Below are 139,910 nucleotides of genomic sequence, written 5' to 3' on the forward strand. Positions count from 1 at the left end.
AGTTATATCAAACTGTAACACATCAGCATAAAAAGAGGAGAAAATCACAAAAAATTTTTTTTCAAGTTTGTTTTTTCACATATATATATATAAGCTATAGATTTATTTAAAAGCTGTGAGCTTTCATTCCTGGCTTTTGTGGCAGGCATGAGCTTATGTTAAGGAAACAACTGACATAAGCATCAGTGAGGGTGCACAAAAAATCCAAGAGTATAAATATGGGGGAGAATGTGAGTAAATAGCACCCAAAAAATTGTGGAAATTTCTGAAAATTCAAGAGTCATGTTGAACACTTAAAGGCTTTCAGATGCAAGATAAGTATGTTAGAACCAACTTGCTAATGTAATAGAAACATTTGCTCATGCAGTCTGATCATCCAGACAATGAGACTACCCTGGGTTCGAAAAACTTACTGTATGTAATACAAAAACTGGTGAGGAAGGAATTTGTTGTGTCAGTAATGTGTCTAACCAAAATAAGAATTCATATTCATTTCACAGTGCCTTACTGTAATTCTTATTGTTGCTGCTATCCTTGACATTGAAATTCATCCGAACCCTTAAACACCCAAAGAGGAATGTCATTTGAAGCCATTTATCCTGAAAATATGGCAATTCAAAAGACAGAGAAAGACAACAGCCACAGAATTTCTTGATAAAGGAAAAACAACTTGATTATCTTAAGGAAAAGTGTGCCACAACTAGAAGAAACAATTAATTAGACTTTGGAATTTTTAGTGTTAAATATCTGTAATTTTTCTTGCACTGCAAGTAAACACCAAGATTATTGACAAGAGATAAGTGTGGAGTCGAACCAACTATTCCTAAAGTGTTCCTTCAACATCTAAAACTTCATCCAGTTCAGATGCCATGGAATTGAGCAAAGCCAAAGTAGCAGTCACATCTTCTTTTTCACATTCTGTGTCCATCTGGGAATCAATGCTTAAGTCTGCTGACAACTTGTGATTTCCACCAGAGCTTTCTTTGCTTAGTGAATCCTGTTTATCTAAATGATCTTGCGAAGATAAACTAGACACATGGTTGTTGACAGAGCTGGTAGAAACTAATGTGGGCGTTCTTGTAGAAAGAAGTGATGATGATGAGGATGAAGTTTCAGTCTTTGGTGACAAAGAATTTGAAGAGTAGTTTAACGAAGATGGAGAATAATTTACACTTAAAAGAGAAGAAATTTTAGAAGAAGCCTCAGACACAGCATTTTTCATACTATTGACCACATCACTTTCAGTAGTTGATTCCACAAAATCCATAGTTTCATCAGAAGTGATATCTTTTGTTACAGTGTCATCTGTTGCTGTGTCATTTGATGACTCAATAGTCTGCTTCTCCTTTTTGATAATATTAAGGATTTCTTCAGGGTTTTCTGAAATGAAATATCAATATGATAAATAACATAAAACTTAGGAGTTACACAAGTACAATCAAAATTAAATGGAGATTGTCTGTAGTATCTGTTTTATTTGAGTCTTTGTTCAACTTGAAGTCAAGTAAGTAAGCTATGAAATAATATTTATATGGGACTGTACCAAAAATCTGAACATCATTCGTGAGAAAGAAAGTTACAAACATTATAGGACAGTAAACTACTTTGCTTGCTTCCATCAACAGCCTGCAAAAAAAACATGATAAATACCTTTGGCTATTTTTCTTTCATCAGCCAGCAATGAACGTTCATTAGTCAAGAAAACTCTGTAGAGCATGACCATTTCAGCTGAGGGATGCTCCCGCTGCATGAGAAAATTTTAACACAAATATTCACATAATTTACTTTTCTTAACCAATTTAAATTATATCAAAGAACATTCAAGCAACATGTAATCTAGTTCAATGGTGCCAGAATGCTCAGAATTCCAAATGTGTGTGCCAGTGAAGTGTATTGAAACCTCACAGACAAAATTCCTCTTTATGGAACATTAATATGTTAGCAAACAATTAAGCATCAGTTATATTGCCACCAGTTCCCATCTGTGGTACATTCATCAATGTATGAAACCCTTGGGAAGTTTAGAGAGAACTCAAGAAGCTACAATCAGCATCTGTTTGAAGATGTTCTGTTTATGTGTAGAATAACATTTCTGTTTCTACCACACTTTAAATCATTGACAAGACCCCCCTCCCCTCTCCCATTCAGAGTTGCCTGTATGTAGCTAAAGGCTTGTGGAATCACGATACAACACTTTTTTATTGATAAGGGGAGGGGGGGGGGGTTTGGGGGTTGGGGGAGAAGGGGCAAAAAGGTTAACTTAACAAGAGCAAAAGAGATCAAATTGAAGTAATAGGGGTTGAAAATACCATTGTGTAAACAATTTTGTTTCTTATTGTAGAGTTCCTCTACACGGTGCCTCAAGCAACTACTGTACGGACATCATGCTCTCTAAATTTCCTGTATCTTTCGTATCTCAATACATGCACGCTGGTGCATGAGCCACCTACTAGCTGCACAGCATAATAACAGGTCTTGCAAATTTGAAGTGTTAATGATATCCATTTTCAACAGGTTGTGATGCTGTGTACATGACAATACGTTTTGTGTTCTTAAATTAAAAAATGTCTTTAACACAGTGTGACAACATCACAAGATTTTGGCTTTAACTCTTGTTAACCATAGCAATTAAATTACTAAATCCAGGTACTCATTCATTGATACCGTATACAAGTTTTTTTTAACTCTTTAAGCCCCTAGAGTGATTAGTAACTATTTTCCCCATCAGTATCACCCCTAAAACAAACAGCGAGGTCATGAGAATAAAGGAAATGATCACCAACTAAAGATGCTCTTGATTGTTCTACAAATTCTCTTTGTCAATATCATGGGAAATGTATAGAAAAGAGTATGGAGAAAAGTAGACTGATGCTAGGGTGTAGAAGGGTTAACTGTGCTGGTCAGTTCCTAAGAACCAACTTGAGGTAGTACTTGAGATTTCAGTGTAATGATTAAATTTTTAAGATTGGTTGAAAGGTTGTTTCTGCACCCAAACATTCTTTCTCACTTTCCAAGGTGACCAAAGAGCAATTTGTCAAATAATATCATCAAATTTTCAAGAAGAAAAGTAATTTGAAGAAAAATATATCAGCTAGGGGATGTTTACTCCTACATCAAGTTCCTCTTGCTAAAATTATAGGAAATGTTTTGAACATACTGAGTAAAATTGATGTTTAGTGCTGAAGTAACAAGGGATGTATGAATAAAGATAGAGAGTGAATAAAAAGACACCTTACCATACTCTCATCATATAAGAGTTGACGATACTTCTCCATCATTTTTTGACTTCGTTTCACCAGTTGGGTTGAGACAGCCCCAAAAAGAGCATCAGCTGGGTACAAAAAGTAGGATAAGAATGAACACAAGGAAGCAATCAACATAATGCTATGTACATGAAAACCTGGCTTACAAACCAGAAGGCCTATCCCACCAGATCATATCCCATTCTTAGTAGCATAGAGTGACTGGAAGTATCACAACTTCCCCCTACATGTTTATGGAATCCCAATCTGTTGCAGGGTTACCAGCCAGCATTAAATCACAATCCCTTGCTACCCATCACTATTCCTAGATGGAGAAAGGCTTTGTGAAAGTAAATTGAGTCTGGCCATAGAATAAAAGATGTAGGCCCTGCCTGACTCAAGTGCTTAAGCCACTTTGCCACGTGGTCCTATAGTTTATATCATTTTTAGTCTTATCAACTGAGTTAATCATGCAAATTGGCCACCATAAGGAGTTTCCAAAGCTGATGTTTCAAGCATTAACCCTTTGTCCAAGCAAAGTTACACATCACACAAGACTCAGGTTGCATAGACAATGTACCATTGACAAAAAAAGACAAAAAATTCTTAGCTATTTCAAAGAAGTGCATTGTTTTGGACTACCTCACTGCTTCTTGTCACCTGTCACATTGACAAACATGCTTGGAAATGATACTTATAATAGGAATGCCCAGACAGGATATGAAGACTTGCTTAAGTTCATGGAAGTTCAAGGGTAAAATTGTAAAAAATGTACAATAGACTTGACAAGGAGAAAGGATTTTGGTTCAAACCAAGGGTTTGAGTTAACAGGAGACAATTGTGTGTTGTCAAGACTGACCTTTCTGAACATCAGCAGGAGTAGGACTTGGATCATAACACACATGGTAAGGTGTTAGTCTTTTAATAAGGTCTTCATGGGTACTAAAAGGCGTTTTGACATCAGGTCGAATAACTGTCTGTTGATCTTGAGTTAGGCCTTGTTTTAATCTAAATGAACAAGTTTAAGAATTAAAATCACTAGGAATTTTATTAAGATTTATTGCAACAATAATGGGAAGTACTTGAAGATCCCCATAGCACAATTGCCAGTTCGGGAAAATAACTTTCTCATTCAACTAGTCACTGAACACATTTTTTATGCTTTTTGATCCTCTCTATATAAAATACACAAGTTAAACATAGAACTTGTGTATCATGGCTTATCTTTCCTCAAGTTTCTCTGAAATGAAATGCTTATCAACCTTTGCAACCCAAATTTCCTTTCCATCTTTTCAACAAGAAAAAAACTAAAGATACTTTAGATAACAAATAGATCACTCTGTATTCACATTTAACCATCTGACCCTCAAGAGTGACTAGTGTCTAATTCCTCCTTATAATATCACCGCTATATTATATAAATTAGGGTCACAAGAATAATGGAAATGATCACCATCTAAAGAAGCTTTGGGTGTAAAGGGTTACTGTAATTTCTGTCCATTTACCCATGCAGCAGATTACCTGCGTGGGTCAGGTTTTGCAATAATGAGAAGAAAGTTTCAACAGATTACCTGCACTAGCAGATAACCTGCACCCAAAAATAAAGAAAATCGTGGCCTCACACAAAGTTCCTTCATTATTATTTTTGACATGATATTCTTTAGCATGCAGTTAACAATTATTTACACTTTTTGTCTTCCCTGTTTAATTGAAAATGATACCACTTGTAAAAATCTGTTCTAAAAAAAACCAATATCTTGAGATCTACAAGTCGAAGAAATCGCTTGAAATGAGAAAATACTCTTTAACTCAAGGCAGTGCCAGCTGAGAAAATTTCACTGATGCATCAAAAATTCTGTCACACCATTAATTATGCAGCACCATGAAATGAACATGTCAGCATCATTTTCCATGTGATTTGCTATGAAGACAGCTTTTTCACAATTAAATTCTTTTATTTTCAAGTTCACTACCCATGTAAGTGAGATTGTTTTTGAACTAAACAAAGAAACAAGCTATGAAATTGACAAGGTAAGAAAGTAAGAGAACAAACAAGATGAAAGCTTCATTATTGAGCTTTGTAGATGTGTTTTCAATTTGCATTAGCTTTCATCGAGAGCATTAAAGTCTCTCATTATAATGAGCAATCTGCACAAATTAAATGAGTTATTGCACAGGTTTTTTGAAGAGTATCGTAAGTGGATCTTATCATCCCTGTTTTTCCTGCTTATTGTTTTAAAACTATACCAGAAGCGTTAAAAATTATCGTATTATCCGCAACTTCCTATAACCCGCACCAACTACTGTTAGTGGAAAAATTGACAGAATATCAGCGGGTAATTGGCCAGAAATTACAGTAAAACTATTTTTTGAATGACCAACCTTGTAGCAACTTTTGGTACATCTGTTGTCTCTGATGATGAATGTGGGCGCTTCACTCCTTTGTTTGTTTCCTGTTTTATTGGTACAGACACCTTGACACTCTAACAGTTAAGTGGAATTAGGAAAGTTACAATTTAGGAATTGAACAAGCCATGTTAAATAAAAGTGTATGAGAAAAAATTTATGAGAAAAAATTTAAGCACAAAGCAATCAAATAGATAAATACAGCACTTCCTCGAATAAGCACCCATATTCTAATAAATGCCCACCCCTGGACTGTAATTTTAGTGAAGTTCCCGCCCCCTCCCTCAATTTCTTATGGAGTAGGGATATAAGGAAAACCTGTATCTATCACCACTTTTAACACTTCAACTAAAGCAGAATTAGTGAGGAAGAATAATAAGCACCCACCTTGAAAACATGCCATCCCCCCCTACCTTAAACCAAAAGGTGCTTATTCAAGGAAATACAGTATGTGAAAACAACTGATATGCCAGGATTTAAAATAAGTTGTCAAATTAATTAACATTCAATGAAAGTGAGCTTTGGTAAGTCAATTTTTGATTTTCATAAGTAGTGGTGTAAAATATTTTCTCAATTTCAACTCAACATTTCACAAACCAGTTTGATTTTTACTTTACTTTGCATCTCATTATGATGACTATTAAAAAAGCAGAGTAAAAAGTGAATTTGACTGATAGTAGAAAATTGTAAACAAAGAAAACATTTCAGCCACAGAATGTATCATTTTAATCTCTCACCTGAGACACAGGTTGTCTGCCTGATGTTTGAAGAATTCTAGGAATGTGCTGCATTTTCCCCTGTGTTTTAACATTAACTTGTTGTTGAACTACAGACTGTGCCCGACCCTGAGGAACAACCTGCTTCACTCCTGAACCTTGCAGCTGTTGCTGTTGCAGTTGTATCTGCTTCAGCTGATCTGCTGTTAAGTTTTTAGTTTGCACATTACTTCCTGTTTGAAGACCACTTGAAGTAAGTTTCTGCTTCACCACTTGCTGCTGTAATTGCAACTGTTTCAGTGCCTGTAGCTGTTGTGGTGTAATTTGAATAGTCTGTTGAGTTTTTCCTCCTTGTAATCCCAGCTTTTGTAACAACTCAGGTTGTTTTATGATAAACACTTTCTGAACTCCAGCTTGTGCTTGTTGTTGCTGCACTTGAGAAACTGTATTCTGTTGAGCTGTTGTTGCAACATGGACAACAGGTGCCATTCCAGTTTTTCCTTGCTGAACAACAGAATTAACCTGCCGGACAATACCTCCTTGATTTGACACTTGTGCTACAGGGGTTTTGTTGAGTTGACTCGGTACAAATGTTACACCTTGAAGAACTCTAGTGCCTTGTTCCTTTGACACTTGCAGCTGTTGTGTTAAGTTAACTTGCTGTTGTCCAAGAGAAAGCACTTGCTGCTTCTGCTGGTTATTCAATACTTGCTGTAGCTGAATATTTGCAGGAGACAAAGAGACGTCAGTTCTTTGATTCAGGTTAGAAGGCTTAGCAGAAGCATTGACATTAACTTGCAATGTTTGCAGGGTTTGCTGTCCCTGTGGTTGAATATTCTGTACTAAGATCTGCTTTTGAACAGATTGAGACTGCTGTGGTATTTGCTGAAATATTTGCTGAGGTTGCACAAGTTTCTGGGTAGGTTTTTGTTGCGATACTTGTTGAAGAAGTTGTTTGATGACTTCTTCTTGGACAACAATGTTTTGTGGTTGAGCTGCTTGGACAGTTTGTGTGGTAAACTGTTGGTTTGGTTTCAAAGCAGCTTGGAGCTGTGCAGGACTAAGTACATTCTGTTGCAACGTTTGTACAACTGGCGGTTGTTGCTGCTGGTTAGAAAGTTTCTGTTGAACTAACTGTTGAATTTGTTTAATCTGATTTGCAGGTAATGCTTGTGATTGTGTGAGCTGAGTTGATGTCTGTTGTGTTGTCTGGGTGCTTGGATTTTGGCCTCTTATCAAATTAAGTAACTGCTGTGCTTGGATAAGCTGTGTATGATTTTGTTGTTGAGCATTTCCTGGTGACACTTGATTTATAACAGTTTGCACTTGAGGAGTAATTTGATTTGAAACTTGTTGTAGAAGTATCTTATGTTGTGTACCCACAATTTGAGGTGGTGATGACATACCAGTTTGAGGTAATATACTTGGCTGTTTAGGTGCAATTCGCTTGACAGGAGTTGTAGAAAGAATTGGCTGTAACACACCTTGAGAAGATTTATTAGAATGTGCATTTACAGGAGCAACACTTGTCTTCATGTTTGTTTTCGAATCTGTTCCATTTAACACAACACGATGCCCAGAGGAAGATATACTCTGCTGTGCAACAACAGGTTGTTTTTGCATTACAATAGGTAATCCAGAGTTCATAATCTGTATTCCACGTGTTCCTGTAGTTCCTACAGTTGAGCTTGTTACAGCAGAGGAAATATTAGGGGTTTTAGGTTGGATTGGGATGGGTTTTTTCCCTTGAAATACTGAAGCAGTAGTAGCCACAGGTTTTGGTGAAGACGAAATTCCAAGTGCACTGCCAGTTTTGTTCCCTAAACTACCAGGACTTTCCATACCAGCCTTTAGAAAATTGACACCACTTGACACCGGAACAGAAGACGGAACCACCCCAACAGTAAAAGGAGTATTAGGACTTGAACTATTTCTTGACATGCTACTATTGTTGACCACTGAATTTACTAATGTACTCTGTGGCAATGAAGAAGAACTAGGCAAAGATGTTCCAGACACTTGTGAAGCAATTCTTGCATTTACAGGTAACCTGTTGTTAATCCCACCTTCTCTTGTTGAACTGGCATTTAATTTTGAAGTCAGTAAATGATTCACATTCAGTGGAGTTGACACTGAAATAGAGTCTCCTGAATTTTTAGAAGAAAGGCCATGATCCTGTAAATAAAGGAAAACATGTTTAAATTTGGAAAAACCTTTTGAAACTGGTCTAAATCCTTACACTCCCATGAGTGAGCAAGACAAAATTCCTCCTTACAACATCAATTAAAAGTCAAGCATATAAGTGATGAGAATAAAGGAAAACATCAAGTAGGGGGTTACTAGTTGATCCAATACCAAATTCTCCAAACTAACATCAAAGGAATCCTGTGGCAGAAAGTAAGGAGAATTACTAATGAGAACTTGGAAGCAAAAGGGTTAAAGGTAAGATCTATGAAAGAGCATCTAAATTTTAATTTTTCACAAGCTCTTTTGAGGTTTGACAAAGTTTTGGGAGCTACCACAGCTTGCACCATGTAATTTACGGTTATTTGCCTAGTCTCCAAGATTTTCCTACCATATACACTGTTGTTGTCAAGGGACATAGCTGCTTATGATTGTTTTGCTCCTATTCAGATAAGATCAGTGTGGACAGTAAACTCGAAGGAAAATTTACAAGGTTTACCTAAATTATCAAGGGTGTAATGGAACCTTGAAAAATCACAGCTCTCTAAACAATTGAATTACAGTAGAACCCCGCTTACTACAACATGATTCACTCAAACCCTCCGCTAACTTAAATAAGATCCGGTTTCCCTTTGCTTTGACCCCATCTCCTCAGTTATTTATTATTAGCTGGCTCAAACTTGGTTCACTTGAACTTCCTTTTAACTCAAAATTAATTTTAATTTCCCTTTGCTCAAATCTTCACTCCAGACTTGAACATCAAGTAAAGACATTGGGTTATAAACATTAAAGAGAGCTATTAACACCTGCCAACCTGAACTTCACAGACTAAACGGTCTTATCAAAAAGCTCCCTTAAACTGACTAAATAAATGAAAATAACAGTTGATTGTGCAAGAATGGTAAAACAATCATTCCTTCCTAATTGATAATTTAAAAACCAATCCTGTTAACTCCAACCCCCTTCTATTCAAACCATTATTTATTACCCTTATGAGTTCAAGTCAGGAGAGGGGGGGGAAGGGGGGGGGGAAGAGAGAAAAGGGGTTCTAGTGTATGTAAAAATTTCATCAACTTTCATACTGAGTTTCAAAATCACATTCTTCAGTAGGGCATTTCATTTTGGTCTCCAAAACTTGCATTGCACTCCAAGTTCAAGGATTTGTTCTCACAGCCAAGTATCTTGACCAAATGGTACCAAAAGTACATTAGAGTTACACATATTATTCCAGCTGGTTTGATTATAATGCAACCGGAAAGCTGCTTTGTTACAAAAACAGGCACAGAACAGTATCTTGCAACTGTATTGCAAGTCAGAGATACAACCTTGGAACTATCATAGTTAAGTGAGAGTAAAGATCAGGGCTTGTAAAGATATAATTATGAAATCTCAGTCTTGGATTGTCAAAAAACGGTCTAAACATCCTGCAAGTCTAAGATTTTACCATTGCAACCCCTTTCAGTATGGACAGGACATATTAATACTACCTTCAAGTAGTTTGGATAAGAAATCACCCTGTGTCAATTATGGACTGTTGGTAAATACAAACACCTGTGAAATTTTTGGATCTATAAGAAAATTGCCATGCACAGAAATTGAGGTTTGGTCTACCCCCTTTCAGATGAATTGAAGAGTCAAGACAAATTAGATCCACATGCATCACAAAAAGTTACAAAGCTGACTTCAGCACATAGTGTTTTATGAATACTGTTACAGTAAATTTGAGAAAAGTATTCCGCTCACCTGGCTATTGGTTCTCAAGAATTCTTGCAAAGCGTTAGGGTCGCTATAGAGAGAGAGAAATTCAACATCAAAGTTGATTCCTGCATGAACTAATACTTCCTCTTTCAGATCTCTTTCACCGGCCCACTAACGTACAGTATAAGATGTCAAATCTAATTTTGGTGACATGAAAAATACTTCACTCACTTTATCACATCCAGAAGACATTTAGCAGTGCCAGCCTCCATTATTTCAAACGGATGGCAGCCTAACGAACTTCTGCTGCCGTTTTGGCATGAACTCCAATGAGCCTGTGGTTAAAATAGGACAAATTAGTCATAGAACAGGGGAAATATTATCGAAATTAGACAATTTTCCTTGAAAACAGGCAAATATAGAATTACAGGCATATAATTGGAGCTTCCGGGATGATATTCGTAAGGTTTCTCTCCAATTCCTGCAACTCCAAGAGGTCGCAAAATATTTCTTCGGCGAAAGGGGGGTAACTTACCCCCTGTATATGAGGTACAGCCGGCGAATTCGGCGTAAAAGTGCGAACTCTATCTCTGTGTTCGATCGAACGGCCTACCTGTGGTTGTTTGCATATGACTAATTCCACGGGCTTTTATCAGTACATGGAGCTGAATTGCTGCCTGATGTCGATTGGTAGGATAATGTACTATGTCTGGAAATGGTCGTTTCGGCCTCGGGCCGGGCAAATTTCCTGTTTTGGAGTGATTTTAGCTAAAATTTCACGACGGACATGCGACCGCGACTCGCATTTGTTCCAAGCAACAATGTGTGGGGGGTTCCAGGGGCACGCACGTGATCAATATTATCAAAGGCCTGGGTTCTACTTCCGGTAATTTTGGCGGGAAGTGTCTGTCGAACTGTGAAATGAAAGGATAATTTTGTAGCTTTGCCAAAATAAATCAAAACTTTTCAAATAAAACAAACATAAACTTGAAAATTACTTCAAATCAAGTATATTTCCTGCTAATCGGTGTACACGTAGAGTGTTAAAGTCTGCAGTATTCAGCGCAAAAGCTCTAAAGTTTCTCACTTAAAATGAACTTTGTAAGATAGCTGTATTAATATCCTTAGATAGCCTGACTTAGGCTGATTACCAGTCTTTCCAAGGGGGATGGGGGAAATGCCTTCCTCCCGCGCTCGCTCAGCCCATTCCTCCTTCCGTTGGAAGGCCTGATGGACCTGATACGTTCCTCGATACTCTTGATTAAGCTTTATAGAATGCAAATAATCAAATAAAAAATTATGGGAAAACAAAATAAACTGGAATAAAACAAGAGGCGACTGAGCTGGCTAAGACGTTTTCATCAAGCGCCCAAGAAAAAAAAGAAAACACCCTTTGAAAATCGTGTCAAAGAAAGTTTGTCTCCTTCCTCGGATTCATCTCTGGGGCTCTTCACCTCCGCAATGCACAAAAGTAAGCCTGAATAGGGACAGAAAAGTTTCCAGTCTGAACTGTCTCAAAAATTGTCTTGTCTCTGTATGATAAAGGTCACTGAAATTGGACAACTTGGATGATTCAATCAATTTGGACCCTTTACAACGGTTCGGCAGGCATCTTTGAAGTCCCCTCGTTGGTAACAGGCTGTGTTCCATTCTTTGGTGACAGAAGAAACCAGGAAAAGCCTCTACCCTTTTTAATACCGTTTGGCAAGGATCAACAGGGCGCTGCGCGCTGGAGAAAAGAGTGAATAACAATCTCGCAAAGGCACAAGGGCAATTCGTGAAGGCTCATGGGATTGGAGTCTTAACTAGGAGGTGGATTTAGTTTGTTGTCACGCATCGCTTTTGAGTCCCGAACTTCATGTGATGAATCAGTGTATATATGTTTTTCTAGCTTTCCTTTATTGCTAAGCCAAAAATAACTAAGCTTAGAAACCTATCGAAATAGTGAAAATTGTTCTTTTCTGTCTTTAACATCAAAGGCCATGCATGAGTCATACATTTACACATGCGATGATATTTAATTGTCTCAAATCAGCACAAAAAGGCGTGGACAGATTCAGTGACAACTCTTTAGTATTCTTCCTAGCCTCGTATCCCAGTCCCATATCCTGTTCGTGTTTGATGCACGCAACTAGTTTCGTATCAAGACCGCCCACCGCCAAGCGATCGTAACATTTCAGTAGGATCTGGGTACGAGATTAACACGCTGTAAGTGGGATTGTGGGAGTACTCAACTTTACCTCCTGATAGTGCTAAAGCTCTCCTTCCTCTATTCCCGGTCAACGAAAGATAACGTTGCGAGATGAGAACAGAGTGTACAAATTATTTTAAGCCATCACGACCATGCTAGCCACCAGAGTTTAAGCTGTAAACCGTACAGTTTTTCTAAGTTCTGAGCTAAATTTGGTCATGGTGCAGTCCAGTGCCGAACAAGCGTGTTAAACAAAATTTCTAATGCTTCAGCGATCTTTAAATATTTCAGCTATGAAATTTGTAACCTGGTTAAATCACTGCCATTTACAAGCAAACGTCGTTGTCTTCCAACCTTGTTTCCATGGTGTCTGTCACAAATCATCCCGGAAACGAGGTCGAGGATCATCTTTACGTCGCTTTGATTGTCTTTGTGGTTATTGCTTTGTTATTGCTGTTGGCAGGAAGTTCGGGCATCGATATGTTTGTTTGCGCGGTTGGTATCGCAGCAAACGCAATTTTCTGTATGTCTGGCGTAGAACTGAGATTTGAATCTTTCTTGTTTATCTTGTTATTTGAATTTTCTTCATCCTTGTAGTCTGAATCGGCGTAATTTCCCAGCCTGGAAAAGGAAAAAAGTCAGAAAAAAAAGAAAGAACACTGTCACTGCAAGGTCTTGTGCGTACACTAAAGTCTATTTTTAAATTATCATAACAGCGCCTATAGTTAGACGAGACATGTAGAAAATAGCAACAAGGAGTAGAGACAGACATCTAATCGTTAAGACGGTCCTAATTAATTATTTCAAATGCCAAACATTTCGGTAAAAACGATTAATCGTAATTATATGCCGTCATATAAAGGGAACCAAAAATAGAATTAACCAATAATTGGCTGTAAAAGATGAAACAAGATTGGTTGAAAATGGTTCAGAGGCAAACGTTTCCTCAAAAATCATCACAAAAATAATGGAATAGTTTTCTTTCTATTAGCACTTTGCGTTTATGGCCGACCCTTTTCGGGAAGCCTTTTCGACAAATACCAGGCGATACCACTGGAGCTTTACGTTAAGTTTTAATCACTGCTCCAGTTGTAGTCGGACTTTTACCGATCTACTCAGTGATATCCGCCGATCCACTTCTCAGCACTTTGCCCAATACTGTTCGAGTGGACCTTTCATTACCCTTACAGTACCTTTAACAAAGTTTTCTTTTTATACCGACTATCTTTAATTCCGTCATATTTGACTACATCGGTTTACAGCTATATCCCGGCCGTGTTAATGACGAATATTAAAGCGCAGAAGGAACATTTTTGTAGGTCTTTTTTCCACCATTTATGTACGTTTTTTTTCTTCTAGGAAGGAAAGCTACTGGTGCGATGCGATGTATCTTCAAAATTGTTTTTTTCCCGCGACCAACCGAATATTTCGACGACACAGTCTCGATGGACTATCTTCTTCCCGTCGCAAGTGTAAAACTTTTTAAGAGACCGATAATGGGAAGTGACGAAATGAAATTGACGACCCAGTCGAGAATTGACATTCTTGTTTTCAGCAGCGTCATCTGATTTTAACTTTGGAAACTTCTCAGTCTACATTTTTTTAAATTCAGTATACTTGCGTTAGTTACTCATCTCAAATAACTTTTTCTAGCAAAAAATGTTTGAATTAAGCATGTGAAGAAGAGTGGTCTTGTAACTTACCCTCGATCTAAGAGGTGATTGATAGCGGTGGTCACAACAATCAAAACGAGCAAAGCCGCAGAAAGAAATGACATTTTCCACAATAACTATGCTGTAAGTTGGGGATGTGATGGCGTAAAAGCCTTTTAATCGAAGGGGTTACAATGGCATGTATGAAAGGTTAACGATAATTACGTGACACCTGTCCGCCTTAAGCGGCTTGAAGCTAATTGCGGAACAAAAGGGGACTGCTGTGAGTCTTGAAGAAACAGAAAAAGTCGCCATTTGGTTCAGTCTCCAGCCGAGAACTAGCCGCAGCACGTTTTTGGACAAGTCTGCGGGCGCAACGAAACAACGAGGGCCGGAGACCCGTCAAAGACTGCGACTGAGCCTATATTGATACGGCGGTTTTTCACAGAAAAATGAAACTAGGGATAAGCAAAACTTAGTAAAAAAAAATCGAAAGCCTCGCAAGAAGCCAATAATATATATGGAAAACTTAAAAAAAAGAATACGAAAATTCGCAACCTGTTACTCCCGCTCTATACGATGTCGCGCAACTCCAGGTTTTGGAAGTGGCAAGTCGTCTTGTGAGATCCAATAGAACGGCCTTAAAGAACAAAATATTTTCTGTATGATATATTGATGTATCTAGGTAGTTCGAAGCCTCCTCTGGTGTGACTTTATGACCAGGTTATATTACCTCTGTCTTTCTTGACTTTTTTGTTGTAGGAGTTGAGACGGAATGCCCCCCTCACCACCTCTTTCTCTTTCTGATGAAAAGTAGTAAACGTTGTGAAATGAAGTTAATATGTCAGATATTATTTAGAGGGCCCTCAGAGATGACAAACGACAGAAATTCTAATCATCAGCAGGTGTTGCAGTATATTTCTTAAGTTGAGAACGAACTAAGTCACGAACTGCTGTAACCATATACCAGGCCTGGTTACATGCGTCTTTTAGACTCCCGTATCGGCATAAAACGTGGCGTCTAGCATAGTTTACCGAATGAATTTGTGACAATTTGGTATTTTTGGTAGCCTTAAGATACTCGGGTCGATTATCAAGCTTTTCACTTACATGGTAGTTGGGCTCATTAACTACAACAAGACGAGTCTACTCAGCGAGAGTAACCATGAAACAAGCAATGTCGTAACGGTTGGAAAAAATTCGTGTGTGGCTCGAAGGTGGATATACAGCCTCGTTCCTTCAGCAAAATTTCATTGATCGCCTAAGACTGTCACATTAGCACACCCAGACTTGTAGTTCATCCACAGATATCGAAAGGAGGTGATATTTACTAGTTATCCCAAGGAAATTTAATTTAACGAATGACTACCTCAGAGCCAATACGGTTGAAAATCGACATGAACGAAAAATCTAAAGGAGATGCGGGTTTCCAGTGGCCGGAGGAACAGCGAAAGTACTGGATTGTGGCCATGTTTTGTGGTACACTATTACTGTACGCTGCCAGATCAGCTGTACCTTTGTGTATGGCAGCCATGAGCTCTGAATTAAAGTGGGACAAAGAGATCGATGTAAGTCCTGCCGTGTCCATGAGTAGAACTGTGTGTATTTAAGTGGCTGTATTAAGTTATTTAGTTTAAACAAATTATTAGTTTCTCGTTTAATTTGTTTACCTAAAAACAGTAGGGAGAAATCTCAACAGTTGATGGCCCGAAACGGCTTGAATTTTACAGGAAAGAAGATGGAAAAGTCGCATCCGACTGAAAGTCAACCTCAACTTTTGTTTTGTTATTGATGTCTTGTATATTCCTTACATCTATTTAAACGCAAGTTTTTGTTTGCCCAGCCATACTCGAACTATTCTCTGTGTAAATTTTCTGTGTAACACATTAATTATTGTCTTTGATTTACCCTTGGCAAGAGCAAATTTTTGACAACCTTAAGTGCCTGGTTACCTTAGGGCTTATTTTGTTTGTGTTTGATGTAAACCTTTTAACAAGTAGCCTAAAGTAGGTGTGGCCCCCTATTCACAAAAAATGCTTCAAGCAGAAAGCCAGCAAATAGTGTACCATCAAGTCTATGTAGTTTTCTGAGATTCAAAAACAAAAGACCACAAAGATTAGAAAACGTGTTAACATTATACTCTTGCCTAACAATTCTCACAAGATTTTTTGTTTATCTATAGAGCAAGACGGGTTTGTGATCAACGTATCAGCCCATTAGTAGGGTTTAGCTTGAGAAATATCAGTGAGATGAACCAGGAGTAAAATTTGAAAATTGCAAAAGTTGTGTCAATTTTTTCCCTTGTGAAAAAAGTGGAAACATTTGAATTTGTACTAGTGTGACTGGGTTCTTAGGAAGTCAGCAATATTTTTCTCAATAAATCTCTGCTCCTTACAGTTTTGAAGTTTGGGGTATGACTATGGGGTATTTCAAGTTTGAAGAGCTTTGATAAGATTTAGCATGACCAAAATAATCACTGCTATTTACAAACAACCAACATTTTTGCTAAGTAATCAAATTTTTGTCAGTGGGTATGGGCCCTTAGTTCTGTACTGATGTCATGTAGAAATGAGGAGCTGTGTATACAGGAAGGTTTAGACAGAAACTTCAACTTTCTGTGCAACCAATCTTTTTCTTTATGCCTGAAACATTCAGTTATTTTATTTCTTTTCCAGGGAGCAGTTATGTCTGCCTTCTTTTGGGGATACATGCCTGCACAGATCATTGGCGGATATTTAAGTGACAAATATGGTGGAGAAGTAATATTAGGAATTGCTGCAATTTTCTGGTCTTTATTAACATTGGCTGTTCCTTTTATAACAGTGTCGCCAATACTTTTCTTCTCTCCTACCATGATTATATTTGCTGCTAGAATGTGCACTGGTTTATCCCAAGGTTTGTGATGAAATTGTATTGAATCTTGAATCTTGATAATAATATAATAAGTAGATAGTGGTATATGGGTGGGTGGTATATAGATAGGGAATTTTTCTTCAAGCATTCAACACTATCTCATGAATGAGCATAGCAAACACAAAATAGAAATTCCACATCTACAAGCAGCCATGTATTATTTGTTTATTATGTAAACACCCAACTGTAGGTCCTTACTGACAAGAAAAGTTGACTTAATTAATTGGTGAAGAATCCATGGGGAAACAGAATTTTTTCTTTGTCCTATGCTCATGACAAGACAAAAAAACATCTTTCTCTATCTCTTTACTGAGCTCGAAACTTACCATCTCTCTTATTTCTATCTACAAACATTATGCTATCAACATTGCTGATCCTAGCAGTATGCATGTCATATGAACTTCATAAAAGACCATGCTCTCTGTGGCTCAGTGGTAGAGCATCAGAGCACGGAATCTGAAGATATTTCCAAGATTTTGTTGATGGTTTGCCATAAAATTTCTTTTGAATTTGTGAATCAACAAATATAAAACCTTTGACACAGCAACAGGGATCAGTTTTGTCAAATATCCTTTTGTCTGCAGGAAACTAACAAGAGTCCAACATAACACTCTCCTGTAAGCAGACATACACCCTATTTTTCTGTGGTATATGAATATAGGAATAATTCTTATAGGTGGACAGTTCCACTAACAAGTACTTTTTCCAATCCCCAAGGGTTTCCACCTACAAGAGAGTTGACTGTGTTGACATGAAAATGACACAGATTGATAGTTGCTGATTCTTACTGTTCTTAAATATCTTTCTTTCAATTTTAGGTTTACATTATCCCTCACTAACAAACATAATTGCTAAGAGAATTCCAATAAAGGATAGAACATTTTTAACAAGTACAATATTTGCTGGTGGACCCGTAGGGTAAGTTAAGAAATATGCTATACATACTTAACAAAGAAAATTAATTTTAAGGTAAGAATGTCGACAAATTCATTTGACTTATATATCTCCTTCTCTTGAGGTACAGAAATAAGGTTATTTGACAAGGAAATACCAAAGGAAATACAGATCAAATTAGGCTGAAGTTGTTTTAATTTTAAATCATTTTAAACTGTAGTTAATCTTGAAAATATTATCAGCCCCTAATATATAACATCAGTATACATATTCTCCATACTGTTCTCTAAACATTTTCTATGGTGCTGACAAGGAGAATTTGTTTAACAATCAAGACTTCCTCTTGTTGGTGATCATTACCTTTGTTCTCATGACCAGAATGTTTGATTCAAGTGTGATATTGTGAGGAGAAATTTAATGCTGGTCACTTGAAAGGGTTGAAGGAGAAGCATAATTTTATTTCCTCCAGTAAAATATGATATGAAAGCATGACTTTGATCAGGTTTCAAGATGCTAAACAGTATTTAAGATGTTTGGAAATCACCTTCAATACTGCCACTTTTAAGACTGTTTATCAACCTGCTTACCTGAGTTATTACAAAAATCTTACCACTTAACAATTGGTTCATATGTTAGCATATGTTCATCGAGATATGAAGCACGCAGGAAGTTTTGGAGAGAACAAAAATGCATAAGAGTTGCTTGAGGCTACTTCTTGAGTGCTCTCCAAACTTCCCAAGTGCTTCATATCTCGATGAATGCACAGCTGACATATGAACCAATTGTTTTATAACATTTATATTTATATTTTCCAACTTGGACTCACTCAGAGTTGCGAAATGGGATGACACCAGCCATGCTTGTTCCTTGTTTTCTTTTTCTTTTCATTTTTTGGGGGGGGTTAAAAACTCCATTCCCAGAGAAAAAGTAGGCAGTTCTTCCTCATCAACTGGCTCACAACTTTCCATGTTTAGCTTAAATTGCTGCCAAAGTCTTAACCAGTTTTTTTGTAGTAAAATCCCAAAGTAAAAAATTGTGTAGAAAATTTTTTTTCTTGAGGGATTTGTTTGCTGATGTCATGAGCGTGCACAATAGGAATATGAAGCATGCTTATGCAATTGAATTTAATTTGACAAATTTACTAGCTATGTTATAATTATTTTTGACTCCTCTTGGCAATCTGTTCCAACTACCGGTACTGGTAGCCTTGCAAAGCCTAGGACAGGGTACTTTCTATGTTATAACAAAGGGCATGGTAGATCTAAGAATTCCCTCTGCCTTAGTTCAAATGACAAATGAGCATTTTTGTTGCAAATGGAAGAGAATTACTACTGAGTGAGGTGATAGATGTACAACTGGTGTTTTCCTTCCCTTCAAGTTTCAACCTGAAACTATATTGTGAAACGGAAAGGGATAATGATGTTTCATGTTCTTTTTTTCCATAGCACATTGTTCATGGGCAGTGTTGGTTCATTATTCCTCTCTTACATGGGTTGGCATAGCGTGTTTATTTTTCATGGTCTAATGGCATTGTTATGGGCCTGTCTTTGGAGATATTATTTAGTTTTACCAGAATTTGAACTTGGAAGCATCAAAATGGTTGAACCAAGCAGTTCTGAACGGGCACACCTACTCAATGTTCCCTGGGAGACATTTGGAAGAAATCCAGCTGTCTGGTTTGTATGCTGTCACTATCATCAGTGTCATCATCTCATTACCATTGTCATCATCATGATTATATGATTGTGTGGTTTATTTGTCCATGTGTGTGTAGCTTGAGAAGGACTGTTATCAGTTGTTGTGACAAATGTTTCAACAACCGTAGTGAAAGTCATCATCAGATTGTTGATCAGACAACATGATCCAATGTTACTCTTAGGCTCAATTTTCTTTATCTTTCATTATTATTGGAATGTTGGTGTTTTTGTTGTTGTTATTGTTGTGATTTCATTGTTAACCTTTTTTATTGTCAGTATTAACATTTCTTTCTAGTTTTAATTGTTTACATGTCTTTCTTTCTACCTATTCCTTTTTTTATGTACTAACATGAACTCATAAATTACTTGCAGACCTAACAAATATGAGGTTGCAAATTCTCTCTTACCTGTTACCCTTTTACCAATTTTTCTTTTCAGGGCTCTGGTTGTTTCACATTTCTGTCAAGGCTGTGCATTCTGGAATGTGTTTGCATGGCTTCCCATGTTTTTTGAGGAGCGTTTTCCTGGAAATGAGGTATCGTCACTTAATTTTACCTCTCCATCCCCCTTAAAAAAAAGCAGTTGAGAAAAAAACTTGGTTATTTGTAAGTTTTTAACCTTGTGAGTCACACCATATCTTGTCTGTGAAAACTGTCCTGTACTGCATGTACAGTGGGTACCTTAGATGAAAAATAATGAATTTGAAAGCAATCTTAGCATTAATGAACACTACTTAACCCTTTAACTCCCAGATCAAATTTGTAATTCTCCTTACCATCAACCATACAATTCTTACAATGTTCATTCAGAGAATTTTGTTTTGGATCAAGTAATTATCCCCAAATTGATCTTTTCCTTTAATCTCATCATTTATCTAGTTGCTATTGTATAGATAGTTTAAGGAGAAATTCTGTCTTAGTCACCCATGGGAGTTAAAGGGTTAAGTGGTAGAGAAAATAAGACCTGAAAAAAATTCAGGTCTGTACAGGATTTGAACCCATGACCTCTGCGATACTGGTGCTCTGACAACTGAGGTAACAAGCCAACTGAGAGTTGGTCATACTGTTGGTTCATAATAAACCCACGAAGTGAAGATATAAGAAATAATGTATGTCAAACAATAAATTTTTTAAACTGCTGCCTCCCAAATATCAGTCAGTCACCATAAGGGACTTTAAATGAAACATGACAGTGACTGCAACAAGGATGTAAAAAAATAATAGATGTAATGGCCAGAACAATAGCTCAGCACATGCTTTTTAAACTTTTGTACATTTATCAGCTGTCCTCTACAAAACAACAACACAAAATTACCAAAATTTTCATGGTCTGAGAACAGAAACCCTGATGGCGAATTATTCAAGTTCCTATTTAGAATTCAACATTAATCACATATGGTGTAATGATGTGCTAAATTTGAGGTGTGGCACTGCCAGAGGTGATAAAGAGATCCAGCCATTTTCAAAAATTCTTACTAAAATTAAAAATTTAATTTGAATTGCTGTTTTCCTTGATGTTGCTCTCCTGACTGCTTAAGGTCCCTTCTGCCAACTGAGACAGACGGTGGAATTGGGTGCTGTAGGTCCCTTGAAGGAAATTGATGTACAAACAATAACTATAAATCTGTTGCTGATCCCTCCTGTAGAAATGGATATTTAATGTCCTTCCATGGTTGCTATACTTCCCAGTGGCTCTGTTTGTTGGACATGTAGCAGATAGCATGATTAGAAAAGGTTAGTTATTAAATCACTCATTGAACTGTTGTGAAATCTTTTGGTTAATGCCATATAGTACTTAGCAGAAGCATTTTATGTGTTGTTCTGTCAATTAGAATTTCTTCCCCTGGACCCTCTTCACCTACTCTTTAATTAGCAGATAATGGCTGAAATATTCCATTGTGTGAAAGATGATCAGTTAGCATACAGGGTAGCAAGGTTTTAGCAGTCTTTTTCGAAGAACACGGCAGAAGCATTGCAATTAATTCGATCCTCTATCTTCCTACTATTCCTGCTTTGTCAATTCTGCAGGATCATCAGTTACTTTTGTCAGGAAATTCTTTCAGGTAATTTTCTGTTTTTAATGTTTTCTGTTTTTTAATGTTCTTAATAAAAGCTATTCACTGAAAAGTACAAGAGCAAAAAAAACTATATGTTATTTATTTTCATTATTGCAATCTTGGTTCTGTAATATGATATACTGGTCATTTGCACAGATTCCATCTGTGCTTCCATTACACTAACTTCTATAATTTTTGTCATCATTGTTATCGTTATGTTAAAAGAAATTCAAATCAAATGGTCAAAAGTTGTTCAAAAGCTGTCCACAGAGTGTCTAACTGGCCTTATGTGCGTGGCAAGTAACATCTCCTACCACACCAGATAGAGCATTGGATCATTATTATTAAAGTGATTCTTCATATAATTATTATTGTGAGGTTTGTTATTTCTCCTGTTACTTATCTACTTATTTTTGCTAAAGTGCAATTTTAATGCTTTTTTTTTACAGACTCTTTCAATGTGTGGTGGGGCACTTTTCATGATTCTTATTACCAAGTCATCCAACTTTAGTCAGGCTATTTTTTGCATGATGATGGCCATGAGTATGAATGCATTAGGTAATGCAGGCACTCCTGTCACACCCCAAGATATGTCTCCCAAGTTTGCTGGGACACTCTTTGGTAAGTAGCTTTGTTTGCTGGGTTTTATTGGGTGTCAGAGATGGGAGAATTTTTTTAGTTAAATTTAAGTTGCCTATTTTTTATTCAGAAGTGGAAGGATCCTGCCTTGTACTCTCTGCTTTATGGGTTACACCAATAACAATCACGAGCATGTATCTATGTATCCCATTTTCAAGAGGAATAGGTTATTGATCAATTTCAGTTTTAACCCTTTAACTCCCAAGATCTGATTGTTAATTTTCCTTCTAGCTGCTACACATTTCCCTGTAACTTAGTTATGAGAATTTGGTGTTAGATCAAGACAACAACCTGTACCTGATAAGTTTGAGAATTCTCATCATCTCTGTGCTGGATATGGAATGGATATTATAGGGAGAAGTTACATGTTAATCACTCCTGGGGGTTAAAAGGTTAAAGGGTTCAAAACTCTTGAAACCAAACACTAAAGGCAAGACAGTAATGGAAATAACAGCCGGTCACTGAAAATTGTTGGAAGGAATTTTGGCAAATGTAGAGCTATTTTTATGTAAAAATGTAATGCCAATGATAATTGCTGTGAGCGAAGAAAATGTTCATTTGTGAACAACTTTGTTTCTTGATGACCGAAGTCTAATTTGGGTATATCTCAAAGTATGCTTGGATAAACAAATTGAATTTACATTTTTAAAATTCCAATTGAATGAAGTGATGCTAAATTTAGTGAAGTTAAACTTATAAATTGTGTGAGGGAAAGGAAAAGGGAAATACACAAGTCCTCTTAGGGGAGAAATTGACTATGTCCTGCAGTGGGTCAGAGGAATTGTTGTTAGTTCCAAAGCTCTACACCCAAGAGGAATGTGATCATGAATTCTTTAAATCTTTTTGTTCACTTTTTTGCTTTTTCTTTTTTATCTCTAGGAATAATGAACTCAGCAGGTGCATTTTCAGGTGGGTTGCATGGACAGAAATTTTCTAAATTACCTCTGTTGATTGACCCCAAACAAAAACACCAATGACACAAGAATGTTAGGGACTGAATCCTGCTAGAACCTGACCAGGCACTATCTTCAGATCCAAAGGGCGTATGTGTTGGCTGTGAACTTCCTCTTTCCCAGACCTTTCTTTTTCATGATCTTTGCCTCAGTGTTTTTCACACTAGATCATCGTCATCATGTTGCATTATATTACACATTCAAACCCTTAACTTTCTGATTTTAATATTTTCATTGCTATAATTCAGCCTTGCATGTAAGGCTGAAATCGCTTGTGACTTGATCCTTTACCTAAATGTCTCAAGCTTTTTGGTGGAGTATTGTGTTCCATTCGGACCTTAAACAAAACAAGCACAAGACATTATAATTGGGTAATTCGATGTGCTTCTGTCTCTGCCTTCAATTATCCTATTCTTCTCTGTTAAGTTTTGTTTATTTTTTACAGGAATTGTTGGCCCCCTTCTCACAGGTTACCTTTTAGAAGTTGGTCACAGATGGGACTATATATTTAAATTGAACGCTTTAGTACTCATCTTGGGTGCTTCGGTGTTTCTGATAAGAGGAACTGCAAAGAAAATAGTGTAGAACAACTGAAATTGCTCAAAGAATATTCTCCATATCAGCCAGCCTAAAGAGGTACTTTCAGGGACCTTGAAGCAAAGCCATTTACAGGATGAGCGGAAGAAAAAGAGCAGCAATTGAGCAGAATTTTTTAAGTAAGGAATGGACAATGTCTAGCGTGGCTCATCCAATTCGGAATGCACGCGGATAGTTGGAAGAGCATTAAGGTAGCGGCGTCTTGAGCATATCTTATGCTACCTTCGTGTTCTCCACAACTATCCGCGTACATCCCGAATTGGTTGAGCTAGATATTGCGCTCTGATTGCCTAGACATTGTCCATTGCTTTTTATAACATAGCGAAACATTTTTCACGCTGAAAAGTTGCTCTATCTGAACTGATAAGATTGCAATGACGTCAGCCTGAACCATCTCTATGAGCCATCCATTTCTTTTTCATAAAATATTAGCCAATCAGAGCGCGTGTACGAATGTAGCTATGTTATAACTGCAAATGTGCCATCTTTCCTTCCACAATTATTCCCGCTCTGAGGACTGTTTAGGGTGCTGTGTGTTCGGGAGATTAGAACCAAATTAGATGCTTATAAAATTGGGCCCATTTCCTAAGAAGGCTGCAGCGCACAAGAAAAATTAAACTCGCTTTAGTCGAACTGACGTAGAAATATGACCAAAGAGGATGTTGCTCAATTGGTTTCTTTTCATGTGTGAGTGAGTTCATCTCATTCATCCCCAACCACTGTCATATGTTTTCTTTTTTCCCACGAAATGTAATTCGGAAAAAGGGGTAAGTTTCTAAAGAAACTTTTGTGCTGCGTCGGTGATAGAGTATAATGAGGTAATTTAGGGTCATCGACTGAGTTGATAGCGTAAATTGGCCACCGTAAATCATTTCAAAGCTGATGTTTCGAGCGTTCGCCCTTTGTCGCTCGAAACTCTTTAGGGGGTCAATTTACGTGATCAACTCGCTTGATAGTACCACATTACCTTTTAATTCGGAAAGCTAGGGGTTTTTTTCGGTGGGCGTATTTCATTTTTCATTTTTAGTCCTGTTAGACTACGAGCGGTTCTTTCGGCGCACGGAGTGAGGCGCACTTCCTTTTTGTGTGCCTCACTTCCAGAGTTCCTTGCAGCGCACTTCAATTTGTTTTTCTTTTTCACAGACTTTATTGACTTGCGCGACGGACTTCGCCGAAAAGCTGGGACTAAAATCTTGTGGTAGATTTAATATTATATCCTTTAATAACAGCTATCTAATTTAACTCTGGCCAAATGTACATGATACGTGTACATCTTAGAATCATTATTTGCATTGATACTTTTTGGCGCTAAAAAGTTGTTAGTTTAAGTGTCGTAGATATTGTAATTCAAAGTCCGGACCCGTAGCACTCATTAACAAAAATTAATCAACACATCTGGCTTATGTGTCTATGTCTGGTGTCTATTATTGTCATATGTAAACATAGACTCCAGTTGCGATACACAAGCGCCTTTTTACGTTTTTCAGGCGGGCGAAATGATCGCGAGGAGTACACGAATGACGAGAGACGTGCAAACTTTCCACGCGCGCACCTTGCCCTCTTCTTTACCTTGCGCTTTTCGTAAAAAGGCAAACAACATTACGCTTGTTTTGAGAGTCGGTCTCTCCAGTTCGTTCTTTATTCCCCGCGAGAGGTGCGTCAACTCATTTTCTGACTAGCAGTTGGTTATCGAACGCAAAACAAACAAAACGCAAAACTTGCTGTTCTGGAGCGATAACTGTTGGTTTATATCACTGTAAACTGAGAGTTATGACCACGATGGCTTTCCTCCAACTTGCCCCCAGGCCATCCTGAAAAGCACATCCAGCAATCCTCGCGGTTATATCATTATCTCCAGATTTTAATTGCGCTCCAGTGCAGTGCTAGGTTACATTCTGGAGAGTGAGATGTATACGTGCGGCAGAGGAAGGGACGAAGCTCCTATTTTCGGAATCTGCCACATATGTTTCATTTAGGACGTTATGCTAAAACAAAGCCCCTCCAGTTTACTGGCCATTCACTGTTGACAAGGTGCACAAGCTGCTGTAGCTTTCTGCTGCTCTAGTCTCTGACCTTGTTTAAAAATGTCTCTGCTTAAGTTTCCTTATTCCAAGACTTGCGAAAATTGTTTCTTTGCGCAGGCTTATAACACCTCTGTCCGCAGTTTTTGAATACAATCAGATATTTTTCTTGAAAACTAAACAATTGAATATCAGTTTTATAACTTCAGTATTTGAAGGCAAAGTACAAGACTAAATGAAAACCGTTATACCGGGCACAGCCCAAACACTTCTCTCCAATGAAAACTAATTCTGTTACTTGAACGGTTTTTTAGACCCTGCTCACTGGGGTAGAAATTTCCTGTATGTAAAGGAACTTTTGAGTGGTAAAAATCCTGGATAACTGAGTTATTTTCATTGCTTGTAGACGAAGAGTAGTACTCCCTTTTCGGTTAAATACGTCGTGCGAGTGCAAAAAATGAGTGGAAAAAGACAATTATGTCGGCGGGCCGGACAGAACTCTGGGAGTTAGGCCTACTTTTCGTGCGCCTCCTACCCAGAGCTCCACGTGGCGCGCTAGCATCAATGTCTCTTTTAACTGATTTTATTTTCCATGCGCAACAGACTTCGTCGATAAGGAGGGACTGCTCCAAGCCTGACTCACTTGAAATCCACTCTTCTATACGTTAACTCTCAACAAAAACTCTTTGGAAAGTGGCTTACTTCACCAGATTGTTCATGTGGTAGATCTTTGTCGCTCTTTTCGTTCAGTTCTTGTTTATCTATCTCCATCTTCTCTTTGCTTATTTTCTTATTTAAGCTTCTTAACTTGACTGAGCCAGGATCCTTATTGGAGTCTGTAGATTTAGTCCTCCAGGTCGCGGGCACGTGTGACATTTCGTCAATCGCGTTCAAAATTGAGCAAATGACAGTCGAAGTCACTGATAATCCCAAGATCGTAAATGTCATCATTACAAAAGAAGCAAACAAACGCTTGCCGTTTTCACCCAGACCAAGTTTGTCCAGTTTCGACGACTCCTCCACCCGAGGAAAAAGATCACCAAACCCAATTGTGCTGTAGGCGATGAAATTGAAATAAACCCCATCAAAAAATGTCCAACCGTCAAAGATCATGTCAGAAGCTCCACCCACAAGAAGGACTGCTACCATCATTAGGAACGAAACCACCGCAGCTTTGATCCCCACATGGGAGGGGTGCCTCCGTTTGCGGTATTTTTTCTCGACATGTTTTATAGTGTTGTAGATGTATTGATTAATTCGTTCACCGACTGTCTTAAGCACGACCAGATTTAGAGGAATCCCAAGCAGGGCACAGAATATGCAAAAAAGCCGGCCACCAAATGTAAGAGGAACAATATGTCCAAAACCTGTTAACAAGGAAAAAGATATGTAAGGAAGAAAACGAAAACTGATCGGTTTCCTATATAGAAGTTGTTTAAGTTGTTGAGGCTAGATAGAAGTGCTATGTTGTGATTGGTTCTTACCCAATAATATTTTTGCGATAACTTTGCGAATCGGCGAAGGACCTACAATGATTGGTTGTGATACAGCCAGACAGTAGCGCTATCTTCGTTGATTGTAGTTTGCGCGTGAAGATTTCAATGGATCATTTATGTGGTTCGAAATTTTCGCCCTGATATTTCAGTGACATTCAACCCGCAACTTGAACCGATTTTCTTATCGTGCTGTTATAAATTCTAAAAACGAATCAAACTATTGATCAAGCACTTTGTTGCTGTTGTGCTGGGGACATGGAACAGGGACGGGGACATGGAAGACATTTCAGTGGAACCCGTATGAAGCAGTCAGCCTGTATTAAGCGGTCGATTGACAAAGTCTCGTAATTTTTCCCTTAAGTACTATAATTTTCACCTCTATAAAGCGGTCGTGGTCACCTTTGACCAACGTCCTGTTTGTAATATCCTCCACCTGTATTGAACGGTCACTAAGGCTGATCCACTTAAATAAAACTTAAGATAATTTCTCAAGTCAATTTATTCCATTTTATCTCCTGAAATCAATGTTACTGTGACTTTGAGTTGAAATGTCCTCAACGCATTGCAGATAATCTTTTTTTGGGGACTGTTGGGAGAAAATAGGGGTTTATTTTTGGCTTGTTTTTTAGTTTGTTTTTTGTTTTTGTTTTTGTTGCTCTTGTTGTCGTTGTTTTTTTTTTTAACGCGTCTGACTCCTATCTTGTTGAACTTGTATTAAGCGGTCAACCAAGCGGTCACCCCGCCACGCCCCTGAGTGATCGCTAAATACAAGTTTGACTATACGTGCACTCACAAAAACAAACACCTTGGTTTCAGTTAAACTCTAAAAGCCTCTCTTTCCTCCCCTTTTCTCAAACATCTCTAATTTTTTTTTCAATTACAAGCAGCTGAAAAGCTGTAAATGAAATAAAAAGCATTCAATACGAAATTTTATGAGAGCTCGCCGAAATTGTCTCAAAGATCAAACAACAAACGTGTATGAGCAAGTCGGGCTTGTTTTTATAGTTTTGAATCTAATTGGTCGGTGATTCGCGTAGCCTTCAGGGTTTAGTTATGTTTGGGTTTTCTTTAAGGGTAGCACTTGCCAGAGGTATTTTCGTCGCAAATTGGGTGGAGGGAAAAAGCTTAGCAATCTCGTGTTTCAACGAAAAGAAAAATGCCCGTTGGATCCGTCGCCAACTGTAGTGACGAGCACTTAGAGCAAAGCGTCGCAAATTGTGTGGACGGAAAAAGCTTAGCAGTCTTTTGTTTCAACAAAAGAGAGGAGATGCCAGTTGTATCCGTTGCCAACTATAGTATCGAACACTAAGAGCAAAGCGACGTAACTTGATCTAAGGCTTTCCTAAAAATAAGTACTTGACTCGAGTGCGATATCATTCAAAAGGTCACAATTTCTGACAATAGAAGGAAAGTATCTTGGCGTTTCCTAGCTCATGCTGAAGAAAGAGATAACTCTTCGGCGTTATTGTGTTTTGCGTTATCTATTGCATGTGCAACGAGCAATCTTTCAACCCTCGATGATATAGAGGTTTTTATTCACGATCGAGTTGCGAGGCATCAAAAAAAACGAACTGGTAAGCGCAGCGAACGAGGGAGATTTTTTAGTGAATTAAAATCGTTCGTGCGCGCTTTCCATGGTATGATGTTTATATTTCATAAACACAGAGAATTTTTTCCTAATGACCGACAAATTTCAAAGATTGGAAGCGAACGACTGTGAAACTGAAAGACATCGCTCGTCCAATTCACGGTGTGAATCCCAGTGCGTATGAAATAAATGTAACTTTCTCTATATGTGAAAGGAGCGCAAAAACGTATAATCTATTTAACAACAAAATGAATTCTCGCCAGTCCAGTCCCACCAGAGGAATGACTAAATAAAGTTTGTGTAATTGATTAAGGATTGTCTGCAGCCATTTATGGAGATATGGGTCGGCAGCGATGATAATGAACCATAGATAAAGGTAAATAAGTTTAAACAAGAAAAAATATAACTTTAACAATATTCAAAATTATGACAAGCAGCAAAGTGCCAAATTTTGGTTGTGCCTTTCATTCGTTCGTGTATCGAATTAAGTGTGTTGTGAAGACAGATCTTTCGAATCGGTCAAACTTTAAGTTTAAATCGTTCATTAGGTAATTTTAAGTCTAATGTAAACCTGGGAAGGTTTTATCCGATGAAATGATCTGAAAATGCGACAGCATTTATTATTTCGCCTAAGGTTAAAGAAAAAAAAAAAAAAAAAAGAACAGATGAAAAATTGATCGGCAATTAATATTTTGTTATATCTTTCATCGAAACATGTGCGATTCATATATGAATATATGAGCTTCTGGAAATGTGAAACTTTTGTAATTCAAATGGTGATGTTTCTTAGAACTGGGTGTAACCGAAATGCTGAAAAGAATAGTGAAGCTCTGGCAACAGAAAATGGACAGCAATCAATTGTGTCAAACTCACTTCAAAGTAAACCGATTCATTCACTGAAGAAGCCGCTAAAAGTAAAGAATCGAGACTGTTATCTTGTGATTTTCACAAAATCCCTTATAATGTCAAAGCGTGTTCATAACAATCTGTTTGTTTTACGGTCAGTTTTTTAGCCATGAAGGAAAAGCTAATAACTGGTTTTCGATCATTACAAAACTCCAAGTTGCAATTGTAATATTTGATGGATTAAGTTGTATCGGCACCTAACAGTCGAAGAAGCATCGTTTTAAATTGCATAATATCATCATAAAATGTGTTTATTCACTTTGCGCTAAAAACCAGCGTGTTAGCTGTTTAACGAAAGGTTTTCGACCTCGCGAACCCCTCAAATAGCTTTTGGCTGCCGACGTTGCCACTTCTTTGTTTGATATTTCTATGAAGGCAGATGAACACTTTTTCTCGTACGTTTGCCAAATTGTTATGAAAACAGTAATAGCAGTAAAATCTCTGAGGAATATAGGGAAAACCTCGTTTCCCTTGCGGTGTACGCATAAGATACAGCAAAACCAGACGCACAGTGTGGGAAAGTGCTTCAAAATATTAAGTCTGACTTTGACGAAACGAAAAATAAAAATCTGTCAAGACTTTAGCCGATCCAAACATCCTCTCCTTTCTGTTAGCTCTCCTAGCCTTCAACCTTCCTTTTGACAGTGACAGTCTATTTAATAAATGTTATTTGCAATACACAATACTTACCCATGGTAGTTACCACCGTAGTCGTGAACCAAAACGCGTGGTAAAAATTCCAGTAATTTTTGTAGCTTTCAGCATATCCACGCTTGACAAGAACATTAGCGTCGGTGATAAACTCAATGAAATCTTCTTCGCTCATGTTATACTTCTGTTTGTAGTGCTTTTTCTTTCCTTGATATATCTCGTACTGAAGTTTGTCGTTAGCTACTTCAAGAGAGTTAAAGACGACGGCACAAACACATGTGTACAGTACCAAAATAAGTAACAAAATAAACAACCTGAACGACTGTCTTGTGTGCTGAAACTTCAATGTCGCCGTCATTTTTACGGAGCTGTGGTGATTTTTCCCGAAGGACAAGAAAGACAAAGTTTGTCTCAGACGCGCACAAAATTACGTGATTTCCACAGCGTTTCTTGAATCAAACAGTTTTCGTCTCACTTTAAAAAGAGAAATTATACATGTCGTGAAACATATGGCCACGTACTTTTGTTCATCAATTGGCCAACTGATTGATAAAAACCTGGATTCCAAACGTGATGATAAGAATTTAGGGACTTCATCCATCAATCTAGGATCACTGCATTAAAAACATTCCATTTAAGAAATTATTTCTTTACCCGTCAAAGGTCTTCTTGCAATCACTCCATCTGCAAGGCAAAGAAAGTTTTCAGGCAAACATAGAAATACATTATTCATTTCCAATGCAGTGAAGGCTAAATCCTTTTCTAGTAATTGATTGATTGTCGCATCAAACGCCAATAGCATCTGTTTAAAATATTATAACCGTTGCACGATTCATAACTTTGCCACCTTTTGCAATTTAAGGCTTAAGTATGCTCAGTCAACCAGCCTAAAGCCTGTTTTTCTTGCGCTTCGCGCAAATAATGGAAGATATATTTGTGTTTAGAGTTCTCTCGTGATCGGCTGTTCCATAGAATCAAACACCATAGAAATATCGGACGAACCGGTCACAGAGGCGAATTATCATTCGGGCAATTATGAAATAGTTGTTGCTAATTGGTAAAAAAAACGAAATTGAAATTTGACAAGTTGAAGATGGAGCACTCGAAAATAAGTGATGTGTTCTTCTTATGCAACAGATCGTGCGTGTAACTGATCATGTCAAAATCAGATGACGCTGTCCGACTTATCAATACCGCAACCGAACAATTCATCTTGTGCTTTCCTTAAGTATACCGTAAAAAAATGCTACCTTGAGGAAAATTATCCAATTTAGCTTAGTTATTTACAGTTCAGTTAGGTGAAATTTTCACCTTGGAGAAAAAAAGTTCTGAATTCTATTGAACCGATTGATGTTGAATAAGGTTGTTCCAGGAGCAACTCTTTCATAAGACTGTTGTGTTTTGTGTGAGTTCCTTGTTCGCGAAGCTTTCTGAAAACGTATTCACTGGGTACCATTAACACTTCACTAACCCACAATAGTTTAATTTAGATTGTCTTTGAGGTAGACCAAAATCCTTTTTTTAACAAAAGGCTCGCTTGATTAACCTGAAAGCTGTTTTGTAGCAAAAACAAAGCTTTATTGCGTCAATCATTTTTTAGTTTCTTCCACTAGAATGTTTCGTGAAATTTGGCATTGAGTGTTGCCAGGAAAATTCGGAAAAAAAAACCATAGTGGTCATAAAAAGTGAAAAAACAAAACAAGGCAAAAAAATTAATGTAAAGAAAAAACGAAAAACCAACGACTATGAATAATTTAGTTGATAAAACTTAAAAATTGTGCATATGATTCTGGTAAAGCAATTCTAGTTACGTTATTCGTAATGTATTAAGTGGGTACTTAGCGATCGAACGTTAATTCAACCAATGTAAATAGAGCTAAGCACTTTCCTCAGCGACAAAAAAGCAGCATGAAAATAATACAGAAAACCCCTCAGTGCGCAAGAGGAAATTTATGAATACAGCGGAAAGGTTTTTATTAGCTAATGGCATTCAGCTGGAGGTAGAAATCATTTAGAGTCTTTCGTGATTATCTCATAATTCCACAGGTGAAAGAGGGGCTTATCTATAAGAGTGGTTGAAAATGTTCGGTCAATTTCTCTTTGAAGTTTCTGACTTTCGTTTTATCCAATCAGAGTATGGCGCAAGGGCTCGGGAGTCTGCCGAACGCTAATAAGGGGTAGAAGAAGCAACGACGGCGACGCCGTGGACAACGTCGGTTAAAAAGTGAACCTTCATTTTACCTACGAATCTCGCGATACTCTATAGAGTCGTTTAGTTCGTTTTTCACGGTCAAAACTGTCTCGAAACTGAATAAGGAACACAGCGTTAAATTACTAATAGAAATATAAAAAATTAGCCAGTGTTGTTCACGTTCTCCAGACGACGCAAAGTTTGGTCATTTGCAGAGGACGCAGAGAAATCTACAAAATTTTTTAACGCACGTGCACAGCCATTTTTATACTCATTAAACCTTTTGTTTGGTGACGTCCCCGTTGCCATCGTGGTTTTATTAAACTCCTAAAAAAATGTCAAGAGAGTACGACTGCAGGTACTTCCGAAGTTCGCCGTTAACTTGCCTCAGGTATGTCTTCATCTCAGACATAAAATTTAACATTAAAATTGACAAACGCTACAGATAACTGCTAAACTGACTGCTTTTGGTTTCTGAGGAAAGAAGTTACTTGACTAATGGAATATCGCATATAAACAGAGAGAGCAAAACAAAACAACAACATTCGATGAAATATTATCTGAAATACGAAGAAGATTCCTCCCAGGAAGTTCTTGACTTCTCTGAGAATGAGTACCTCTCGAACCGTCTGATAAGAACCGAAGCTAATGTTCTCCAGCTGTAATATAGTTCGTCAAGGACTTGTATGTTTTTTTTCGTTTTGCCTGTCAAGGATGGAGCAAAAGAGTGCTAGAGTGCTATTAAGATGCAGATCGTCTCCCTTCTCCCGTGTTCTCAGCCAGAGTCTCCCGGGCAAGTGTCTTCATCAGATCATGAATTCACGTGCATTATTTTCACGGAAAACATGTTAAGGTAACTTCGGGTAGCTATTGCCATCAGATGACGTTTAACCAGTGTTTACTAATATAATTTACAGGGTGGAGCTTGTCAAGTTATTATACTCGTATTTTGCATAGGCGAGGAGTGTTCAGTAACTAATAAGAAGAATTATTAGTTACTGAACACTCCTCACCGATGCAAAATACGAGTTTGTTCATTTCTGCTGAGCTGGTACCTTTCTTCACAAATAGAAAATCTTGAATAAATTCTGAATGCGGAAAAATTTAACAAAAATAATGTTAATAATGGTTCCGCCGATTTCTGTTGACTCCAGTTTGAGCGATTACGCAGCCTGTTTGTGAGTTCTCTGTCATGGAAGACAAAAGACATTCTCTTTTGTTGTAAATTAACAGTCACAGATCCTTCTAAAACTTTGTGCTGAAAATTAAGCCCTAGAATTTTGAAATACACAGGAAATTTATATTTGCTCTAGAAAATCACCCTTTCATTTTTAATATCACCTCTTCTGTTTCATTTTGCCAGGCCTAGGCCAGGCGCCAGGTGCTTTTAGTCGAGAAAATGTGAATTAAGGAAAATTTGATTGACCAAAATGGCGCCAATGTGGCGTTTAACTTACGTATCCATAGCGACGTGACAGCCAATTAGAACTCCTGGAATGATTACACCGTGTTACTTGTTATCTGATACGAACCTCATTTCACTGAAAACACGTCGAAGGCATTTTGGTTCCTGAATCCAGCCAAAAAACTTGTATAACCCCGTTTTAATCAAGGAATGGAAGCTATGCCTACGTTTACACCAAGCGGAGGCCAGCAACTTCTTGTGCGGGGAACAATTCAAGAAAATTTCGACGATAAAATGCCTCTTACAAGTCGATACGCATGGCCTCGTAGGTCGGAATCGTCGCTAAGCACAAGTAGCTTTCCAAACAGAAACAGCAAAAATCCATTTTTTGCGAGGCATAACCCTCATCCACAGAGAGTGAGGCATCTTAAAGGACTTTTAGATGTCCCAATTTGCACTGTGATCGATTATACGGTTTGTACACCTACCGTTGGGACACCAACCATCGACCAAATGCGGCAGAGACCTTTGAAATCCAGCCATGGTTTGCACTTACCAATCAATCTAGACAGTGTGAAAGAAAAGGCCGTCCCATCCGTTGGTTTAGGTAAGATTTTTTACTGCCTTTCATTCCACCTTTTTTACTTTTAACCCATGATAATGATGCTGTAATCGCACTTAGCAACGATAAATTGTTTTGAGCCACTTTGGATCAGATGATAATTGATAATTCCTCAGGTGCAATTTCTTTGTTGTTCTGGGAACGAACGGTTGTGTTAAATTCAGGTAGAGAAATAGCTAAAATGCTATTGTGTTGAAAATGCATCCGCTAAATCACGAAAGGCAAATAGAATAAAGTGCTTTTATTGCTTTGTTTGAGTCTTTCTTTGCTTCGCAAATTCGTGCCATCATGGAAACTCGTTCGACAAAATTGCACGTCAATCGTCAAGGTTGCTGTCAATGCCAATTCTAACTTTTAATTTGCTAATAGCCGTGGAAGTTTTAATTAAAATACTCTGTCTAGCATAAGCACATAAAACAAACAGTTTTAATCTTTACCATTATTTTGTGTTTTTTTAATTATTTGCATTTCTATCTATATCTTCGTCATAATATACTGAGTTTTAATAACTTCGGAATTATAAAAACAAACCAGTTGCCACTCTGTGGACTTAAATTCCCTACTATTAATGATTTCGTTTTCTTGTTTGAAATAAATTTCAATTTTAGTTAAGCTAGGAGAAAAAAAAAAAATTTTTTTTCTACAAATACCCTATCTTTTCATTTTAACTCTTGAGTACACGTTTTCTAGCATTTTTTAAAAATGTTTGCAGAATTAACTAAAACCTTTATGTAAATCGCAAAGATTATCCGTTTTAACTTGACCATCCCAAACATATATTTTTAATTCTGTTCTAATCTAATTAGATTCTGTTCTAAAGGTATATAATCATTGACTTCAATTGACCAGCACTGCAAATGTTAAAAACGACAGAAATGTTCAAGATTGTTACAGAATTGAATTAAATATCACAAAAAAGTTATATTTCCTTCCGTTACATGTTAGCTGGTGTCCTTGTCTAAAGCCTCAAGTTCCTAAAGAGAATTCCTTCCTGTAATAACCCCTATCAATACAGTTGCAAGTTTTTAATAAGCCTTTCTCCGACAGCCCTCATGTGGCATTTCTAGTTTCTAATAATCTCTCTCTGACAACCCCTGTCTAGAGTTTCAAGTTTCTAATTTGTCCTTTCTCTAACAACCCTGTGTAAAATGTCAAGTTTATATTAAGCCCCTTCTCTTAGGGGCCCCCTGTCCAGTGTTTCAAGTTTCTAATTTGTCCTTTCTCTAACAACCCTGTGTAAAATGTCAAGTTTATATCAAGCCCCTTCTCTTAGAGGCCCCCCTGTCCAGTGTTTCAAGTTTCTAATTTGTCCTTTCTCTAACAACCCTGTGTAAAATGTCAAGTTGATATTAAGCCCATTCTCTTAGAGGCCCCTGTCCAGTGTTTCAATTTTCTAATTTGTTCTTTCTTTAACAACCCTGTGTAAAATGTCAAGTTTATAATTAGTCTTTTCTCTTAGAAGCCCCACTGTCTTATGTTTTAAGTTTCAGAGAATGTACTCTTAAAGAGTGTCAAGTTTCTATTAAGCCTTAGTCTTGTTTAAGCTCCCGTGTAGAGTTTCAAGTTTTTAACAATCCCTCTCTTTATTAGAAGCCTTTTCTGTATGCTTATATTCCTCTTTAGATCCCATCTTATGTGCAGGCCTAGAACTTTGACACTGCTCACTGTCTCTAATGGCTTACCTTTTGCTACAAGGGGCTCATAGTCAGGCTTTTCCTTTTTCCTATCAACCCCCATATAGAGATTCCAGAATTAGATGCGCCTTCCTCTTAAACAACTTCCCTCCAGTGTTTCAAGTTTCTAGTGAGCCTCTTCCCTAACTGAGTAAAGATTCAAGTTTTAAGGCCCTCCTCTGTTGGTAAACCCTGTCTATATTGATAAGTTTTCAAGGAGATCCTTGTTTAAAGTTTAGGTCTCTTGAATTTCCCCTTGCCCCCCCTCTCCCCCCTGTCAAGAGTGTTTAGTTTCTTGTTTGTTTCTTCTCCATTCTCTTCACCTAAATGAAACTGCTAACCAAAATTAGGGCGAAATAGTAAATACTATACAAATGGTTATCCTACAATATTTTGTAGTTATCCTTTGGGTGATGCATTTATATTTTGATTAGACAATTTGCATCAGAAAGCCTTGTTTATTTCCTATAATTTTTAAATATTGAAGAGTTTCAGCCAAAACAAGGATGCTAGTTTTAAATAGTTATCAAGCTTCATGACAGTTCAGATTAAGATATGTCTCTCTCCCTGGCTCCTTGTGGGTTAGTAATTAATCCCTCAATCTGACAAGGCTTTTTTTTTATATTCCCCCTCCTTCCCTACTTTTCCTCTCCCCCTCTCCCAAGCCTTGTGGTATTACTCCAAAGAGCTTGGAAGTCAATCCATGTGTCTTGCTTGTGAAATTCTATGGAAGGCGTCATTTGAGTGAACTGTACGATAGACTACTGGGCTTATTTTCTGAAGGAAAAAAGTCAAGTGCTATGTTTGTTTTTATGGAAATGGTTGATAGATCAGGATTTTGTTTTTCCAAAGTTTTATTACATGTATTTTTAAATGATCAGTAACAGGGCTTTTTATTGTCAAACTCTGTCTTCGATCTTAGTTGTAATTAACAAATAACCTTTATCTTCATTGTAGTCCAAGTTTGTTTATCACAGACAGACTGATTAGGACTCCACCAGGTCATATTACCTTGCATTAAACTTCAAGGTAATGACCATAAAACCCCACTAACAATTATGATGATTGTTACTCTGCAGTCCCAATAACAGAAACCTGGCGAGAGGAGTTGAGGAAACTTACAGAAGCTTCTGGCCTTAAAAGCAAAAGCCGCTACACCAACATTGCAAGTTATCAAGTACCTCCATCGAGGCAGGGATCAAGACTAGGGGAGAGACCTCCACCATCAAGAGGTGGTATGCTTCCTCCTCCATCAAGGAATGGAGAGAAACCACCATCAAGAAATGGGGAAATTCCCCCGTCACGTAATGGCGAGAAGCCACCATCGAGGTTGGGAGAGTCCAGACAGGGAGGCAGGCCATCTGTACTGCGAACAGAACTTCCCTTGCAGCACATTGCTGCAGATACTGATAGTGATCTGACTGTAAGTATTATTCAAAAATTATGTGCAAAAGTCATGGTGAATGTCAATCAAAGTGATGCATCTCTATATAACCAGTGCAATATTGTACTGAAATGGATTTATTGGGTTTATGATCTTTATGTCACACTCAGGGTACACAAGGGTGTAATCAAGTATAGATGATCTCACTAGTTTTCCTAATATAGGCAAGACATAGTGGAAGTGACTAAAAGCATTCCCTATCAATTCTCTCGTTTCCAATGTAGGTGGGAAGGTTGAATGTACCTCTCCCATACAAATTGGCAGAGAGGCTTGTGACCAGGCTTGAAGTTTGCAGCTCACAGAATTATTCTGTTAGCTGTCAAACTATTTGATCTCATTTAGGGTGTTTAGCATGTGCAAAATGTTTTTCCTTAATATATTCCTTGTAGCTGTGAAGTTATCTTTAAGGTTATAAGGGAATCATGGTAAAAAAAACTCTCATGTACTTTTGGCTATGAAAATTGGCATAGAATAAAGCAATACATAGAGCTTAGTGGAGACATTATCATTAATATCATGCAAACAGAAATTTAAACATTTTTGTTTATCCATTTTTATGTGCTTATTACATGTGTTTGGTTAAATCTTAGTTGTACTGTAAGAAGGCAGAGAAATGTTTAATATAGAAAATGTAATTTTTAGTACTTGATATTGAGCATCAGCATGCCATCTTGTTGTTCCAAGAGTCTTGATGTCAGACAAGAAATAAAAAACCCACAAATCTAATGGGGTGAGAAGTCTGAACAGCTAGACAATTCTCCCCTTTGCAGTTCCATCTCTACTCCAAGGATTACTACAAAGTATAATGGGTGAAAAGCATTTGAATATTGCTGAAATATTCACAATGTATGTCTTTTCTTTTTTATATCTTTTTAGATGTACAACATGTTGGTTAACATTCTCCGACCAACCCATCCTGATGATATAAAATCATGGTTAGTCCATGCTCCTGAAAGAGGTATGACCATAACAAATTTTTAAAGTGGGGTGGCATACTTTTCATGAAGAGGCTGTTAAAGGGTTAAGACATGGGAATTTAACCATATTCTCACGATCGTAGTCTATCATAGTGTCCTTGGTTTAAGCTTATGATCACTGCAGTGGTAGTTAGACAAATTAAGTCTTTAGTTTTGCCCAGATCATGAGCGCTATAGTCAATTTGAGTCAAGTCAATACAAATTCATCCATAAGGTGTCTTACAGACTCCTTGATTCACTGTTGACCTTAAATGTGTATTTTAATCTTTAAGTTAAAAAATTGAAGGCAAGGAATTATTAGCTATGAAACTGTCAGTAAAAGCTACAATACTAATTAAAATTTACTCTAACATGTTAGCTATGGAGTGTTTTGAATTGTATGTAAATTTGGTAATTCAAACTGAATTGGTGTTAGCCCCAAATAACACTCTGCTCAGATAGAATAGATTAAAAGATCAAGTTTTTAAATTTTGTCTACCTTTATAAGCTAAGAGGCTGGATTGATCAAAGCTCAAATTTTCATGGTTAGCCCAGATGCTTGAAAAAGATCTTAGATTAGTCTGCTGCAAGTTGACTGCATCTTGTATCTTGCTGTCAAGCCCCTTATCTGGAAAAGGGTTTTGAATATAGGATTTTGTTAAGGTGGCTTTAAATAGTGCTGTCAGGCAAACAGGGTGTCTGATACAAAGTTTTACTTGTCTTCAAAAACATGTGATTTATCATGTGATTTAATTATGCTTTTAGCAACCCTTGCACTCCCACAATTACATTAGTGATTCTCCTTACTGTTTACCATACAATTCTTATAGTGTTAGTCCTGAGAATTTGATATCGGATCAAGTAATAATCCCCTAATTGATATTTTTCTTTATTCTCATCTCTCTTCTGCTTGAAATTTAATAGACTTTGTAAGGAGAAATTCTCTCTTGATCATTCATGGGAGTTAAAGGGTTAAACACTAACTTTAGATTTACTCCAATGTTGCATTTGCAAAATTGCTCTTTCCTATCTTACATGTATCTAAGTGATGACTAAAGTTTCCTTTGCTTTGTGATCACACAGAAAAAGAAATTGTTCTGGACATGATCCGTGCAGTGTGCACATCTGATAATGAGTACAGAGAAGGATTTAATGAAACAATTAAGTCTGTAATGTATGATGATCAGCTGCTACAGCATGAGTCCAGCCTTGATTTGGATGAGATTCAGAAGTATAATGAAACTAAAAGAAAGGAGAGAGAAGAGCTGGAGAGGAAGAAACAAGAGAAAGAAGAAGCAGAGAAACCAAGGTAACAGATCATTGTTGTCTCCAGATCTTTCACACAAGCTGAATCCCTTTCCACCCGAACTTTAAAGGACCTGCACAGTATCGTGTAAATAATTAAATCTCTAGTTTTTGACTGTCAGTTAGTTATCCAGGATTTTTTCAGCTGGAGATTTAACACCAACTGCATCAAAATGGTATTTAGGACCATGCTAGGATGTTTTATACCATTTATTAATGGTGGAGGGGGAGGGGGGAGGGAGGGAATGACTAGATCAAGTATATTAGTAACAACTGCCATAGGCATGCTTGCCATTAATGATCCTTTGTTTCTCAGACATGATATGAACCCTTCAGTCTGGTTTTCATTTCTTCAAGTGTGCATATATATAGGCCTTTACCTTTTATTATCATTTCTATGAATTGGTGTCTTAGAGGCAGTCAACATGTGGTATAATTTCTATGGACATTCATGGGTCTTAGTGTTATCTTTAAATGTACAGTTTGAGTCTTATGGGAAATATACCTGTTTTTGCTTTAAATGAAAGGCACTCTGATATTGAGATTTTGAACTTTTTTTTAGTGACATATCAGATTTAAAAATAAAAGGAGTGCCTGAGTATCTTTGCAAGTGTAGGACATTACTGTTTTCTGGCCATATGAATTTACTCTCCTCCCTGACTGCAGCCTTTTAATTTAACCCTTTACACCCTAACATCAGTATGCACATTCTCCATACTGTTATCTGTACATTTCCTGAGGTGCAGGCAAGGAGAATTTTTTGAATAATCAAGGGAATCTTTAGATCATGTCTTTTATTCTCATGACCTTCACATTTGACTCAGGGCTGATATTGTAGGGAGAAACTAAATGCTAGTCACTGTAAGGTGTCAAAGTGTTAACTGTGTGCCCACTTCTTACTTCAGTCTGTCAGTCTCACTGCTTGTTTCATAAACCTTTTATTTCTGTTTTTCTATTCTGTCACAGATTTGGGGTTCCATCTATTTCTTACCCAGTGGCCCAAAGCTTCTCTTTGACTCTACAGGGCTTTTCTTTGGCAACAAAAGGTTTTTCTATTCCTCTTTTTTTGTTCATCTTCTGTCCTGATGCAAGCTAATTCTGGGAAATACTTTTCCAACACTCATGTTCTTTAATAACTGTTTCTATTGTCCTCATTCTGAAAATTTTTGAGGAAGTTTATTTATCCTTGAAGTGTGGTTATCCATGTGGACATCACTAAAGAATTAAAGAAAGAGAATTTCACTTCACCTCTCTCTCTTCACTTTTTTCTTTTCCTAGAAACATTTAAAGTGATTCATACATGTACATTCACAGTGCAGAGATTATTAACTATGACCATATTGCCCAGTAAGACAAGAAGTCCATCAGAACTGCACCTCCTTTTTAGCCACAAAGTACTACTTTTCACTCTCATTTTCATTCCTTGTAATCAAATTCTATGCTTAATCATCCTAACTCATACTTTTTACCACTTAGTGCTCTTATACCACTGTAACGAAAGTCATTCAGTTGACTTCTCTCTGCCATGATCAACTCCTGTGCTAAATTATGATAATTTTCCTAGGACACCCCGGTCAGCAGGCTCCCAGGGCTATACTCAATATCAATGGACAAGTCCTGGATGTAAACCCAGCTCACCATTTATTGCCACGGAGAAGAAGAAAGAAGCATTGATTGAACAGAGCAAACCAAGGCCTGGGACAGCAGAAGCAGAAATTGAAGGTAGAAAAGCTCATTAGTTCAGGACAATAACACACAGATCTAGTTATCTAGTTATATATAGCTATCAGATCTCTCTAGTTATTTCTGTTGTCAGTTTTCAATTCTACCATGAGACTCACTTACTCACAAGAAATGTCTTTTTTTTTTTTAAGAGATTCGAAGTCGGCTCCAGTCCCGCTCCTCACCTCGAGTGTTTACACATCAGAGAGCCTTAGCATCACGACACTCTGCTCGGCCCCAGTCTCAGCAGAGTGTGTATGTTCCACCTGCTGAGTGCCTGGAACCTGCTGCCATCAGGCCTCCTAGTCACCAGTCCATCAAGTCACAGCAGTCAGTGATTCGCAGTATCTTGTCATACAAGCCACAGCAAAATCAGTGATAATACTGTTCATGATTCTTGCTGGCATAATTTGAATATTTAGATAAATCACTGTAATTTCAAGGCATTTTAGTGTAATATATAATTTATTTTACTTGTCAATGAGCACTACCTCATAGTTCAACCAACACAATCAGAGATGTTAGACTAAGAGGTAAGTTAGTGTTTTGTACAATTAACAGCTTCCCATGAGAGGGTTGGAAATTAAGCAATTGTGTCAGTCTTGTTAAAGAAATTTTTTGGCAAGGTTTTTTTAAATATTCACTTTCCACTTAAGTATAGCACACAAACCCCATTTTTTTCTCTCAATTCACCTTTGATGCAAAAAGACATTTTTTTTTCTTGGAATGGCACAAACGCAGTAGGTTACACATCTAGTTTTGCTATACACTCTTTTTGAAAAAAAAAACAGCAAAAGACTGAATGGAATTTAAAAAATCTTAAACCTTTTGCATGGAGTGTGCAGAGATGTACTACCCTCTGAAAATAATTAAATTACCTTATCTTGGTTTGAATTAAAGTGTGTTAAGGATGACTCCTCAGAGTTATAAAATACTAAATAACAATTCAGTGAGATTTTGTTGGCCTGTGCACTTTCAATTACCTGAAAGAAAATGTGAAATAGGATTCGAGTTGTCAATGGTTGGGAGGATGTGTACACAGGCAAGACTATCAGCAGAAAATAGAATGTAATTTTATGTACATTTGAAAAGAGAGAGAAGTGGCTCTTTGGTACACCAGCTGGTGTAGCTTTGTAAGATTTTTTTAGATGAACTACTTGAAAGTATGACTGTTTTAGATTTCATTTGTAAATTCACCAATAAGAAAATTAAAAGAAACTATTGTGTGTGCTGTTTTAACCTTTGACTGCCAAGAGTACTAGTATCTAATTTTTCTTCTTAAAATAGTGCTCCTGAATCACACATCAAGGACTCAAGAATAAAGAAAATGAGCTCCATTTAAAGAAACTTGTGATTGTTAAAAAAAAAATTATTCTTGTCAGCACCATGGTAAGTGTATAGAGACCTGTATGGAGAATATGTATACTGATGTATGGGTGTAAAAGGGTGAAAGATACTGTGGACAGTTTGGTCAGTCCCTATGCTGTATAATTCCTCCCTTTCTATAATGCCTTCCTTGTGGAGGTCTTCTCTCTTCTCTTTAGTGAAAGCTTTAGGGTAGTTGTTTGTTATCTATTACCATCCATTTTAGGCTTGGTAACGTTTATGCAAAAAAGTTTGATAAATTGCGTTGTGATGGGAACAATTAAGTGAGGTACTAGTCAGGAGCGAGTGTGTCACTGCTTTTGTCGGAGTCTTACAATTATTGATTCTGTAAAAACAATATAAACATTAAATCATGTCATCGGCTTTGAACGGAAAGGCAAAATGAATGAATTTAGGAGCTTTCTCAATTACGTCTTACGGCTACAATTACATGTCCGGGTGTATTTTTTATTGCTTTATTTGCAAGTCAAAATAAATTGGGTTTCTTTTTAGTTTAGGTTGAGAGCCACCTTAATTTTTTCGATAAGTTCTGTTCGTCGTACCTTCACCCGAAATAGAATATATAGAAAGACCTAAGAAACCACATGAGTGTCTGGCTCCTATATTGTCCGTATCACCTTTGAACCAACTGTTAAGTTTATGACGCAAAGGAAATGATCACCATTTAGTGAAGCTCCTGATTGTAACAAAAAAAAATGTTTGTTAGGACCCTTAAAACATTGAAAGAGAACGGTTTGGAGAATATGAATTTGGAGACGTCAGCGTGGAAAGCTAGGCTTGTAATGTTAGTCAGGCGTTTGTACTTTGGTGGATCAACAACTCAGTCATAGAGTTCGAAGTACCTATGATTAATTTGCAGAACAGACAGCAAAATAAAATATATTTGTTAATTAAATAACCGGGGGCAGTGGGTTGGGCACAAGCTACACTTGATGTGTTGACTACGTTTTACTCAACACGGTGACCCCAACCGGAGATGGAATTTGGATTGCTCGGTCACCGGGTCAGTGAACTAAACGATAAGTCGTACCATTTAAATCACACACGTACTGTTTGTAGTTACTGTTGACAACTCCGGTGAAAGGGGAAAGATCATGTAGATTTAGACCACTTCCGGTAGAAAGTGAGCCAATGTAATCTTGTGTAATAATTGAAAGTGAGCCAAAATAATCTTGTGTAATAATTACGACCAATCTAGAAAACGTGGAAAGGTCCAAAACAGTTTAATCGTACTATTTCATTTTATCTCTTGTTCCGTGTCTTAAAAGCATAGATGTCAAGTCCCTTTTATCGTTGCAACTTAATTTTAAAACATTGAGTGCTATAGATGCCATTCTTTTGCCTAGCTGTCTTTTCTGACAACATTATACGAAACGACAAGAGTTTGGCAGTGAGTAAAAATCTCCAGCTCTCTTCTCACTCGATCCTAACGTTTACTTTTCGCAAAACAGAGTAGTGACCTTTAGGCAAATGGAGTGCACTCTCGAGCTGAGTCGGGAAAACATTTTGCCTGCGCTGATCAGTTGTTGAGAATCCTTGCACATTTGTTTCCTTCTACGAATAGAAATGGCGATTTAAACAGCGTCCTCTTTCGAGCTACAAAGCTAATTGTTGACGATTATGGTGGAGTTGAACAGGCTGTCAATATTTCCGTCAAATAACTCACTGTTAAAACTTCCAGGTGGTCGGAAACTGCGCACGAAGTTTGAGAACCGGGCAGATATCTCTTGGGAGGTATGAACGGATGTATCACTGATTTTACATGCGTCACGCGAGGAGATACGCAAAAAAATACTTGTATTATGATTTGACTGTTTACATTTTTAATTGCCTTAAGTACTTCCTAAAAATAACAGATTGTTAGTTCGTACGTGTGGTGATGACAAAGACATATACCCAGTAATATTATGTTATCATGAAAGCAATGAACACTGCCTTGTTCTGGCGTGAAGATATGGGTCTGAATGACTACTCTGACAAGCGATGTGGAAGAAATATGTTACATGATAGATAAGAGGCCAATTGCAATTAGTTTGTATACGATGCGTGGTTAAAGCCAGTAACTGGGAGGAACCGGAGATCCAAATGATCGGAAACAGAGATCTTTCTGACCTTAATGAGGGCATCTTGATCTGTCCTGAATGTTTGTCATTGCGTATTAATGGTTCACAGATTATAACACGTAATAAATTCGATAAACTTGCCAAGTTTTTTCTTGAAGAACTTTCCGGGAGATGTCGACTCTGTGCCCTTCCATCCCCTCTCCAGGAGCCGCTATACCCCTCTTAGGTAAGAATGCCGTTTAGTATTTCGAGTAACAAATTAGTCTCTGACGCACATAGTACCTTGAAAGAAGTTGTTGTGGATGTTTTTTAACCACTGGCCAAGTTAGGGCAATAATTTGTAAAATTAAAGTCAAACCTGTTCCGGTAATTTTGTCAGTTTTGTTGTCCAAAAATGTGTAGAATTGGAGTGAACAATCAGTGCTATGCATGTGAGACGCATATTTCCACTGGTAAACAATAATGTAAGTATGTTAAATCTTTACGCCATTCTTTGCTTGATTGCTTTACTTAGACTTGTATTTAAATTAACCTGTTGCACAGTGACAGGAAATACTCGAACTTTGTAGTACTGTTAAGACGTTTTTGGCTATTCCCATAAAATGTTTCGTTTATCACCAGACCGACTGATCTTTTGGCAAAAGTTAAAACAAATAATTTAACTCTTAAAGAAGTTCATATTCTTCATTGTGTCAAGGGCAGATGATAAACACTTTCTTTTGAATAAGAAGTTTTTGTATCTGATTTTATAGCCTGTCTGTTTTATCGGATGTGTTCTGTTAAGAAGATAAGACCAAAATAGGGAAAGCGCATCCCCTCGGCGTTTCCTTTTCCTTGCGCTTCCCGAGATAATTCATTTTTCCCTCTTCTTTTATTTTCGGGAGGGTGATGAGGATAGAAACATTTTATGGAGAAGGCATTTGTTAAAAATAGATTTGCCGAGTCACTGTTGACGCGACTAACCAGATTTGACAGATTTGGCTGACACTCAAGAAGATATTAAACACCACATCCTTTGCCTTTGGCGTTTTGTAAACCCTGCAAAATATCTACATACGGTCGCTTTCTGCGCTTGAATGACAGCTTGCGTTTTAACTTTTTTTTTTAATTTGTGTGCCGGTGAGAAAGCTTCTGTTGGACTTAGAGCGATTCCTTCTTCCTTACGTAATCTATCGTGCGAGTTGATTGAGTGGAAAAAAACGTACGTGCGGGTTGATTGAGTTAAAAAAAAAAAAAATAGAGAGAAAAAACCGTGGGCCTTTCGTGCGTCTCGCTCATCCGAGTTCGAGCAGGAAATTTTTTCTCTCACGCATCAATTTCCTCTGACTCGCGACTGACTTGCGATCGGGCGACAGTTAATTTAAGGAAAGAAAAATGACTTGTACTCTAAGGCATGGTTTTTAATCACTTTAGTCTCGAAAGCAAATAATATATAAGTTTGTCAACTCATACCATTTTTAACTCGCAAAGGTTTTCAAAAAAAGGTTTCTAACAATTATTCATTCTGTTCAACATTTAAAACATGATTTTTTGTGCCAACCTTTTGAGGTTAGTTACGAGGCAATAGATTTTTTGATAAATCACGAGTGTGGAAAAGGTTGGTCACGGTCAACCTAAGGGGTTTGGAGAAAATACACCCTCTCCCTACCCCACTAAAAGAACATAGAGCGCAAAGTACGACGCTTCCCCCTCCTCCATCGCAAAATTGTGCATGATAGCTTATCAGTTGAGCGCAAACAGAGGTTATTAGATTATTAAACGATTTCAGCTGCTGGGCAAGGTGTTGTACATCGCAGGAAATCCGTCTTATTCCGACCTGTAACCGCTTTTCATGACCATGGCACAGCGACGGGAGGAGCGCGCACATATTATTTGAGTGTCAAAATCTAACAACAACAAAAACAACAACAACAACACGAATCATTGGCAGTATTCCGGTGAATGCGTGTAGCGGATAAGAAAAAAAAAACCACTGTTATATATAACTCTACATAGCGCGAAAGCGGCCATTATACAAGACAGAAACGTTTTTAATCAATGCTAAATTTGATTATTGGGTGGCAAATTATTTGCAGGCCCAAAACATGTGCCCACCATCCGTAGCTTTAACAGCAAGGTTAAATTAACATGAATTTTTTCATCTGTCTGAAAAAGAAAACCATATCTTGGGTCAAAAATGGAAAGGATTACTAAAATAGGAAACAGACTTGCTAATGCCAAATGAACAAAGTGGGGCAGGTTTCTAAAGAAACTGTGGTGCTGCGTCGTTGGGAGAGTATAACAAGGTAATCCGGTATTATCAACTCGGTCGATGACGTAGGTTGGCCTCAATAAAGAGTTTCAAAGCTGAAGTTTCGAGCTTAAGCCCTTCGTCATTGTTTCGCAAGGTATAATAAACAAGCCATGAATTATTCGAACAGTGTAAGGTCAAATTTGTTGCAATTCAGTTGTGTCTCCTTTTCTATATAAAGGATAAATTTTCGAGGCTATATCCTTAACTAACCCCAAATTCTATAAGCTATCTCAGATGTTTTTCTGTAATATTCTTAAAAACAAAAGGAAAAAATCTCAAGGTCAAGGTCAAGTGCATCGTAACCTCTGGAAATTCAGTTCTGAGCCAAATTTTGAATCTTTTTTTAACGAAATATGTCGCAAATGGCTTTATAAAAGTCAAGGTTTTCGGGTCATCGAAGAGTTCAAAGCGTTTGGATCAAATGCAAGCATAAGTTCTCCCCATTTGTGCTCCAGAATTTAAGAAATGATCGCTAGTTTGTAAGTTTACCTTACCTGTGCATGAGTGCTCAAAAATCCTCACCAATGAGATTTTTTATTCCTCTTGAAAATCATTGTTCTTTAGTATTTTGGCTTTTAATTTTATCAACTCTCTGATGGAGCAAACAAATGTCTCCCTATTTAACATCAACTTTACGAGATTAATTTTTTTTGTGGTAGAGAAGGATCCAATTTAACATCTGTTGAATCGTAAAGAAAAAAAAAAAGATGTTTGCACTTGCCCTTCGTTCTGAGTTTTCTTCCGGAAGTTTGGTAGCAGAAGACCTCAAAATTTCCAAGGAGGCTCTCAGCAAGAAAACATCAATATTTCTGCGAACAAAAAACTCACGCGAAATGAACGACTTCGATGGTTGTGGAATTTTGAGACTTGAGCGTTTTAAGAAAAACTATGTCCAGGTATTCTCGTCTCGTTGAAAATAGCGAAGAGATGAAACTCAAATAGAAGCTCGACCGCAACAAATCTGTGGGCATCATCAGTTGTCAACGCTGCCATTGATTTCATCGAAGACTCTATGTTCATGTTATTATTTTCCAAATGACTATCTTCACTTTATTTTTGTTTTTTCTTCAGTTCATCCAAACGGGATTCTCCGCCAATCAAAGCTAGCTCATGTCACTGTTTGAACAACCCCTCAATAGCGGAAAACATTTGTCTTGGGCCAGATAATCTTGTATTCCTTATGATATGCTTAAGTCAAAAAGCCGATGAATGCTTCTAAGTAGTCCGAGAATCACATGGTTTAAAAATTTCCGGGAATTTCCGGGATTGTATCGTGTAATTCATTCTGGTTGGGTGTTCTTTGGCACTGGGTCAAGCCATATTTAAATTGAATTTTCTTCAAATTTTCGCTCTAAAAATAACGCACGTGACAAAGCAGTCTAACACTATCACCCTGTGGGGATTTCCTCTAATGTCGACGAGAGTGGCATGAGATTCAAATCGAAACCAAAACCAGGCAGACAGGTTTTTAAATGGAAAATGATTGACTGAAAATTCATATGGTTTTGCGGTTAGCGTGGAACCAAAACGGGGTTGCCAATAGCCTTGACCATGAAAAAGGCGAATCTATAAAAACAGGATCAAACCTGAGAGTTTCTTTTCCTTTTCATCTTATGGTGTATTATGCTTACAAAGATTGGAAGATTGAAGAAATATTTCTCTCCTCTGGCAGTGCTTCCTAAGTAATCTGCTGTTTCTAACCGTATTTAATCGCGGGAAAGATTTGTTTAACCAAGCAAAGCCGCAGTTTTGACTGATAACAGAGTTGTATTTTCCAAGGACCCATGCAAAGCTCATTTCCGTGAAAGCTGTGTTATAATCGGTGTTTTTTCACTCGTCGAATTGTTGCGCTTTCTCCGAAATCATTTTTACTAAAACTAATCCATTCTATAACGAGAAAATTCAGGTCATCAGTTTGAAACGTTTCCGCAAATCGCACGGTTCTTGAAGGCAATCCATTGCAATTCAAAACTACTGTAGTTAAGTCGATTTGCAGAATTGCGTCTGGGTGATTTTTTTGTCTTTAAATGGCTGTCTAAATATGTGCAATTTGAGAAGCTGAGCTAGACTAATCATGAAGGAGTGTACCATTAAAATTTTGCATGCAATTTATGTTTTCTTTTAACAGCAAGACTTCTTGCAAGGTAAACAAAGCTTCTTCAGTAATACTCAGGAAGGAAATTATTAAAACAAGTACTTTTTGTTCGTTCTTCCTTTTCTAGTTGATTTGCCTCTGTTAATTCTGCGATAAAGTGAGAATCTCGCAAGAGCGGATTGTGAATATCCCCCACTGTTAAGAAAATCGAATTGTTTTGCCCCGGGTATTCATGCAAGGTTACCAATATCGCATATCATACTTGCAATGCAAATAATTGCTCAAGACTAGACGTTTGAAATGAGTGCAGAACAATTCGACAAATGCTTCAGTCAAATGAAACGTGACATGGCCCTGTTAAACACACGATCTGTTAAATTTATCAGATTTTAATTCAATTAACGACTTTCAAACGAGATCAGCACAAACTGAAATGGACTGCCCTCATGGAATCTTCGCGCTGAAAACTTTGGGTCTCCGTAAGGTCTTTTGAAAACAACTTTTGAGGGATTTCCGTTGGACTTTTACGGCGAAGTGTTTTATTTGTGGTTGTGTGGTTGCTTTTGTTTGTCGAGCTTGTGCTTTGAAATTCCAGCTGAGGACTCACAGTGCACTGTTTGGTGTCTCCTGGTGTAAGTGAGCGCGCGTGTTGATGACATCTCAAACAGACAACACTCCAATTCATTGGCTGAAGTTACCGGAAGTGCCGCCTCAGGGGAACCCGACCGATTGGGTATAAAAGTCAGGCAAATTATTTCATAGTCTAACTGCACGAACCGCTATTGCAATTGCGTAAATGACCTTCCTGTCCCAAAGAAGAATATTCGCCGAGGATGTCGACTTTACTTTCATCATCTTTCTTTTCACATCCAGCCAGTAGCTTTCAAAACTACTTTCTCACGAACGTCGAGAACGAAAAGGTAAGCTTACCATTTACCGTTCGAATTATAACTCCTTCTATTCGACAACAGTTGTTTTACTTGCTCTTCACACAATCTTCTTTAGTTTAGCTATAGTTAGATTGCGTTGGCGTATAAACAAAGATTAATTCAGACTAGAACATGAGGTGCATGCCCGCTTTGATCTTAGCACCCTGTAGATTTTTTGCGATGTGACTCATCATTTCATTACCACACAATCGACATAAAAGTCTTCATTCGCCAGATGCTCTTGAAATTCAGCTTATGACACTACGTTTCGTACGATAACTCGTTGATTCCTACGCGTATCACTTTTCCGAGCTTGCGGTTTTTTCGTTTTATTATAATCATCGATCGAACAACGAACCTCACTATTTCGACGTGTGATTGATTTCAGATCTCACTGTCTGAGTGCGTTTCGTGAAATGATTTTGACCTCCTTCGACCTCCATGCCTACTGCCTATTTTTCCATGAATACACATACACATCTGATGGAAGTCATAATAAAGATCTTGTCAGATTCTCCGTGTTAAGATTGTCATTTCATTGTTTTCATACGCGTCATGGCACTTATGTACACGCCAATTTACTTTTCACGGAACGATCTCGGTTCAAAGTTTCATTACAATCAAGAGTACTTAGACTTAATTCGCTAGACGCCTTCGGCTCGGTTTACTTTTAAGTAAAATTTTTTGCATTCCTTGCCCTTTAGGCTTGTACAATTCTGCGTACAACTGTCATTGAATGTCACGTGGTTTATCTTAGCCGCAGACAGATACAACGGTCTTGTTCCTTTAAAGCCATGTGAAATGCCGATAAATCATCTTGCTGTTGCACTTTCCTCTAAGAATACCGTCCGCCGCGGTTGCCAACACATGTTGCAGCCTGAACAAATCGGTCTAAAAATAGATCCTAAACATACTGAGACAAAAAAATTGATGGATATATTTACGAGGAGGGCCAATTTGAATGCTATGCCTGTTACTAATGTTTAAGACTTTTTATCTTTCCTGATAATCTTGCGTGAGAAACCATTATAATTCGCGGAAATTGGCTGCTCTCGTCTGGGCGGTTCTGCTATATTCCTCTAATTCCCTCTTTTACCATTATTTGATTTGCGAACTTTACATAAAGAGGTTTTTCAAGTCCCGTTTCACCGGAAATATTTGTGCTTACAGATCTCCTTAAGAAAATATCACGTTTTTTCGTTTCTAGAATTTCTACAAATCAGCCAAGGTTGAAGATTATGACCTAGACATATTGTCCGAGGATTTCTACCAACATCTCGACGATCTCGACTCACCTTTGTACATCGACGAGCAACAAGCTTGGTCTTTAGACGATGAGGACGAGATTTCAAGTCTTGCTGTGAGCTTACAGAACACGCTACTCCTTCAGAGGCAAAAGAAGAGACCAAAACGACCACCAGAGGGATATTTATGTCACCTTTGCTTCTGCAAGGGCCATTATATCAAAGACTGTCCTCAGGTTGGTAAATTTTCAATTAAATTTTTACGTACGCTTTTATATCAAAATTTAGAGAGTTCAGGTCAGATATTTTTTTGTCAACAAATCGACTTTTGTCTTGAGTTCACGGTTTGCCCTTGTAGCCGTTTGCTCTTAGAATGCACTGAGTTTCCGGATTAGACAAAGCGTTGAATAAGCTTACCTTTTTTATCTTTCTTTTATAGTGTGTTAACTATAAATAGTCGTTCTTTGACTGGGAAGATTTCTCAAGTTACTATCTCCTTTCGTCAGTTGCTCGCATCGGTTGTATTCTGCTGGAGTATATCAGTGTAATGTTTCGAGGTCCTTACTTTTTTTTTCACTCTCAATCTTTCAACAATAGGTTTACTTACGAGTTTCTTTATTTTACGATACTTATAAGTTTCTATGAAGTTTTGAGTTATAAGCAATTTTTAGTCAGAAAGTATGAAAAGTGTGTTGAAATGCAGCGGTGTCAACTGCACTGTCGCCAAACCTTACTCATTGATGAATTTTGCTTCTGTGTAATCCTTTGTAAAAACAATATGTTTCCCATTACAAAACTCAGCCTGACAAGCGAAAACAACAGTAGTTCTTCTGTATAAGCCGATTAAGTAGTCCACGGGGCAAATTTCAAATCATATCAATTTGTTGTCAAACTCTACTTTGTCTGAGTTTAGTCGGCGATATCACGTGTCTTTTGAAGTTATTAATTACGTGAGACATTCTCGTCTAGGTATTCTGCAATCTTTTAAGCGTAGCATAAGCATTTTTAGTTTAAAGTTTGTGGAGAGCGAAGGCTTTTCTTCTACGTCTTGGGTGGCAGTTTGGAGTTGTTGTTGTAAACTCCGACTTCGTCATAGAAGATGAAATGCATACCTTTGGTGAAAGATCCTTTTTCAAATTGACCTGGCGATCAGTTCTTAGAAATAGCTGAATGTATTCATTTAACCTTTGGAACGAGTCATTGAATGTTTCTTTTCAATTATTTTCTGCATTCTTTTCAAAGAACACAAAAAGCAGTTTAGTAGACTTTGTAAAATGGCGCCGGATACTTTTTTCAGAAAAGCCAGTTGCTGGTACTATATATTCGCCGAGTACAGCGTATGTTTAGTTTTGTAAACAAACAAACTTCCGAAAAGTGTTTTGCGAAGATGAAAATGAAGCATTTCTGACGCAATTCCTTAGAGAATTTTAACACTGTGCGAAGTTTGAAGCTTGATACGTCCAAACCACTGTAACTCGGCAGCTTTGAGTATTTTTAATTTTCACTTATTTTGAGTTGTTAAAATAGATTAGACTGCTGTGAAATGAAACCATGCATATTTCCTTTTCCTGCGTGTATAACGTTGCATTCATCAAAATACATTGTTTTGTCCGGCTCCTTGTGGCTTTCTCAGCTTGAAGTTGAAAAAACTATGTGTATCTGTGTGGCTTCTCCGTAAGAAAACTGTGTTTGGATTAAATAACAATTTCCGTTGCGTTTTCGTAAGGTCAACGTTGAATTCTCACGGGAGCAATTCTTGGGAAGTCAAGCCTTGTTAACTCTTTGCAAGCGAAGGTGATTTCATACTTTATAATTCCAGGCGGTTGAAAGAATTTCTTTTTTTGGCTTTGTTAAGTCGGAATATATTGTTCTTTTTGGGTGAAAATATCTTATGAGTCTTAGTTGGAAGCTTGCTAAAGTATGATGCAAACCCTAAAGTGATGTCGTTGTTAATTCGACTCTGAAGTATTCTAACTTCAATCTTCGTTATCCGGCGACAGTCAATTCAGTTATATGGGCTAACTATATGGGCGCCCTTTTTGCAGCTCAAATTTACTAAACAGAAAACCAGCTTCTCAGAACTTTTGAAATTATTGGAGTATACATAGCAAGACTAAACTGACCGGTCACTTTGACTTGATGATATATGGGAGCATAAATGCCACATTCATACGGTTTTTTTCTGAATGGAAAACCCATCAAATTTTCAGTGCAGTTCTGGATGTTTTGTTCTTGTCAACTTTTCTGTCGTTGTAAACACTGAAAGATCCAACAAACTAACCTTTGAGTTTCACGATCATTTCGTCTCGTTATCATTTACAAATAATATATATCAAGCCTTAAATTCTTAGGTAAATTTCATCGTTGTTACACAGGTCAATTTTTCTTACATCTGGAGACGTACAATATATATTTGACTCTCATAAAACGTAACGATGCTTTGAATTTTAATCTAATGGTGGTGTTTTGCAATTTGTTACTTCTACCTAAACAAAAGTGAAAGAAATTAAAACAAGCTTTTCAGAAGTCTAACTTCAAAGACAAAGTTTTGCGGATGTTACACTTGTTTTATTTCCCCTCCTTGATTTAGGACTACATAACTTTTTGGATTTGATGACAAGCGGGCGTTTAAACACAAAACGTAATCAGTAACACATGGAAAAATGAAGGTGTATTCTCCAGATATTAAATTGTTCAAAAATTGTTTACGTTTCTGAATGAAATTAGAGAAAAGCCAAAAAGGAAATAACACAATGAATTCCATCTGTATTTTCTGTCATAATATTTGTTTTGGTTCGTTCCAATTAATGGCAAAAAATGAACTTCGTTAAAGTAATTATCGTTTCCTTTAACGTGATTATTTTGTTCTCAGTAACCCTGAAAGCAGCAAGGGCACTGTAACTAAAGCAGATTGCAGGTTCACGCATATAAAATGATTTCATGTAAATTTACAAATGTAGGAATGATGTCAAAACATGTCAAGTCGTGAATAGATTTGTTGTATAATGCAGCACAACTCTTCAGAGTATTCAGATAAGCGTCAACTCTATCATTTTGCCTATTGGTTTAATTTTTCAAAATCTCTTTTAAAAAAATTTCAGGCTAGACCAAAGGGAGAGGGCCTCACTCCATACCAAGGGAAGAAACGATGTTTTGGAGAATTCAAATGTCCTCTGTGCAAGCGAAAGTGGATGAGTGGTAACAGCTGGGCGAATACTGGGCAACAGTGTATTAAGTGCTACATAAATGTGTATCCGCATAAGCAAAGACCGCTGGACAAGCCTGACGGTCTCGACGTATCCGATCAGACCAAGGAACATCCTCAAGATCTCTGTGAAAAATGCAAGGGCCTCGGTTACTATTGTCGCCGGGCTCAACAGAGTTAAGAAAATTAGACCCTCTTAGTGATGCCTAAGTTCAAGGAACACTGGCAAACTCGGCAATTTTGGATTTACTCAGGGGTGGGGGTAGGTAGTATTTTGAAAACGAGTGATTTTGATAGCCTTTTTAGATTGTCTTCTGTGAAGACCACATCACCAGCTGCCATGCAGCCGTGATTATCTCTGATGAACCGGGAGTATTACATCATTTGATGTGATCTCTCTGTTCTCATTGAAATCATACGCGCCTTAATTTTGAAAATATTGTCGACATCTACTCCACTTGAAAGGGAGACCAAATTGCAGTAAATGAGATCCTTTTTTAACTTATCTAAATCATTGTAAATTATTTCGCTTGCTTGGTTTGAACTGGGACGAAGTCTTACTCTATAGTACTGTTTACACATACTTATTTTATGGTCGCGAAGAGTTTTGTACAATGTCGTCAGAATACAGTATTTTAATAAGGAAAATAGTTAGATAAAGAAAAAAATTCTATTTAGTATTCTACTTTATGACGCGTCAGATTTACGTTTTTTTTTGGCTGGCCGAGTGAACGTTTGACATGTTCCTAACAAACACAAAATCGTTTTTTTTTTAATGCCAGGAAATTTAAAGGAAATTGGAATTTTGGTATATACTTTACCAACACAACAAAATGTTTGTTTTATTTCTATATAAAAAATAATAGATGAAAACTTTTTTGCGAGGTTATTTTCAGCTACTCAGAAATTTATTTTCAAACAAATGAAAGATATGACGAACTGGAGTTGTATTCATTTATTGCATTTACACCGAGGGAGTAATATTTTCTACATAAAAAAATTATCTTTAGATTCAAGTGGTTTTGTTGATATTGCTGTGATTGTAAGTAATCGTTAATTCCGGATATCAGGTTTTTTGCAGAAATGTTATTGTATTTCTCTCAAAAGATACCATTGGCTTTTATGCTGAGTATGTACATTTAAAATTAGTTATAGTTTAAAGGGTTTCGTTTGCCTTTATGAGTATGAAATACAGAGGAATTTTTCAATGGTTTTCCATTAGAGAAGTTTTCAATGGGGTGTCGAAAAGAATCCAGGACCTCATAGGTTCCTCTTTCCCTCTCTATGATTGGTTCAGAAAACCCGCACCATCCTCTCAACCAATTAGGAGCAAAACTAACAACAGGATGGCCCGCGTTTTCCCGCGCTTTGGGTAGCATGACTGTTTTTGCTTTGAATTCTCATTGACTCTTAAAAGTACTTTCCTTTCATCTGATTGGCCGTTGCGATTACTTTGGTTTTGGGTTTACGACACTCAATCGTAAAGAGCTCTTTTAAAGCAGAGGAAAGCATGCATTATTTTAAAATTCTCGAGTTACATTCACAATCGACGAATGGGACGGAAAAATCAACATTTGCTTCTTACCTCGCGCTTAACTGGCTACTATTTTAAACAAAGAAGCACAGAGATTTCGAAAATGTTACTTATTATATCTTTACAATATACTTCTAGGTCATTTGAAAGCGTTCTGATAAAGTTTTTAATTAATACTATACACGTTATAGTGTAGAGTGATAGTGTGTTGATATAAGAGATCATCAAGAGAAACTCGGAGATATATTGTCAATTATTGCGTACGCTAGGACAACTGAGGAGAATTTAGTGTTATTTGCTTCTTTTGTCAACGACGAGGCACAATTTAGACCAAAAAAAAAACAAGTGAGAAAATATTATGTTATTATTTGGTGGAAAAACTGTTTAATAAACTTGTGGGAACTTTCGTCAACATGGTTGTAGTTATCGATCGTGTGAAATACAATGATAGGGCACCAGCCATTATTATCGCCCCTGGGAGGGGGGGGGGGGAGGTATCACATGGTTTTCAGGGGGAACGGAGTGGAGGTCAGTCGTTGTCATCAAAGTATGAAGGGGGGGGGCTTTAGAAAATTGACTGCCAGTGAGGGGGTGGATCAGGTAAAGCAAAATCCTCGAACCCCCACCCCCCCCCTCCACCAGGGTGGTAAATCATGTCCTGTCCCTTTCTGTTTTATTTTGGACAGTACTTCTTGCCTCTATCGAGTGGACTTCAATGAAATGAGGGAGAGGGGCTTTTTCCACTTATCCAAAATCTCTCCTTTGTACCGCGAAATTCACCTTTTCTCAGTACTCACTCTCCCTGACATTCTTCTAGTGTTTTCCCAAAGTATTAAATTGAACCCCCCTCCCTACAGTTAGCTCTTCGTGATTATTTTCGAACACACTTTTTTAACACAAAAGGTCTGCAATGCGTACTTATGTGGCTCAAATGTACCTTTGATGGGCTCCTGACTATAGTCGCGGCTAATCACGTGAGACTGTGAAAGAGGATATATTAAAACAGAGAAAATACAAATCATGCTAAAAATTTTAACACTTCTTCAATCGTCAGCAGTTGAGGGGAACATTTCTGTCCAATAGAGTAGATTGACGCAAATAAGGTGGCAAAGTTCTGAACTAAGCGACTCAGACAAAGAAACAGAATAGACAGAACTTTTTAGACGACAGGAAAAAAGTATTTCTTTTTTCCTGTTGGAGAGAAACATATACAACGCACAAACGATATTTGTACATTTGTCTTCTTAAGGGAACGAATCTCACCACTTTTTCTAGCTTTCCTTACAATGTCTGTAGATCTCCACGTCGCGTGAATAATGCTATTTCGCTAATGAGTCCAACAAGTCAAAAATGTCTGTCGAGTTTCAAGAATTCTATGCGAAGGAAATGGAAATCTGTCTTCCTGGAGTTTTAGCAACATTTATTTATCTTCTGGACTCAGGAATATTCGAGGGCCCTGGCATAGCCGATGACAGGATTACATGGTGGGCGAAGAACAATGGGTAATCCTGCGTAGGGGTACCAATATTCGAAGGATACCAAAGCGTTACACCATTTGGCCGTGGGAGGTCTGGGTAATACATTACGTTTCCGTATTTCAGTCAGATTCATCGCCACAGTTATGGTACAGGTGGGAGGTTAGCTGCGAGTCATGGAAATATTACAATATAAACATGATATATATGCGTGCGTTATGGATATCATCATTATGTTTTTTTAGGATTATTTTTGTCTCCTTCGAGATTCATATGATATTCTGACCTTATACGCGTTTTTACTGGTTCTCACTGATGATCTATTGGTTAACATTATTTTGCTTTTTTAACCATGTAAAGCTAATAGATTCCATGTTGCCACAGGTATACACAGTCATATATCATAGTTCTAGACGTCAAAACGTTATAAGTGCATTATTAAAGAAATAGAAACGCGCCGAGTGCATTGTTGAGTTATATAAGCGCGCGGGAATTTTTAAGAGCACGAGAGAAGTGCGGAGAAGTGCTGAACATTTCATAAAACTCGTTATAAATGTTTAGAGAAATGTGCGCGACGTGATTGGTCAGAATGGGTTTATTATATTTCCATAAAGCACGCGCCATATGTCACACTAGTGCACTGTTGAGATATAATGCACGCAGCCTACGTCATCGGTACGAGCGCGCACAATTTACGATACATAATGGTAATAAGACCGAGTGGAGTCCAATTCGGTCAGTAATCATACGAGTGACAAAATTTGAGAAAGAAACTAGACATCGGTTATGCGTTTTCATTTTAAAGAAAAGCAACAACAACAGTTAACTCGGCGGAATGCGGGACAACAGCGTGCGCGCATGACGCGTTCTATCCACTTACACAGGCATGACGTGTTAACTGTCCTATTACACTATCCGGCAATTACAAGCATGACGCTCATACTGTCCTATCAGTGCTCAAATCGGGCTGTTGATGATCAATCACGTTCGAGAATTTTGTTATGGTTTTGATTAGTTTTATAAAAGAAATAAAAACTTGTTCCTCGAGCATTGTTGAATTATATAAGCACTTGGGGATTTTTAAGAACACTCGAGAAGTTTGAGAATCACTTACCTTCGGCTCGTACTTCTTCGCACTTCTCTCGTGTTCTTAAAAATTCCCGCGTGCTTATATAACTCAACAATGCACTCGCCTTTTTTCATTTCTTTAACACTCTCAGCTGCACTTCGTGTGCCAACATTTTGTTCTTACCACATTTTGATCTGGGGTCTGTTCTATCGACCAGACGCATGGAACAGTAACAGATGTTCAAGGCGAATTATGTTCAGAAAACATACAATTTCTATCTACACCATTTCAAAGAAAATATGTCATTATAAAACTCCCATTTCAGATTTCAACGAGTATCCTAACCGTTTGAAGATGTTGTCGAATGTGTGAGACGACTAAGCCATCTTGCTTATCAGCCTGGCCTCGGTTGTTCAAAGGTTAGATAATGTTATCCACTAGATAACCTCTAAACGATGGTTAACGCTATATGCTTTGCTATCACTTATTGACCGGATAGCGATTTATCCGCTGGATAGTTTTATTCGACCTTTATAAAACTGGGCAGTGACCGCTTACTCGTGACGAAACAAAATTTCGACCCTCTTTTTTCCGTCTCTTTAGGATCTCTTTTAGCGATGTAGAACTACACAAAGAGGCATTTTTGTCGAAGATATTGGCTTAATTTTCGCAATAACCAAGGCTGTGGTTACGGCCAGGTTTTCAAAATGGCAGCGTCCAGAGTAGAAGTTTTAGAACACTCAAGTCAAGTTGCTTCTTTTAGTTTACGTGTAAAATAATGATTATGTGGTTTCTGGACTAACGGGCCATGCAATGGACATAAACCTAAAATAATGTACAAAAATGTCTTAGTCGGAAGAACGGTGTAATGCGTCCTATATGGTACCAGGAATAATACTGTCATGCTTTGATTTGTGGTCAAGTCACACTTGAGCAAATTTTATCAACTTTGTTGGATGCCAACAATGTTCACAAAATGTGGGTTTTATACGACACAGTGACGAATTAAAGCGTGAAAGCAAAAGCTCGCAGTACAAAGGTCAGAGAAGTATACTCTCTCTGTTATATATTCACGACAACGTCATGAGACCCATCCTGGTCTGATCCCAGAGCCGTTTTACTTGAGGGTCAAGCGTGTGAACCCTTTGGTTACCCCGTTTCCCCCATATCTTAGGTCTGCAAGAATGTTGGATGAACTTTCTCTTGTCTAGGGGTGGAGAAAGTTGATTTGATGGAAACGAGTTATGTGCGCTAGGGCCTGATCAGCAGTTGTTCTCCTGCCAATAGTTGCTTCATATGCATTTATTTGGAACCGAGATCATATAAAGCCTTAATATTTGTGAAAGTTAACGTGTTTATGTAAACAACTAATCCAAAACAGATTTCCGATTCTACCACGTTTTCGCCCCGAAATTAGAATTCAAATTTTCCGTTTCGGCTGCGTCCAATCAATGTGACCGCGTTCTTAGGGCCTGGTAACTAGTGTCATTGTTTCGGGTAATGTTTACGTTCAGAACTCCAACATTATTTGATTGAATGTCCTTCGTTTGGGTATTTTCTTTTTGTTAGCGATTGAACAAGATACCAAAGACGAACTTGCAAAGGATCAAAAGGATGTATCCACGATTTGCGAAAAAATGTTAAAATTTCAAAACCCTGTAAGCAATATCACACGTTATAGAGACACTTATATAGATCACCTCTTTAATCTAATTTGAATATTCTTTTCTGAATTTGGAAATATCATACTGAGTATTGTCCCCTATTGATCGAGGATTTGACGGATTTGACGAGGATTTGACGAACTTGCGTAAACATGTTTCTATTTACATGGCAGCGTTGGGCCGGTTTTTTCTGTGATCCTGATTGGTTTAAATTGATTGCCATGATCAGATGATAGAGTTCATTTAAAGATAGACACCATCAAACGATATGGCCCGTCTAGTAGGAAATACCTGAATAAATACGCGTCGGTCTAAAATGAGTAACATCGGTAAACTTTGTTCTAAAATAGTCCTTTAATTTGTGGGGGTAAATGTTTGCGATATTTTAACAGGGGTGTGTTAAAAAAGAAAATTAAAAAAAAAAAAAACGTATTGGTGATGTTACCAAGGACAATTGGAATGATTCCTCGTTTGTTATGTGAGCTATTTCTCTGTATTGCCTCCCTCCTCTATTGGCTTTCTCTAATCAGCGACAACTTCCCCCTCAAAATACGCCAGGAATGTAGACGTGTGACATCGATGTAGTCGCCTTTAAGGGTCAGTTTGGGTTCTAACTTAAATATCATGAATAAGTTCTTTTCTCAATACCAAACCCCATCTTTCATTTGAAAATTATGTTCTCTCAAGCATGGGAAACAAATGTTATGAAGAGTTAGCGAGCCAGAATGGATGGAAAAGAATACTCCAGTTCCGAAGGTGTGTCTCGAAGCCAATCATGTTCCATAACTATCAATCCATCGTGTACGAGCCAATCAGAATGTCGCTCCACCCGCGACTCGGTTCTCTGTGCGTTGGATGACTGTAATGTTTGTAAATTAGTGTCGTGTGAGGTGTTCTGTGGACGTAATATTTGGAAGCTGTTTCCAAATATTGAGAAATGGCGGGTACTTCTTACACGGCTTCACTTCGAGGAGGTGGCCCGTGGGGTTTTCGACTGCAAGGTGGCAAAGATTTTGGCAGTCCTTTGGCGATTTCGAAGGTATCACTCGATGTAGTTTTCTAATTCATAGGGTAGTTCGAATGACTGGGGTGCAATGTAATTGTGTGTTTAGCTAAACTTGACTGATTTGCACGCGATTTCGACGCTCTTCTTTATAGGTGACACCAGGTTCTAAAGCCGATCTTGTTGGAATAAAATCAGGGGATTATATTCGCGAGGTAAATGGTGACACCACGGAGAACATGAGTCATTTCGAAGCTCAGGATTGTGTCAGGAGGGCTGGGCAGAATCTCGACTTACTGCTTGAAAGGTAAGATAATATGCCAAACTGAATGAATTTCCCACAGCTTTAATAGCTTTCAGGTCTACGTAAAATTATGACCGGCTTTTAGCTCTGAAATATGCGTTCTTCAAATTGCGGTATATCGAGTGTTCTGCGGTGAAATGAACAACCTTCCATAATTTCGTGTCGTTTGTCTATTTGGATAAATTCACACCAGGAGACAATAAAAAGAACTTATTTGCATATACTTGGCGAGTAACAAACGCTTTCCATGGAGGAGAAACATTTCCTCTTCGTGATGACCATAGATGGAAATATTCCTTCAGAACAGTTACGTTGGGGAAAAGGAATTGGCTAGTGAAATGAGCAACAATTCTTGTGGGTGTAATGTAATTCGATCGTGATGAAGCTCTCCGCAGATAGTGGACGCCAAGGTTGACTGTTGATTAAAGATTCTTGAAAATGTTTGCCAAACTAACGTCTTTGTTCGTTCTGAACATCTATCTCTCCGGGGCTGTTGGTAAAAAGCTCTCGAGTGATTATTTTCGCTTGTTGTTCTTTGTAAAAGCAGTGTACGATCAATCGAGGAGAATGTGATAGAAAGTGATATACAGTATAAAGCACTTTTTGTTGCAGTTTCTCGCGAACATTTTCAAAACACATTGATTTTCCTGCACTCCAGAATTTGCTGCACCCGACAGATTCAAAGCGAGGTGTATGTTAAAATCAGTGAATAACTTTTTCAGTGGGCAGTACTTGTTTATTATAAATACAAAAGTTCATGTAAATTTTATTGTGCCTCGATTAGTAAGATTTTGGCAGAGTTCGATCCGATTAAATCTGACTTTGCAGAGTCTATTTTAGTATGTTCGAAAGGTTTTTTAGCGTTTTATAAACAATCTTTGGTAGTCTTTGACGATTGATTATCCTGTAACTGTCAGCGGGTAATTCTTCGGCAAAAATTGCCGGTTCGAATGTGAAGATTAATTTTATCTCATGAATATCTTCGATTAGTGATTCTAGAACATGTCTATTCCTTGTTTGGTATTCTCGTGTCAAAAGAATGTGATATTTTGAGAAGACCTAAACAATGATGTGAAATGTGTTCTAAAAATACTTTTGTTTCTTAGAGAAACATGTAACAATTTATTACATGAGCAAATTTCATTTCGCCGCAGGAACCTTATCTCTTTGTTAATTTATGTGAGTGAGTCATCCATAGATAAAATCCCTTTGTTTTAAATCTTGAGTTCTTCTGAAGAATTGGAAAATTGTATTGAAAATCAGGAATTACGTTGTCATATTTAGATGTCTTGGTTTGAAGCAAGAAATAAATGTTGGTTCAACACCTAATCTTTTTACTAAGAAATACAACTTTTTTACTAAGAAACACAAGCTTTCTTTATTATTTATAATTAGTACAGACTAATAATAGATTAAGTTACCTGATGATGAGCCACATTTGGTTGGATAGCTTCCAAGCCTTGACTGGTTTGCCTTGCACATGAAATGACTCGTGTGAATGTCTCTTTTATGCATTACCCAAGAAAGTGAGTTGGCTTGTGATGCTTTTTCATATCCTGCATAGCTTGCAATCCTATCAGCACTGTAGAGGTTTGTGCGGGCCTAGCGATGAGTGTTAAAACTGCATCTGGAAAGAAAAATGCCCACCTATGAGAAAGGCGGTTTGTCACCCTCTTTGACAGCTTCTTAGTAATTCTATCAATACAAGTGAGCATAACTGATGGTTGGTAATATGAAACTGGTTGCTTTGTTAACATTCATGTAAAGTATATTGAAACAAACTTATGGAGGCAGTTAGTGGAAATTAATGGTGGTTTGTGGAAACACCTCTGAAAGGGCCTCTAAGTATATGGGAAACTTCTGAAAAATATAATGTATACTGGGTCATGAGTCAAGCTCGAGCCCAAGTCAAGTTCAAGTCACGAGTCAAGTTTCAGTCAACTTCAATTTTTCCCTTTTTTTTTGCTTTTAATCTTCTTGTTTTCTGTTTAGCTTTGTTTTGATTTCTCTGTCAAAATGATGTATCAAGGAAACAAGAACACCTTGTTTCACACTTAAATTGTTTTTGTGGCCATTTGTAAGGGTTGATTCTGTACTGTTTCACAGCAGTGTTCAAAGAAGTAAACATTCCAAGGTATCGACAAGTTTTCCCCAAGGATTCCAATTTCTTTTGATTACATACCTAAGACAGAAGTTCTATTTCAATGACAAACTGTCTTAACTGACTCAGAGTATTTAAAAAAAAAAACCTGGTACTGATTTCTTGCACTCGACTGCCATCTTGCATCCACTGGGATCCCATACATGTGGAAGAGTAACACTTCAAGTTATCTCATTTTCTCCTTGGCCAAAAGTTTGGAAAAAGTTATTATTCCTCTGGAAAATGTTTGTTTGATTTATAAGTTTCCCTTGTTAAAAAGTTTTGAAGCATCACCAAGTTTTGGAGACATTGTTACAGGATGTGTGGAATATCTAAAGCATGATATACATTGTGTTGTATGTATGAAGAAGAAATTGATAATTAACAAGACAAATTTTTTTCTTAGTTAGAGCATCAGTTGTGGTTATTACAAGGGTTTTATGTGTCTTAATGAACAATAACAGCCTTTTAAATGTTTTGTAAATTTTGCGACAATTCTGTAACACTTAAAAGGTCTGAGAGCACTTAGCAACAATTTAGAATGCAGAAATTCTTGTCTGTGGTAAAATTGATACAGAGGAAATAAGCTGCTTCACCTGAAGTAAAAGGTGAACAACTTCATATTTTGCCAAGAGGGGAAAAATTGAAGTTACTCCTGACTCAAACTAGACTCACTCTTTCACTCTTGAAATGTATAGAAAAGTATGAAGAATGTTGAGATGTAATAGGAATGCAAGAAATACTGCAAAAAGATATCAATAATTTCCTAATTAGAGACTGATCTCAGCACCAGAGTTAAAAGTAATGTTTTCTATCCTGTGTTTGTCAGGAAAGAGGGGACTAAAACAGTTACAGTGACAGAAACTGTACACTCTGCAAAGGTGGATCACAAATTTAATGCAAGGGCAAAACCCTTTGGTGCATCATCACCTCCAACTCAGACCCCGCAGCCATCAGTTCCAGTTGCTGTCCACTCATCTCCAGCAGGTAACACATCCTGGCAGCCGCCAACATTCCAGGCTCAACGTGCTCCTGTTGCAAAAACTGGACCAGCAGGATTGTCAGGTCCCCCAACTCCTCCACCGCCCCCAAATCCAGCTACTTATGCCAGGTGATGATGGTGTAATTTTGACCACAATGTGTACAAAGGAGAATCCAAACCTCAGCCAGTTCTTTGTCTGATTTTTTGAGTCAGATGCTCTGTTATTGGAGCAACAGAGAACCTTTTTGGTAATCTTTGGTTAGTATTGGCAAAGAAATCAGGTACACCAAATCAAATTTTCTATTAATTTTGTGGTCGGACTTTTTGTTTTAGAGGAAGCGCTGACCACCCAGACAGTGGAGTTTCAAGACCAAGCTATGATGACAGAGATCTTGCTCAACATTTTAAACTTGATATCAGTGATGATGGAGATGGTGAGAGAATGATTTCTTATGATACATAAGTAGCAACAGAGTATTGACCTCTAAGAGTGACCAGCATCTAATTTCTCTGTACAATATCACCCCAAGAATCAAAATAGTGAAGGAAATGATAATTGACTAAAAAGCTCTTGATTGTTAAACAAATTCTCATAGTCAACACCTTAGGAAATGTGTAGAGACCATTGTAGAGAATAGGCATGGATGTGAGGATGTGAAGGGGGCAGTGTGGAATTGTGCGTCAGGGACTCCTTACTAAGAGACGTGGGAATCTATGAACACTTTTATTTGATGCTGATAGGTCAGTTGTGTGCCAATTAAGCCCAATAAAGTTCATGACGTGCAAATATCAAACCTAAAATAGAATTATTTTTGTTTTGTTTTCTCATGTCTAATAGGCAAATTTACCTGTAAATTTCAAAAGATCTCTACGAGTCTTTTGGCAGGGACAAAATGCTATGTCAAAAAAGCCAGAAGGTTTCTTTTTTTAACAGAGAAACAACCATTTAGTGACAAGTACCAAAAGCTCTTTTTGTTAACATGTTGTTGTTTTTCCAATCAGTGGGCTTTGCTGATGAGCCACCAACTTGGGGTCATCCGCCAGATCCCAAAGTCCAGTCCAAGTCTTTTAAGAGACTTCAGAAACATCTGCAGGAAGCAGATGAGGATGGTATGTATAAAGTGCTTGAATTCTTCATATTACCTTTAAATTCAAAAGTGCCACCCTCTCAAGCAAGAGTGAGGCCAGGCTCTCCTACAGTTATTTGAATTGATCTATTATTGAAGCAACTTTTCTTGATTAATAAAAGTTATCTTAGGTTTGCATTGGGTTTATACTGCTTTGCTCTATTATTGGTTGGGAGAAATAATGCACCCTCTCAACCAATTAGAAGCAAAAGTGAAATCAATCATGACTGGGGTGCTCCCCTTTTTTCAGTACTTGGAACAGTTTTCTGGTTGTTATCTTGAATTTTCATGGCTCATCTTATTTTCCTTTGCTCTGATTGGCCATCATGACTTCTTTGGTTTTGGTCATAAACCGCTGAAAGTGCTCTGGCTTTCTATTACATGTATTTAAGCCTGGGCCTGCTTTGGTTTTGAACAAAGACTTAAAGCCGGTATACATAAGTTAGCAGTGATGCAAAATCTGTTTACTGTTTTTGTTCCTTTTGACAGATTTACCTCCACCTCCCCCTGAGGCTTATAATGAACCTGAGGAGGATGCAGATAAGCAAGTGCAATCAAGAACTTTTAAAATGCTTCAGGATGCTGTGGAAGGAGGAGGTTGATATGATATTTTTTCTGTCTAATTTACATGGAAACTTTTTGATACATAGAGTCACAAATGAATCAAACAAAACTAGAGCAGTGCATTTGTGCCTGCTGATGATAACAAATAAAGTACTTATTCACACAGGTGAACTGCAAATTGCAGAAAAAAAATTATTTGATTTTATTGACTGATTTGATTTTGTGAATTGGTCACTGCAAAAATATTATAAAGGATGATGTTTTGAGGGATAGACCTTGGTCAGTGTGAAAATCAATTTTTTCCAATGAAGGACTAACAATAAACTTGTCAGCTTTAGAATTTCCTTACAATATAGCCAACTAACATTGTCAACTCAGTTGATCAAACCAAATTTCTAGTAATACTGACCACTAACTTTTCTTTTCTTTAGAAACTTACCACCTTTTATAGATGTACAGAAAAAAAAGCTTGTAGAACTTAAAGTTTCTCTTGTTTCTTTATCTGCTATTTCTTCAACTGCAGTGCAATTGTAACAATCTCAGTTCTGCATTTGTTCAGTTGAGTGTTAGTAAAACATGGTAGATTTTTGGTTGTTCTTCACTGCAGATCTGAACAAGGTCATTAAAAAACGATTCAACCAAAGGCTGGTGATAAGATTAAATTTCAATCATTGACATGCCCCCAACAATACTCCCAACTAATACAGTACATCAATATTTAGAGATGACTTTAAGGCTTTCACTAAAAAATTAAAGTTTTCTCAAGATATCTTCATCTCCTAGTCTCTAGAAAGACTTAAATGTGCAACCTATAAGGCTGGAAAAAAATGTTGAATTGTGTTCTAGTGTTGATTTATTAGGAGAGGGCAATTGATGTATTACATGTACATGTATTTTTGTTTTCATGCAATTTGTGAAAATAACTGGTGTGGCTAATTATCCTCAGAGGAAGAGGAAACTCTTAACCCATAACTTCTTAACTTCAGTATGCACATTCCCCATACTGCTCTCTATATATTTCTTAAGATGCTGACGAGGAGCATTAGTTTAACAGTCAAGAGTTTCTCTGCTTGGTGATCATTTCCTTTTTTCAAGTGACCTTCATGTGTGATTCAGGGGTGATATTATAGGGAGAAATTAGATTCTAGTGACTCTTAGGGGTCAAAGGGTTAATGATATTACCAAGTGTTTAATCCTGTTATGCCCATCACTATGAATGCCTTTGTTTGAAATTTAATTCAAGACGGATGTGCTATGTTGTCAGTGAAGCCATACCAGAAAACCTGAAAAGTCATCACATTTAATCTTATACTCCTAAAAGACAATTTTTGGGATAAGATTACTTCTTTTTATACAAGTTGTTCTTTTATATTTTGTCATGTTCAGCTGAGTTCAGTGAACCTTTTTATCAAATTTCCTGTGATATCTTCTTTCTAGTATATGTTACCTTTAATTTATTATCTGTGGCAAAGGGTTTTGAGAGAAGTAACATCTTGAAATGAAGGATATAAATATTTTTTGAGTGTTAAACAACTTCTTTTTATAGATGCTCCAGGGAGTGTCTTTGACAGGCAGAAGGCAGATCGCTCTAAGCCTTCCAATACTCCGCTACCCAAAATGTACAGACCCAATCCACCCGTTATCAAACCTGCTCGGGATATGCCGGTGGCTCCACCTGCGCCAGTCATGGCCAGGCCAGGCCAGCCTGCCCCTGTTGCATTACCAGGGATGGTTCAGATGAACCAGCCGTCTGAGCCAGTGCGGCATCCAACACAGAAACTACCGTCATCTGCCTCTCCTGCGGCATTGTCTCCTACATCATCCCCTGGGCAGCCTGAATGGAAGAGGACACCTTCAAAGCCCCCTTCTGCACACTCCGTAGAGGAGACCAGAACTCCTTTTTGTGATGCTTGTGGAGAGGAAGTTTTGTAAGTTTTTTGTGGCTAAGATAATTCAGACAAGCCTCTAAAAGTTTTCTGTGGAGGAGTTTATTTCAATGCAGTGCCTGAAGTTTGTAACAATTGGGTCATTCTGTTGATGAATTGAATGGAAAACTAAAACCAGATATGATTGGTTCAACATGTTTTGCTGTGCATGATTATTCTTACTTTGATTTCTGATTGGGCCTGATTGGGATATTCCTCTGTTTGTGGGATGTATAGACATGGTTCCACAGCTCAGGAAAAAGTCAGGAAAGAATAAATTTAAGTTGATTTGCGAATGGAATCACAAATTTTCCTTTTCTTCTATTTTCAGTGTTTTCAAACTTTTCAAATTCTTTGATGTAAATGATGTAAATCGGATTCTTTTTCCATGGTACCACAAGGAAAATTTTCAATTGATGTTCATTGTTTTATTTGGCTGTAGAGTATGGCCGTAGAGTATGGCTGTAAGGGGAGGTTCAAGGCCTAGATTAGGATTTGTTTGATATGTAATTGTTAATTCAGGTTAGGGAAACTTTACGTTTGTCATGATAAAGTCAGGGAAAAGTCGAGGAATTCCAAAAACTTATGACTGTGGCAACCATGATAGAGTTATTATTCAGATGTTGTAAGTCAAAGGAATCATCACATATAAGGGAGAGAACTGAAAACAACCTTACAACCTTGTAACCTTGCTGCAAGTGTTTCACTTGGCCCTTCAGTTCTAGTTGTCTGACATCACTAATGTTTTTTGTTCTTTTGTTGTAAAATAGTGGACCTTTTGTGAGTGCAATTGGTAAGGCATGGCATCCACATCACTTTGTATGTGATGGATGTGGTGAATCATTACAGAACCAGGGCTTTATTGAGGAGGGTGGAAAACTGTACTGTGAGAAGGACTTTAATAAGTACTTTGCTCCTCATTGTGAAACTTGTAAGCAGCCTATAGTTGGGGTGAGTACATCATTTTGGTTATTTACATGTATGCGTTTGTAGGTAATGATGATAAGATATAGCTATAAAGATTATTGTTATTCATAGGTCTTATTTACCAGTTAAAAGAAAGATCATTGGCAAAAATGTTAGGGGTAATTCAAAAGCAGTTTTCTTTAGGCAATTTATTAGGATTTGATAAAAACAAATTATCTATTAGTTGGAAAGTAATGAGTAGCAATGCTTGATTGAAATAGTTTGAGGGATTTCTTCATCTTAGTATTTTTTATCTGTTTGAAAAACACAGGTTTCAGTTTAATCCTTTTCCTTTTCCACCGATTATCTTTCTTGAAACTGGTTAATCAGACCTACATGTAGTGTACGTATCTTGAAGGCTCAAAATTTTAGGAACAGAGGTCCTGTTTTCAGCCCTTATTGAGTCTTTGTGTTGTGTGCTTGGGAAAGACACTTTACTTTCACATTGCTCTTTCAACCAAGGGTAAACTTGGTAAACAGCAAACTGTTCAGGAGGCCTGATGATTTGCTGATAGGTAACCTGCAATGGGGTAACATCCCTCTGTAGAGGAGCAATCTGCCTTGAGAAGTAGAGTGACTTTGGAAGGATGCATCACTCATGGAAGGGAAAGAAATGAATAGACAAAGTTTACATTTATTTAGTTATTCTGTGAGAGAGAAATCTGCCAGTTATGTCAGAGAATTTGTGCACCCTTCCTAAAAAGTTCATCATGCACACAAATTAAGGTGTCAAAACTTAACTCAAATCAATAGTTACTATGTATTGTGTTATGTAAGAGTGCTCCCCAGACAGAAAAAATGATTGAAATGCTATTGATGATAGAATTTTTCCATTGTTTATAAAAGGAAATAGGCATTAAGAGTGAGTCTCTTTCTCTTAAAGGGAAGTGCTTTTAGTAAGTTGTGTGATATGTTCATGGGGTTATTTATGTTTAACAATTAGTCTAAGAATTGGTGTGTTGCTACTGCAAGGTAAGTTTAACAGGAGAACACACATTTTCAACTGGAAATAACAATTAGATGTTGCATATATTTTTATCAGAATTGTGGTCTTAATTTACTCCTCTTAAACTTTGTCTGAAGTATGTTTTTTTGGATGGAACTTACATCAGACTTTGAAACGGTCAGTAAAGTAGTTCTCTGACTACTGACAAGTGTTCTGTGGTAACTTAGAATGCCAATGTTTCTGTATGCTTTGAGACATGCTCAGAACCTTAGGAAAAATTCAGAATCCTGTGGAGCATTTTTCATAACTATATGGAAATCCTCACCCTTTTGCACACTAAAAGAAGGAGTTAACAGTTGTAGACTGTCATTTCTGATTCTGCCTTGTCCATAAATAAACATGTGTCTCCCAAGTTTGGCCGAGAGATATCGATTGAAAGAATGCTGTGAAAGTTTCTCCCTTCTTGGTCCTTCAAATTTTGAAATGGAATGTCATCAAGCACAGAATTGAAAAAAAGAAAATGGTTTGAATCTAGATTTGTAAATTTGTTCCTTAGCCTATAAAGCACATTACACATTTATCACTTATCTTAGTGTCTGTATATTACTGAACATAAGCCATTTTTTCTCGTAAATAATATATATTGTGCACTTTACATTGAGAGAATTTGCAATTTGGCTATAGCTCAAAGAGATTGAGGTTTACGTGTTTGGGTTTGAATTTTTAGTTGAATTAATTGATTATAAAAAAATCTAATGTTTTACATTCAAATTCAAAATGATAGAATGAATAGTTTTCCTTGTTTGTAAAACAAAAAAAAAATTTTTCTAAAAGCATTCCTAACTCTTCAAGAAAGTTAATTTTGTTATGGCCATGAAATAAATTATATTTTTAGTTTTGCACTTGTCCCACTGAAGCCTAAGTGTTGTCTTAAAATTACTGTTACAGTCACGTGACTGGCACGGGCAATTGTAAAGTACCTCTAAAGGTAGTGATTTCACGGAAACAAATATGCAAAAATTCGAAAGAGGGGAATTCCTGTTTTTCATAAAATTTTAAACTGAGTTTTTTGAGTGACTGTGCGAAGCTCTGGTTAAGTACTTAAAAATTTTGGACTTGTCAGAAGTTTAGTTAGACAGTGATTTTTTGCACGCGGTGTCTTCATGTTTAAGACAGACATTTACATGTAAAAATAGGAAGGGAAGCGGTATATGTAGAAAAGAAGCGAAATTACTAAATAATCTGATAAAAGAATGCGGCACGCCGACAACCGAAACTAAGCAAACTTTTGCACTGTCTCTACCAAAATGGTCGATCTGGTGTGTGTAAATTTATTGCTTTAGCCAGCGGTTCAGTTTTTCTTTTCACACCGGCCTTGCTTTTAGAATTGATTGACAGTAAACTAGCGTGTAGTTACAACCCTTCACTGGCCTTAAGGAAACCCACTTCGATCACATTAAAGTGGAATGGAGTTGCCTGAATTTCTCTGACTGGGAAGGAGATGATACTACGAGAGGAACAGTGAACAGACCGCTACTTTGGTTGTGTTACAAAAATACCCCTTTTAACGTGACCTATGAGATTCATCTGTTTGCTCTCGAGGAGGAAAAGTGGAGGATAGACTGACCATCTCTCGTGCTTGGAACAATAAGAACTGCCGGCTATTTCAAGGCTTGTACATCACGTGAGAGTCACATGGCAAGAGGTTTTGAAATGTCTACTTGGTGTACGAAATTTCTAGTTGTATCGAGGGAAAGGAGCCATGCGCACTGCCTTATGTAAAAGCCCAACTTTTCAAGACGTAGCTAATCCAAGCAAAAGCTGTGCCACACCATTGTATAAACTTCTATTTTCACTGCTATAACAAACTGTTAGTAGAAAGCACTTAGAGATAGCATAGTTCAGTGATCTCTCATAGTAATTCTTTATAACCATGCACGTAACTCGTTGCATTTTAAATACTTTCCATTACCACAAATAACTGCCATAGTAAACACGCTAAACTTCTTTCCTCGAAGGTAGATCAGTAACGTCTTTGTGGAGCCGTTTTTGGGTGACGTTTGTCTCTGCGTGTTTTCCTCTCGAAAAAAAAAACCAACTTTAAAAAACAAAAAAAAAAATTTGGGAAACCGTTCACATCGTCATCCGAACGGGATTTGTACTGAATGAGAGCGAGTGAGGGTCTCAAGTAACAGTGTAACGAGGGTAATGCTTTAAATGCTGTGTAACAACTTCAAGCACTTAAATCAAAAAGAAACAACTTTTTACAACTAAGTAACCTGCTGCTCACCTGCACTGCACTGTTTTGTCGAAAAAAAAATTCAATAAGATTCGTTGTTCTTTCATGTTCAAGTTCTTTCATGGATTGCTCGGCCAGACTTCGGAGTGAAAATTGATCATTTCGTAGTCATTCTAACATTTGACGTAGGTCTTTGTGACGCGATGTATTTATTTTCCTAAATTTGCAGCCAAAGAGTCTGCATTCATGCCCACCAGCGGTGCCTCCACCGTCAAGTGCAATGCTTAAGGCAATACGCGAGGGTTCCATGAATTCCAAAAATCCTACAGAAGTCGCCGCAAAAGCGAAAAACAAAAGATTTAACAGTGCGTTAACTTTAAAGAAAGAACCAGAGGAAAACCAGGCTGAATGGATGAATGGCCATCAGTCCAATTATCCTTCATCCGGATATGGAATAAGCTATCTTCAGAAAAGAACCTCGTTTGAGAGTAAGAACAATTTGCCGGCTTCCTCGGGAGTTTCAAATGCAGCCAGGGTTGGAACTTCAGACAATACTCGCGTAGAACCTGGGGTGGGGTCCATACGGGAGAAAGTTGTGTCCTTAAAGGAGGCTGTTCGTAGCGCTACTGAACGAGAAGCCAAAGCCAAAGAAGAAATACCTCCCGCTGTAAAACGCTTTAAAGAAGCGAAAATTTTACTGGCAAAACTCGAGCGCAAGAGATTCATAGCCGAGGATAAGGTAGCTAAGCTAGAAGATCGTATTCAGGATCAACAAAGAAGATTAGATAGTAAATACAGATCTCTGAATGAGAACTGGCAGGTAAACCATAAGATCGAGCGCCAGAAATCAGACGACTTGAGGAACATTAGAAACATCGAGTATGAACTGACGGAGGTGAAAGCAGCAAGGGAGGCTTCTATGCTGCGCGCTCGCGAGGCGTCGCGCCGCGCCGTTGTCATCCAGTCCGCGCTTCAAAACGCGGAAGACCGAAAGCGCGAGCTTTACTCGCGCAAACGCACCTTGCAGGACATGTTGGAAATGTACCGCAAGCGAATGAAAGATCTGAAGAACACGTACCAAGAGAAAGGCGCCACTGTAGAAAACAAATTCCTACAGATGAATCTGATGGAGGATTACATAGCAGATAGCAACGAACGCTTTGGTCGGGCAGAGAGAAGGCTGCTACCTCTGAAGATCTACATCAATCAACTACATGATTCCATCGACCAGGCGAGAAACGAAACCCGCCATGCAAGTTACCTTCTGGCCAACTGTCAACAGCGGCTGAAAGGACGAAAATACACTTACTATCCGTTTGATAAATAACGTTCCAATCGAGCGAGTGTTCGTCTGTAGAACAAACTAGCTTTAAGAAAAAAACGATACAAGCGGAGTAGAGTTCCTTTGTGGTTGTTGCTTCTGTCTCTGGTATTGCTGAAGTGACTATTGCGCCTAGTTTTTCAGAGATTTTTTCTTTCTCATGTTTAGTCCCCTGTAGTAAGCATTTGAAAGCACTGTAGTTACGTTGATTTAGTGGTTGAAGATGCACCGTGGTTGAGAACGAAAGTAGTAAGGGATGTTGTGCTTGTTTCTTCGGTTTCTAGTCTCGTACTTTGGGGCCGAACTAGAGGCATCCCACTGTTGTGTTCTGCAGTCTCCTAACCCTAACTGTTCAACCGAGGAGGGGTAAGGGGAACAGAGCGCAATTTCCAAGGCCCAGTTAGCTTGACCTGTAATCATCAAAGTGGGTTAAGGTTGCTGACGGGAGTATCATTTGGTGCCTTCATTTTTTATACATGGAGAGTGTTCTTACAAAAATTGTAAGGCAGCGTAGAAATTCTTATTAACACTGGTTTGCTGTGCTAGCGATCTGAACAGACGCGTTGGTTCCAGCACAAGTCATACGAGTCGTATTTAGTTAGTAGAGTGGAAGTTACTTTTAATCATTATTTTCTTTGAAGTGAACTGATGAATTAGTGTCTATCCTATGGTGGCTACTCAAAATTCGTAGAATCCATCGAATCTTTCGAGTCTAACGTAGAAAGTAAAAACGTACCTCATTCTTTTATACTTACATAAATAGTTTTAGAAACGCTTGTTTGTTTTGTACAGTATGGAAGAGTTTGAAAAACATTAAGTTCTGGTGTAGTGTGTATGAATATATACAAAGTGTAGGTTCATGTTGATCAAAGGCAGTGCTATTTTTGTACTCATGTGTAGGCAGACCTTATTCGGAAAGCTAGAGATCTAAATGGAGGCAGAAAGGTTATTTTTCTCCCGTTAATTTGCCTGCTTATGATAACACACTCCTTAATTGCTCAACAGGAGTATATTGTTGATGCCAGTAAGATACACACTTTTCTAAGAAAAAACGTATTTTCAAACACAAGGAATAATATATTTTTTAAAGTAATTATATTTACTTAACAAGATATTTATTTTATAGTTTTGAAATTAACTTTCTGATGTTTTTTTTTAAGTTCATCTCCTGAATTTAGTCATTAAATTTAGCTTTTCGAAATAACTCGGTGCCTAAGATATTGTGCAGTTGACTTAATGCGGTGGTGGCAGTTCTTCGGTAATCAGCGTGAATAGTCGGATCATATTCGGACATCTCAGGAGGTTGGTTTAAGTCATTATTTCTAACAATTTTGGTGACGATTTTCTCACCTGTGGTCCTGAATAGCAACAGCAGCAATTTTCCGATTTTTTCAGTCGTTGGAACAGGGATGACTAAGGATGGAGAAGATTTAAAAAGGATGTGGCCAAATGTTTTCAAAATGCACATCGATAAATAACGTTTCAATGGAGAGAAATCGAGTAAAACTTGGTCAGTAATGGATTACATTCTTCCTCTCGAGGAGGTGTCCGTCTATGTAACAGAAGACTCCTGTACTCCTACTTTACAGAAGAAAAGTAACGCGTTTGTGCGGTGCTTCATGATGCTGTTACCCTGTAATTTTCTGATGTGCTTGATGGCAATCCATAACTCAACATCGAGGCTTTGAGTACACCTTCGAACGGCACATGTATTAATATTTCTTTACCACCTTAAATCTGTGCGAAATTTAGGGTTGCTCTGGTTGCCCCTCCCCCCTACCCCCCACTGGTGTTTTTTCTTAAATTATTTTTTACAACGTTTTTGAATCAAGAAGGTCTGACTATGACACCCTTACAGACGCTAAATTGATAGTACCTACAGACAGATCTTAGAGTTTTACAGAGCTGTCGAAGCAAAAGCGACGTGTCTGAAGTACTAAGAAATTAGCTTATGTAACAGTCACGTTCGAATGAAGCCAAAGCTGAGTGACGTATCTTTTCCAATGACTTCGTTTTGACAGCCTTGTGTTCAAGCTGTGGGGAAGACATTCCATCCGGAGCACTTCATCTGCAGTCATTGCGGAAAGCAAATCGGATCCGAGGGCTTCAATGTTGATCGGGGAAAACCATATTGTGAGGACGATTATAAGAAATTGTTTTGCGTAAAATGTGCACTGTGTAGGCGGCCGATCGGTGGAGGCGAACGATGGGTAGAAGCATTGGGAGAACCGTGGCATGCTTCCTGCTTCAAGTGTCAGGTAAGCAATCATTCGGGGTTTGCCCAAGTGAAGGATGTTTAGCGCGCTTTACTCCGGGTCAAGAGGTCTGGGCTCGAGACCTGGGCGGGTCTGACAAAATGGTGGAGGGTCACTACCATTCTATCTAGGGAGAGAAGCAACACTCTTAATCACTTCAGGATAAGTTTCGTCTGGATGGTCCTCTTGCTTTAGTACAGAAAAGAATGTGCGCGGTGATCTAGTGGATGGTGTCTTAAATAAGTCTAGCCATTGTAACTGCAACAAAGTGCATATTTCACGGAGAGCTGTATCCATGCTAGAATTGGCTGCGGTTAAAACATAAATGATACAGTTTTTTTGACATTCTGCGACTAATTTGTTTTTCCTTTTTCTTCTATTCTACCACCAACAGCACCCAGGTTGCATTAAACATTTAGAAGGAAATCAATTTTATCAATATGGTGGCAAACCCTACTGCGTACTCCATGGTGCCCCATAAAACTACCCATCGATAAAACAATGAAGAATGGGTAACATTCTGTTCCAGTCTTCTACCGGTAAAACGTTATTGGTGGGGATAATTATGGCAGCTTTTGTAATTTAAGTAGACTTTGGTTTACCAGGCAGATCTATGATTGCAAAGATTACGTTTAAATAATAGATTAGATTACTTTTTTAAACTACCGCTCATTTCCAAATCAGGGGGGCCATAAAATAATCAAAAAATATGTGACGTTAGTAGGGAGTTGAAGGAAGCAACAATCAAGTTACCATTTTTTTCTCTGGGTTTTGTTGTCTTTTAGTTTTAGATCATTGTTTTTCTTTTTGGTTGGAGGATTTCTTGGTAATTCCTGTCCAAATGGATTCTTCGTGTAGTGAGCGAGCTCGCAAACTAGTTGGTTTGTGGTGTTGCTAGGTGACATGAGGTATCTGTTCTTGCGTTAGATGACGTCATGTTTGATGCAGTGAGGTCTTTCCAAATTTTCATTGGTCGGAACAATGACGTCTTTCTATTCTTTGCGTATTTTATTACATAACCCTAGGAAAGGGTAACCTGTAGTGTTGCTGCTTTCTAAACCAGAGGCTAAATGTGAAACCAATTAGATTTAGAGTTATTTAGTGGTTTTTCACGTTACTTTTTCGTGTCTGGATCATAATTGAATTTATAAGATCTTGATGAAGAACTAACGAGGTGGTATCTAAGTATTTTCCATGAAGTCACGTTCTTTCTCGGTAAGCAAGCAGACTGAGTGACAAATCGTGAGAAATCACCAAAGCGAGGCGAATTAACCTGATCATATATTATGGCTATTTTTAAATATTTAAAGAAATTTATTTTCCAGGTTTTCTTTTTCTCGTCTTTATCTTGGCCGTGGAAGTGAATTTTACGCGTGCCTTTGGGTTAGAATTTGGCTTGAGAGAATTTTTTTGCTTGTTGAATCAAGTAATTTGTAAATATGAAAGACAAGAACTGAACATCTTTGCTTTCTTCACCGGTCTTCTTGATGTAAACTGAATGGCTATCCATCTTGAAGTTATTTGGTCTGGGATTTTTGGTAATTTTGTTTGTATTATTTTAGAGTTCTAAAATTCAAAACGTTAGAGAAACGGTCTTACTATTTGGAATTAATGGAATACGTTTCACTGGTCTGAACTTGAGAGGAAACCTGCAAGGATTTGTCTTCATTTCTCAATTAGATGAAAACACGGCGACAAAGGAAATTGTCTCGGTGTTACTCCCCCTTCCCTACCCACCTTAAAAAAAATGATTTTGAGAAAGGAAAAAAAAAACGAAAAGAAAAGGATGAGAAAAGAAATCATGCCAGCTTCGTCTTGGACAAATTTTATAAACAGTAGAATTGTGAAACTGAGAAACAAGTTGGTCTTTGGGAAAGAACCATCTCAAACGGAATATTGATTCACTCTGATTCGTAATTTATTTTTTCGTTGGAAAGCATGCCAAAAAAAAAAATGGTGTTGGGATGTTGCCTCAGTAGTATCATTTAAGTAAAAGATATAGCTTTGATAATAAACCAGTTGACCGTATGTTTAAGACTTTTTTTATAATTTTTTTTGTTGCTATATTTTGCAATTTTTCGTTTGCTTCTATAGCGAGGTCCGCTATTTGTAAGTTTAGTTAATTCAGCTTTCCGTTGAACTTGCCAAGGTAATAATTATTAGGAACAGTGCTTGCGAAAGGTAACATGCTATTAGGCCGTTGAAATATGAATTGTGCAAACAGGAACGATGAAATTGTAAAGAAATGGTAGTGAGGCTGTCCTCTTATTAAAGAAAAAATTACGAATTTTCTGGTTCTAGCGTTACCATGAATGCCTGTTACGCATGCGTTTGTGGCCTCACCATACGATAGAACTGTCATAATACGATCACCACCACTTGCTCTAGAATGAACTGTTTTATTATAATTGATGGACTCTTACCGTAAGTTGTGTGTCGTTAGTAGAATTATAAGTGTAACAAAGTGACAGTTAGAACTCCGCGGTGCAGATTGCTTGAAAATGCATTCATTCCGTAAAAAAAGATGTAGTTGCATGGGACTAAGTAATTGGATTATTAACGATTGAGGAGTGCTGGGAGAGAAAGCCATTCCGCACGCGGTTCATTTGTGACACATAAAAGTAGTTATTAAAACGACATGTTCGTATTAGTGGGGTGGTGCGATCGTACAGCGTGTTCCCTAAGTTACCATTTCATCGTCCTTTTTATGTGGGTGTTGCCGTTGTGAACGCGCTACGGTACGCGCACATCATGCCTTTTTTTATATGCAATGATATTTTTAGCTGTGGTCTAAAATATTAAAATGTACTTTGTAATGCGAGCTTGTCAACATTTGCAGAAAGTGATTTTTCACCTTGTAAACAGAGATCTAATTTTCAATGTATCTGTTATTTCCAGAATAAATTTATACTTTAAAGAATTTTTGTTGTTCTCGAACCGTTTTTCCTTGTGTTTGGTAAACCTCAGCCGTGATTGCAAACCATGTTCAGGGGGAAAGTACAATTTGAACGAGGAAGATTTGCCCGAACTCAAGGTCCATTCCTCCTGCTAATTCTTTTCAATCTCACAATCTTTTGTCACCGGTGGTGTTTTAAATTTTCGAAAAGTAACGTGAACTCTCAAAAGTTGACCTGAAATATGCCAAAAATTGTAGTTGAGACGCCGCCACTTGGAATTTTACCCAGCACTCTGACTGTGTCGAAATTGAGTTTCATACTTGTTTTCACTATTTCTTGGAGATCTGTTTGAAGAATGAGGTGCTGGAAAGAAAAGGGCCTTCATGACCAGAGTAGAAGCCGCCACTTGGAATTTTACCTAGCACTCTGACTGTGTCGAAATTGAGTTTCATACTTGTTTTCACTATTTCTAGGAGATTTGTTTGAAGAAGGAGGCGCTGGAAAGAAAAGGGCCTTCATGACCAGAATAGCGGTTTTTTTTCCCAAATAACCACGACAGCGACTGTTTTCAAACCGCTCTTTGAGGTTCTGCGTTTGCGGCCAGGTTACTAAGTTGTCTTCAGAATTGCGGACTTAAGAGTAGTTCTTTCCATTAGAATCTCAAAACGTGGTAAGTGGTTTGAAATTTTCATAAATACTTTTTGAATAGTTGCTGGTTCTGGAGCATACCTCTCCTTCAAGACCTATAAGCATTAACACCCTCGCCCGTTAGATAAAAAAAAGAAGATTTTGTTCAATGTTCATATTTGTTCCCTGCAATTTTGCTTTTAATCAAATTCAAGGCTTTCATTCGACACGTGACCTGAAAGAAGCTTCCTTTTTCTGCCACGGCTCTGGTAATATTTGTCACGTTGTTCAACCATGTTTTTAGTGACGTCCCTTTTGTGTGGAATCTGATACGTCATAAAAAAACCACGGCAAACATCTATCAAACGAAAAAACTGACTGGCTTTGACGCCAAAATTATTTTATAACACGGGAATATCGACATCCTCGACCTCGCATAGATAAATGTCTCATTGTTATCATTACTATTATTATTTTTATTTTTATTTTGAATATTATTATCTTTAATCTGAGACGGTTGCATGATTTTTACACGCAGCAAAAGATTAAAGCGTTAATCTTTTTACGTCCAAGCATCCGAAGCGAAGCGCACAGATTTATTTGCGGTGGTTGATTCATCTAACTGAGCTGACTGTGGCCTTGTATCTTTCGCCATATTGTCGGCCTGTTCGCTGTAGTCCCTCGCATCTCCAGTCACAGTGACCTTCCTCCTGCGCGCATGCGCCGTGCGCGGATTCATTAAGGGTCTCAAGGGATCAACCTCTGTACTATGTTTCTTGTACATTTGTTGATTCTGTGAACTGTTTTCGCTTTCGTCTCCTTGTGTATTGAAATCTTTTTGGGTTTCGTTGCTATCTTTCCGTCTTTGCTGCGCACTTGTAGTTTCTGCCTTTTCTTGAACAAGCACTTTATCAGAGTGTCTCACAATTGACAATCCACTCGTTTTGGGCCGCAAAGAAGGCTTGTTAACCGAGCCAGACATCTCGGGCACAGGGTCCGACTGTGCCCGTCGCCGGCCAGTTGTACCTATCATTCTGTTCACATTGATCGTTTTACGAGCAAGATTTTTAAACGATTTTCCTCCTTGCCCTGTGGGCTTCACCTTATCTTCTTCATCGTCTTTCAATTCGGCTGCTGCTACATCAGTTTCTTCATTTACCTCAACTTTAGCCTCATTTGCCTCGTCTAAAGAAATAGGTTTGTGCATGTTGTGAATAGCTTCGGACGAAAGCTGTCCCTTCTGCTTCAACCCTTTGAGCAAAGCAGTCGCAATGACAGAATGGCCAATTTGCCGAAATTTTCCTTTGATTCGGAGGGTCTCTTCCATGGTTAGCGAAGCGCATTCGTCGGCGTCAACCGGTTTTCGGGAACGCGGTGTTTTGGCCAGATGTGAAGGTAGATCACAGGGTACAGAGCGCGCGCGCATGGTATCGGCTCTACTTGGGGCTATTGGGGTCAACAAAGCTGGCGAACGAGGTCGATTGCGATTATCGGCCGATTCGTTGTTTTTTTCTCCACTCAAAGGCCTGTCAATTAATGGCGATTTTCTTTTAATCGAAGGGCTGCAATCGGCTGGAGGGTTCGGTGTTTTGATGACTGGCAAAAATGATCCACTTTTGCCACAGTCCTCGGATACTTCGTTCTTTTTAGAGCCAAACGTCGGCGCCGAAATCTTTCGCTGTGGCAAAGCTGATATTCCCTGCGGAGTATTTTGGTGTGTTCTCACTTGCATACTTATTTTGCGTTGTCGCGGATTTGGTGAAGGGGCAGTCACTTGAAGTGAGGGCCTTCCAGGAAACGTTTGAAGTTTCGAGGCGCAAGCACCAGCCATGTCCTTTTCATTCGTGCATTTTTCCTGAGCACTTGATGTAGACACACTTGTTTTTCGCGTAGCAACAGATGTTTTTCTCAAACTTCTCTCAGTTCCTGAACTTTCCTCCAAGTTGTCCTCAATGGCGGCCGCTTGAACCCTTCGCCTTAACGGTGCCCTTATTTGCAAGAGAGTTTCTTTGACTTTAGAAATCTCTCGAAGTTCTCTCTCAAGTATTTTCTCTTCTCTTTGGTACATTGATATTTGTTTCTTCATGGCTATTTCGTGCATTACGTTTCGATGTTGAGCGACGCCATCGCGGTCCAATCTGTCCAACGACTTTCCCTTCTGCCCGGTGTTCATTGCGCAAATGAAACGAAGCTCTCCTTCTGCACTACTTGCGACTGATATATAGATTTGTTTAAGTACTCACAAACACTTCTTAAAAGTCGATGCTGTAACCACAAAATATCGGTCACAACAACTCTTATAACGAATGTTAATAGGTTTGGCAACCATTGAAGTGAACCCCATGGGAAAAAGGCTTACTGCAAAGTTTACAAAACTAATTAACGAGTTGATCTCGCGCTGTATTTTAATGAACAGCACGGAAAAAAATTATTAATTTTGCGGTAAAAAATTTGATATTAAGTTAAGGCTTATATTGCCAATTTAGTTTTCTGAAAACTTTGGAACTTTGCTAAGTCTGCGGTTTTGTTGCCTTTCCGTCAAAAGTTGTTATAACACCTTTCGTAGTATTTTTAAAATTCTTGGTTTATCTGACAACTTGTAGATAAGTGTACGTTGTTTAAACTTCCAACTTCAATTAGAGTGATTTATAATCACTGAATTCCATCACCTATTTACAAGAGCGTATACATGGATTAGTGTCTGTTTTTGTTTGATTTACGGAAAACCTTTGCACTCGACATTCTGCATCCCGCAAGTGTAAAAATATTTTCTATGTGGTCAGTCACCCTACGGAATAAATTCATTAACCGATTAAAGAGAATCCACTTTCATGTTTTGGATGTCAAGAAATATGATCTCACGGTGTAACCCGAAAATCACGTAATTGCTATTTTTAAGGTTCTACAGAGCTGCAATTTTTTTATTTAAAAGCGTTCTACTAGGTGTTTGCATATCCTACTCAAAAATCCTTTTTAAATTTCAAGCTCCGTCAATCAACAGAAAATTGAATGCAAACGTTTATCGGCAGACTTTAACAAGCTTTCATCATTTCAAGCTCGTCGATCGTTCGACATTCTAATATCATGCTTCAATGGTTTTCTAATTTGCAATTTTTTATTCCTAATTACTTCATATTATCGCTTTATTTCAACCTGTCAGTCCTAAAACATTTAATCTAGATTTTTTCCGACTGAATTTAGAAGGTGCATCAGAGAAAGAAAACATTGGCTGTGTCAACAATAGACCTCAATTCTTTCAATAGGTATAGATTGCCTAAGAAGCCGTATCAACGACAAGGAAGTTTAGGGCAGTGAAAACAATCTCTGCCTTTAGCTTATTCCCGACGTAGGTGCTTATACTGATCAGTTATTTCCATGCAATTCGTTTCTTTAGGATTAGAAGTCGATAAAAGTTGTGTTAATTGTGTTGCATGGCTGAAGGGTAATGCAAATGTTGGCTTTGCGTGTTAAGGAAACTGGGAAGAAAAAAAGTTTGGTATCTCCACGAAGCTATGTGATCTTTGTTCCTTCAAGGTAGTTAAACTTTTCTTTTTTGAAAATTACCGATTCCAGTCATCAAAATTTAAGCTAAACTAGTGAAAATTTCGCATATGGCAAGTGAAAAAAATGAAAATCAGGTTTCGCTGCAATATCAGCGCAAACGAAGCATAGCGGTCAAAAGTTAGGCATGCGCAGGTGGATCAATTCTACCCAGGCGCACTCATCGTGGTCCGTGCGCTCCAATTCCCGCGCAAATAATTACAGTCTCAAATAGCTTTCTCATCTACTTTCTTACAACAAAAATATTTGGAAAAAGTTAGAGAAATTGCAGAAGATATCTACTTCTAAACAAGTCGCATCGGTGGCCCACCGGATTGCTCGCCGTTCCGGCGGCATAAAGAGATTCGAAACAAACGCAGCGGTCGAACGTTGGGCATGCGCGCAAACAAGGCTGGCCGTGCACAATTTCCCGTGCAAACACCATGGTTACTGGCTTGAGTGGTTATTTACAACACTTTTTAAGAAAACTAGGCTCTGACAGCCTGAAAACGCCCTACATACCTCGCTGCAACAAGAGGTCCTTTTAAATGCTTACTAATCAACAACGAACGGACGCTATTTATTCTGTTCCGAGCAATGACTGTGATCATTAATATATCGGACAGACCCAACGCCAGTTTGGTACACGTTTAAAAGAGCATCAAAAAGCGGTCTTCTTTTGCAAAAGAGAAAATTCAGCTTTGTCGGAGCACACATGCCTAACTAACCTTACAATTGAGTGGGATAAGTCTAAGATTATCACCACTAATCGACGTTACCACCAGCCATTTTTTGGAAACCTGGCATATTAACTCCACACATACTCCTTTAAATGGCGATGATGGCGGCTTACTACTTGACGCCTATTTACACCTCGTCAGAAAAAAGACCAGCTGATTAGTGACCATTTGAAACCCCCTCTTGTTGCATCGATTGGATCACCCCTAATGAAGGTACTAAACAGGAGAGTGGAAATGTTACATTCATGAAATCTTTTAAACCAGAGGTAGCATCAAACCACGTCACATAACGGCTCATTCTGAATAGAACGTTAGTCCATTGCAGGTTACCTTCAAAACTGCCTATCATTTTACTCGGTTCTAAAATTTTCTTGGGTCAAATTGTCATGGTGTTCGAAAATCCAGAGCTGAAAATTCAGCAATACTTTTCCTTCGCGTTGTTTTTATTAAAATTACATTTGATTTCTTATGTTTTATAAAGTTAAATTTAACCTCGATTTTGATTATTCAGTTCAAAAATACAATTGAATTCATAATGATAATTGAACTGAGTGGAGCGCAATTTGGGCTGAAATCATTCGTGTGATTTCAGACCAAAATTGCACGGGACAAGGTTCAATTACCACTTTATTACATCCATTTTGAAATCACCCAGGTACAGGGCTTGGTCAGTTCAAATATTTTATTGATGCAGTACTGAGCTAGTTTGAAATTAAATTCATCCATTTTTTGGGGGAAAAACCAAGAGTTTTGGAAACAAAGGTTGCAAAATGTGCCACATGATACTCGTTGTCTTTCATTTTCCTGCAATTACATTGGTTACTTTAAACAAGCCTTGAAATCTGATTGGTTGTTTGTTTTTAGTGTAGCCTCCTCATTGGCTGGGAAAATGATGCGATTTATAGCAAAAAATGGTGCGATTCGTGAATAAATCACACCAATTAGAGCCAATCAGATTACAGGGACCACCAGTGATTTCAAAATGGGTGTAATAAATGATTAAATAAAAAATAAACACTATTTCGGTATTTTGGAACGATGCGTTTTATACAGTTAAAACCATGCAAAGGAACAACATAGACCAATCAGAACGAAGAAAACTATAAAAAGCCAATAACAGTTCAAAGTATTAAAAGATAAACCACTTGAAACAGAAATTAGAATAACTGAGACACCGTCGGTGTTTTGTGATGGATCTCATTCGGTTGAAGAAAAGCGAGGAAAAGAAAAGCAAAGCAATCTTGAGAACTTTTCGACACTAAAAATAAGATGTCACGTATTGAAGGACCATTATTTAAAATTAATGTATCTTTGCTCAACCTATGGAATGTTTTTCGAACTTTCAAGCCGTTCTGTCTGCTCTAAACCCTTGGGTGAAATTCAAATTTTCGTCGTAAATTACTTCGGATAGTACCAGACGAATAAATCAGTGTAACCCTCAAAAGACTTAAAATATTGCTGTGTTTAACTTGTCAACTTATGCCAATATTTTATCATGTTTCGCGGATTCGTCATCATTTCAGTCCAGTGCTCGCACTCAGTCCCCCTCGCGTACATCATTCCCCCAAGAAGGACTCTACCGACTAACTGGTCCTCCTTACCCCCTCCCCTTGAGTGCATAATTGACACCAGTAAAGTACCAGAGCCCAGGTCATCTCCGGACACAGAGAAGTTGAAGGACTCGTTATACAACGGGTCACGTGATCCATGGTGAAGAGGTCCTTTTTTAGTCTTGATTATTTTGTTTCCAATAGAGAAAGTCACTTTAGGGTAGGAATCTGGAAAAAAAGGAAATGAAACGTAAGCATCAGTGAAATGATACAGCTATGACATAAGACAAAAGGCTGCTGGTTCAAGGAGTGAGGAATGAGAATGAGAACTGCCCTTGGCTCGGTTTGCACGAAAGTGAGTAAGAACATATCTATCGAATTTACTTCAGGATTTGAAGCACGAGAGCGGCTCAGGTTTAATATCGGCAATAATTTGCTCCTTTAAACTTACTAATAATGTCAAGGGCTAGTCGAGCTTTATAAACTTCTTCCTACCGATCTGTTTTGAGCAAGAGCGGATAATCCTCTCTTGGTTTCAAGGGAAAGGAATGTCAGCATTTTTCACAGAGTACCTATCGTCCAAAACAATAAATCGTCTCAGACAAAAAATGTCACACAACAATTTCGACCCCAAAGGAATGGTCGTGTCCATATCCTCCGAGAAAGAGAAGAGATTAAAAAAATATACTCTGTGTTCTTATAAATGCTAGCAAGATACCCTTTCAATTATCCTACAATGTTACATTTGGACCTACTTTTAAGTTGGTCAGAAACCTCTTATCAAAATATCTTGGCCAACGATGATAGAAGTGCTTTTTTTCAGGCTATTAAACGCGAAGACAAGATTGTGAGAGAAATTCACCCACGCCTATTTCAAATAATTCAAAACAAAGTGATGCGGAGGCCTGCGTTACCAAAGTAAACAATTATTCCCGGTCACCTGTGCCATGGGGCTCCATTTTCTTGAGGTTGGACGCTCTAAGGACGATAATCGTCAGCCTGTCTAGGGTGGGGTAGTAAGACATTGAGATATGAATTTCGCCGAGTTCGGACGGGCTCTGAAATGTGAAACAAACAAAATAAACAAATGTGTTCTGATAAAAAACTCAACATGTGAAGACAGGAGAAAATAATGAGTTCGTAACATGTGTGAATGAAGATAATGTTAAAAATTGTTCTGTGTTTGAACTTGATCGTGAAAGGATTTTGATGGAGTTGCTAGTGGTATATTTTTTCTGTAACCTTCGTAGCGAGCGGTTTTGTGAGCGTTTTGAAGCGTTCAGCGGCAGAGCTGCGAAAGGGTTGGGACGGAATAAGTGGTAGCCTCTCGTGGTTTTTTTCAATCATCAGTTCAAAGCGCTCACAACTGCCAGATGAGCTCAGAGGCCGATGAGTGAATCCCCTGATTGAGGTCGTGATAGCAAGCAGTCATCTTCATTTAGTGTCTTTTCCTTCCATCAACAATTTCCTCTCATTTATTGGTATCGGAATACATCCTATATTGTTTATTCGACCTCAGGTACTTATTTGTAAAAACGTATCGAAAAATGTCTGCATTTTTTACGTGTATCGTTTCAATTCTTGGCTACAGATAAGTAACAATTGACGGTTTTTGTTTTGCGTCCACGTTTTTTTTTTCGCGTGACTAATGTTCTTAGAATATGCGGAGAATTTCGAGCCTAAGGAATTATTGAGATTCGAAAGCAGTTGTCAACTACCGATAGCTTTAAATGCACTGAATTGGATTCCCCGCTGTCAATCAAAATTTTGATTGAATTTTTTTTTTTTGTATTTCATTTTGGAGATGAAATCAGAAAGCCCGGCGATAAATAAAGAGAGCTAAGCTGTCTTCAAACATTGCTCAATAATGCTTTTAATCATGTCAAAAAGTTTTCAAACATAGAATCATTGGCGTTTGTGAGTGGTTTAAAATTGGGAAAGAGATCGTGCCAGAAACACGCCTCTAGAAATTTGTGATTGATTTGAAAGGAGTGATCTAGGATATTAGAAACTGTGTTTGTTTATGCACTTATGACCACTTGTAGGAATGATAATTAGCAAATAGCAAACGCGTATATTGACTGACGCGCTTGTTAAATTCTACGTATCATGACTGACTACCAACAGGAGAATTAACTCACCTCTTCATTAGCGGCAAGATCCCTCCATAACTCAAGTTTCTGATCTGTGTCCAATTCACTCAAAGGAAACAAGACTTCTCCGATCACACTCTGCTGGCTTGCTCTAAAGCCATCATATACAGATAAACGAAGTGTGCACCTCTTGAGCTCTGAAACAGGCATGTTAAAATAAAACATTTCGTCAAAGTTTGGCCGACATGTTTTTCTTTTACTCTTGCTCTGGGACACGTTCCTCTCCTTTTCCTCTGGACCAAGAATGCGCAGTTTTACGAACGGATCGCACGTTTTGGAAGCTTTGCCGCGCGTAGAAAGATTTCGTGCTTTGACCAATGTCACAGCTAAACTTTCGGCTGATTTATCGTATTCTAAATTGAACCAAATTCGTCCAAGATGGTCGACGGGGTACACCTCGTCTTCTTCTTTTTCTTCCTCTTCCAACGCACTTGCCGGGCTCGCCTCACGACTGGAAATTGAACGAGATGCTTTCCCTTCAAGCCGTTCCTGTGCGTCAAAAAACATTTCCTCGCTCGACATCGGTGAAAGAGACTCTTCAGAGGAAATAATTTTTTCTTTCGTTCGACACAACTTTTTCTTCGCTGAAAAAGGTTGTTGAGTCGTTTTAACGGAAAATTGCGGCGGTTGAACAGCAGTCTCGGCTATCTGGGAATACTGTTTATATTTTTCTGCTTGGCGCTGTCTTCTCACAAGATACAACGTCACCAGGACTGTAACGATGATTGAGCTAACAATGACTGTTATTGCCACTGGTAATACTGGGACTGGACACAAAAAATATATATATCTGAGATCAATAAAACAAGAGATAAACTTTTCATGTTATGACTGCAGATACCGGAAGTTCAAAGCTCAAGCACGGTCTTATCTGACCTCCACTACCGCGACATGTAGTTCTTTCCATTTGACAGCTAATGTTTCCAATTCCCTCCAAAAATTTTATTGAGTCCGGGTCACGAACAAAGTCTTAAGAGCGAGAAGAGTTTATGTGTCTAAAAATCGTCAAACGTGTTGTGAAAACAAAAAAAAAAACATAACAAAAAACGTGAGAGAACAAGAGGCAAACGTGACAGCGGTATAAGATTTAGGGAAAGTTAGACTAAGAAATCTCATGGATTAACACTTAAGTTTGAAGAATTTAACTGGATCTTTGTACAATCCATTATTTCGGTATTCGCTGCCGGAATACTTTCTTTTTATGAAACAAGTCGCGTGTATCCAAGATATGTTTCAATTAAAAGGGTGTTGATTGAGAGCAATTAATTTCTTTGCCTTTATTCTTAGTATCATAGGTAGACCTTGTTTCTAGAAAATACGAGGTTGGATTATATGTCGAAATACTCCGCTAATTCTGCAAGTAACACTAAGCGAGCAGTTGAGACCTTTCTATTTCCGGCGGGAAAAACTAAATTCCTCAGAAATGTCCACGATTACATTCCGTAGAGGAAATTGAAAGTTATACTTGAAAGAAAATTACGGTGAAAAACGTGTGGATCTTGTCCTTTAAAATTAAATCCTGGATGTAAGAGAAATTTCGATCATTTTGAACAATGAAGAGTGTCGACCCTAATTCGGATAGATTTAACTTAAATTGGATCGGAAAGAGACCCCGTCAATCGAGAGGTGTCATCCGAGATTGTTTCGTACGTGGGGTATTCTGCTTGAGGTGCGGTTTAATACGTCATTCATGGTGCGTTTTCAAAATTAAAGTTTGGCTGGAATTTTCTATGCTTTTCTATAGCTTCATTTCCTCCTTCGCATTAAGGACAATTTTCAAAAAATCAAGGTAAATGTCAGTTGATCGTGACGCCGCCTGTGGTAGTCACGTCTTGCAGCGTGGGGTGATCTAGAAACACACGCAACAAACTCAAATCACATCCTTCCCTTTACTCGGTTTTATCACCTTCAAGGTCACGTACTCACTGGCCCTTTGGCCATCATCTCCGGATTCTGGTGTAATACTTTACGTTCATCTATGTTCTTTAGCCATCGCTTGATTAGGAATACAATACAAGTAGCGTTTGTTTACTATGCTAATCGTCCTTGTTTGTGACTTCTATTCATAAAATGCTTCAAACGTTGTACACTGGACTAGAAAACTTGCGTTACGTTTAAACTCTAGTGTGTTCAAGCTACAGGAAACAGTGCAGTGTTTTCCTTATCGGCGAGGAAAATGAAAGTGCTAAGATTCCATGGGTGCAAACAAACAAAAAGAAACAGGGCTTTCTTGTTCCCGGTTTAACCCTTTCATTTCAACAGTGATCTTTTGATGATTCGCCCAACAATCTTAATACAATGTCCGGCAGACAGATAGGAAGAACTAAGAATTTTATCCCATGGGTTGTAGTGCTAAAATAAAACTTCATATTTTCGCAAACAGGTTTCTGTCTTCTTCTCTATGTGATTGGTCAAGAAAACTCGCACCACTTTCTTAACCAATCAGATTCAAAACTGAAAACAATCGCGTCGTAGTCACTCTTATTTTCCCGCGCTTGAAACAGTTTGCTTGTTTTCAGTTAGAATCCCAATGGGCTGCTCTTTATATTATCCATTCATTTGATTGGCCGTTGAATTTGGTGTTAAGATGTTTAACTCTGGGCGCGGCGCGCAAGACTCGGTGATTTCCAGCTTCTTCATTCGTTACCACTCATTCAAGCTACATTCGTTGAAAGTCTGCAAAGACGGACATGTCAGATTTTGAATAAGGTGACTCGACAAGGACTCAGAAACTTCTCAAAGACGAAATTTACGTCTTGATATGGTTATTTGTTGAGGAAATAGCTGAAGAGTCTAAATGAAACTCTCGTCAAGCAAGTTTCACAGACAAATGTCGCTGCTAGTCTCCCTAAGATGAATAAAGAGTGAACATATTTTACCTTGAACAGATGAAATTGCTACGGAAAACGTACTTGTGTCATTTGCAAGACATTGCATCAACATGCGCTATCTTAATTTCACGTTATTGTAAACAATCGTTGTCTCTGTACAACTAGAATTAAAAAAATTAATTGTCATTTTGAATTTTGTTTTAAAAATAAACGAGAACTTATGGCTTTAAAACTAGACAACCTAGCTTAAACAAATCAGTTTATTCGTAATCTTAAATAGACTAAATTCTGTTGACAATAGCGCAGATTCGATGAATCTTACTTTCAAATTTGAGTTCCTTAACCACAATAATAATGATTGTAATTATAGAGAGTCATGTTTGTGCGGTATTAACAAAATCTAACGACTTCAGAAACCCTTAGGAAGCGATTGCCTCAGAAAGCGAATTTTAACACTCATGCTTTAATCTTGAATAACTGTAGATCTTCATTTATTTTCTTCGGAACAAAGGAAATCGTTTAAGGAGTTGAATTTTATTTTGGTAAATAAAGCAAATAGAACGCTACGAAACCAAAGCAATTTTTCTAGTGCGACTCGTGTAACGATCATTGAACTTTCGATCTGTTCAGCTGATTCACTTAGTTCTAACTAAATATATTTTTCATAATTTTTTTCAGTTAAAAACTAAAAATTATCTAATCATTTGCTGAAATAGATGGGTTACATCAATAAAATAACCATGCTTTGGCTGTAGTTGCTGTGTGGAGGCAACATCGCCGATAGATTTAATTGAAGTTATAAAACGAATTGTGGAAGGCATTTTAAGTTGAGTCTTGTTGCTCAATCAATCATAAATTTGTCGCAGTAGAGTCTGGCAAGTCATGGTCTACTCTCTAGTGTTAATAACAACATGAGGTTTGTGCTATAGAAATAAATATCTATTTCCAATCGATCTCGAGGGTTAAAATTTACGAAGGTGATTCCCGTTGTAAACCACCTCAAGGTCACTTTAGGAAATTTATAATAAAACTTATAGTCAGCGATAATACATAAATACTTACAATTTGAGTCCGTCGAATGGCGCTTTTCCGAAGCCGTACTCGTATCGAGCAATGTAATATTATCCGATAATTGATTTCCTCCCGTTTCAAATCCCCTTACCATTTTAGTGGGAGATGAAGCTTAGGGAAAAAAAAACCCTGGGACGCCTTCGACCAGCATTCGCGTCCTGACACGCTCACAAAACAATTTAACCAATTTACAGTCTATGGGAAACCTTTCACTGAAACAGTTGTTAGACCTCTAATTATATTCACATCATGTATTTGCAATTTAAATTTTCTTTCTCCACGTTGCAGCTGCTTCATGGTTAAAACTTCCTCCAGTTGATCTGAAATTATCTGTTTTATTCAGTCGGTGTCTTTAATGGCTTTGTGCTGGTACATGATAAATTATTCTTATTATACACATTTTTCATAAATGGCCCTTATCATCCGCCTTACAGATATGCTAACAGATTTCGTTTTGCCGTTTTATTCATGTAAAATTTTCACCCGCGCTCGTCATCATGATGAAACAATCATTTTGCATCATGCCGCGAATACATCTATATATATTTGAAATTTAATACAAGGAATAAAAGTCATTACAATTAATCTGCTCGGTTGAAGGAAAACATTCACAAGTATTCTAACTTAACCTTTGAAAATCATTATTTCATTGTGAAATACTCCAGCAATCTCATTTTTAGATGAAGCAAATATTTATTTGAAGCAGGATAAATTGAAGTGTCGCTTTAAATGCATTACAAAAATTGGTTAAAATACTCTTTACTGTTTTTGGCGGGACCAAATGATGTAAAACTTGAAAAATTAGAAAAATATAAACAACAATGGCGGCATAATTAATAAGTATTTTGAATTGCCCAATTTTGTCAACAAGAATGGTTCCGTAAATGAATAAAAATGAGGTTTACCAATTTGAGTGTCTCCTCAGACAAGCTTTGATTGACAATGAGTCTGTGAGTTTGAACAAATCAAAAGAATTTTCAGAATAGCAGAAACTTACTTCGGATGAATCGAAAAACAATTTCAATAACACGGTTTCGCGTAACTCTGTTATATTTTTGCTTAAATATCTTCTAAATTGATAATAAAAATGAATTTTGAACGGTAACTCCGAGGTGGCGGCCGAATGAATGACAAATGTCAAGTTTTATCGGCTGATTTGGTTGGGAGGCCCGCGGAAAATTTGTCTGGTCGGGTAAGCGGTAACTTTCGTCCATCTGTTCATAGGGAAAACTTAAGGTTACTTCCCACCTTCGTGGGTGTCCTTCGGGAAAAAAAAATTCATAGGCGCGCTTGTTTCACTAAAATCCTAACAAACTATACGTTAGAAGAAAGCTTACTAAGTGCAGTTTACGATGAAAATATAATTTAAGCGACTTTTCCTTTATGGAAGTGTCAGGAGCCGGTAAGGTGTGAAACGACCGAGGGTTCTTCTATTGAATTTATTGGGTATCTGAAACCGCAGCACGAGCAAAATGATTCACAAGGCATTAGTAAACAAAGGTGTGTCAGGCTTTTTCGATATTCTGATTGGTTGTCTAGATATCGGCGTATAAAGTTGGAGTGGCTAAAAATATGCAAAGCGTGTTGTGTAAATGGACGCCACGGGACAAACATTTCAAATATCGAAATTTCCCGGCACCCTTTCGTTTGTCATTAACCCTTGAATGTTTTGGCGAAATTTAACGAAAATTGGTCAAATCCATACACTCTATGAAATCGCTCAAAGTGGTTGCATCCCCCCCTAACTCGCGCCACGCCAGGAGATTATTTCATCCCCGGAAACCGCAAGCCAATGGGACAAGGGGACCTCCTGGCGTAAATAACGATGGATCAAGATTTCCCGCGAAAAGTAACCAATTGGAGACACTTTTTTTCTTTAATCTTGATCACTCAGTGGAGCGTTGAGAAAGACGACACAATAATGGGCAAAGTTGCCTAAGGCAAAGGAAAAACCCGTGTCAAGGCTGGCACTTGCATAAATAAAAGGAGAACCTCGTTTTTAACATTATATGCGGCAAAGTTTGGTTCGACGGCGACTTCTTTGTTTGAAATCTGGATGCCAGCGTGGAGCTCCGCCGATACCGCTCGCTTTCACAGAGGACTTTTTTTTTCTTTTCGTGACGGAATGGTACTCCTCCTTTCTTCTTTGGACCTTTTTTCGATTCTCTTTTTAATTTTTTCCAAGGGCTCTCTTCCGCTTTTGATTTTTCCATGAGCAAAGAGCTTCTTCCTGTGAATTTTGTCAAGTGCGCGATTAAGAAATGACATGAAAAACGAGCCCCAAGATGAGCGGTTGCCGCGAAAATTGCCCTAGGGCATTTGCCTGGGTCCGAGATTATGACAGCTTCTTGATTTCTTAACTTTTATTCGAAAATACGTTTTTCTAAACAACTCAGGTGCTTTTAAAGATTTCGGAAATTTTTTTATGCGAACGTTAGGTTAACTGTTTGAGTTAAATTTAGTCAAATAAAAGGAAAATGGATTTTTTTCGGCCTCTGAGGATGGGTACTGGTTAGACTGGTTAGTTAGGTGAGATTTCAGCTCGATCGCGTTTCACATGGATTCATAGGACAAAGCTCAGTTTGATTACCTAGATAATCAAGTCGAGATCTTTTGTCCCGTAAGTAGACTGGTGGGTTCATGTGGGAATTTTTCAGGTCGGCAATTGAGATTTCTCGGGGCCAGCCCACCTTATCATAAGGTCAAATTAATTAAACTATTGAATGGCAGAAAGTTTTGAGGTAAGCTGAGTCAACCCGGTGAAGAAGACCTTAAGACCGCTGAAAGTTTTAACCTTAAAGAAATTTTTTATTTCATTTTTCAATTTCATTCAACCCTCAACGATTCAGTTGGCAGAATAAGGGATATTGCTTGGCATATTGTTATCTAATATTGCTCAGAGGATCGTTCGATAAGGGCAAGTATTTAAATAGATGTTTCAACGACTGAAAATTGTTTTCGACCCTTTTGAAACAGGTTCTAGATAAGATATCGAATTCCACTGTGTATGAAATACATTATGACCGGTGCGATGTAATAAGTCTAAAAAAGTGGAAGCGTAAAGAAAACAGACTTTGGTTAGCTGAAGGAAGAGAACGCATACGTCGCATTTCGCGTTTGGACGCGTAGAAAACGCGTTCTTTTGGCGTTCTAAATGAAAACTGTGTAATCAGTGCGTGACCCATAGAGGAAAGCCCTTCGCATACTACGGAAACAAATATCTATGCTAAATAGATAAAAAAGAAGTTTGATTTTAATCTATTCCACCCTTGAATTATTACATAATTAAAAATATCTCTAAACTGCATACGGAAGAAAATGACGAATGATGCTCCATTGCTTACTTTTCAAGATTAAATAGTTTCTCAGTTACTCATATTACCTTCCGCTGGACTGCAAACTTTCGCATTTTGGCAAATTACCTTTGTATGTCAAGCTAAGCTTAGATTTTAAAGATTTCCGTCGTTATTTTAATGAAACTCCGAAGAGTCTAATTTGCAATTTCAAGCTTATATCCAAATTTAACTCCATATTTTATACTTCTTCTGGCGCAGATTTTCAATCTCAGCAGGCTACCTTTTGGTGTCAAGCTACGAGCTTAGATTTTAAAGGTTTTCGCATCGAGTGCTTTTAAGATTTGCATTTTCCAGCTTTTTTGTAAACATGCTTCTACCTTTTAAACCCTTTTAGGGGGCGCCAGATGTACAGCATGTAGCTTCAAACTTGTTAAGTTGTACAGATTTTCTTACACTCAAAGAAACTCAAACTTAGCAAAAAACAGAAATGATAGAGACGGAAAACAGAAACAACAGCTTTAAGATAACAATAAACGTTGGTAAGAATTAATTATATTATTTTTTGAGTTACCTCCACTTGGAACCCTCGCTCGCTTTCATCAGCTGTTCACCGTTTCGTCGTGCGTTGTATGACACTATAAAACCAATGAAATTAATAACATCCAAGAGATTTTGCTTTGAAGAAAGATGATCTTCTTTGAACAGTTTCGAACCTGCTTATTTATCTTTTTGAAACGTCTTTCCTTTCAACGTGTTAAAATATATCAACAGTTCACAAAGCTGCGGTTTTTTCTGTTCCCTCTGAATCCCGTAGCAACCAATTTAACACCTATCAGAGGTTCCTTGATACACGATTTTTTTCTTTGTATGGTGATAACTTATCAGAAAATGGTGTTTTCTTTCTGAAAACGAAACATGATTGTTCCGTCCACATCAGAAAACTGAGAAAGTGTCGTTAGTTCATACAAAAACGGTCACCGACCGGAAAAAAACGTGCAATTAAGATTAGGAAGGTTTAACAAAAAAATCGTTAACAGCAACAACGATAAGAACAACAATATCAAAATACCTGAGAGCACTGATGTCACCGTTTTAAAAAAAAACTGCCATCGCTTTCGACCCTTTACGAGAAAATATGCATTTATTTGCGTGAAAAAGCGAACAACTGCGTGAAGATACATTCACGACATAAAAGGTTCTTTGTGCGTAATTCAGATTCAATAACGATTTTTTCATTTTAATGAGTATTCAATATCGATTTTGAGCATTCTTATGCGTCATTCATCATACAAAAGAGAACAGAACACTTTCATATGCGCTAGCCTTCAAGTCATTAGCACCACCTTGAATGTCAATAGAGACAACACACAAAAATCATGCTGCATCATAAGAGGATTCGAGGAGGAAGGGAAGACGAGGAGGAAGACTATCTTATGGTCGCACACACGTACGGGGTGAACCGATTTACGGCAAAAGGCATTTTGGCGCGCTGTATTAGAGAGGGCAGGACCCAGGAAAGACCACGAGGTGGTGGAAACAACGTGCGCGTGGATGATGAGATGAGAGATTGCCTAGATGAAATCATCAGTCAAAGCTGCCTACTCACACTTTCTCGAGTAACAGTGAACGGAGGACACGGCTACCACTCAAACTCGCAAGGACATTGTACGGGATGCTGATTAGAGTAAAACTGACAAGGCCCCTCCCTGCTGATAGAACCAGACTTGATGTGCTGAACAAGCGAGCCGATTACACAACCTGGTTTATGGACCATGCCGACAGGGCACCTCTGTGTTCGTCCTGACGAATGGGGCTACAACGTTTGGACGGCCAGAGGTCACAGTAGAGCGCGGCAGAGAGAGAGGGCATACCGTCAAGTGTGACGACACTTGACTGTGACCATGGTAATATCGCTCATCAATTGACTCGCATGTGTCTTCCTCAGAAGCTGTTGGCGGAATGAATGCTGCGCGTTTCGACAACTTCCTCGCACAGGCGAGGACAAATTTGGATCCCGACGAGGGGGTGATCTTCGTGTATGACGGAGGGCCGGCCCACCGAAACCCAAACTTAAAACGCTCTCCCCCAACAGTCCTTTCCTCAACATCGACAGCTGTTTGAAAGCGGCGATCAAGGCCGACATGTCGCGTTTAGAAATTGAAAGACGCATGGATAACAGAAATGAGGTCAGAACCAGTGGAATCTCACTGGGGGAGTTTTAAAGACAAAACTGCTTGAAGCTCTGCACAGAAGCACCGACAGAAACATCGACTGCAGCAAAAAGTGCACAATGGTATCATGTTTTGCAGACCTATCTGTCCAGACATTTGAATAGAGATTATTGAAGGTAAACTAAAATTCAGACCAAAATAATTTTGGGAAAGCTATAATTCAATTAGAATTCGATATTTGAACACTGAATGTGAAAACCGCTCAATAGTTTGTGCTCATGTTTTGTAATCATAAAAACGCCGTGCAGGAATGCTGCTGAATTGCGAACAGTGCGATGAAAATGGTAATAAATGGTTTCTGCGTTACAGTGTTTCTGTATTGTTTCTATTGACTTTCATGGTGATGTTAATGACCTGCAGGCTAGCGCAAATGAAAGTAAAATTTTTTCTTTTGTTTGACGAATGACGCATAATAATGCCCAAAAATGTAAATGAGTGCTTATTAAGATGAAAAGGTCAGTATTGAATCTGATTTAGGCGCAAATGGTCGTTTTATATCGCTAATGAATGTAACTTACGCAATTAATCGCCTTGTAAGAAATGTGAATGCGTATTTTCTCGTGATTAGCAGCAAAAGGTGTTTATTTCACCTTACATTAATACTGCTGAATAATATATCAAGATCGTAAGAGAAATGATCACTAATCTAAGAAGCTTCGATGGTTAAAGAAGTTCTCCTTGTCAACACCAAAGGAAATATATAGAGAAGCGAATTGAGAGTCCGGATTCTGATGTTAGAGTTTAAAGGACTAACAAAACTTCGGACTAGTTTAGATAGTATGCCATTTTGAAAGGAAATTTTGCGTTTTCAAATTTCTCCAGTGCACTGAGTACGGTGAGAGCTTAAGGTATAACTGAGGGGACTATAGAGTTTGATATAAAATGATAGGTGAACGATCACCTTGTCTTTCAGTCAACACACCTTGTTCAGTAGTTTAATTTTCTTAAACAAACACCTGCTTCTGATATTATAGTCGCTATATTTTCTTCGCCGTTTTTCATTCATCATGTCTGTAGATACAGTGTGTTTGGTGAGAGCTAGTCATTATTTATCGCCTAAGGAAGGAGGTCCTACGTCCTTTCTTTATACTCTGTCGGCGGACTGATCCGTGCCCCCTGAAAACCATGTGATCCCCGAAAAAAATCCTCCGATGCCCTCGACCCAGTCCTTTAAATAATTACCTTATTAAAGCTTCTTCGCGTGAGGGTTTTTAATGAGTAAAAAGAAGGAGAAAGATGGAAACAAAAAAGAAAAATAACCTCCTAAACAAAAAGTCCTAGAGTTCCAGGCTCCTGGTGGGCTCGGCTTACGCCCTATTCGTTTTAATAGGGAGACTGGGAATTACTAGTCAGCGGAAACTCGCGTGACCAAAATTATGTGGCGTTTTCTCGAATCTATCGTTGGCAGAAATAGGTCTGAACCAGCGTGACTTGACAAAATAAAAGGGAAGGGTATAAAAGACCAGGCGAGAATGATGAGTAAGGACATTTGGAATAAAGCCTTATCATGGCGGAGGAAGCCGATCTTCTTTCCATCGGAAAACATTGTAGTTTAGCGTCGTGCAAACGACTTGATTTCTTGCCATTTCAGTGTTCTCACTGCAAAGAAATTTTCTGGTACGTTTACTTCTTACCGTGTTATTTTTCCCTTTGAAAAGTCGGATTATACTAAAAATTAAAACTGAGATGGAAAATGGGATCAGGGAATCGTGGAAGTTTTTCGACGGTTTTTTTCTCCGGCGAGGTTTTGATACTTTTCTTCGTTAGGATCGACGACTGAAACTTTGAGAAGTTGAAATTAGAAGTGAGTCTTGAACGTTCTTGGTTCAATGATTATTTTCATATCTTTTGCTTGTTTTAGTTTAGAACATCGAAGCCCAGAAGAGCACAAGTGTTCGAATTTTAGCTTATCAGATGTAAGTATCAACTTTTGCCGTCAGTTTGAGAAATTTCAGGAGTAGAATCAGGGATATTAATGACACAATTCTGCAAAACCAGTGTTGAGAATTACAATGTTTCTATATGATTTACTCAGCATGATCACAAATAAATATGCAGAGTATTGATGAATTTGCAATTTATGAGCAATTTTCACCAGCAGTTGTTGACAATTATGTATAGGAATCAATAAACATAATTGCGAAAAAAGTATCCTTGAAACGTTCGCAACCGTTTTCTCTCAGATTGCTCGGAAAGAGGATCTTGCCTGATTTTAAACCAGTTTTTAAACTAAGATTTTAACTCAGAAAAAACAAGATAATTTACTTTTAACTGAAAGAAGATTAAAAAATATTGATTTTAGGTGTTAATTGGTTAAAAAAAGTTGTGAATGACCTTTACAAACTTTTTTTGTTTCTGTCAATTTTGTTTCTTTTTTCCTTAAGGTTCATGTTCCTGTTTGCCCAATCTGTAATCAAATTGTAAAGAAGTCCCTAAATGAAGATGTTAATCAACAGGTCAGTTTGTTACATTTCATGTATATGTCTAGCTTCTCTCTGAGGTTGTATTTAGGTATATTATATTTTGATATAATCATTAGCATTTTATCATGAATGCAGCAATATGATTGCCTTGTTATCACTTTGTTAATTGAGGGTGAGTGGAGCAAGTAGCTTAACATTGAGTGGTTGTTTACAAAATAGAAAAAATCAAAAGCACAAGCTTGTCTTGTCATTAAGTTCTCAATGACTGAAATAGTTATTTAAAAACAATGCGATTATTGAATCATAATGTTGTTGATAAATATATTTGGAGCCCAGAATTTGGATATATTGGTTCATTTTAAGATCCAGGTTGTAGGGTATGTTAGATTGTAGAACCTAATGATAATTTTTACCTCTTCTGGTACATGTTGATGCAAGTCACTGGCCACCCAGTTCCCCAATATATTATATTTTATAGCCATGAGATATTTTAAACTTCAAGTCTCTTCACAGAGAAGATGCGTTTTCGGAGAAACAGCTACTAGTCTTCAGTATTGAAAAATTAATCATATCGACAACTTTGGTCTCTTGAAAACCCCTCATCTAGGAGGTGATTGACATGTGTCACTCATGGAGGTCTTGGTGTTAAAAGCGTGATTTCATGGTACAGTGTACCCATCTGTTAGTATATTTATTCTTAATACTGTTATTTGCCTTAATAGGTTGAAAGACATATCCTCAGTGGCTGTAAGAGCCTTATTGTGGGAAAACCAAAGAAAAGTAATAAGTGTTCTTTGAAGACTTGTCGTCAACATGGACTGATGCCATTTGTGTGTCAAGAATGTAATAAGAATCACTGCATAAGGTAAGCACTTACCAACCAATCTTGGAGTAACAAAAGTGTTATTTTGTTGTTCCTTCACTCAACCATGTGAAATTTTGTTGCCATTTGATAATTCATAACCCTTTAACTCCCAAGATCTGATTGTCAATGATCCACTCTAGCTGTTACACATTTCCTTGTAATTTAGTTTTGAGAATTTGGTTTTAGATCAAGATAACAACTTCGTGATAACTTTAAGTATTCAAAATCACCAGTCTGCTGGATAATGTATGGTTAGCATAGGGAGAAGTTACATGTTAATCACTTCTGGGAGTTAAAGGGGGTGCAATCTTGGAAAAAGTACCTCTTACTGGCCAAGTTTTAGGTTTGTGCTGTAAGTTACAGACCAACTTTTTTCTGCTTGGATTTATGGCCCAATGGCAAAGTGTGCAAGCCATAAATCAGCATGAAAAAAAAAACAAGGATCTGTAATTTACAGTACAGGCTAAGAAAATGAAGTTGGTAAGATACATGTATTTATTCTTCTGGGTTCAAATAGAAAGGGTAGATTTCAATTTAAAAGGAAAACTTTTGAACTTATTGAGCCATGCAGTGAAATATGGCCTACTACCTTGACCAATCTCACAAAACATAGATTTCTAGAACATTCCTTACCCCTGCTCCCCTAGTTCAGCTCTGTTTATAAACAGATCCAAATTTTATAATGTAACCTTAACTGAGATAGAAAGTTTTGACTTGGGAAAGGGGGTACACCAAAGGGGTACATGTAAATACCCAAAAAAGTTTCACTCTAAAAAAATATTGCATTGATAATTCAACATGTATTAATGATGTTGTCCATGATTCGAGTTCACCTTGGAAACAGTATGTGGATATTAAATCATATATTTCACCATATAATTTTAAGTTAATCATATTTTTAGTCTTTTCCTCATTTTGATTTTAAGGAAGTTACAAGGGTAGTGAATGAAAAAATGCATGGCCTGCAGTGATTCCTAAGCACTTACTTAAAAATTTTAGACTGTGGCTGAATAACCTTAGCTGCACAATCATGTTATTATTACAAATGTAAATTCATAATACATGAGACATTGAGACTCATATCAAAGGCTGACAAGATTTCAGGATCAAATGAAAAGTTTGTGAGATGGTCAATTGCATTTGTTTATTGGAAGCAATTTTCCAACCATACGAGACACCTAAGCAAGGATTTGTCAAAAAATGTTATATGTAAATATTTTTAGGAAGGCTGTGTACAACTGTGCCTTTTCTTTGATATTTTTTTCTGGTGAATTATTCAACAACTAATTTGTGCTAAATATCAAGAATATTTAATTATTTTCTCTTAAGTGGTCATAAAACTAACAACTGTGTTTTTACTCTTTACAGGCATAGACATGCTGAAGATCATTTTTGCACAGCTCTGAGGGTTCCAATGGTTTCCTGTGCATGAGACCAATGTGTAGAAAAATGTTAAATTATTTAATATGAATACAAAGTTGTTTTGCTTGAGTTTAGTTGTTACATCAAGGACTCTGTGTTAAGAGGGGTTCATTTATATGAATAACTACCAGTAGATTAACTTCATTTAATGAGTGCATCACTTGAACTGAGTAACTAGTGGCCCTCATTTGTCTTTTTTTTCTTGGGAATTCTTTATTTTCATATGCTTCTTGTGAAACTCAGAAAACTGTGAACACCTTCAGGGCATTTGTGTACTGAACAGTTGTAATAAATTTCAGCAGTGCAAGCAAACTTCAAAACCACAAACCAAATACTGTTGTTGTTTGTAGTATAGTTTTATGGTATCTGATTAGCCTTTTCCTTGAGTGAGAAGAATGTTCCACACAGATTTCTTTGGTGTTGATAGTTTTCAGCATGATACTGTAATGTGGAAAATTTTTATTAGCCAAGGAACATCACATGAAAGTTTATTCTTTATAAATAAATTGTTCTAATCTATTGCTCTTATTATTATTATTATTATTATTATTGTTTTTACAAGTGGAAAAATGTGAAAGTTGTTTTTCCTGTTTTTGAATTTGTTAAATAATCAGTTCAACCATTTGATTAGTTGCACGTTGCCAGTTATCGTTTTGAGGGGGCTTTACCATAAATCCCCAAGACCTTTTTTTTCTAAGTAAATGATTAGTGGAAAGTTTCCATTTGCCTAATATATTTTTGAGAGATGTACATAATTTGGGTGTAAATAAAGTGGAATTTAAGAGAAGACATTCAGATAGTGCAGACAAATCTGTGAGAGAAGGAAAGAAGGGTGGATCAATGTTTTTGTTGCTTCATTAAGATGTGCATGTACGGCCTACCTGTTGTTTCGATTGGTTATATGGTTAAAAATAGCATTCTAGGTGATAAAAACTAAGTTTTTTCGTTTGTCTCACGGTGTAATCACTAGTGATGTAGATCACGACGTTTCGACTGCATACTGCTAGTCTTCTTTAGGCGATGAGGTCGACTGGTCATGCGTGATGTTATAAGCATGATGCTCTGCTGTGATTAGTTGTTTTTGAAGAGCTCTGATTGGTGCATTTCGATCCTTCCAGTTTCACTTAGTGATTTGCTCCCTCGGCGGTCCGCTGTCGCACGGCTCTCCTGTTGTGTTTTTTTTATCGTGGGCATCCACGCTTCTGGAATTTCTATTCCACTATCCCTGTTGATGTTGTTAGGGTGAAGTCTTATATGAATTGCCTCTTTGACTCTGCGCGTGTAGTAATAAGGGTCACGATCAATAAACTTTACTTCGTTCCAAAGTGGCTTGTGTCCGGTGTTGTGAGCATGCTCTGAAACGGCGGAGGTCTCGGTTCGGACGAGTCGGATGTCTCGATCGTGCTCCTTAACTCTGTCTTGCATAGGTCTTCCAGTCTCTCCGGTGTACACCTTGCAGCATTCATAGGGAATCCTTTAAACTACGCCACCATGTTTAGCCGGGTCGACAGCGTCTTTTGGTCGTACTAACTGAGATTTTAGCGCAGTCTCCGACTTGAAAACAGCGCGTACGCCTTGTTATTGTAGGAAACGGCGAAGCTGTTCGGACAGACCTTTGAAATAAGGTAAAACCGCAGTAGCTTTGAACTCGTTGGCGGGTTCGGCACTGTTGTTTGGTTACCAAGCAAACTATCTGAATGTCGTTTCTTAAATTCTAGGTGATGTAAGCTCGTCCGGGTTTTACTATGCAAGTAGCATAGCAAATCAGTGTAAAGAAGTTTTAAATCGAATACTGCAAAAGATCCTGAGCTGCATTGATATTTCGTTTCTGCACCCTGTGTTTGGTCCAAAAAGTGCACGCCACCCTCTCAAGCAATCAGATGAACAAGGAAAAGACACCACGTCGTGGTAAACCATGGGTATAATGTTGCTTTGGTTTTGCTTTTCTTCGCACCATGATTGGTCTAAAAAACTAATCTCCCCTCTCTAAACCAATCTTCAATTGAACATCAACAGAAATGCGAGATTATCTTTTATTCCTCAGGCGCAGTGATTGATGACCTCTTGTCACCATCTTTACCAATCACATGCAAAACAAAAACCGACCGCCACTTGATCACACACGTTTTCCCGCGCTTTAGACACTTTCCTTTGGTTCTCCTTTGACAACAGTCAACCTTGCTCGTAAACGTATTGTTAATTCATTTTTAATTTTTCATTTTAACTTCTTTATTGAAATGTCAAGTTCAATTCGTATCAATTAAGCTGTTTTTAATAAAACTGGTTTTCTTTATTTAGCTGTTATTAAAATCTGTTATTCATATCGGTTAGAGAGCATGCATAGGTCAAATTAACCCTAGTTAAACAAAAACACATTTCTATTGTAGCAAGCGGCCCAAAGTGGCACTCTATAGAAACAGGAGTGAGGTGATTAGCATTCATCCGATGTTCAAAATGAGCAAATTCTAAAGCCAAAACTGGTCAAATACTGAGCAATTAAATCGATAGTGGCTGCCAAGTTTTAATAAATCACGCTAGTACGCACTTAAAGAAATACTGGGTATCAAAGATCCGCCGTGATCTTTTTGTGAAAAATCCGTGTGACTCGAAAACTGAAGCGTTAATCGTTTTATTACGCGATCTGAGAAGGTTTCTATTACTGTAAAAATTGATTGAAGGTAAGTAATCGTTAAGATTTTAAGTTAGAAACGAAAGAAAATGTATATAACAGTGTAGGTTTTTTTTTTGGTTACTCTGGTATTTTGTGTTGTTTGTCATACGAAATCTGATTCTAAACTGATAGAAAGCGTTCGTAACCAGTCAGTTGTTGACTAGTGAAGAATACATCGGAGGAAGAAGTTACTTCACGCACTTCTAAAATGTCTTTTAATCAAAATTTTTGTGATAAAAGCTTTAAGTTCGTGGTGCGTTAAATAATTTGTGGCAAAATTTAAATATATATATATATATATGTATATATAATTGAAAGAATCAAAGGGGACGCATCGATTCTCTGGTACACTGAGTTTCGCGCCCAAGCGCTCGTCAGACAGAGTAACAGAGAATCGATGCGTTCCCTTTGATTCTTTCACTTGTATATACCCAGCTCTCCTACCACAGCATCGAACACTTTATGCCAAGGTAGACTCTACTCCACATTTATATATATATATCAATCTAGTACCATCACGAAAAAAATGATTGTAGAGAAAAGTAAAATTTTGTGGTGATTTTCTGTTGATTTTGTATGGTAAAATAATCCTCGATACATAAAAAGTGGATGGAATTGGAAGAAACCCTGTTTTCTCAGTCCAAACTGGGTGAAACTGCTAAATTTACATACAACTGGCTGTTCTTTTGTAGGTAAACATAGTTCTGCGGGCCACAAAGACTCCGCGCGTGGGACTTTTGGCGCTTGAAATTCGAGTCCTTAAAAGAATAAAAATTGTAAATATTATAATGGTTTTTGCACTTTTCGACTTATTGTCGAATATACCCTCAAGAGGATAAAGTGAGAAAAGATTAACCAAATAGAGGCCATTTTCCATCAATAGTCTTGGTGATAGCGTCAAAGCTTCATGAAAGGCCACTTTGAGTAACATGACACCTTGAAGCAGCTGAATAAATGAGGTTATGTTAAGCCAAGACTGCGGGGGAATATTCCAAAGATCCATTAAGATTAAAACTGATATCATTCACAAATAAATACATCGAAAAAGTGAAGGTTGTTAGCGCTGTGGATATCATCTAAAAATTGACCTTTAGTGTCACAGACCAGTGTACAAAGAGGACAAAAGTCCTCAGGAAAAATTTAATTTGTTACAGCAATCTTTCAGAGCAGGATGTATTCCTAGGATGATCGTTTGATCCCATGTCAATCTTGAGCCAAAGGAAAGTCAAAAGGCCGTCACCCCAACACTTTACCCATCCGGGACAATTGTTCTGTTCAACTATTTTCAAATCTTTTTTTTTTTTCGCTTGTGATATATTAACTTCTTGAAACCCTGTGGACATTGTCTTAAATTCTGACTTCAATAATAATTGCTTCAATAATAATTGCTTCTAGATATGGGAAGAGCAGGGTGTTTTTTCCTCTCCCTCCTTTTGATGTGCCTTCTGTTGGGCCACGCCCTTGGATCAAAATACAGAGAAAGGATAAAGGAGAAAATGGAAGAGCGGTCAGAAAGAAGAGAAGAGAGAAAAGAAGAGGGAAAAGGGGCGGTTGTTGGGTGGAGACGGAGACGAAGTCTTCAGGGTAAGGTTTTTAAACCTATGACGCTTTGAGCGATTTTATTTCCCGATTGCGGCGGATACAACTTTCGTTGCAGGCGTTGTATGACTTGATGGTCATGTCATGTAACAGGCTGTTTCTCGCACCAAGCTCACGATGAATGGGATTGCCCGCAAAACTCATGAAGAAAAAAATCCACTACTCTGTCAACGACTTTGGAAAATGGACTGAGCTCTAATCATTAACTTGTGTGAATGATCGTTAGAGTCTGGGCACGGAATTGATTTTTAAAAGTGACTTTTTTCGCCTCATGGCGCAGAGTAGTGGAGGAGGAGGGATATAATTTTTTTTGGATGGGAATGGCGGGGTGGGGGAGGAAGGTGGAAGTTCATTGGCAATGTCATATGTATAGCTTTTAAAACAACAGTATCTGAAGTAGGGTCATGTTTTTAGTCCAATATTTACTAAAATCACTTCAGCAAGAAAAATGGACTCTCTTTTGGGCCATGAATAAAGGGGTAAGTTTCTAAAGAAACTGTGGTGCTGTGTCGGTGGGAGAGTATAGCAGGTAATTTAGTGTTAACAACTGGGTTGAAAACGTAAATTAGCCACCGTAAAGAGTAAAAAAGCTGACGTTTCGAGCGTTAGCCCTTCGTCAGAACGATTGATTTTTTGGGCCGTCTGGGTTTGTTGACTAGGCGACATTTTCCTTTTCTTTACAGTTTCAAGACCAGAAATTAGCAAGGAAGAGGCAACAAACTTCATCAATGGATACGACTCTGATATCGACTAATTCAGGAATTATCAGGTTTATCCATAATGTGAATGGTGATGTATGTTTGTTCATCCTTCTCGTAGAATGTCTTGCGTACTTGAAACGAAAATAAAATTCAGTTGTTTTTCTGAAAAATAGCTTGTAGAATAAAATCCTCTTTATTCTTTACACGAGAATGCAATTTCCTTTCGAGCTTGTGAATGTTCGGATCGATGTATTCGCGCACCTACCCCTTCCCTAACCCAACAACAATCAACCGATGATAACCAGTTAGGGTTATCATTGGGTTACGGGAGGGATGGGTGCACAGATACTGACATTGATCCCAACTTTCACCCGGTCTTGAGGGCGTGTTACGCACTGAGACTTGTGCGCAATTTTGCTGCGTGCACAGTTTTATTCTCTTGAAATGAGATCAGTGATTATAAAATACCGGCGCATAACACCTCTTGGCAGAAGTTCTCAATGAGATGACGGCTTTTACGGCTAACGGTTAAAAGTTTGGCCATTTTACGGCTAATCGTTAGCATCATCCTATTGTTGTCACTAAAATTTGTTTTTACGGTTGACTTTTTGGATCAATATCAGTATCTAAGCAACAGCCCACCAGCCCCTCCCCCAACCCAACATTAACCCTAACTTGTTACCAATTGACTGTTGTTAAGTTAGGGGAGGGGTAAGTGGGCAGTTGCCCAGATACTGATATTGATCCGACTTTTTTAATGACTATCGATTTTAATTTCTCAAGTCGTACGTCATATGGCTAAACATTTCGGCCGTTTTTCGGCTATGGGTTAAACCCACTAAGACCCTCCTGAAAAAAAACGAGCCTGCCTTGTTACGCAACTCTGCGCAAAGCTTTTAGACACACGAGCTGCAAATTGTGGCGGTCTTTTCCGCGCGCGAGATACTTATGGGAGAAGCTTGGTTTCCCTCAATAAGCACAATTTTAAGAGAAGTTTCTCCTTTCCTTGTTCGCTGAAACTCACGAATGTCAGTAACACTAAGAACCAAAACTAATGGAGCTCCAACAATATTTTATTCTTGATGTTAACTTGTACAGGATAAATTTGTATTTGTACCAACCAGCGGGTAGAAGTGTAATTTTAAAAAACTGCGTAACCTTTTTTAACTTAACAGATTTTCAAATAATCCGCGTAGACGTTATGTACATTTTATTTGCTCTTAGAATTCATCATGAAAACTTTATAGGTAAATACAATACAATACAGTGCAATGACTGTTTTCCTGGTTTTGACAAAGACGACGTAAAAATATGGATCGCATTGAAAGGCGACTATAGCGTTAATTACATGGATGAACTGACTTCAGAGTCAGTTAGAGATCTTAGAGATACCCGAGATACTGACCGAGAAAGCAATAGCATTGTAGCCCTTCAAAACAGCGTTATAACTTCCTCAGCCGTCAGTCACATTTTGAAATTAATCAGCATACAACATTTGGGAAGTGTTTTAGGAATTCTACCTTTGTTTTTATGAGGATTTCACGAATTACCCAATTCCTTCAAAAATGTGTGTACATTTTCTGCAAAAATTTAGTTATCTTCGATTAGGAAACAAAATTTTTTGGGATTGTCCTAAAGTCCTGGTGCCCCAGTCAAAGTAACTGAGTGCTAGGCAAACCAAAGAAAATTACGTCAGCCAATCAGAATAAAGGTCAAAATCAACGGGACTGCATATAAATGATTTAAGCGCGGGAAAACATAAGTAAGCGTGGGACAGTTCCTTTTTAATAGCATCTGATTGGTCTAGAGGGTTCCGCGGGATTTCTGGGCCACAGATCAGAATGAACCAAAACCGGCGCAAACCTAGTTCACTTTCAAGAATCAGTTGAGAAAATTCCTATGCATACGCATATAAATACTCAGTGTTACTCGTAAACTTAACTCTCAGGCTCCTCTTAGCTTAGGTGTTCGTTTCCTACCCTCAATTTGACCTTGTCACGGAACAAGTCTTAATCAACTTCTTTCCGTTGCGTGGCGCAGCAAAATATCCTCTGCGAAGGAGATAAAGCCATGGAAAGATATGCTTAGGTTTTTTTTTTTCTAAAAAGTTATTATTTCGACATCTCGGTCATAGAGGTTCTGAGGTAGCTATGAATGCATGTTTTATTTCGCTTTTTCAGCAAAAATCTTGAAAAGAGAGCGATCTTACACCCCTTTCATTAATAATAAAAAGTTTTCTGGTAGGTGATGACAAATTTAATTTTTCAGTCCCATTCGACCTCTTCCTCCCCCCACCCCTCCCTCCCCAAAAAGGTTCAAACCTGTGTCTGTGGCTAGAAAATGGAAGGTCAAGATAACGCACAAACAGCTATAAAAAACGTAATAAATAAATACAAAAATTTCAAAACGACATAACGTTTCATACGCAAAGCAACATTGCAAACGGTGTACAGCGAACGGCAAAAATCGATCTTTTCCTCGTCCGCTATTGGGCTTTTGTACACTTAAAAGTATAAATTGACTTTACTATGAACGAGAAATTTGATTCGTTGTTCTACTTTTTTCACCCATAGATTGGAGGAAAAGTGAGACAAATAAAAATAAATTTTTTCCGTTTGCCGTATGCCGTAAGTTTCATGCCTAAAAACACTTAGACTCCTTGCTCTAAATCACCGTCAATTGGCGCTCTTACTGCTGTGACAGTTTTGAAAATGAATGCTGCTTTGCTTACGAAACTTCAAGTCTGTGGTAACATCCTTTGGTTAGACTTTAATTACCTGATTTATCTGTAAAAAGTAATTATATACAATAACGCATCGTACACTTTCTAATGTTATAGATACAAAGCATGCCATTGTTCGACCTTTTTCAGCGGTGACATGATCATTCGCCCCCAATGACTTCTCTCGCTATCGCACTCATATATACCAGGCCCCAGGATAGCGCGGCCAACTGTCTTGTTGCTTCTCATTTTTCCACGTCCCAATAGAGTCAGCACCAGGCTTGTGTGGCTGAGACGCTGGATAGGGACCTGGAACGAGAGGGTGCTATGGAAAATTGGGTGTTTCTCTCCGTCTGCGGCGGGAGTACGTTTCGTTTTTACTTTATGTCCTGAGAAGACTTCTGTGATTTTAACCAGATATTCTACAAAATGATAAAGGAGAAACTTTTTAATAATTTTTCTTCTTTCATACGCAGATCACAAATTGAGCTTTGCGTTCAACTTAATCATTGGTTATTTTTCCATCACGGACACGTGTCTTAGCGATAAAAAGTCTATAACAAACTCCTTTAAAGTTAAGTAATATCTTTCTTGCGGAGGTAGTACTCCTCCAGAAGTCCCACAAGACAGGACAGGAGAAAGATACGACACTGAGAAGGACCATTTCATTTGTGAGGGAGATTAAAATGGAAAAATTTTTTTTTTGCTCCGGCGTTATTTTAACGTGGACATTGCTTGGATGAATTTTTTTCTCTCGCGATTTTTTCCTTGACTTTTTCGGGAAAATTATTTTGGATGTCGTCTAAGTGTCTTCAGGAGCTCATGGGCTCCTTGTTTCTCGCATTTTATAATTTAAATTGTTACATAAACGAGTTTCAGCCTATTACATTACCATATTTTCCTAATGGTGTTGTTTTGTCATGGACCTTAATTTATCCCTAACGAATAGTACAGCAATTTCTATCGAGCGTCGAGGGTAATCCGGGTCCTTTTGGTTTTACCTTACTTTACTTTGTGATTGGTTTAGAAAACTCGCGCCGTCATCTCAACCAATCAGATGCAAAACTAAGAAATAACGTAACTTGGTCATTTGCGTTTTCCCGCCATTGAAGCAGCTTGCTTGTTTTCACTATGAGTTCTCATTGGCTGCCAATGATGTAACCTTTGTTCTGATTGGTCGGCAGCTGGGATCACTTTGGTTTGGTTTAAAAACACTCAATTGAAAACTGGTCTTAATGACAAATGCACTCTTCAGCCTCTCACCTCTGTTTGAATGTGCATCAAAGTGTATCAGGTTTCGAGCTTTTGTGATTCCCACCGTGATTGTGTTCATTCCCGGGTTATAGTTTAGTGACAATAAAATTTCGCCTCGAGTGTGGCCATAGGGCTGGAGAAATATGGAAAAATGAAAAAACATAAGCAAAATAAGTAATTTAGCGATCGAGCAAATATATACTAAAAACAGAAATGAACGTGGCGATATATAAATAGAAATATCGTAAAAAAAAAAAATTAGGGGGCAAAATTTATAACCCTCCCTAAATTATTTCTAGAACACATTTATTTTTAGGATGGGCCAATTCTATGACATAATTTATAACTAACATGGGGTCTGTGTGTTCTCCATCAAGATATTTAAGCAAAACGCGAGATAGATTTGATAGCACTCTCGTTAAACCACAGAAAACAGTTCTAAAAAGGTCCAAAAGTTACACGGGGGGGGGGGGGGGGGTTTCTGTGTCCGTTTACCTAAGTCTTTCGTTATTCCTGTATATTTTAGTCTCAGCATATAACCTATCTATCTGATTTTAAGGCTGGTTTTCATATGCGCCGGGAAACTTCTCGATGGTGGGGGATTTCACTGTTTCCCGACCGTCCCAGAGTTTTCTGACTAATGAAAACTGGACATCATAGACATCCCCGATTGTCTGGGATGGCCAATGACAAATCGGGATATTCGGAAGGGCTCCATTTTCCCGACGCGCCTCCATTTTTAAGTAAGGGTAAGTCGGTGATGATTTTAGATTTCTACCAATCCTCTTATTGCTTGGCTCCGATGCCCCTGAGTCACAAATCGAATAGCGTCCGTAATACATCAAGAAAAAAGTCTTTCGATCTCTCAATATACCAGTAAAATCTGAGACGGTTTGGAAACAGTGAAATGGCCGATTGTATGGAATTTCTGTAAATAAAGAAACTGGCTGTTTGTTGACCATTTTTACTGTAGCTATTAGCTCCCTGTGACTCGCTCTCACTGAACAATCATCATACCTGTGAGTTAAGTTTTAGATTTCTCTCGATTATCATAGCTCCATCCAACTCCTGTCCCTTCAGAGAGTACAGCGTGTGACCTATTGGCGTAAGTCTGTGTCGCCGTTTGTTGTCAAATACAGTGAAGCGCAAAGTTTTCTCGTTCAGTTCGGCGGAGGTGAGCTTAAAGGAAACATGTTCATTGAACTGTGGATCCTGAATACCAAAGTGAGTATAACTTTCAATGACAGGTTTCTCTTCAGGAAGTAGACAAATTTCCACCATTGGGTCACTTTTAATGACGCCGCCATGCGAGGCTACGCCTGGCTCGGTTACTAAGTGCCTGACCGGGAGCCTTCGGGCGCCAATCAAATGAATATTCAGTTGTTCCTCGTAGGTGTCGTGGCGAATCTCGAACAGTAACGTCCCAAGCGGGGGAGGGGCGGGAGCTGGTGCTGCCATGTGTTCATTTATTTCAGGGTTAGAGTAAATAGCCATATCGATCTCCTGAACGGTGATTTTGTTGTTGGAAATGTTGGAGTCTCGCCTTTCATTTGGGTCGTAGCGCTTGGGAATTTCAAACTCACATGGACCTAGAAAATACAAAATGAGGTATTTCGCTTGAAAAAGAAAAGGTTAAACTGCGCTTTTCCGAAAAAGAAGAGGCTGGCGGGAGGATGGTCGAGATATAGTCGAAATAGCTAATCCCAAGTCATATGCTTCTCCTGGAATAAATAATGATCCAATTTACTTCACAAGCGTTGGATATCTCTTCCTATCTACAAGCCATAAAAAATGATTGTAACCAGAGATAACGAATTTTCGTTATCTCTGGAAGGTAAAATAATTATTCATTTCTTTAGTGTGTTGGATTTGTTTATGTAAAGATGAAAAATAAGAAGTATGATCTGTTTTCATGCACAATTTATTTTATTTCTTTTGTGTTCGGGACGTTATTTTTGTTTCTACTTTTTCGGAAATTAAAGTTGAAAATCAGAATTCCCTTTTGTCCCAAGCAGAATGCAACACTCCTCTGGCACGATTCAGTTCAATTATTCTTAGAGAGGAGGTTGGCATATTTACACATTTTGGATTTTTTAAATAATTATCCTATTTTAAAGCGAAAAATAAACAAAAAATCGTGAGCACACCGGGATCAACTTATTTCCTTTTTTGTCAACGCTTTTGAGCAAAATGTTTCATGGTATACAGTACAGTTGCCGCTTTAAACTTATCAACGTTAACACAGAACAACCAGGGAAGAATAACAAAAAAAGTAGATGTACCAAACAACACAACTATTGAACCGTTTGCATTTTCTAAGTATATTTGCTGTCGCTATGACAAAAAATCCCTCGAAAACATCAAATTTACGTCAGCACGACCAGCTCGTTTGTTAGAATCATTATCTTCGAGAACTTTTTCTCGTAATAACTGATGCCCAATGAAGTGCCTCTTAATATTTAGAAATACGTTTATTTTTTAGATAAACGTTTTGCACCCTTTTTCATTTACCCTAATCTACTTCAGAAATATCTGTGATGCACATTAACAGCTACGGCTGTTTCCTTTGTCGTATTTCATGCTGTAAAAAAAATCTTCCAGCCAAGTTATGACAGTTATGTAAGAGCCTGGATGGAATCGTTTGCTTTCACGAAACATCGTAAAATATGATCTAATCCATGCAGATGACTCTTCTAAGGTCCCTGATCAGATGCAACTCGTATACGTTTTTGCAAAACCTGTCAGTGTTTAGCCTAAGATTGTCTTTCGTGAACTGCAACTCTCTTAAAGAAAGTGATTGGCCATTTATCACACGCTCAGAGGACAAACGTGTTTTGAAATAAATTTAATGTATCTGTTTCGATGTTAGTGCCCCTCGGAAATGATTCGGAAACTTTTTGAACTGTAACAAGAAACACGTTTAGTAGAACGTACTAGGATCAGTTTTGTTGGATTTCCGGTACTAAGTGGACAGTGAGCAAGTCTAAATATCACACCCCTTTTCTTTAGCTTGCAATCTGTTGTGATTTCGACGTCTTTCCGGCCTAAGTTAAATCAAAATGGGCTTTTAACTTGTGATACATTTTAAAATTTTACAGGTACGGTCTCATTAAAATTTCTAAAATACAGCAAATAAGAAAATTTACAGCATCTACCTTTCGCAGGAATCGCCTTTGTTGTTTTGTTTTTAACCGTGATAGGGACACGTAAATTTGAAATGTCATTTCCCATGATGTTATGGCCGCCGCAAGCTTGTTTATCGTACTTGGAGTTTCTTTCGTTGTAGCAGTTGTTTTTCTGTTTTACACCTTCCTTGGTCTTCTGCTAATTCTTGTTGCTGTATGCAATCGCTTGCTTTTAACCTGACGACAGAACAGAAACGTGATTTGAAATCTTTACGTTCTCTCTCTAATAGTGCATGTGAATTCTAATTGCATGTGTCACTTCTCACGTTAATCTATTGCACCAATGTAACACCTGATTTGAATTTTAATATTTTGGCGTCTACGTGCGTAACACAGACTTACATTTAAAGCGCAGTCAACGAATTTACCCAAACACCAACTCAGGTTACAATTAATCAATGCCTTTTTTCTATTAAGTTTCTATTTCGAGACTTCCTCGTTTTAAAGAACTAATGAAGGACATTACGAAGAAGCTATCATGAAATTACCGATTTGTTTACTCTACGATGAGCTGCACATCTTGTTATTCGCCCAGCTTTGTAAATAAATGATGATATTTACCCTTTCCTGGGTATTTCTAGAAAATTATAGTCCTAGAGCTGCTGCTGACAAAATGAGTCCAGGATATTGAAAACGGATTGTTTAGAAATTTGTATAACTTTGTGCTCCGTTTGAATGCAAAAAATAATGAGCGCTATTTTCATTTTGATGAAATCAAAATAGGGAAAAAAATTTTCATCTTGACGCCACCTTTTAAAATGCTTGATTGATTTTCATTGAACTACGTCTACCATAGCTAGCATAAGAAAGAACACAAAGGAAGGCCTTATGTTTTAATATATAAATCGTCTCAATTTTAGTTTTATTTTATTTCAAATGACGCCAGGAAATTTGAAATATCATTTCCAACTGTGCAACGTGATCTCTTGTTGCACTTCGTTAATCATGAAGCCGGCGACATTTTGTGAATAATACGACAAAATATTACACAGTGGTTTATCCCGGGGCTTTCCATAAATATATAGTAGGGCAATTTGAAAGTGAAAAAAGAAAGAAAATAATGTTATTTCGATGCTTCCGAGAAGTATGTTGTTGATAAGGTTACGTTCAGATATTGATTATTACTTTCAGGAACTAGGAAGTTACCATGGATTGATTTTTATTTTCTTTCCTTACTTCTGGAGAAATTAAAATATATATTGGAAACTTTGCAGTTGTTTTTTATATATAAATTTCTCAACTTCCTAGGTTACAAAGTATGACGTTAAGAATGTCCTTTATCGGACTTGCTATTAGTAAAAAAAAAAACTTGCTTTTATTTTTAGAACAACTTTCCTTTCGTTCTCTTTTTTTATTTTAATTCAAAAGTAATTATTGGTCATTCACGCAGTTTTTATCAGTCACATCTTGTTTTAATCTCAAAATTTTAAAATATTTTTTCACGTTTGGCTCTTCCTGTGTTTACAGACGTCTTCGACCCTCATCTGAAACTTCCTCTCCTTTTGAAGAACTATTACTTATTGATTTCTTATTATTAATGATATTTTAGAGAAGTAAATTCGAGGCCTAACACTTAAAGTCCAAATGGTTACCACACGAATTATTCTTCACAACTTTTATTTCAAAGTAAAAACATTAATATTTCTTGCGGCAATGCCTGAGGAAATCGAACTCCACACAATGTAAAAGGTGGCTTTCCTGTAGCTATGGTTTGACCAGCAAACATCAATCGCTAACACCATGTGGGCTAATCAAGGGGCAAGCGGCCTCAAAGCAACAAAAACCATGAATTTATCGCTTTTGATTCAGTCAGGAGAGGATGCACAGTGCACAATAAAATGGAGACACCCGAGGAATCTAGCACTAGCTTCATCTCGAGGAAAATCGGATAGCGACAGTGAAGCTTGGAAATGTAATGTAATTTGAAACCGTGCATTAGGATCATATATTGCTATCGCAGTTAAATGTTTCATTCTTAGAAAATTAAATTACTTCCAAACGATCCCAAGACTGATACTATCTTTTGGCAACCTCCACTAATTTCATTCAAACGCAACACAAACTTAGGCAAATTTTTGGTCACAAGTCTATTTCAAACCAGAAAAAATTTCGGAATCCAAGAGATCCACCAATATCACTGATCACTTCACGTGTACCTCCGCCAATGCCGACTTCTGTATAACTTGCTCTTATAACAGAAAGTTATACATCGGTAAAACAGGAAGATGACTAGGTGACCAATTCGGAGAACAACTTCGCGACGTAAAAAGAAATGACAATGATGCATCCAAACTAGTCGTTAGACGCTTTAACCTCCCTAATTATTCTTAGCAGCGTATGGCAGTTTGTCGCATTTGCCTATATCTAGGTTGTTAGGAAAGTCGCAAAACTTTAGAGCAAACATTTTTCTTTCAAATCGGTACTCTTAATCTCCACGGTATCAACGAGCGCTTTTCACTCTCTTGTTTTCTCGTCACCATATTTCCACCAATAGCGTAGCTCCATTTTCAGCATAGAAACACACACGCTACCCACAATTCCTCCAATCGCTCTGAAAAAGGGCTAACGCTCGAAACGTCCGCTTTTAAACTCTTTACGGTAGCCAATTTACGTTGTCAACTCTCTTGATAATAATAAATCACCCTGTTATACTCCCCCACCGACGCAGCACCGCAACTTACCCCTTTATTCATCCAGTAATTGTTAATTACTGGTCTTACAGGGGAAATGCTGATAGACTTAGAGAGATTTAGTGTGGACAATACCTGACTCATTCTTAAATACTAAGAAAAGGAAGGTTTATCCATAACTGCTAATAAAGTAATCGTTTTGAGAGCAACAAACCAGTTTCTTTAAAGAAGCCGTCACATCAGTAATGTCTGTAAACAAGAAAACGATCCCGTACACGAACTATTATGAGATCCTGCATATTGCTAGCATAAGCTTTGACTGTAGCTCACACAGTCAGCAGAAAACTGTGGGTTATTACAAGGTAACTGCGCATTTGGTCGTGTAATTCACAACCTTCACAGTTCTCTGTATGTTTGAGCTTCATTTGGTAGAATTCGATGGGTTCGGATGTAACCGTTGCTAGTAATCGTTCCGCCTAAAAGGTAGCAATATTTTAGGAACATTTTGTAAACTATTTCATTTTCGGACTAGTCGCTCATTGGTTCAAGTTTTAACACGAAGAAGTCGCATATTTAGTTCAGGTATGTTTTTGGAGCTCAGAGTTGGAGTGTTTTCAGCTCAGTATAGTAGAGGTATGCCCAGAAGTACAACCTAGATCTGATGTCAGAACTCAGACTGTGAATGAAAAATGTTTGGTTGCTACTGGTTGCATAATGTACATAAGGCCAGCCACATCAGCAACATTGAAAGTACCGTTTGCTTAAGTAGAAAAGCGAAGATGGTAAACAATGGTGGTTTGACCAGTATGAAGATTCCTTTTCACAACTCACTTGATTCACTTAAACCGCTTTACTCGCTGATGAATTTGACGCAACACAGGAAGAGCTGAATAACGAAATGCTACGTCACATTTATGCGGTCAATAAAGCGGGCTCAAGCGCACGGAGTTTAAAATTTGGCGAAATTTGCGTAGAAAAAGGGGCTGGTATTTGAAACCGAGGCATTTTGTTGTTGTCGAAGGCATTGTCCTATTTCCAGTGTTTTTAGGGAGAAAAGTAATTTTTTAAAATATTTAGGGGGGGTACAATGTTTTTGAAGGTTGTTCTGTTAAAGGAAAAGCGGTAAGGGAAACAATACCTAGAAACAGCAAAATGTAAAATCAAACATGCAAACGACTCAAAATCTGTATTCCGCGCGAAAGTTTAGCGCATGCGCAGACGTTATTCAGCTCTGTCCGCAACACCTGGAATACAACAGAAATAGACCGCCAAATCAGATGGTCTGCGGCTCCATTTTTCTACGCCTCACGCGTTTGAAAAACCGAATAACAATATTCTTTGTTCGATGACCAAGCGTAAAATTCAAGGCATATTCTTTCTTATCCTAGATTCAGGAATGGGATCAAAGAAACGACAAAAGGTTTAAAATTGCATACCTTCGCTCTTCTCAATTTTTTAATCTTGAAAGTAAACTGATTCTGCTGGTTTAGTAGTCTGACTGAAAATACTCAGAGAGGTGCCGTCTTTACTGGAAGGGGTACGGAATAAGCTAATGAACGCCGGATTTTTAGTAGAATGATTTATTTTTGAGGCAGCTCTTCTGCGAGCAAGGTGTCGATTTCGATACATTTCTTACGTCATTGATGACGTAAAAGATATATAACATCATTTCGAAATGTTTTCGTCAGCTAAGTCGCTCCCAGGCTCCCCCGCTAGTTTCTACTTTATATCATTGTAATAGTTGAGTACAGAAGGGGACAAAGTATAAAGCATCAGATAACAAACTGAGAAACGTTTTCAAATTCAATCCTGCAAATTCGAAGTTTTATTTCGTTCACTTGGGGATTTATGGTCACTCATGTCTACTTCTGAAAAGCATTCAAAAATCAACGGATAGAAAAAGAAAAAGGTTCTATGCATTTCAGCCTCACAAGGAGTAGAAAAAAAACTGAAATACTTTTTATGATTATCGTGATCATGCAGTTACAAGTAAAAAGGTTTTTGTTTTAACTTAGCCATTGAACGACATGTCATATGAACTATAGCATAATCAATTCGGGTTTTTTTGCTTGACTCAAAATCATTACTGTTTTATAGAATTTACAATGCCTCGATTCCTAACGAAACAACAGTAATTGTCAAGTAGAACAAGAGGCTAATTGCCATATATTTATGCAAACGGACCCCATTTTCAAGCTGTCAGACACCTGTGTGTTGTCTCTACATGTCTCATGGTGTCCTCAAACCGATTTGTTCAGATTTATGAAATCTTGCGTAATCCCGGAAGGAATATTCACTGTGGCCCCGGTCAAATCACATATAAAGTAATTGTATTATTTCGAGCTGTGCATTTGATGATTTCATTTTTAGTTTGTTTGATTCAATACGAATAATATCCACAGGTCATTTGAGTTGTAACTTAAATACCCGAACTAAATCTCCTTTTAATTCGGAGATTGTAATAAAATCTTTATATACCGGCGTTCAAATCAAACAATAGTAGAGAAAGAAAAAACCGCTTTCCTGAACACTAACGCTCTACAAATTTTGCTTGCTGGTGAAAAAATTAATTTTCGAATACACTGTCGTGTTTTGTTTCACCAATTCAATTCATTTAGCATTACTACCTTTGATTGCGAGATCAAAATTTTGTATTTCACTTCCTCAGTCTGAACGAAATTCAGATCTCCTTTATTTTACTCTGTGAGTAGCAGTTTCAATTTTTTTCTTCAAATGAACGAAATCAACGACTTCTCCGGTCGTTTTTCATTTTTGCGAGGAGAGTTCGAACAGTTAAAAACGACTCTTAAAACACGTTACTTCGCGTTGTTGATTGTTTCAATGACTGCACTCGGGGACATAACTCATTTAAAAATCTTTTTATCAAGCTGAGAGCAGTGAGAAAATACCATTTGCAACAAATTTTTAAGCCGTTTTTTTGGGCTCTACGTACTTACCTCATTTGATGCAATCCGGAAGATGTTGTGGTAAATTCTTCCTTTTTTCCAACGAGATCAACAACGAGTTTACGTCGGCGAAATAAACGTATTGACTTATTCGCCCTCCTAATAAAAGCAATATTCCCCGCCGTAGTTTACACAGGCTGCCGCCGAAGTAGATAAATTACGAAATATTTACTGTTATTGGCTATTGTCAAGGCAACAGGAACACAAATGAATAGTGATGTATTGCGTTATTCCATAGGTGTTAATTTTACTCTGCTGTCCATTCATCGGAAAAAACTATTCTATGGAAGTTTTCCTTCGAAACAAATTGGTCAGACTATCGTTCGAGTAAAAAATGCAGAAATGCTTATTCCTCAGACGCTTAGTTTAGATCGGATTACAATCTCTGACATCTTCCTTTCAAGCTCTTTCCATTAATGCTTTAGGCCAAAAATTTTAAGATTATGTTAAATGACATGAGCGTGTTTTCTTGTCCTTCTCTAATGAATTTATAAATTAGCAATTGGGCCTTTATTAACTGCTAAAAGACATTGTGGGAAAGACAAAAAAATAAAGAGTGCTGGATTTTTTGTCAATACCTGGCGTGAAGTCGTGACTTTACCATTAAATAGGCATCTAAATTTTATCGTTGGGAAGGCATATCTTAGAAGACAGATCAATTCGCCCTGTTGCATAGTGAAAAAAGGTCAGTTATTTTAAGTTTTGAGCCTGATCGAATCCAGAGGAAAAAGTTGAAAAGGCTGAAAGGTAAGTCGTAAAAATACGAGGAAAGTCCGACATTAATCCGAAATGTTTTACTGATATCCGTGAAAGTATATCGCTATTAATTTCCGATCTATTCTTATTTATTGATTAAAGACGAGAAAGTTAAGACAGGATGAAGGTAAAATACAGGTTATGCTTGGAATTACTCAAGAATGGTTTGAAGCAGGTGGTTAGCTGATTGCAAAACGATCATCCTTTGACTGCTAGGTGCTCTCACAAAGGCTTGCGTGAAAAGAAGGGGAAAAGAAGCAATCTGTGGCTGCGGAGCAACGTATTCTTCTGTTGATTCGTTCTAACTTGACAACCTCATCAAAAAAAATAGCAAGGGTAAAAAACAAGGTAACACTCTAAGAAAAAGAAATATTAAGGTTTTTTTTTTGTTAAGTAATAGAATTTTTCCTTTTTTTTGGACTGAAATTAGTAGACCAGACTAAATCGACGTACCATAGGTTCATTTAAGAAACTAATTGAACTCAGTGGAAAACCTCGTTCATGAGATATTTCAGGTCTTTTGCGAGCTTAATTTTTGCCATCTATGGAGAATTTTATTCGATACGACACACACACCTAATGATGGAACTTAGTTTGTTAGAACAGAGTGCCTCTGCGATGAATATGTTGTTATCAACCTGAATCATTTCCGATTCTATCAGTTTCGGAAAGCATTTCATTAACTTTCAGAAATAAAAAAATGTTATTCTCCAGCCTAAGTCGGTCACACTGTCACTACCTTTTCGATTTTGTTTCGTGTTTCGCGTTGCTCTTTGACAGAACAACTCATCTTCACGCGGAATAACGAACTAAATTCTTTGCGTCTTTATTGATAATCAGCTTAAAGGTCTTAATTCTGGTGGATTGTATTCCTTTGTGCGAATATTTTCTTTTCTACGCAGAATTTTGCATTTTGTTTATTCCCATATGTTTCTTTTCGCTTTTGCTGCGTGCTTTGCATTTCTTGCTGTCGTGGTAACTCTTCATTTTTCACTCAGGATAACGAGCTAGTTCCTCACCCCTTCAAACTATGTTTACAGTGGTCTTATCATGTAATTTCTTGTATGGGTCTGACCAGGAAGGGATTAAAAAATAATTAAGTGTGAGAAATTGTGTTATACAGCTTCAGAACCTAATAAAACTTAAGCCCTTACTTAAAGTTTTTTTACCCAGAGGAATGAATGATAATTTCTCACCAAAATATTGATATTGTAACCGGCTGCCGGGTGATAGGAAAAGAGGAAGTACTTGACGACAGGGTATCGTCTTGATATCATTTCAAATCCTTACAAACACAATAAAGGAAATTGTTTGACAATCAGAAAAGGAGATTCAACAATTAAGACTTGAGAGTGAAATTCAAACGGCGTCTGAGGAACATTTAACCCTTTAACTCCAAGATCAAATTTGTAATTCTCCTTACTATCAACCATGCAATTCTTACAATGTTATTTCAGAGAATTTCGTATTGAATATTATCCCCAAATTGATATTTTTCTTAATTCTCAACACTTATCTGGTTGATGTCGTATTGATATTGTAAAGAGAAATTCTGTCTTGGTCACTAATAGGAGTTAAAGGGTTAACAAAAGTCTTATTTTTTGTAGGATATTCTTACTTAATGACAAAAACAGACAGTGAAATTAGTATCCAGAGGATAACCTGACACTTCTTCTGCCGAAATCTAATCAACTTTCTCTGAAATGATCGAAGTCATAATGGCACTAAAAGTCCACCTTAGAAAGAAGTTCACTTTGCATAGAGTTAAGTAAGAGAAAGAAATAGCTCTCTGAATATTTAAAATGAATAGCAGGGAACAGTATGCAACTGTTTTTTTAATTAAGGTAGATGTCTGTCTACTGGGCACTCAGTAAACCTTTCACTGTCTTGAAGGGCCAAAGGGAAGTCTATGCATGTGCGACTCACCCAATCACAGCAGCAAGAGATTCCATTTGATCTCACACCAAATTCTCAAATAAAATAGTATTGAATTATCATTTAAATCTTGGGAGGTACATGTACAAGGTTTAAAAGAGAGAGTTGACTATATTAAGTGAATTAGATGCAAAACCATGTAATATTGTTTCACCCATGGAAAGGTTAGGATAAGCTCCTGGCTAGTCTGACAAGCATGTTTTTTTCAATTACAAATTTTCCCATTTTTCAATGAGAAACATTGCACATGTAACTACACTGTTATTTTCTCTCTAGTTATACATGTAGTGAAATCAAAACTAAAGTGTACTTTTTTCTTTCATTTTATCTTTCTTTCTTTGTTAAATTCTGATGAACTATCCACTCCAGTTGCAGTTCAATGTCCACTGGCATATTGATACGTTTTTTTTTTATGTATCTCACTCAGCCAAAGAGTGGAACACACACATGTGATGCAGTACCAACAGGTTGTTACAGCCATCATTTACAGTACAAAGCTGGATTCTCCACCATTTCAGTTCTAGTACACATATGACTTAACTGAGAATGCTTATTCAGAAACCTAAAAAAGAAAAAAGTCTGTTTGAAAAGGCAATAAAATGATTTTGAGTGCAATTTGGTGTTGGTAAGCACAGCTAAATTTTTCAAAGACAACAAAATTGTACAAGCCCACAGAGCAAGTACAGTTTATAGCCTTTGAAAAATTTACAAGTGCTTTTTACAAATTGCATGAGACATCATGTTATTATTTGCTGATAATGTACATCCAAAAACCATTACAGAAAATCAAGAGTAGTTTGTGCACGTTACAACTTTGTACCTGTGTTTAATGAGAATGCACTCGTTTTCAGCTGAACATAAGTGTGTAATTTATTCATGTAAAATATTAAACTTAGTACTATTAAAGATCAAGCAAGCACAGAGATTTACAAGAGTCTTTCATTTAACTTTCAATTCTGAGTCACAGTGACAGGCCGCAGTAACACCTTGTCTTTAATCACATCACCCACCACTGGGTTCTTGGTTGATGGAAATGAGCAAAGTCACAGCAAATATTGCTTGGAGGTTGTCTATGTGCATGCCGTGGAATGATGGAAAACTACTGGGGCACTTCTGCACCTGAGCAAATTCCCCCCTCCATGCTGGTGTTTTGCTTGTCAACAATGACCTTCATGTACATTGTAAAGCTTGCCTGGGGTATAGAGAAGCGTGGTGAGGCTGAAATAATATACAACTATACAAACCACGTGACCCAGGCAAAAATTTTGAAGGAAGTAAAAGGAAAGGAAATGATAGAGTGTATAAAGTCAGCACATTTGTGCCAAAGACCCTGAATTTCAAGCTTAATGCATGAGAAAACTTTTTACCCAAATAAACTAAAATCTTACTTTTCTCCTTGGAATATTAACAAGAGGTCAATGAACACAGTCATTACCAGTTTACCTCTACAATTCTGGATGTCGACGTCTGGCATTCATAAAGAAGTTTGCAACTGTGTCTCTCTCAAGCCCAAGTTCTTCTGCAAGGGCATTCTGCATCTCTTTTGAAGGCTTTTTAGTTTCTTTAAAAATAGCAAAGAGTGCTCTTTTCTGAGAGTCTGTAAAATACAACCTTGTTTTCTTTTTCGGTGGACCAGTCTCTTCTTCCCTCCTGGCTTTAGCATCAAGTTCCAAAGCAGCTGCAAAGACAATAGCAGCATGTGTAACTTCTCCTGATATTGTCACTTCAGTATTCAGTCTGTAACTTGTGAGAATAAACAAACTCATCATTAAGAGACCAGATGCAAAATGTATCTCTCTCTATGTACAACACCAAATTCTCTTAAGTAACTGACTTCAGAAGGCTAAGAGAGAATAACAAATCAAATCTTAGGATTGTGAACCTTTTCACTTCCAAGATCTCTTTAGTAATTCTCCTTACTCTCTTCCATACAATTCTTATGATGTTACTTTTGAGAATTTGATATTGGATCCACATATAACCCCTAATTGATAGTTTTCTCGGCTCTCGTCACTAGTCTGCATGATATTGTATCCATATTGTAAGATGAGATTCTCTCTTGGTAACTCATTGGAAATCAACCCTTTAAAATACACCTGCACCTTGTCCCTGTAATATCCATACACTGTACATTATCCAGCAAACAGGTAATGAAATTACTCAAACTTGTCAAGCAAAAGTCCTCATCTTGATCTAATATCACCTTCTGTAGGTGTACAACAAATATGCTGTGCTTGAATGAACCATGGTACACAGCAGGTCAAGGTTTTCAACACACTAGCTGACTGACAGTCTTACACTGCTGGTACATTTGACAAATCAAAGTAACCTAGCCAGTTCAAAAAATCATAAGCAGGGTTTTCATTGCAATGTGGTAGATGTATCATCTGAACTTAGTAGGCAGCTAAATAGGCATGTTGCAAAGCAGCACACCCTTCAAAGAAAGTGTGGGGGCATGCTCCCTTGGAAAGATTTGAAATTTGATACTCTCTATGAGATGCAATTTCCAGCATTGTGGGACATACTTGAGTAACTTTTTTGCCAGACATTGATGTTAGAATTAGTTAAAAAATAATTATTTTCTGTCTTTGATCACAGTTCAATTAGCCAGCACAAAATGAAATGGTTTGACTGCTGGTGGATTTCTGTTGCCAACCATTTTCTAACGACAACCCTTTCATAGGTCAGGGTAATTTAGTATTGTCCACTGAGTTGATGATGAAAATTGGCCACTATAATGGTTTTAACCCTAAGCATTTCCAGCACTAGCCCTTTATCTGAGGGCTAACACTAAAAACATCAGCTTCAAAACTCTTTACAGTGGCAATTTACATTATCAACTCAGTTGACAATACTAAATTACCCTGATGTACTTTCCCACCAACACAGCACCACGGTTTCTTTAGAAACTTGCCCCTTTCTTTCATAAGTCAATTACATACACCAAGTGCTAAGCAATCCTGAATACCCCTCTAGATCAAAGATCTACTGTAATGCTTGTGGTGGGCTCATAGTGCAAAGCACAGCTGGTGACATTTGAAGTGTGTTTGGGGCAACTACTGGTCTAGGTATGTAAAACACTTCATGACCAACAGTCCTTCACTTCTAGTATATTTGAGAAATTACTTTAACCCAGCCAATCAAAGCAATCCTAAATGCATCTCAATTACTGGGCACCAAGCAATCCTGGATACCTTTATGGAGGACCTTTAATTGACTATCAAAACCAAAAAGTACCAAATAGAACAAAGGTTAACATCATCCTTAAGTCTTTCCCTCCCAGGGGTGATTAACATGTAATTTCTCCCTATCATATCCAAATGTTATCCAACAAAAGGTGGTGAGAATACCAAAACTTATCAGGCAGAAGTTGTTATCTTTATCAAACACCAAATTTTCATAACTTATTTACAAGGAAATGCGTTGCAGCTAAAGGTAGAATTATCAATTAGATCATGGGAGTTAAAGGGTTAATTAACCAATGAGGACTCACAGAAATGCGACCAAGTTAATATTGGGTTTAGTTTTGCATTTGGTTGGTTGAGATGGTTGTGGAAGTTTTCTAGACCAATCACAGGGCAAAGTAAAGCAAAACAAGCTAAGCAATTCATTCAAGATCACTTTTGATGAACAGTTAAAAAGTGCTCTAAATCTTAAATCTACTCCTTGGTTTACACTGAGCTTAGAGTAAAGAATCCATAGCACTTCCAATCACCCTTGAATTGGTTGGGGTTCCTTCGAGTGGTCACATTTATTTATCAAAAGTGTAGGGCTGCTGGTCATTTGGAGGGCAGAAGCCCTCAAACACATGTCAAGAGTCATGAACTTTGTGTCATGCTAAGCATCAAGAATTTTTTCACTCAAAATTCATTCTGCCAATATAATGTAAATTAGTTAACAGGCCCCTTTCTGTTTCAACAATAAGTTTGCATTGATACATTTACTTTACAAAGCGTTTCACAAAAACACGGAAGTAGGGAAAACCGTATGCCATTGGAGGATGAATTTCTCTACATTTATCTTCTGATAGAGTATTCAGTTTCCCTTTTACATCCCTGAACATCGTTCCAACACTCACAGTGTCTTTCTTACCTTCTGCCCTGAGTTGTGGAATTCTTTTCACCTCTGGTAAATCGAGCCATTCTTTCATTTTTCGGAATATTTCTCTGCCTCCTCGCAATTCGCTCCAAGGTTTCGGTTTTCTTAAAACATCACTCAAAGTCCCTTGAGAGCGATTCAAAACCTTGCGTGCAAAAACAGCTTGGGGTATAGAGTACTTTTTTAGTTCATTTGTGAGTGCTTCGGCAATTTTTTTAGTATCGAGGTCTTCAAATCTGCTCATGTCGAACTCTACTGAGAAGGATGGGTCGGCGGATGAATCTAATGACTTTTGTTGGGTGCTTTTGCTGGTGATGCCTAATTCTGTCGAAGAACCGTCCGAATTCTGACTATCACTTCGAAAATGAGTTCTAAAGCGAGAATCTTCGAACGTTTCACTGTTTGTAGAGCTGTCATCTTGTATCCGAGATGCGCCGGCGATTAACTCATTCATTTGTTCCAAAGCAACTTGTTCCAAGACAACAATTCCGCGAGCTGAGTCGAGCGAAATCCCTTCGGAAACTACAGTGGTCGAAATAATTGTATCAGTCACATTAGGGCTTGTTCCATTTTCGTTGCCATTGGCCCTATCGCAGTTGGCATAATCGTTTCTTTCTGTATCTTTCAAGTGACGTTCTCCATTCAAATTCTCTACGGTCGCCGTTTTAGGGGTTTCGTTGTACACGAAAGGAGAATTCAGAGGAGTTTTCTTCTGCAGGCCTAAAGCTTCAGGTTGTATAGTTTCAACATTTGTGGAAGTGTTGACTTCTTCAGATGCCCCGAGCGCTAAAGGATCCAATCCATCGACATCAGAATTGTTCGGAGTATCGACCAAATTTGAAAGCGAAGATATCGAGTTTGTAGCAGGAATTTCATCGGAGCTCATACCAGACAGTCACTAGGTGGACAGTCTTCCTAACTGTTGGAATATTTTAAGCAAACTGTTGCTTCAGAAACAACACTGCTAAAGAAAACAGTCACACATTATTGCTAACGGTGTCGCAGCCATATGCTATAAGCAACACTTGGCTTAGCGACCACCCCTTGTTGTCCGGCCGCTAGCGAGCTTGTGAAATTTTAATTATTATAATTATAATTATTATTTACCTATCAAAATAATTCTCTATTTTTTACGTATGTCGATAACATTAAAATTTTAAATGTAAATACAATACTAACATGTTTGCTAAGGAAAAAAATGTATTTAAAAATCCGTTGACTTTGATTGAATAGGTAAGATTTATCCAGGCTAATATAGCAATAAAGAATTATAGGCTGATATTGAGAAATGTAAAAATTTACTTATTAATTTTATTATTATTATTATTGCTATTTCTTAAGGAGAGGGTACAGGAGAACAGAGTATTGTGAGAAAAATTATAATAATAATCACAATAATTTACATTTCTAAAGCGCTAAAATTATGAAAATATTCTAAAGCGCTTAACAAAAGATTCTATAAAAATATTAAAACGATTAAACGATAAAATATGAACAATATTAAAATGCTAAAACTATTAAAAATGTTAAAACAAGTTATAAGCCAGATTGAACAGATGTGTCTTAAGCTTGGACTTAAAAATGGCTACACTCTGACTGTTTCGAATTTCAAGCGGCAGTTTGTTCCACAGAAGTGGCCCGGAACGGGCAAAGGCGTAATCACCGAAGGTCTTAAAATTAGTTCTTAGGATCTTAAGAAGGCCCTGGTCACAGGAACGTGGGTGATGACTAGAAATGGAGTGTGGCTGCAGATATTGTTGAAGGTATTGTGGGCCTTGATTGTTGAGAGATTTATAAACTAAAAGTAACAACTTAAAATGAACGCGATAAGTCACAGGAAGCCAGTGAAGATGAGATAAGGCGGACGAAATGTGATCAAACTTTGGAATCCTAAAGATTAATCGAGCAGCGGCTTTAAACACCTTCTGAAGACGATCTGTCTGGTACTTGGGGACGCGAAAGAGAAGGGAGTTACAGTAGTCCAAATGTGAAGTCACATATGCGTGAACAAGAGTCTTCGTGGACTCAGGACTAAGGAATTTCCTAATTTGGCGAATTTTATACAAGCCATGAAAAGCCTTGCAGATCTTACCAATGTGAATGTACATAGACATATTGGAGTCAAACCAGGAACCCTAGTTTTGAACACTGTCGAGAGGCTGGATGGTAGAATCACCGACGGTGATGGAATCAATTGCGATTTTTGATAATTGATGGCGGGAACCACCAACTAAGAACTCAGTTTTCGAATCGTTGATTAACAGACGGTAACAAATCAACTATGCACGGACATCTGAGATGCAGGCCTCTACAGGAGCTATGGCGTGGTCTTGCGAAGATCTGCCATTAGGTTCAAACGACAGATAAAGTTGTGTATCATCGGCATATCCATGAGCAGAGGGAAGATGGTTAGCTATCACATGATATGGTCGAGATATGTATAATATATATAAAATAGGTCCCATAATGCTGCATATGTAGAGGGCTTACAACTGGAGGGATCTAAGGAAAAAAATTACAGAGACGAAGGGAAAGAGACGGAGAATGGAGGCGAAATTGTCTAAGTGAACATTTAAGTCACGTACACTTAACATAGCTTATCTAAATTCGAGTTCACAGTGTATCATTTGTGTATCAGTGTATCTGAAGTAAGATAAACATGCTAACATATTCACAACGGCTGTGAATATACGAAAGTCATATATTTGAACTGCAGATAAAGACGTGAATACGAAAGCGATCTTCACAGTTATAACAGTTTATCCGCACTTTATTTGCAGTTCAAATATATGACTTTAATATATTCAAAGCCGTTTATTCACCACTCCACGGGTTTATTTCGAACCAACACAATGGCTAGCTCCCAGTTGGTTTGTTGGCTCGGTTGGTAGAGCACTACATCGCAGAGGTCATAGGTTCAAATCCCGTACCGTACAGGGCTGATTTTTTTTTTCAGGTCTTCTTTTCACTACTGCTTAAGAAGTGTTCATAACTGCGAAGATCGCTTTCCTATTCACGTCTTTACCGCAGTTAAAATATATGACTTTCATATAATCACAGCCAATTTTCATTTTGTTCATCACTTATTGAATCTATCCACGACGTTTCTTCTTGTCTGAATTCTTTGGTAAATAGTGTATTTGAAAATAAAAGTTATCCTCGATAGATTCACATTGACGGTGCCTTAATCTCTTTAATTCCTGTGTTTTTTTAGTAAGTCCAGAGAAAAATGTTTATGAACCAACATTTGCGTATTACGCAAAGCTCTAGAAATGTGCGCCAGGAGCGGTATTCAAGTTAGTTATTGACTGAGCTATAATTTCGCAAATCCTGGATGGAGCTGCTTACGAGAACATTCTGGGACTACTATAGTTCAAGAAGGTGGCTAAAGCTAATCCAGGGGATTTTGAATTGAACTAAGTTTTCATTTCTCCATGACAAAATCCACATTTAGGTTAACTCGAGACTTGATTTATCTCAGAATAGGGGTCTTAAACAATGAAGGAAACAGAATATTATCAGCGCAACTACCTGAAGGTCTTAAAACCAAATATAATAATCACAGTTCTGTGCATAGGATAATTTTTTATTCATCACTTTATTGTAGCGCATTTTCACTTGAAAAAGAACACCTGACTTCAGAACACATGACTTCATATTAGCCTGCTCGAAAGCAATCTCAGAATTCTATTACAGTTGAGGTGGTAGAAATAAATAAACTATACCCCGCTTTACGATTTGCTCCCAATAGTCAGATTCACTCTACAATACATAGCTGTAAGCTTGGCATCAGGTTTTACTTTGTCCCCTTTCTACTGGTGTCTCGACAAATTTCAGGACAATAAACTTAGCGATAACTTTACTATGCAGTCAACTATCCTAAATTTACAAAACCTAATGAAAATCAGAGAGAGAATAAAGGATATCAATAACGCGGTCTTTGAAATCCGAAAGTTTAGCCTTAGGTTACAATAAGTCATAATTATAAACTAAGAAGGGTTTATAGTCGAAATTATGGGAAAAAAGAGGAAAGGCTTCCACGTGGAATGAAAGTTTTTGCCCTTTTAAATTCAGAGCTAACTTGTGACTGGCCCAGGAGTCTTTGCAGCCTTATCCTTTTGGCCCGTTGACCTTTCTGATATCAACTTTACAGGTTGAATGCTACAGCCATTTTTTCGTCCGACGCTTCTTGAGGTCTTTCGTCTGACGAGGAAAAGGCTTCATCTGCTTCAGCTAATAAGGAGTTAAACACAAGGAGGAATATTGACAAGCGTCAATAAAAAAATACAATTAAAAAAACACACTTTTTTTCCCGGTTTCGTGTTTTTCTTTCTGTGAAGGCTGAGTGTTCACTTGGTACCTTCTTGACCATGACATACCTAATTATTTCGTTTTATTGAAGTCAAGTGAGGTGCATTGTCAAAACATACTGTTTGAAAGGGGAAAGTAACAGTAGAGAGAGATCTTAACATGCCCACTAAAATGAGACTAGGAGCAAGAGCCCATGGAAGAAAAATTCCATGCGCACTTCTTTTTGAAAGTAGCAAAACAGTTTTTTGCAGAATTAAGCTATTTACAAATGATAGGGTAAATCGTCATACACACGTTTAGGAAAAGGGGTAGAAAGGCGAAGCGTCTTTCAGTTGTTCGTAGAAAAAGTCTAACGAAGGCATCCTGAGAGCAATTTCAACGAATCTTGCGTAATGTTCTTGAGCAGTGTTGAAAAATAAGGCACAAGGCAAGTACGGACTTGTAATACTTTTTTACCTTTAAGTTCTGATACGCCGAGGTCTGTTTGTGTTGCTCTACAAATAGACTGCAAAATCTGCCCCTCCATCAATTCACTGACACGGATGTTTTGGGTCGCTCCCTTTACCTTGGCATGGAACTGGTAAATCTGAAACAAACGATGTGAACTTCTGGGTCCGATGAACATAATGTTTCTCATGTTACATAAATACAGTTATCGGTCTTTGAGACATATTCCTCGACTCCACTATGAAACAATAAAAATCTTAATGGTGCTGGGTTTCTCATCAACCATTGCATAGATTTCTTGCCTGGAGTTGCCTCTCCTATCAAACCTTATATTTCATTAAAAACTAAATAAAAATTTCCAGTGGCCTTAAAAGCAAAATGAAATTCCGTTTCGAAAGGACCATACCGGAATAAACCTAGGAAACATTGCGGGGAGGTTTTGGAAATGGCATTTTTTATTTTACATTAGGCGACAGGCAGGAGGGTATAAAGATCCATTTCAACTGAATAGTTTACCAATTGCATTTGCTATATGTCGACGCTTTGATATATCTAACATGGTCAAAATCAAGCCAATCCCAGAATCCTTATAGTCAAGGGTGTTCATGGTAGGGTTTAATTTGGAACGTTCAAGATTCTTACCTTGGGCACAAACACCAGAAGCAAAGTGACAGATGTACTCACGATAAGGCACATTGATAAAATGGCATATGGAGCCTCGTGGTGCACAGATCCTTCAAAAAACAGAGACACAGATGCACCAATAATGGACAAAACGAACACGTTATAAACTGACATCCCGATGTACTTGGAGTCGTTCAGAGCAGGAATAGAAACATTGCGTGTCTCCCAGGCAAGGAAAATACCGAAGAACAATAACAAGCCTTTGTAGGTAAACACGACGGCAAGGAAATACGTCTTGTATCTGCAAGTACATTGATACAACGCTGGGATAGTAACAACGTGGTTTTCCTGGCTGGCCTGAATAAATAATCAAATAAAGAAACTGATTTAGAAAATTAACTAAAATAGTTTCCCAATGAATCAAATCGCCACCATCCATTTGTGCAACCGGTACGTCCCGACTCAGATGTAGAAAATTATCCCTATGCAATCGAAATATTCTGAAAAGACCACCTTGCATAGAATTAAGTATTCATTGTAGAGTGGTGCCAATGAAGACAGTCTTCATTTCAATAAATACGTAAAAGTTTTGGCTGTTATGCAAGACGGCCACTGTTAGGAAGTGATCTTGAAAAAAGAGAAACAAACGCAAAGCCTTTGGAATTGTCCTTCGACGCTCTACTACTGAGTTACGGAGAGCTCGAGTACAAAGCTATGCTATACACAAATATGGCCTCGCAAACATTGGATAGAGCATCGGAGGGCAAATCTGCCCTTCACTCTTAACAAAAACGAATAACATTTTTCCTCATTCCATGGTTAAAATTAAAATTTTCCATATTTCTCGGTCGATTTTTTAAATGCACGTTTTAAAAATGAGATCTCTCACCCTTTCTTCAAACGCTAGTATTTTAGCTTGGAGCGGATCAGTTAAAATCCAGGAGGACAAAAACACCACATCGATCATCAGCAATGCTGCTATAGTAACTAGCAGATGGCTATCCTTGATTGCCTGAAATGAAGAACGTGATGATATACTTTAAAGTTTGAATCTACAGGTTAGCTATTACCCAGGTGGTGTTAGAAGAGCGGTAGATGTAGGACTTGTTTAAACGTTTGAAATCATTTCACTCTAATGAATTCCGCGCCAAGTACTTAAATTAAAAAAAAAGAGTGAAAAAGGTATGATTTCTCACCATTTTGTCACGACTTAACCCTGCCGTGAATATTTTGTGAACTCTCCAGGTTTTGCTGAACATTGCGCCGAATGAGAGAGAGTATCCAATGCACAACACTGCACTTCGGGCCTGCCATCGAAGATCAAATTTTTTTGTTATCTTTAATGGTGATCTCCTGGCTGTAACAGCAGATACAACCATTACGAGAGATTATTGTTCAAGGGCAGCTCCCTCCCTCCTTCACTCGGTGACACATCACAAGTCATTATGTCGCCTTTTTCCAGAAAAGAGAGACGAGCGCCAGTTTATTTAAAGGCTGGTCAATGCTTCTTTTTCGCATGAAGAAGCAGCGGCGGACCATTTTAGGGTACCACCTCCATGAAACCTGGAACTTAGGTTCGTGTGTTTCTCACTAATGGGTCATGAAATGAATAAAGAAAATAAATTCGCCTGTTGAGTAGTAATGCAGGATCCTGTCGTTACAAGAATTCTGGCGTTGGAAAAGTTGTCAAAAACCCAAGGATCTGTAAGGTAAAGGTTTGGATCCCACCCATACCCACCTCCGTTAATCCGCTACTGGGAATCCGAAATCATAATTTGTCAAGCGAAAGGAAACTGAAATGGGCTTTTTTCGTGAAACATAAAAATTTTTGTAACATTTTTAGTTTTTAAAGGTTGTTTGACACACACAGTCAGCAACACTGCCCAGACGTACATTACAAACGAAGGTGTATTCCTCCAAGTACAGGAACCTCGCATCGAGTCCAATCAAAATCACTGCGGCGTAACACAACATGCAACCCATAACGATGATGCTGTTGAGGTTTGGTGAGGATATCTTGATAACACTAGACAAAATGAAACCATCGCGTGACGAGTTAGTGAACAACAACGAAAATAATTTCTTCCTGAAGGTAATTTGTTTCGTAAAAAAGTGTTCAAGCTTCACACCGACACTACTTGAACACAGTGTCGGGGCCGACTAGCGGCCGAATGAACGAAATGCGAACTGATATTTATTAGGTCACGTGGCTTAGTAGCATATGGTTTTGTCTAAGAGTAGTTTCGTAGTTTCGTGTCGGGGACTGTGAATGCTATGTACGTTTGTTGCAGTTTGGTACTTTCCCCACCGTTTATCGCACAGAAGATGTAAGTATGAGGTTTACAATTTCCTTTCAACCCAACGTGTTGTTAATTTAGGTTTTCTTTGTTCAGTTTTTACCGTAGGCGTAGATCAATTCGAGGCAAAACAAATGTCATAAATGGTGGAAATGTCTGTATTTGTAAGTTGTGCACAAGCGTGAGATGATCTGGATTAAAGCGTTGTGTTCTACAACTACGCGTCAAAAACTGACTTACTTGACCTATTTTTGTCGCTATTAAAGCCATTTCTAAGCCGCTCTGGCGAGTTTCAGATCTCAAGTTGGACTATCAATAAAAACTTATTTACAGGTCGGAGGGTAACATGCCAATTCAAGCCTCAGGCCAGGTTCAGCTGAATGGGAAAGTTTGAATTTCCATACTTCCATCCAAATGGCTAACACTTTTTAAAACTTCCATCAATGACCATGCCAAAATATGATCCCATCTCGTCGCCTTTTATTTGATCATACATCTAAACAAACAAAGTTTGAAATGCATGAGTGGCAAACGAAAAATATTAACCCCCGTCCGTGTCTTACCTCTTTTTACGGTTTCTTATGTTGAAACACAAAAAACCTGATGAACAGGCTATTCCAATAGCTGCAAACCCCCACATAGCTGCTATCAATGGCACTTGAATCTTCATGAACTCTAGTTCCCTCTGTGAGTGATCCATAGGTTGATGATTATCTGAAATTAGTGTGATAGGATAACGTCATAAAGAAAAGCACAAATGAGCGCTTGTTAAGAAAATATCTTACATTTCAGAATTCAAAGGCCCCGTGTATAAATTCCGTTTGATACCGAAATTAAACACTCGACCACCACAAAACATAATACTCAAGAAATGTGATTTGTGTTCTGAAACGAGAACTCCTTATCTTTTTCATTATTATTTTTCAAAGAGGTAGGAAAAAGAGAAGCAAACACTCTACACTTCTGTTATTGCTTTCTCTAGTGCAGACTTTTATACAATAAATGGTTACTTTGTCAACGAAATAAAAAAGCATATGCTTAGATAGATAAACAAATGAAACAAGATAAATTGCTTCCACTTGGATTCGATCTCACAATCGCTTCCGAGATGAAGTTCCATCCTTGGCGCTTAAGTTGCACATCATAATAATAGGAAATGACGTATAAACATTGCTTGACCGCTGCGCTATTTCCGCATCAAGCAAGCTCAAAAATAGCAACCATACAAGCGTGGCCATACCTTTCTCCGTTGACAGTAATAAGCAGAGTTACTCAGAAGAGAAATGACAAAATAAGTTTCCAACTTTCTTTTGAGACAACCTCGGTCGTACAAAATCCCCAGCATAAACTCGATGTAGGAAGTAAACTGGACAGACATTCCGAAATTATACCAAATATAAGGAGTTTGGGTTGCCATAACCAAAGATATAACGAGAGTTCAGGTCTGTAACAACGATATCTCACACTTTCATGTTTCATTTTCCGTGTTTACCGGCTCATAGCCACTGTCAAACTGTTTCTGTTCACGTAAATTTATTCAAACAAAACACCGAGAGACAAAAGGAAAGCAAGAATTCATTTTGTCCCATCATAAAGGTGGTTGCCAAGATAAGATTCAAAATGGCGGCGTCCGTCGTTGAATTTTAACTCATTTGAAAACAACTGAATATCATTTAAATGTCTTTTGTCTTTTGGGCATACTTCTCCTGTGTACATTCAATAAGTATCTTTTTTTCGTTTTAATTTCTACCTTATCGGTGATGAATTGATACTAAAAAACGTTTTCTGTTTGTTTTCTTTCACGAATGGTAGTAAGTAAATGCTTAATTACTACTCAACGTTACCTTTCCACAAAGAGTCTTTGACTTCATCATATACCACGAATTTATCTTGTATTATGTGGTACTCACCAATGGGAACCAGCGCCCTTCTATCGGCTGTCGAAATGAGTAATATATATATTTTTATAAGTGTGGTCAGGATCGTAGACAAGAAGGACGTAGTTCAGAGGAATTAAAAATGAAGTCTATGCACAAATTACGTCAACAATGTTAGTCTTTGTATTTTATGACACGGTAGAAATAACTAAACAACAATTTCCCGAGGTGCACTACCAAATGTCTCTCTTGCCTCTATTTTTTCCTTCGTACATGTTTACAGACTCGTCTCTTTTTTATAAAACATTACAAATGCATTGCAAGTGCATTACAAGTGCATTGAAAGAGCATTCCAAGTGCGTCACAAATGCATTGCAAGAACATTGCAAGTTCATTGCAAGAGCATTGCAAGTGTATTGCAAGTGCATTCCATTGCATACATCGAGGGAAAATTTTCTATTACGGTATTCACAACATTATAATGAGAAGTAGCTCATTTCACTATCTTAAAACAGATACCACCTTTAAACAAATCAGACCTTGAAATCTGCTGCTATTTATGTTTCGTTGAGGGTATCAAACAACATACTTTCCGAAAACGTAAGAATATCATTTTATACTCTTTCATTTGGCCTGATTTCCCAGTTTTTCTTGCTCTTTGGCGCGAACTCTTACCTTGATATTGCCTTATAATTAAGATTCCACTTGTTTCCCCATTCTTAGTAAATGAAACAGCTCCCTATGCGAGAAAGAAAAAGTAACAGAGCTCACAGCGTATTCTTTCTTCATTCGTTTAAAGGGCGAGGATGCAAATTAGCTCAGCTTGCTCGCAATTGCGAAGCATGCCTAACAGCCTAAAAATATTTATTAAAGTGACTTTCAATAATTTTTCACTAGTCCGTGAAGTAACATCCTCTCGTGAAAGGTAACCGTCATCGTTCCCATCATATTTCACATTTTAACACATTGTTAAGATCATGCAGAAGTAAAGTACTGCAAATTACCGTGAGTCCTTCAAAGCTGACATTACGTAATTTGAGTTTTATGGTTTTCGTTATTGTTCGATTTCCCAAGAAATTGTCCACATTCTGTTTCAGAGGCAGTTCCTTGCTGCTTTCTTTCAAAGCCAGCATAACGCCCCACATTGTATCAAACGCAATGGTCATTCTGATTTTCTGTGATTTGCTTAAGGCTCCCACATCTGGAGTATTGAATATTTGTCTTAAAGTCTACAAAAGGAAAGAAAATAAAGTTTTGAGTGAAATGATGCTCACTTTAGACAGACATAAATACGTCAATAAACGCATAAACAAATATTTGAAAATGAATAACTGATCTAGTATTCAAACGATCAATATGATATGCACGAGATACTGAAAGGATAAAAGGAAACAGAAGTGTGATAGAATAGATAATTGCCAACTGACTGGCAGCCTGAGTGACTGACTGATTGGCTATGTTCGATTGAACGAATGAGCGTGTCGATGTAAGGGATGAACGAATGAATGAAAAAGAGTCAATCATCAGTCAGTCTGTCGATAAATCAACCAATCAATAATTTAAACAATCGATTAATCAATGTGGGAATTACTATTTGAAATAAGTGTGTCCATCGTCCATGAATAAGTGGATAAAAAGTGAAATCTATTATCCATTCAATGCACCAAACAAAGCAATTTTCACCAATGAAGCCACTTTAATTTAAAGTACTCTGGTAATGGTCCATCGTCACGAAATATTACTGACTCTTACCAAACCTGAGGCAGTAGTTGTATTCTCATCACTGCGATAGATGATGTTTTCGTCGAGTATGAAAATTCTCTCTGCCACTCGTTGGTATTGTTCTTTAATACAAAGGCCAGACCGGTTCTTTAATCTTTCAACATCGGCGTACAGAGCCCATTGATCGACGTTTCCAGCATTCGGATGCAAGATCCAAACAAAGTCTGGTCCAAACAAACCCATTTTGAATACCTATGGTTAGAATTACTAAATTAACGAGCATCAGCATCATGCATTCAAAGAAAATACTCATACATCTTCCTGGAAAGGGGTCGGTCCTATGTCCTTCCCTAGTAGCCCCACCCTTTAAAGAAAATATTCGGTCTCTAACTGGAAACGATGAACGAAACATCGACTCAACCAGGCATAAAAGCAGAAATCTAGATCTTTTTTATTCGCAAGTCCTTTGAATGAAGTCAAGCCCTTGTGGAAAATTACTCGCACATGGATGTGCTGTTAAGACTCTCTGTGAATCACTAATCTAATGAGGGACAAACATTGTCGATTTTCACTCAATAAACTATACAAGCTAATTTTTCAATTCAAGCTATTCAATGTCACCTTACCTCGCAAAATATCAGCGACGCTCCTCTGCCAGTGAATGCCCCATAGAATATTTTGGAATCTAAATCCTTAATTAAAAATAATAATCAATTCATCTTTGATGAATATAATTTTTAAACTCGAATTTAAAATGTAAACGTAAACAGGAAGAAGATTGCTGTAAATTTTGCGCGATCAAACCGCTATTCAGACGGGCGATTAAAAATAGAATAATGAGAAAATACACAGTGTACAGTTTTCGCCAGCATTAATCGTGAATCACAAGACGAGTTAATAAAATAATAAAGAAGTTGTTGTCTAGTAAAGGTTTACTACCACTACCTTTAGTTTTCTAAGCTTGTCTTGGATATCCTGGTTTCTGCTTCTAAAATTAACTTCACCAGTATTTATGGCTTCATGGCCAATTATCTCAGAGTCAGTGTTCATCATAAGGCTTTCAACATTCTGGAATGAAAATTGTTAAAATCAAGACATACTTCATGGCAGATTGAGTTACATGGAAATGCACATGTGACTAGGTGATATTGCGCATTACTCAGTCAAAGTTTATACATACGCCTAAAAGCCCTTTTTATCATATAAACTACGGTTTATAAACTAAGCTTTCGCCATTTTTAGTGCACGGTCGTTTGTCGAAATTTTCTCTGACAATGACTGCTAAAACACTGAAAATTCGTATCGCTTACAGTAATTTAAGGTCAACATTTCCCATAAGGAGAAGAAAACCAAAATACGAAAAAAAAAAAAAAAAACCAAAGATTACGTAATCAGTGGTGTTGGTGAAGGCATTCTTGCGGCTGAGAACGAAAATCGACATTGGAAGATTTGCCAGAAGTCCAAACATCAAGAGGAAGACGCTAATATCGCTTACAGGCAGCATAAGAATAGATTGCTTAATTAGTCGAGCGACCGACTATAGGTTTACCCTCGGCTTTCTCCACAACGCTCAGTCACGTGCAATGGGGAATACCGCAGACACGTAATAGAGGCGCAACCTTCTTTCCACCATGTCGAACATGGCGGATTTGTCGAATATCTTGGCGAATGGTGTCATCTTTTCTACGCTCTAGAATACAGACCTACACACCGTTCGCGGTAGACCCACTCTAAAAGATGGCTTGTGTAATGACCGCGTATTTCGAAACGGGTCGTTCCGCGAACTCAAAATAGCAAAAGAATCAAATGATTTAGCGAAGGTCTCATTTTTTCACGATGAAATATACTTCCCTGCATGGCTATCTTTAAAATAGGGAACGGGGAATCGGGGAATAGGGGAGTGGGGAATGGAGAATGAGAAA

The 139,910-nt window shown here is 37.8% G+C and overlaps 13 protein-coding genes, 1 long non-coding RNA gene and 1 pseudogene across 16 annotated transcripts in view; 7 read left to right on the top strand and 8 right to left on the bottom strand.

Annotated features, from left to right (window-relative positions):
- The window catches only part of LOC131786510 (uncharacterized), an 11,835-nt gene extending 781 nt beyond the window's left edge, over positions 1 to 11,054 (bottom strand). Inside the window, exons 1-9 of the mRNA XM_059103563.2 lie at positions 10,860 to 11,054; positions 10,478 to 10,581; positions 10,292 to 10,334; positions 6,386 to 8,539; positions 5,625 to 5,725; positions 4,102 to 4,250; positions 3,237 to 3,331; positions 1,651 to 1,744; positions 1 to 1,380 (exon numbers count right to left, since the gene is read on the bottom strand). The exon at positions 1 to 1,380 is cut by the window's left edge and continues 781 nt beyond it. Of these exons, the coding sequence (XP_058959546.2) occupies positions 824 to 1,380; positions 1,651 to 1,744; positions 3,237 to 3,331; positions 4,102 to 4,250; positions 5,625 to 5,725; positions 6,386 to 8,539; positions 10,292 to 10,334; positions 10,478 to 10,518 (3,234 nt within the window). The 5' untranslated portion in view covers positions 10,519 to 10,581; positions 10,860 to 11,054 and the 3' untranslated portion in view covers positions 1 to 823. The remainder of the gene's footprint in view (positions 1,381 to 1,650; positions 1,745 to 3,236; positions 3,332 to 4,101; positions 4,251 to 5,624; positions 5,726 to 6,385; positions 8,540 to 10,291; positions 10,335 to 10,477; positions 10,582 to 10,859) is intronic.
- Positions 11,055 to 15,083: 4,029 nt separating this feature from the next.
- On the top strand, positions 15,084 to 25,220 carry LOC131786496 (voltage-gated purine nucleotide uniporter SLC17A9-like). The gene is made up of 10 exons (XM_059103547.2): positions 15,084 to 15,657; positions 16,765 to 16,984; positions 17,821 to 17,920; positions 19,342 to 19,572; positions 20,032 to 20,128; positions 21,239 to 21,326; positions 21,621 to 21,655; positions 22,099 to 22,270; positions 23,168 to 23,197; positions 23,687 to 25,220. Exons 1-10 carry the CDS (start codon positions 15,451 to 15,453, stop codon positions 23,824 to 23,826), a joined length of 1,320 nt encoding a protein of 439 aa, XP_058959530.1. The 5' UTR covers positions 15,084 to 15,450; the 3' UTR covers positions 23,827 to 25,220.
- A 6-nt stretch (positions 25,221 to 25,226) lies between these two features.
- Positions 25,227 to 31,154, bottom strand: LOC131786498 (potassium channel subfamily K member 15-like). The gene is made up of 2 exons (XM_059103548.2): positions 30,540 to 31,154; positions 25,227 to 27,226 (listed from the first exon to the last, which is right to left on the bottom strand). The coding sequence occupies exons 1-2, from the start codon at positions 30,856 to 30,858 to the stop codon at positions 26,532 to 26,534; spliced, it is 1,014 nt and encodes a 337-aa protein (XP_058959531.2). The 5' UTR covers positions 30,859 to 31,154; the 3' UTR covers positions 25,227 to 26,531.
- A 3,059-nt stretch (positions 31,155 to 34,213) lies between these two features.
- LOC131786492 (protein TBATA) lies at positions 34,214 to 43,061 on the top strand. Its single transcript, XM_059103544.2, has 6 exons — positions 34,214 to 34,703; positions 37,471 to 37,814; positions 38,712 to 38,793; positions 39,875 to 40,100; positions 41,661 to 41,818; positions 41,971 to 43,061. Exons 1-6 carry the CDS (start codon positions 34,307 to 34,309, stop codon positions 42,195 to 42,197), a joined length of 1,434 nt encoding a protein of 477 aa, XP_058959527.2. The 5' UTR covers positions 34,214 to 34,306; the 3' UTR covers positions 42,198 to 43,061.
- A 7,300-nt stretch (positions 43,062 to 50,361) lies between these two features.
- LOC131786507 (zinc finger CCHC domain-containing protein 24) lies at positions 50,362 to 56,979 on the top strand. The gene is made up of 3 exons (XM_059103559.2): positions 50,362 to 50,575; positions 51,792 to 52,064; positions 54,930 to 56,979. The coding sequence occupies exons 1-3, from the start codon at positions 50,489 to 50,491 to the stop codon at positions 55,212 to 55,214; spliced, it is 645 nt and encodes a 214-aa protein (XP_058959542.1). The 5' UTR covers positions 50,362 to 50,488; the 3' UTR covers positions 55,215 to 56,979.
- A 4,637-nt stretch (positions 56,980 to 61,616) lies between these two features.
- LOC131786490 (PDZ and LIM domain protein 7-like) lies at positions 61,617 to 78,575 on the top strand. Of its 2 annotated transcripts, XM_059103542.2 has the most exons (10): positions 61,621 to 61,814; positions 61,934 to 62,085; positions 65,052 to 65,333; positions 65,538 to 65,638; positions 66,207 to 66,314; positions 66,821 to 66,928; positions 68,442 to 68,823; positions 69,591 to 69,771; positions 76,314 to 76,550; positions 76,942 to 78,575. In XM_059103542.2, the coding sequence occupies exons 1-10, from the start codon at positions 61,713 to 61,715 to the stop codon at positions 77,026 to 77,028; spliced, it is 1,740 nt and encodes a 579-aa protein (XP_058959525.2). In that variant the 5' UTR covers positions 61,621 to 61,712; the 3' UTR covers positions 77,029 to 78,575. The 2 variants fall into 2 exon arrangements, with proteins under 2 accessions (XP_058959523.2, XP_058959525.2); XM_059103540.2 differs by lacking the exons at positions 76,314 to 76,550; positions 76,942 to 78,575 and adding an exon at positions 73,201 to 75,496 and having other exon boundaries at positions 61,617 to 61,814.
- Positions 78,576 to 80,633: 2,058 nt separating this feature from the next.
- On the bottom strand, positions 80,634 to 82,244 carry LOC131786536 (uncharacterized). The gene has a single exon (XM_059103589.2). The coding sequence runs from the start codon at positions 82,242 to 82,244 to the stop codon at positions 80,634 to 80,636; it is 1,611 nt and encodes a 536-aa protein (XP_058959572.2).
- Positions 82,245 to 84,773: 2,529 nt separating this feature from the next.
- On the bottom strand, positions 84,774 to 92,169 carry LOC131786491 (synaptotagmin-15). The gene is made up of 4 exons (XM_059103543.2): positions 91,948 to 92,169; positions 88,043 to 88,821; positions 86,842 to 86,959; positions 84,774 to 86,129 (listed from the first exon to the last, which is right to left on the bottom strand). The coding sequence occupies exons 1-4, from the start codon at positions 92,048 to 92,050 to the stop codon at positions 85,816 to 85,818; spliced, it is 1,314 nt and encodes a 437-aa protein (XP_058959526.1). The 5' UTR covers positions 92,051 to 92,169; the 3' UTR covers positions 84,774 to 85,815.
- A 4,443-nt stretch (positions 92,170 to 96,612) lies between these two features.
- On the top strand, positions 96,613 to 97,689 carry LOC136279927 (uncharacterized; annotated as a pseudogene).
- Positions 97,690 to 98,884: 1,195 nt separating this feature from the next.
- Positions 98,885 to 102,712, top strand: LOC131786509 (AN1-type zinc finger protein 2B). The gene is made up of 5 exons (XM_059103561.2): positions 98,885 to 99,100; positions 99,345 to 99,399; positions 99,868 to 99,939; positions 100,629 to 100,771; positions 102,140 to 102,712. Exons 1-5 carry the CDS (start codon positions 98,991 to 98,993, stop codon positions 102,201 to 102,203), a joined length of 444 nt encoding a protein of 147 aa, XP_058959544.1. The 5' UTR covers positions 98,885 to 98,990; the 3' UTR covers positions 102,204 to 102,712.
- A 1,942-nt stretch (positions 102,713 to 104,654) lies between these two features.
- On the top strand, positions 104,655 to 107,306 carry LOC131786488 (uncharacterized). Its single transcript, XR_009340378.2, has 3 exons — positions 104,655 to 104,871; positions 106,260 to 106,448; positions 107,147 to 107,306. It is a non-coding gene; the product is annotated as an uncharacterized lncRNA (long non-coding RNA).
- A 942-nt stretch (positions 107,307 to 108,248) lies between these two features.
- Positions 108,249 to 120,040, bottom strand: LOC131786511 (synaptotagmin-15). Of its 2 annotated transcripts, XM_059103565.2 has the most exons (5): positions 119,913 to 120,040; positions 114,296 to 114,502; positions 112,158 to 112,729; positions 111,150 to 111,273; positions 108,249 to 110,308 (listed from the first exon to the last, which is right to left on the bottom strand). In XM_059103565.2, exons 2-5 carry the CDS (start codon positions 114,369 to 114,371, stop codon positions 109,998 to 110,000), a joined length of 1,083 nt encoding a protein of 360 aa, XP_058959548.1. In that variant the 5' UTR covers positions 114,372 to 114,502; positions 119,913 to 120,040; the 3' UTR covers positions 108,249 to 109,997. The 2 variants fall into 2 exon arrangements, with proteins under 2 accessions (XP_058959548.1, XP_058959547.1); XM_059103564.2 differs by lacking the exon at positions 119,913 to 120,040 and having other exon boundaries at positions 114,296 to 114,571.
- A 1,899-nt stretch (positions 120,041 to 121,939) lies between these two features.
- LOC131786502 (homeobox protein ceh-38-like) lies at positions 121,940 to 127,734 on the bottom strand. Its single transcript, XM_059103554.2, has 3 exons — positions 126,705 to 127,734; positions 124,056 to 124,290; positions 121,940 to 123,174 (listed from the first exon to the last, which is right to left on the bottom strand). Exons 1-2 carry the CDS (start codon positions 127,594 to 127,596, stop codon positions 124,058 to 124,060), a joined length of 1,125 nt encoding a protein of 374 aa, XP_058959537.1. The 5' UTR covers positions 127,597 to 127,734; the 3' UTR covers positions 121,940 to 123,174; positions 124,056 to 124,057.
- Positions 127,735 to 130,377: 2,643 nt separating this feature from the next.
- Positions 130,378 to 133,471, bottom strand: LOC136279559 (gamma-aminobutyric acid type B receptor subunit 2-like). The gene is made up of 5 exons (XM_066163504.1): positions 133,289 to 133,471; positions 132,982 to 133,104; positions 132,111 to 132,449; positions 131,478 to 131,607; positions 130,378 to 130,943 (listed from the first exon to the last, which is right to left on the bottom strand). Exons 1-5 carry the CDS (start codon positions 133,469 to 133,471, stop codon positions 130,858 to 130,860), a joined length of 861 nt encoding a protein of 286 aa, XP_066019601.1. The 3' UTR covers positions 130,378 to 130,857.
- A 2,748-nt stretch (positions 133,472 to 136,219) lies between these two features.
- The window catches only part of LOC131786534 (gamma-aminobutyric acid type B receptor subunit 2-like), a 7,918-nt gene continuing 4,227 nt past the window's right edge, over positions 136,220 to 139,910 (bottom strand). The window contains exons 5-10 of the mRNA XM_059103588.2: positions 138,934 to 139,056; positions 138,615 to 138,680; positions 138,019 to 138,240; positions 137,271 to 137,495; positions 136,942 to 137,005; positions 136,220 to 136,326 (exon numbers count right to left, since the gene is read on the bottom strand). Of these exons, the coding sequence (XP_058959571.2) occupies positions 136,220 to 136,326; positions 136,942 to 137,005; positions 137,271 to 137,495; positions 138,019 to 138,240; positions 138,615 to 138,680; positions 138,934 to 139,056 (807 nt within the window). The remainder of the gene's footprint in view (positions 136,327 to 136,941; positions 137,006 to 137,270; positions 137,496 to 138,018; positions 138,241 to 138,614; positions 138,681 to 138,933; positions 139,057 to 139,910) is intronic.

Source organism: Pocillopora verrucosa, chromosome 3, assembly GCF_036669915.1.
Source record: "Pocillopora verrucosa isolate sample1 chromosome 3, ASM3666991v2, whole genome shotgun sequence".
NCBI lineage: Eukaryota > Metazoa > Cnidaria > Anthozoa > Scleractinia > Pocilloporidae > Pocillopora > Pocillopora verrucosa.

What these genes read in the sequence shown, in the direction of transcription:
- LOC131786511 (XM_059103565.2), bottom strand. Translation starts at nt 114,371, where the DNA reads ATGGGAAATGACATTTCAAATTTACGTGTCCCTATCACGGTTAAAAAC. An exon ending in ATCTAAAACTTAACTCACAG is followed by an intron (nt 111,274 to 112,157) that starts GTATGATGATTG and finishes ATATTTCTCCAG; the next exon opens with CCCTATGGCCACACTCGAGG. An exon ending in TGATGCACATTCAAACAGAG is followed by an intron (nt 110,309 to 111,149) that starts GTGAGAGGCTGA and finishes ATCATTTTGTAG; the next exon opens with AATATCTGGTTAAAATCACA.
- LOC131786492 (XM_059103544.2), top strand. Translation starts at nt 34,307, where the DNA reads ATGGAAGCTATGCCTACGTTTACACCAAGCGGAGGCCAGCAACTTCTT. An exon ending in AGTCCATGCTCCTGAAAGAG is followed by an intron (nt 38,794 to 39,874) that starts GTATGACCATAA and finishes GTGATCACACAG; the next exon opens with AAAAAGAAATTGTTCTGGAC. An exon ending in GAAGAAGCAGAGAAACCAAG is followed by an intron (nt 40,101 to 41,660) that starts GTAACAGATCAT and finishes TAATTTTCCTAG; the next exon opens with GACACCCCGGTCAGCAGGCT.
- LOC131786502 (XM_059103554.2), bottom strand. Translation starts at nt 127,596, where the DNA reads ATGAGCTCCGATGAAATTCCTGCTACAAACTCGATATCTTCGCTTTCA. An exon ending in TCCACAACTCAGGGCAGAAG is followed by an intron (nt 124,291 to 126,704) that starts GTAAGAAAGACA and finishes TTGTCTTTGCAG; the next exon opens with CTGCTTTGGAACTTGATGCT.
- LOC131786496 (XM_059103547.2), top strand. Translation starts at nt 15,451, where the DNA reads ATGACTACCTCAGAGCCAATACGGTTGAAAATCGACATGAACGAAAAA. An exon ending in AGTGGGACAAAGAGATCGAT is followed by an intron (nt 15,658 to 16,764) that starts GTAAGTCCTGCC and finishes TTTCTTTTCCAG; the next exon opens with GGAGCAGTTATGTCTGCCTT. An exon ending in GTGCACTGGTTTATCCCAAG is followed by an intron (nt 16,985 to 17,820) that starts GTTTGTGATGAA and finishes TTTCAATTTTAG; the next exon opens with GTTTACATTATCCCTCACTA.
- LOC131786509 (XM_059103561.2), top strand. Translation starts at nt 98,991, where the DNA reads ATGGCGGAGGAAGCCGATCTTCTTTCCATCGGAAAACATTGTAGTTTA. An exon ending in CACTGCAAAGAAATTTTCTG is followed by an intron (nt 99,101 to 99,344) that starts GTACGTTTACTT and finishes TGCTTGTTTTAG; the next exon opens with TTTAGAACATCGAAGCCCAG. An exon ending in ATGAAGATGTTAATCAACAG is followed by an intron (nt 99,940 to 100,628) that starts GTCAGTTTGTTA and finishes TTGCCTTAATAG; the next exon opens with GTTGAAAGACATATCCTCAG.
- LOC131786491 (XM_059103543.2), bottom strand. Translation starts at nt 92,050, where the DNA reads ATGGTAAGGGGATTTGAAACGGGAGGAAATCAATTATCGGATAATATT. An exon ending in CCATTCGACGGACTCAAATT is followed by an intron (nt 88,822 to 91,947) that starts GTAAGTATTTAT and finishes TTTTGTGTCCAG; the next exon opens with TCCCAGTATTACCAGTGGCA. An exon ending in ATCTTGCCGCTAATGAAGAG is followed by an intron (nt 86,960 to 88,042) that starts GTGAGTTAATTC and finishes TTCACATTTCAG; the next exon opens with AGCCCGTCCGAACTCGGCGA.
- LOC131786498 (XM_059103548.2), bottom strand. Translation starts at nt 30,858, where the DNA reads ATGACGGCGACATTGAAGTTTCAGCACACAAGACAGTCGTTCAGGTTG. An exon ending in TACGGTGGTAACTACCATGG is followed by an intron (nt 27,227 to 30,539) that starts GTAAGTATTGTG and finishes CCTTGTTAACAG; the next exon opens with GTTTTGGACATATTGTTCCT.
- LOC131786536 (XM_059103589.2), bottom strand. Translation starts at nt 82,244, where the DNA reads ATGAACACCGGGCAGAAGGGAAAGTCGTTGGACAGATTGGACCGCGAT.
- LOC136279559 (XM_066163504.1), bottom strand. Translation starts at nt 133,471, where the DNA reads ATGGTTGTATCTGCTGTTACAGCCAGGAGATCACCATTAAAGATAACA. An exon ending in TACTAGCGTTTGAAGAAAGG is followed by an intron (nt 132,450 to 132,981) that starts GTGAGAGATCTC and finishes TTATTTATTCAG; the next exon opens with GCCAGCCAGGAAAACCACGT. An exon ending in CGGCGTATCAGAACTTAAAG is followed by an intron (nt 130,944 to 131,477) that starts GTAAAAAAGTAT and finishes ACTCCTTATTAG; the next exon opens with CTGAAGCAGATGAAGCCTTT.
- LOC131786490 (XM_059103540.2), top strand. Translation starts at nt 61,713, where the DNA reads ATGGCGGGTACTTCTTACACGGCTTCACTTCGAGGAGGTGGCCCGTGG. An exon ending in AATCCAGCTACTTATGCCAG is followed by an intron (nt 65,334 to 65,537) that starts GTGATGATGGTG and finishes TTTTTGTTTTAG; the next exon opens with AGGAAGCGCTGACCACCCAG. An exon ending in TATCAGTGATGATGGAGATG is followed by an intron (nt 65,639 to 66,206) that starts GTGAGAGAATGA and finishes TTTTCCAATCAG; the next exon opens with TGGGCTTTGCTGATGAGCCA.
- LOC131786507 (XM_059103559.2), top strand. Translation starts at nt 50,489, where the DNA reads ATGTCGACTTTACTTTCATCATCTTTCTTTTCACATCCAGCCAGTAGC. An exon ending in CGAACGTCGAGAACGAAAAG is followed by an intron (nt 50,576 to 51,791) that starts GTAAGCTTACCA and finishes TTTCGTTTCTAG; the next exon opens with AATTTCTACAAATCAGCCAA. An exon ending in ATATCAAAGACTGTCCTCAG is followed by an intron (nt 52,065 to 54,929) that starts GTTGGTAAATTT and finishes AAAAAATTTCAG; the next exon opens with GCTAGACCAAAGGGAGAGGG.